Source organism: Ambystoma mexicanum, chromosome 8 (assembly GCF_040938575.1).
Source record: "Ambystoma mexicanum isolate Mex_15411 chromosome 8, UKY_AmexF1_1, whole genome shotgun sequence".
Classification (NCBI taxonomy): domain Eukaryota; kingdom Metazoa; phylum Chordata; class Amphibia; order Caudata; family Ambystomatidae; genus Ambystoma; species Ambystoma mexicanum.
The window spans coordinates 279,603,279-279,747,457 of NC_090929.1; positions in this window are offsets into that span (position 1 = coordinate 279,603,279).

The following is a 144,179-nucleotide window of genomic DNA, read 5'->3' on the forward strand; positions in this document are numbered from 1 at the left end:
GCACCTCTCCCAACCCCCAGTGTTTCCCCTCTTCGTTGAGTCTCAATAAGGTCTAATAATAACCCCTTTACATCCCTTAATTCAGACAAAACTGCTCTGCAATTAAATCCACAAGGTGAACATGCTCCCTCAACAAATGGGACAATATTGTGCTGGTTTAGTAGGTCAGGTGTTGTCTGAATACAAAGGTCATTGTGCCTCATTACAACCCTGGCACTAATGGGTTAACGGCGCCATAAAAGGCTGCAGTGCCGTTAACTCATTAGCGTCTAATTACGAGGTCCCTTTGCGGGACCCGACCTTAAATGTTGGTCTAGACCAGCCGTTAAAGTAGGGACCCGCAAAGGGACCTTTGCGGTAAGTATGGTACCGCAATTTGCGGTACCGTACTTAGCACCTTCGCCATTCCCATTATGCCCTATGGGGCAAAAATGAGAATGGGGAAGGGCCATGGGGAAATGGGAAAATACCACCATGCCAACCTTGGAATGGGGCGGTATTTCCCCATTTCACCATGGCGGACACGTTACGATACCGGCACCAACCATGGTGCTAATAGCGCCATGGTTTAGCTCCGGTATCGTAATGAGGGCCATTGGTTCTCGACTGAGAGTTACTCCCATGGTGGTTCACATTTTGATTATAACCTGGGAGGGAAGAGTTAATAACAGGCATAGTATCATTTACAGGATGTTGGTTGACCTCCACACCTTCAGGTTTCGTTACCTCCATTAGGACTGGGACCCTCTCCAGGTCGTAGCATGATTCCGATTAATTCCGGTTTGTTTTGGAACTCCCTAGTGTTTGATTCATGGAATCCTCATCCTTTGGGGCCTGCAGATTGTTTTGGTCATTTGGTACACTTTTTCTGGGTAACGCGTCTCTGCTCAGGTGCAGATATGAATTCAAAGCTAGCCAAAAGGTGGCTGTTCAAGTCCCCGGGCACCGATACTGGAGCAGACATAGCCACTACATTTCTTGAAGCCCTAATAGAGCTATTAGACCCAGTGTTATGAAAGTTAATGGCACAAACACCCTCTGAACTATCATGGTGCTCGTTAGCTAAAAAAAACTTGAGGATTCAAGGCTAGTTTGAGCCATCGTTTCAATGCTTGCAACTTCAGAAATTGAGGTGGATGAAGTAACTACTAAACTAATTACACCCCCAGACCTCACTTACCCAAAACCATAACATCCCAATTTACCAGGGACATTTTGGGATGAGTCTACAGTTTTTCCCACAGTCTCATGATCTCTATTCTCACAGACGTGCCATTCCTGCTGCTCTGAGTCACAAGCCACTGCTCTGCTGCATGTGGCACTGGTCATACACGAATACTCCTTTACCTTGCAACCTTGGGTCTTGGCTGTGCTTTTTTCATGGCCTGTACTCAAAAATGTATTGATCTCTTGAATCAAAAAACAGGCATCCTCTGTAATGGTTGTGGAATTCTGAGGTGGTTTCTTTCCAAAAGGGGTGCCAGAGCCTGGGTGTATCGGAATCGCCACTAGCTGCCTCTTAACTGTCAACATTGTATGCTTTCCTGTTACCTCCTCTTCCCCCATGTTAGTACTGTTACAAGGAGACAGAGTTCCATCTAGACTGGCAAACATATTACAGTATTATGTAACTTTCTCACCCAGAGGTCAGGTTCTCCCGTTAAATTTCCATTACTGTCCTAGAAAAGTGACTTTTCCTTCTGCAACCACCGAACTCCCTGCGCAATGGCAAACTCTGGCACCCTTTCCCCCGTGACCTTCACTCTGCAGGGGGTGGCCAGGATAGAAGTAGGCAGGTGGCGTGTTCAAAAAGAGCTTCCCACTCTGGAGGACTTCTTAGTTCCTCGGTCAGCGTTGCAAACGTCTGCACCCTTTCCCCTGTGGGCTTCACCCTGCAAGGGGAGGCTCAGATAGAAGTAGGCAGGGGGTCTCCCAGGCCCTTTCCCCTGCAGGCTTATGTGGAAACAAAAACCAGAAACGAGGACAGAACAAAATGACATAGGAACAGGATGGTGAGGGGTTACGGAAAAGCAGTCTGGGGGTGTCCATGAAGGGTAGGGCGAGGAAAACAGGGTGATGCAGTAAAGTCTTACAAAACTGGTCCTGCAAAAAGGAGAGCTTTGAGGTTGGATTTAAATAGTAGCAGAGTTGGAGTAGTATGGAGAGGGAGAGGAAGACCATTCCAGAGTAGGGGACGAGGAGAGAGAGGAAATGAGAGCGACCAGAGGGGGCTTGGGTGTTGGTAAGGATGTGCGCTGACCATAATCTTAAGGAGTGAAGAGGAGAGTACTTAAATGAGCAGATATGTAGGGTGGGGAAAGTCCATGGATAGTTTTGAAGATGTGCAGACCGTGAAGTTGATGACTTTGTCTGGAGGTAAACAAGCATAGTTGGAAGGGCCATAGAGGAGACTAGCACAGTATTCCAATCTAGAAAGGACTAAGGAGGAGATTAGCTGTTTAGAAGTATTGAAAGGAAGAAGATAACACATTTTTCTGATATTGAGGAAGATGAGTCTGGCTGCATTGGCAGATTTGAAGATGAAGAGTGAGAAGTTGTGCAATGGGTCGAAGATAATGCCAAGGTTAAGAGTGGAAGCAGAGTAAGGAAGGTAGTTGGCAGAGAATGGGGGGGGAGTAGCCTGTTTGGCTGGAAAGTAGAAAACATTGGTCTTAATGGAATTGAGCATGAGTGAGAGAGACACCATCCGATATTTGATGAGAGATAGTTTGACTTTTCTAAAACAGCACATTAGATAAGATGTGAAAGGAGAAGAAGATCTGAGTGTTGTCAGTGTGAGAGCTGATAGGAGAAGGTGCAAGAGGAAATCAGGGTGCCAAGAGCTGATGTGTAGAGAGTGAAGAGAAGTGGACCAAGGACATACGCTTGGGGAATTCCAACATAAGCAGGGAGAGTGGTTTGGGTAAAGCTGTTCAAGGACACCTGAAAGTGTCTTTTGGCAAATTGTGAAGTAAACCAAGCAAGGGCCTTTTCTCTGATGTCAAGGAGAGATAATGTAGAGAGAACATCAGAATGGTGGACCGCATCGAAGAGCAGAGAGGTCGATAAGAATAAGAATAGATGAAAGGTGTGCATGCTGAGCGGAAAAGATTAATTTGCTGACTTTGAGGAAAGATGTCTTGGTAGAATGCAGTGGACAGAAACCAGATTGAAACTGGTCCCTGAGATTATGAGTATCAAGGAACTCGGTGAGTCAATTGAATACTACACGCTCTAGGATTTTGGAATAGTGCGGTTGAAGAGATTCAGGGTGAAAGTTGGTATGGTCAAGAGACTAGATGAAGAGGGAAATAAGATGTGGAGCTATGTGCTTCACAATGTGAGGGGATAGTGGATTAGTGGGGGCACAGTAAAAGTTAGTCTTGAGGAGCAGGGCAAAAACCAAAACAGGATTGATGGAGGCAAAGGAAAACACAGAAGTGAGAAGGAGTGGTGAGCAGTAGAAGGGTTAGAAGGTCATTTTCAAGGGTCTTGTGCATGGTAGACATTTTAGAAACAAAGAAGAATGCAAGTCCACTTACAGAAGAGGAGTTGGAGGTGGGTTAAGGAGGTGAGAGAATTGAGTTGAGATATTTTTGGAGGTGCCTGTGTTGGGAGGGGTGAGACTAAATGAAAGAGAGGTTTGGCAGTGTCAAGAGTAGAGGAATAGTGTTGAAGAGCAGTGAGGTAAAGCTGGAGATCAGAGGAGTGTCGTGAACTTTGCCAAGTGCAAAGCTTTTTCTGAATGTTTGTTTTCAGGGTACAGTTAAGAGGTGCAATCCAGTGTCTGGTGTAGTTTTATTCAGACTGTGATTGGTTTTAGGGCAGACTGCAGCTGTAACGGTTGTAAGAAAGAATTTGGGGCAAAGTTTTGTAAGAAATAATAAGGAGCATTAGGGAAGAGGTGATTAGGAACCTGCCTAAGGTTGGCATGATGAGGGGGTTTGTCCAAATAAGGCATGTATTACCCTCATCAAGCCATGGACAAATACTGAGTGGGAAATATAAAGGGATACATTGGTTTTGATGTAGTCTATGTATGCTCTACTATTTTATAAAATAACCTGCAAGGGGTAACAACCTCACTCTGTGCCTTATTTGCTAGCAGGAACCCAGGCTTGTGACCCACCTCCAGTATTAACATATTTAGTGGCAGGATGCTCAGAGCCTCACCACACCAGCACCTCTGGAATAGTGGGGTGGTTCGAGTGTGGCCCATAGCTGGCCTGGGGTAAGTTTAAAGTGTGCGCTCCCCCAGGTCAGGGCCAGAACACCAGGCGCATATAAAAACATTTATAATCAAAATGCGTTTGGACCTTCTTCCTTGGCAATCAGTCAGAACAAAATGGTCTGCCCATGACTGCCCAGTTGCTTCTGCACTATTGGAGTGTGGGACAGAACTCACTTTGTCCTCTTCTGTAGATGGTATGCAAACATTAGAAGCACCAAGGTGAACCTCCTCTTTAGATCAGCATAGATTAGCAGTTATGGAAAGGCGGAAAACGTTTAAGTGATCTTGACCTCGATGGTGATTTGTATTGTTTATTTATATAGCACCTATAGACCTGACCATGTTTCAAAGTGCTCAAGAAGGGTGGGAACAAGGGGAAAAACAACAGTTGCTCAGAGCCCTTGAAATGCTGAGACAAAAATAGTCTGCATAGGCAGAATGAGTGCGTAAGACACATTTAGCAGTTGAGGAACAGCAAATAGGCCTGACAGCAATTCTGCAGTTTTACCAGTGCAATTAAGGGAAAAAGACAAGGGAGAACAGGCAGATGATCATCAGGCACGTTGCATTTGGGTCGTGCAAGTGCAAAGAAGGTCATAGGGAAGGGGAGGTCCAAGTGCACCCAGTTGGTGGAGACTGGGGTAAGTGCAGAGAGAGCCACTCTCTTGGGTTATGAAAAGTGCAGGTAAGGTGGGTGGAATAAGGGCCCTGAGGCAAATGTGAGAGAGGACCTGTGGGGGTGCTTGGGACTGGTGAGACTCTGAGGTGCACCAGGCAGACAGTCAGAAAGCTGTAAGGAAGAGGAAGGAGAGATGTAGGGAGCAGAGGAAGAGGAAGGGTCAAGGAAGAGGAGAAAAAGAAGGTCTTGAGGAGTTTCTGAGACTTAAGACGATCAGGTTCAAGACGAAGAGAGGCAGGGAGGCTATTCCAGAGGAAGGCACGTGCTGAGGATAAGGATCTTCTTCCAAATCTCTGCTTGGAGAACTGGCTCACTAACAGAAGGTTGCAGGTAGACGAGTGGAGGGCTTGTGAGGGACAGTATTTAGGTAGGCAGCATTGCAGGTAGGTAGGTCCAAGGCCCCAGAAAGCCCTGTGGAAAATGCAGAAGGTCTTGAACTTGATCATTGCAATCACAGGGAGTCAGTGAAGGGATTTCAGCGCCAGAGAGATGTGGTCCCTGGGCTTCAGGCCATGGATAAGTCTTGTGGTTCTGTTGTGGATGAGTTGCAGATGGCGGAGGGCAGAAAAAGGGAGGATGAGGAAAAGGTTTTTGCAATAGTCCAGCCTAGAGAGAACCAAGGCGCTGGAGACAGTGAGCCGCTGGGGGAAAGTGAGAACAGGTAGAGTACCTCTGAGGAGTACCTCTGCACAAATTTGCCACCTGCGCCCATTTTACATTTAAAATTAAGATAATGCAAATTCATAACAATACACGATTAAGTGATTAGCATATTCCTGACTATTTTCCCCTTTGTATTGTCTTGATATGGTATACTGCTTGGTTTTTGGGCTAGATTCAATCTCAGTGCTTTATACTATCTTAAAATATGTGCTTACTGGTCTGCAGAAAGAATTCAAAATGTTTATTTATTCATCCTTTTGGGATTCTGTGGAAGATTAATTGTTGTTTATTGTGCTTTATTGGATTTTATGGTTGGCTAATCTTATATATTCAGAATCCTAAGAACGTATGCATGGGGATTCAAGTTCATCTAAAAACAATAATGACCGGCCCTCACATCACAACACACAAAACATCTCAAAGAGAGAAGCAAGCTCTCCTTCTTTGTGATAAGAATGTGGATCTTTCACCATTAGGAAGCGATCACGGCCCAATGCAAGCTCTGCTTCAGTCATAGGTAAGGCCATGTTACAGTACACTGAGCAGATCAAGCAGATCAAGCCAGCTCTCGCTCATTATAACCCAAGCAGATTCTCTTGCCCCTGCCCTCCCCCTACCTCCTCTTCCTCTACCCCCCATTGAGCATGGCACTTGTCTTTTGATTGTAATAATTTGGTTCATTTAAATGACTGCCTCTGTGCTATGTTTGCACTGAAGACCCTTAATACACTTAATACACAAATAAATCAATACATAGCAGGGATATTTTAGGTTTCACTGGACTATAGGTTTGTTGTAAAAGCAGAGCATTTCTCTTGAGTGCAGAGACATTTTGTAACAGCAGATTATAAATATAGAGGCTGCTTAGTTAGAGAAAACAAGAACACAAGAACATGAGGTCTCCCCCGTCTACTTATGGAGTCTACAAGGGCCCTAAAGGGGGGTCAATCCACAGTCAACAAAAGCAATGACCCTTAAATAAGAAAAAATTGTATTTGGCTCTGTGCTGTGTTGGAGGTGGCCGTGTCAGATGGTGCGGCCCGACGCAGCGTTGCTTCGGCGTAGGGTCCTGTCCTCTGAATCCAATGGCGGGAGAGCTGTGAGTGAGCTGCATCTCTGTCCGTTTGGTTGTAGGATGGTATCCCCTGCAGTTTTCCTTTCCTTTCTTACTTTTGTACAGCCCACGGTCTCCTCAAGCCCCGGCCCCCCTGCGGCACTTGCCCTCCAGCGGCGCTGGGTTGTGCCAACAGTCTGGTCATGTTGCCATGGTGTTGTCCGTAGTGCCTCTGGGTTGCGGGGTCACACCTCCCCTTTTTCTTGTGCCCTGGCATTTACCTGAGTTTTTACGAGTTTTTGCCACTGTTGGTGCAGGGGTTGTGGACTCGCATAGCTCCTTAAGGGCCGGTCCTGTGGTCACTCCCGGGGAAACATTTGCTGACTGTGTTGCCGATACCCATTTAAGTTGGGTTCTCAGAGGACACTGGGCATTTTCTGTGGGTAAGCATTAATTATCCTCACAACTCTTTTTTCTGCCTGTGTTGTTACTTGCCGGTTTACCAAATAACTCCTTGCAACATGTCTGTGGCAAGGTTGCAATCTATGCAAATAATGTCTTATAGAGACAAGGACTCAGACTCCCCTTGTCAACCCCTTATTGCCTCGAGCTTTGGGCTGGAGTCTGCTGGTAATCGGCTTGTCGCCCTGAGTAAGGGGGATACCCCCTTACTGTCAACACCTCAGACTCTCCACAGAAGTGGTGGCTGACTATCAGAGGTTTTAGCACTAAGTGCTAAAAGGAGACAGAAACTACAGAATGAACATCTTCTGCTTACAAACCTCCTGCACAGTAATAAAGATCTTGTAAGTGATGATACTACTGTCTGTTACCCTCTGGGTATATCCACACAATCTCAGCCAAAGGCCCTTGATGTCTATAGTACCCATGGAGGGGTAAATAAGGTGCAGTTTATGAACCAGGTTTGCGATAAACCAGAAAGCCCTGTACCTATGGGCTTCCAGGCTCTGATAAGTCAGCCATTGAAAGAAAGTGTGCAGCCTGAAGAAGTAGTAAGTGTTGACAGGGGTCTTAAAATACCAGATAACTGGCTTTGCGTTAAGGATCACTTGCTGCGGGATCTTGCGCCATACTCAAACTTTGAGGAATTTCAGTCCTGGGTGGGCTCCATCGGATTAAAAATGTCTATGCTACATATGTCAATCCCACTGAAGCCCATTCAAACGGAACCCATACGAGTGGAAAAGGCTTCCCAAACCCCTGTCTCTTCGAATGGGGTTCTTCTGGGCCGTCAAACAGATTTTATTGAGCCGCTGTATAGAGGCTTGCTTTGGCAAGCAACGTTAGGCCCCCTGTTTTCCAGTTTAGGGAGTGCAGCTTCAAGGAAGAGTACTCCACTCCCCACTAAGCTTGTGCTACTTTTGGCTCCCATCCCATTCAAGGATATTTGTAAAAGAAAATCCACTATGCTTAAAATTGTGGACTCTAATATAACCATATAGTGGGCCCTTATTGTGTCAGATCTCAGGACCTGAAAGTCCTCCATAGAACACAGATCAGCAATTGGTGCTCCAAGGACAATACTGACTGTATTATTATTGGATGTAGGTTCAGTAGTCTGCCTGTGTTTATAAATAGTCTCTCAAGTGTTTGATATGTCCACATCCACAAAAATCAGAATTGTCTTGAACTGATTTCTATCTTTGTTGGTGTTTGCTTTTCACCTTTATCTGGTTAGTTCTGATGCCTTGATGTTGCCCAATTGGTCTACATGTTATTTCTAGATTTTGTGCTTAAAGATCCATTTCAATGAAGTTAAATATTATAGTAGACTCAGTTTCCGGATCGGGAAACTGAGTACGAGGAGAGATGGGGGCCATTCAGGGATTTATTTGGATGAGGGGTAGGCTTTGGTTTATTTTGTGGATATTGAGATTGGGGATTGGTAGGGGTTTATGTTTTGTCCTTTTTTTTTTTTGTTTGTGTTTTGTGTTATCACATCTTGCCATGAGATAGGAGGGTGGGGATGTTTTCGGATTTCGTTTTGAATAGCTGTTACTTTAGTAGTAATTTGCATTTTGTTGCACTGATGTATATGGAGTAATCTTTTGCTTGTTCCCATTCTGTTGTTACTCAGTTGTGTTATGTTTTGTATAATTATTAAATAAAGTTGATAAAAAAAAAATTATAGTAGACTAGTTTGTATTTCATTGAGAATGTGGGACTCTGGTAATTTGATATTCATTATTATTATTATGTTGAAAGTGTTTTGTTTCCTTGGTTATGTTGTAAGTCTGGTGTCTTGTTATGGCGCTATGATGCCTGCGGGCTTTCAGCACCATATAAATATGAAAAATAAATGTAATCTTAACAAGGATTCAGTCCATTTTATAATTATGCATTAATACATGTGTAATACATGAAAACAAATGTGCAAAGCCCTCTAATATGCACTAAGGAAAGTTGCAGGGAAAATATAATAACACAATACATCAAAACATGAACACATATGTATATAGGTACACAAAAAATCATTTGACCAATGTATTCTCTAACATCAACAGCTTGCATACCTCACTCTCTTCTCAATCATATCCTCACACATACCTCTCATACAAAACTAAACGCTACTCACTTAAAAAAAACTCAACTGATCAAAAAGTCAAACAGTAATGAATCCTGGCTAGCATCTGCTTCCTTTTTCTATAGCTAAATGATTAACACATGAATGCCCCAATGCACAATGCATCAATCTGGAACTAAAGTCCAATAGGTATGAAACCAATCAGAAAACAAATCAGAAAAGCCTGGCCAACTCGAGTTTCGGCTAGGTAAATGTAATTTTATTGAAACTCTGCCTTCATCAGGGCCACCACATACAATGCCATACAAGGAATGGTTCTGCATTATTTCTTGTTCTGGGAAAATGTGTTCAGATACAGCTGGGCGTTTGAAAGCGGGGAAACACTGCTGACAGGATTTCCAGATTCAGCAGCTTTTTCTCCACACAAGTTACAGGTCAGAATCACTTGGTGGTCATTTTGGATTCACCCGTAAACACTACAGGGAGAACTGATTTTGCTTAGACTTTGGTATAAACAGTCCTGTCTGTGCCCTTTTGATTGTTTATGTTACTGCCTTTAGGTTTTTTCACAGAAGTCCAGGTGTTCCAATGTTTCTATGTCAAAATGAAACCCATTCACCTAAAGGACCATAAATTCCGGCCGCAATGTGCATTTATTTTGGGTAGCATTTATATGAATCCCAATGGATTTTGCCTTTACCATGTGTATTTGAACCTTTCTGCTCACTTAAAAATTGAGTGCATGCTGACATCCATGTCCTTTTTCAGCACGGAGCAGTTGATGGTGGTGGATGCAGCCTTTACGGACCAGCATCCAGGTGCATGCAGAAAATGCATGAAAAATGCATGCTTCATAATTTACTGCATAACACAAGACATAAATGGGCCTGATTACCAGTTTGGATGTATTACACCAGGTAATACATCTAAACTAATTTACCATTACCGCATACTGTAATTACCGGTTGGCCCAGTTTGTCCTCGTGATTACAAGTCATGAGGACCATAGCGTTACTAACAAATTTGGAGTCCCATAGAAATCCATGCGGATCCGGTAATTACTGAAGGCACTTAGTAGTACTGCTAAAATCCACCACACAAAACCAGGCAGTAAAATTAGTTTCAGTAACAAAAGTCATAATTTGTCAGAGCAGTAAAACACCTGGTAACTGCAATTACTCAGTGTTTTACCACTACTGCAAATCTTGTACTCAGGCCCCAAATTCTTTATGCCATTCCATCTGTGAGTCAGTCCCCTCTCCTATGGTGCAACGAACACGTGTTCAGTTCATGCTTGGCTTTCTGTGCTTTTACGCACATAACCTTTCTGTTTTTGGTTCCCTCCAGTGCTGTCTATGTGTCCCAGTTGGTCTTTCCCTGATTTGCTTTATTTTAGGATTATGGTGTATTATGATGTGATTCAGTCACTCCTTCGACAAGCAAGAGAATACCCAGGGCAGTATACCTCGCTCCTGTGGCGATTTGCTCCTATTCACCAAATCCCATCTCCGATGCACCACTATTGATTGGCCCGTGAACTTTTTGTTGTTTTTCGTTCACTCTATGTAGTCGTCTTTCCAAAGCTGTTTATGGCTCTCTTGCAAAAATGAGCCTCGCACTCATTTAACTTGAATGTCTCACGAGTTATCGCTTTAAGTGCATGGTCTGTTTATTTTCACTTTACGCTGCCAAGCTATGAGTGCTCTGAGACCAGTTAATTTATGCGAAGTGAAATTGACCTGTAAAATGTGGCTGTGCTCCTGGATCAAGGCAGCGAGCACCAATGAACAAGGGTTGCAATCTGTAAAGGACGTGATAATACGGATTAGGTCTAAACCTGTATGCTCCATTCCATATTATCCAAGCAGAAGAATTGGCAGTACATTAAGTTTCTCCAATGTTTGGCACAGGGGCAAAGTTTTCAAAATCTGGTCCTTGGACGTCTTTGTAACTCAGAGGCCGAGCCAAAATAATGTGCTACATCTATTTGTGATCATCTATAATATTATCATTGAAATACTGCGTTTGCTTGCTGTTCTTGATGCAAAAAAAAGGCATCCAACTCCTTTGAGTGGCATATCCTCTTCAGGGTTGTGGAAGTCTGTTTTGAGTGACTACTTTTTATCACTAGCTATACTCTGTTCCCCTCTTTTCTCCCACGCAAGGATGCCCTCATCACCTCTTCTTTTTACCATTAATGCTGTGCCCCTGGCCTGCCCACTCAGAAAGAAACATAGAATCAGAGGTACAGAAATATACTCCAAAAACAGCTGATATTTCTCCATGGGGATGGTATGTTTGCGCATAGGCAGGGGATCATCCGAGGTTATTCCTCAGATTCTGTGGGTATTCTGTGGGGATATCTGTGACTATTCTGACTTCAGGGTGCAATATGATTCAGTGGGATACTCGGGAATAGATAGTTCATGCGGTTTCAGTAAATTGTTTTGTATAACTGAAAAAAAAACATTTGACTTCCGTGGGAGAGATGGGAAAAACTTGTACTACTCTCCATCTATTGATGATGGCTTGGATCTCACTGATCAAAATGGTCATCATAGCCAGACTTTAAATGGTACCATTGTTCCCTGCTTCTTATTTTACAGTACATGAAACAACCCCAGGTTGAATTTATATTAGGGGGAGCAACAGAGGGTGGAGTTGGACACTTTGTCAGACACAACATCTGGCTGGGCTTTCTGCCCCAGATCTAAGCTCGTACTAAGTGGGTTTCCACACCCAAAATACTTTGCTATGCCATGTCACTAGTTAGGGCCTCTAATGAGTCAAGCCATTAGATTCAACCACTATATTTGAATCTGATGAAAATGTTGGAATTGTTTTAAATTATGGGGAAACCTTTTGACTTATGTGTCAGATTCCATGATGCATGCCCCATAGACAGAATATGGGGGATGCCTCAAGCTTCCTAGTCCATCCCCAGCTCTTATGTGTAACCAATCTTACCCATGAGAAAACATCTTTGTCAGACAGCAGGCAAACATGTAAAGCAGCAAATCCAGAGAGTTGTAGGGGAAGCCATATTTCTCATGTAAACACCTCTGTCCACAAGCTATACTGTAAAGCCGATAATGTACTCAGAATGCCCAATGTTTGTGTAAATCAATGGTGGGGAGATTTGTGTACCCCTCACAGCCAACCTCAAGCAGCAACTAACACTGATTGCTACAGTAACAATAACCATGCACAAAGCAATTGCAAAGATGGAAGACCATGTATTTAATTGTACATGTTTTTGAAAGAAAGCCCTGCTCTATCACAAACGGATTGTAAAAGTGCAGCTTAATCAACTAGATTATAATTGCCTAGCCCCATTTCAAAATGCCCACAGTTGAAGCTAGGGCACCCATCAGCATCCCAATTACCTACAAAAGCAGTCTAGAAAAGGGATGGTGACCAGGGGCGTTGCTAGGTCTGTAAACGATCTGGGGTTATGCTAATGTCGGGACTGTTGGGACTTGGGGCTTGCTATCCTTTTTGTGTGTAGCCCCATAGCTTCTATCCCGGGCTACAACCAAAATACGCTGGTGTATAGCCCCCACACTCCCGCCTAGCAATGCCTGTGATGGGGACAAGCTTGCTGCTGTGGGAGATAGTTAGTTTCTGTGCAAAATGTCCGAGTAGAGTGTGTGGTAAATCAAGAAGGTGGAGAGTAGCGAGAAGAAAGAGAAGTTGGAGAGTGGAGATGGAAGAGCAGAGGAGCTGGTGGGGAAGGAAAGGAGTGCTGAGGAGTCGGTAAGAAGGAGAAAAGAATAGAAGAGGTGGGCACAAGAGAAAGAAGAGCGGAAAAGGTGGGAATAAGAAAGGGACACAGGAGTTGGAGACTAGAAAGTGAAGCTCAGAGGAGGTGGGAGAAGAGAGAAAGAAGCATAGGACAGAGAAAAGAGTGGAGGAGCTGGTAAGGAAGGAGAGAGAAGCAGAGGGTTCAGAGAGGAGAAAGAGAAGAGAAGAGGTGATGGAAAGGAGCTGAGGAGGTGAAGAAGAGAAATATAGGACAAGAGGAGAAAAAAGAGATGAAGACATGATGGGGAAAGTGAAGATCGGAGGAGGTGGTAGCAAGCTGCATAGGGCGAGATGAGAGAGAAAGAAGCAGAAGAGGAAGAAAGTAAAGTAAGAGCATTGTGGAGTGGTGAGTGGAAGAGAAAGAGAAAATGTGAGTGAGACTAAAGGAGAGGCAGAGAGAAAAGAGAGGAAGATAGCTGTCTGCAGAAAGTGAGTGCAGGGGATCTTGATGGAGTGTCTAGAGCACTCATCTTGGTAAAAGTCAAAAGGTTGTATACATTTCTTACTTCACACGTAAGCAGCTAGTCAGACCATGTTTCGGGGTTACATGTCTAATAAAAAGTGGCAAAATATGATAAAACCACAGGCTCCAACAGTATTGATGGACCCTGACACCCGACATCTGTCAAAATGACCCAGGAAACCAACAGTGTTGTTCCAGGTACTCAACAAATCCTTGAACACCAATGACACATTCTGACCCTTCCAGTGACAGTCAAGAAGGACGGAGTGAAAGGCAAGAAAGACATGTGGGGCACTATAAATCCCAGAGACTGTGAGTGACTGCCTCCAAGGGAGTGGATCTGTTTGGTGTGTGGAGGATAGAGATAGAAGAAGCATGATCAAATAATATATAGCAGCATCCTCAATTCAGGAGCTGGGTTAAGATAAACCCTAATTCCTTCATCTTATTTGTTTAAAAGGGTGAACATATATACGTGTGCTGATCCCATGGCTGTTATGCTTGTCTTTTCATGTACACGTTGCTACTGTCTGAAAAACACTTACTGACAGCTGCTGCAAAGAATGGGGTGGGGGTTCTTTCAGTCACCAAATCACTGATTATTGTCGGCAGGTGGCTTGCAGACAGACCAGGGAGCCATCCCTAAATCACAAGAAAAATGTGTCCAGTTTCAATGTCTTTAATAAGTACGTTAAACCCCTAACTCTGGCAAATCTGGCATATCTACTATTTGTATTATGCTCATTGTTAGCATATAGCATGGAATTGTTCTTTTACTAGAACCTTATTGTCCTTGTATTCAGAGTAACCTTCAGGTTGGGAAGTCCCATTGATTTCCATGGTCTGGTTGATAGGGATATTTAAGATGAATCCTAATGTAGGTATTATTTTCTGTTGTCGCGATAGTGGCCAGGAGGAGGATCGCTGTGAAATGACTGAGATATCCACCACTAACTATGAACAATGCGTTACTGACCTTGCCTACTGTGGAGCCTTCATGACATCCATTGCAAACTGCTAGTGTCCACGGTTAGATCCAAGGGCATCTGGGGTGGTTTTCAGTCATAATTGCTCAAACAGAACCAGAATTCAAATCTCTGTTTTTGTAGTAAAAGGTGTTGGTGAATCTATATATATGCTTGCCACCAATGTAACAGAGTTGTACTTATGGGTGTATTTTGCTATGGCTTTGCATGTTATTTTTCATTTGAGTCTTCATTTGGGGCACCTAGACATGCCAACCTTGATATATCTGCAAGTTCTTTATCTTTTTTAAAATATCTCATTATGGTTTCTAAAAGTGGGAAACAGGGCACCACAAAGGAGTTTTCAAACACATATGTCATATACCCTTACATATACCAATAGTTTTTGTCCCATAGGTTTTGTTAAAAAGACACCTATGTTTCAAAGCTTGAAAGATGGGTCTTTAAGCTGATGTTTTCGGAAAAATGGAAAGGAGACACCTCCTCCAGAAATGATCTTTTGGAGAAAAAGGCAAAACAGATCTGGTTAAAGGTCCTCACATTTAACATTATCACTGGGCAATTCTTCCATGATATTCCTTCTCACAATGTCAGCATCGTCCCATTTATCCACTTAACATCCTTTAGCTTTCAGGTCTGGCGATGCATGTGATCTGGAGAGTATTAATGCCAAAAGGCTGAGAGGCAGAGCAAGTCCAACAGAAGGTAACACTGTAAAAGCGAGTACATAGCTATTTGCATGAAAGTTCTACAATGTACACTTGCAGAATATTAGACCGGAAACTACGAATGTTGGGGAGCCATTTTGTGGAGGATGAGGACGACCCTATCTTGAGCATACACCATGGTACTGGAATAATCAACTTTAACACGCGAAACTTCGAACAGTTGATCATTGATACACAGTGCTGCATGTGGGATGAACATCCGGCAAGGATCCCAGAATGGAAGATGTACGCTATCAAGACCACTTTACATTACATAACATCCATATGACTGTCGGGCTAGCAGTGCCTGCCAATATGGTGTGTTGTCTCTCCCCATGTGCTAATAATCTCTCCCCATGTGCTAATAATTATTCCTGTTTGTGTAACCAGCGACATTCAACTTAATGCATTTAAGCTACCTGCGTATCTGCTTTTCCATGGCCTAATTATGCCTGATTACCTTAACAGTGGCATGTACCTAACTGCATTTATACTATTCACAATGCTTCTTCTAAAATTGCTTTTAAAATTGGGCCTGATTGTGCCAAGAATGACGTGCATCTAATTGTGTTCAGCAACTAAAAGAACTGCTTTCCCTCTAATCCACTCATCTGTCTCTGATTATCTAAACAGTGTTGTGTAATTTAAATGGCTGGGTACCATGACATCCATTATGTAACATACGTCTGCAGGTAGTGCTCAGGCGATTGTACTGGAGAGGTGGCTCCTGATTTACACTGTGGGCAATGAGCCACTCTACAAATGTGGTTGTGTCCCATAAGGACAGCCCATGAGGAGGTTACTGTTAAGATGGATTTCTGAACTCTGACCTGCTGGGCAGAGGTTCAGGAGGCCAGCATGGTTTCTTGGAACAGGCTAACCTTCTGGACAAGCCAGACCAATCAATGTAGCTTGGTGGCGGACAAGACCAGGTCTCAGGAGGGGTGAGGGTCCTGAAAGACCCCAATGAGCACACAGAGTAAAGGACACTTACAGCTCACTTCCAGTCAGGTGTAGATATATTAAAAATGCATATACATGTATTTGAAGGTCTTTGAGTTTCAACACACAAATCAAATCACTGCAACACAGTCCTGTCTAAATACATATATACATGACCATTGGGGTCTAAAGGGTTAATGCACGAAGTGAGTCCACAATCTAAAGGCGAAGGAAACAGGCAGTGCAAATAGTATTTAGTCCCTTCTGTATCCAACACACTCCTAACTAAGAGGCAGTCCAATCCCTATGAAGAGTGGAGCCTAATGCGCAAATGTACATGCAATGCAAGCGCACACAGTAGTTCAAATGGGAAAAACTGGGTCTCTTCAAGGGTCTGTAGCAACTCAGGATCTTCAAACATCTGTAGCAACTCAGGAAGGTGGGTGAGGCGATGAAGAATAGGTTCCCACTATTCGAGGAGGTTCTCCACTTGAGGACAGAGTCAATTCCAAGAGTTGGGAATAGTTTGCTAGTTTGCACTAGCAGTGGAAAGGAGAGGGGGCCCCAGGGGCCACTCGTGCATAAAAATAGATGGAGGTGCTGGGGGCCACTGGTTAGGGTTGCAATTACTCACCGACCCCGGTGCACTCCAGACCAACCTTTGGCAGTCGAGTCCACTTCAGTTGCAGGTTCAAGTGCGGCAATTTGGCGGCTCTTTGGCTTTCAGTAACAAAGGTACAGCGATTATTCCCAAATGGACAGTGGCGATTTCTCTGCTCCTGGTGGATGGATCAGGGCAGTTACACTGCAGCAGGCTTCGTGGCAATAGGGGCACAAATGCAGTGCACCACGGCTGGGTGACACAGTAACCGCATGTACTCCGGTTCTGGCGCACTCGTCTCACTTCAGACCGGCAAATGCCAAGTGTATGAAATTCGGTGTGAGGATGGTCAGAACACAGAGCTAACGATATACCAAGTTTCGAGGGCCTCCTCAAAACGGCGCGGAATCAGGGCAAAGATTCTGCGTATGCTGGCCAGCCCACTGGTTGTCCCAGGTACACTTTCGCGAAGGCTTACTTGCAGGGATTGATGAAGGTGCCGAGAATAGTTGGTCCCATTGGGTCGAAGCGTCTTCGCAGACCTTCTAGGAGGACCATATGCAGAGGGGTACCACGGGATGACAGCGGGGTCAGGATGCCAAACCTTCCAGCGGGTCACCAACGGTTCCTCGACTCAGCTTCTTAGTTTCAGGATAGTTTCAGGATTCAGGATAGTTTCAGGATACTTGGATCCTATCCTTAGTTCAGTGAGAACTCCAGAGATCAGCATGACATGGGTGTTTGGGGCCTTCTCTTATCCAGAATCTCCTTTGCACCAAAACAAAGAAGACCCAATGGGATATCTGCCGCATACCATCCATAGACCAATCACAGACCACGGTGGTACCAGGCATTCACAGCACTCCAGACTCTCTAGCACCCAGGATGTGTATTGGAACCAGACATTCCAGCCCACATCCTGGAGGCACACACACAAGGCATGCAGAAGACCACAAAAGCTTGGCATTTCGCAGGAGAATGCATGCCGAAATGAGGATTTACCCAGGTCAGCTCGACCTCAGGAAGGTGAAGGGGCAAGATGGCCAAATGACAGGACAAAGAACCTCGTAGGATGGACATTTTGGAGCCAGACCACCTATTTGTGCCAAACGTGGTAATCACAGTTTAACTGTCAGGCAAGGGTTACAAATTTACGAAATGATAAGCTGCTACCAGCCCTGTCCGAGGCACATCTGCACTTCTCCTAAAAAATCCTTGAGAGTATCTAGGGCCTTTGGAAATGACTAATAGACCCAAGTGTACGGTACTGGAAGGCACAGTGTACACTTGCTACATGTTGCAGAAACGTGGCAACATTGGAAAGGACTAAGGGAAATAAAGTCTCCCAGTAATGACTGTCTTAAGGGCATGTGAGTTTCCCCTTAGAAATTGAGCGAAAAGCCCAGAGGAGTGCAGCAGAAGTCTGGGCTCCTCTGGTAAAGTCAGACTATGGTGTTTAAGATCAGCAAAACGTTGGGGGGTACACAACTGGAGGGAAAATTACACATAAATGGGAATCTTTCCTAACAGTTACCACAGTGTGGTAATACGAGGAGCACCACAAGATTAGGAGATGATCTCTGCAAAAGCGGAAACAGAAGAGAACGCTTGAAGAAAAACAACATTTGCATAATCCCCAAAATTCAATGGCTGGCGTCTTGCATCCAGGAAGTAAAATGTATCCTGACTTTATGGAGCAGTGGGGCATCCAGGAGACCAGGGAAAATCAGTCGATGAGAAGAACAGACATGATCTTTGAGGCAGTGATTTAAGTACTGCTTGAGGTCGCAGCAAATGAGCTCCACAGGCTGTATGAAAAGCTGAAGGTCAAAAACTCTCCCGTTAAAGCTCAGAGTGTTCAATGGTGTGAAAACAAAGTGGAATGATTTAAAGTGGAGCATCATCAGAGAATAAAAGGCACAGGACCGATCCTTTCCTTACCGTGTGTCCGTGGGATGAGTAGTCAAACTCAGTGTTGGATCTCAGTGGTTTAGAGGGTATTGGCAATCTGGAGATTGGACTCCTCCACTGTAGGTGAGGGCTCACAACAAAGAACAGAACAACCTATTGTACGTTTAAGCAAAATATGCATGCACTAACGCTGCATTTGTGCAATGTACCATGTAATTAATAATATACCAGTCTCGATCACCGGGGTCAAAGAAGGCAAACATAGCCTGCATCTCATATCAGACATGACTGACAAAAGACCACTGCGCAAGAAAATGGACAGACCATCCGGTCAAATTATCATGTGCCGTACATGTATGAAGCATATAGCCCACTAATATGAGCCTCTCACTATGACATGATGCAAACTCACAGCTCAAATGCAGGGTTATCCAAATTAATGGTATTTTATGGTCATTGTCTTCTTCATCTTTATTTCGGTCAACAGACCATACACATTCATACATAATATAAAAAAACATATTGCATACAAATAACAATAGATCAGAAGACGTTTTCTGGTATACAGTATGCTAATTAATCTATGCAGATTCCCAGTAATTTCTCATGAAGAAGTGTCAATGCTTTCACAATGCTCCAGCGGGGATGCTTTCTAAGATTCCTTTTAAATATCAGATGTTGCCTTCAATTAGAGCTCCACGATGTGGGTGCAATTTGATAACATGCACGTAACCCATCTAGTATCCCAGGGAATTAGAAATGCCTTTGTATCATCACCGCTCCTTTGATATCAACCTAAGCAATGCCTTAGTAATGCCAGATAGCTCATTATGCCACTTGCCCTAGGTTTTATACTTCTCACCAGGGCTGCTAATTTTCTCATCTGGTGCCCAAACTTTGAAAGGCACTCCCTCCACATCTCAGAATTATTTAAAATCGCTTCACATTAAGAAAACAGTTGAAGACTTGGTTGTTTTGAAACATTATGTTTGCACATTCCAATCCTCACCCAACTCCTTGCTGGAATCCTTGTGTGGCGGAAGTTGAGGAGCCTCTACATCTTTCCACTCCATCTGCTCCTAGGAAACCGCCATTCCAGAAATGAGTATGCCACATCTGTTGAGTTAGGGCTGGGGAGCAAGATGGTGTTGGTTTAAGGGAGAGGGGAGTTTTTCAATACGACGGGAATTGAATTAGGGAGGTGAGGTGTGCATGGTGGGTTTTGGGCTAAAGAGAGGCGTGTGTGTGTGCGTGCGTGGTGCGTGTGTCTGTGTGAGATAAAGTTGATGGGTTAGCAAGGAAGAGAGGGGTTGGATCATGTATTTAATAAATAGAATGTAAAACATAATGAGATAAGTTGCAGTATTACAACATACCAAACACAATGGGAAGAGTAAAGGGGAAACATGATCGTTTTTAACAAAAGCCCACATAATACAATGGCCCTCATTACGACCTTGGCGGAGATCCATGGTGCTATTAGCACCATGGTCCATGGCGCTAAATTGCCAACTCCGCCATGGTGGTTGGCGGACTTACCGCCCCATTCCGACCTTGGCGGGGCGGTAAGTCCCCAATCCCCATTTACCCTTCCCCATTCTTGCCCCATAGGGCATAATGGGAGTGGGGAAGGCGTTAATTATGCCACCGTAAATTACGGTGGCGTAATTAACAACAAGGTCCCTTAGCGCCATGGATTTTAACACCTGCTAAAAGCAGGTGTTAAATCCGCCATGGCGCTAAGGGAACTCGTACTCAGGCGGTAAGGGTCGGCGATGTTTACGCCGGCGTAAACCCCTTACCGCCTGGGTCGTAATGAGGGCCAATGTCTATCAGCTCTTGGCAGGTGAATAGGCCATTGTGGGCATCACCCCAAGTGGGTGGGTAGAGCTGTTCCTCCTCATCCCGATTAGTGTCTGACTCAACATGTTTCTGCTAATCCTTCAGAAACCATCATCTGACTGTTTTTATCATGCTGCACACGGTGGTGATCTTTCTGACTGTTCTTTTAGCTCTTTCATTTTTTGCAGTGCATGCATTATATAATCTGTCCTTCGGGAGCCTATATGCCCACTCTACTGTGGCATGGACCCTTATGCATACAATTTGTATAGTATTCGTAGTCACCTGAAAAATGTCAGCTTTAAATGAATGTCAGGCATAGACACAAATGGTATGCTTAGCATGCACATTATGCATGCATAGACTATGATTTCCTCATTCCTTTCCACCTTCGTCCCAGTATACATTCACCCCTTCTGTAACCTAACATAACCATGGGTGTTGTCCAAAGGATGGATGTAGAACTGTGACATGGGGAAATATCAGAGGGGGGAGAACAATTTGAAGGATGAAGGAATTGTGGTGGCTTGATGGATGACCATGTCTCATGGGTGTGAGGTCCATGTTGCCATGTGTAACTCCGTATACCAAGGGAAATGCTATTGCCGTGGACATGGAGTCATAAGAGGATCCTGCAAACAGCTGCTGATAAAGAGGTTGGCATCACAAATGATCTGCATGGTCATGCTGTTCTACTGATTTCCATGCCACATCACATGCTCTCTTTCCTGAGGGGAAGCAGGACAATTTGGATGCAGTCGAGCTCCCTCAAAACTATTTGGAAAGTCACAGTTTCATTATAACTTTCTTTGTCAGCATGTCGTTTCGACTGGGTGGTGGGGATAGAGCCATGCCTATCAGCTAGAGGCTGGAAGTCCTCCAAGACCACAGATAATGTAGGCCGCACCATGAAATAGAACTTTGTCATTGTCTGATGTAATATCTGTGTACCACAGAGGTCCAGCACAGTCAACAGATTCAGAAGATGTGGTAGCGATGGCAATGCCACTCTCAATGTCACCCTGCATGAGCTGGTGTGATTTCCCAACCATTTACTGGACATTGCAATGAGTGTGATATCTTCTATAAAGCAAGATGCCAAAATGTCCTGTTTCCCAGTGGTTGAAGTGTACTGAAAAAAGTAGTGGAACTGTGGTCTCGGCGGGGGAGAGGGTAAGTGAAAGCCTAGTGCAACATGTGACAAGGTGATAAGGCCGGGGCATTGCAATGGTCTAAGTGACTAGTAACTAAGGCTCCTATTACAACTATACATTTGAACAGGAACATGAATGGCCAAATCCTTTGTATAGAATTGTGAATATAGTCGGAAACAGTAGAGGAACAGCAAACAGAAACAAATAAAAGTAGTGGAACACCGCTCCTGACTGCTCACTTCGATCACTGCTGTTTCCATGAACCCAATATTACCAACGTTCTCCTGCTCATTAAATCCTGTTTATCGGCTGGTTTCTCTTAGTAAGCATCCACTCCAAGTCCGACATAAAGGTTAGTGCTATATAGTACCTGAATGTTCTTTGGTAATTGAATTCGATGACATAAACTCCTAAATATTTATCCAAGTTTTTCTTTATAATTAAATTGCAGGTGAATTAGAAAGGACAGTCACCCAATATTCAGAACCTGAAGAAGGGCGTCAAATGCCCGAAACGTGTAGTTAAGAAGAGGGCATTACAATAACATTAACATCCTACAACTTGTGTCAAATATTGGGACTTATTTAGGAATTTTGACAATTCCATATGGTTATTTAAAATGTTGTATACACAAATGAGCATATTTACCACAGATTATGTTTGAAAGAAACTACTTTGTTCTAAAGAATTTATTTAATGTACATAATTAATTCAACTTGTGTATGGTGTTCAATAATACACAAATGTAATTTATTGAAAAATTGAAAGACTGCATCTTTTTGAGTTATTTAATTGAATTGGAATATTCTGTAAATTGAGAGAAGTGATTGCAATATATATTGCCTGTTGCTGTGCCCCAGTTTATTCACCGTGATTTTACAGTGAATCTTTCCAGCACACATATTTTTCAGCAAAGGTAGCACTTTACTTTCTAGGAGCACCTAAAGTAGTTATTTAATATTCATTTATCTTTCTATTGTTTGGTAATCGAAAACACTGGAAATATATAACAGGAGTGCATCTCTACCCCTTCTTTTTCGGTTATTTCTCTTAGTAAGCAACCTCTATATGTATAATCTGCTGTTACAAACTTTCTCCGAACTCAAGAGAAATTGCTCTGCTTTTTACAGCAAACCTACAATCCAGTAATACTTCAAATATTCCAGCTATGTGTTGATGCATTTCTTTATTAAGGGTATTCAGTGCAAACATAGCACAGAGGCAGTCCTTTAAATCAACCAAGTTATTCCAATCAAAAGACAAGTGCCATATACAATAGTCAGACGAAAAGGTACATATACTCCCTTACCCATCACCAACATACTATAAAACACACGCCCATGGAAAGGGAACCTGCCAAACACAGAGGGGAATTGCAAACAGTAGAATCAACTGAAAGAACAATTGATCAATAATGGCATTACATAAAAAAAATGGCAAAATGTAAAAGACAATTGATATGCCTGGTCAGACGATTAAGGGGAGGCAAACATACATTGTCAATGCTTATATATATGGCACCAGAATGGTTTTTTTCATATTGTATTTTCTTGTTTCTGATGTTTTTCTTGTCATGCTATTTGCCATAATTCAGTCAGGGATATAATTAGCTAATTCGTGTATCAAATAAGTGACCCCTTAAATAGTCAATTCTAACATAACAAAAACTTGTTTTTATAAAATGTCACTCGAAAGTTTTAAAAAAAATATTCAAACAGGAAGGATATGGGCAGCGTCAGTGACTCACTGACATTATTATTGAGGCTTTTCATCAAGTTGTTCCTGGGCTTTTTACCCTATTGGTTTGATTATACATTATTTACCCAGAATGTTTATTTTGGGATCACATTGATTATCATCTTGGAAACATTTTACACATTTTGCAATGATTGCTCTGATTACTCTTGTTACAGATGAAGGAAATACACACGACCCAGGCGTTAAGGGTTAACGACGGCGTTAACCCTTAACGCCTATTCTGATTTTAACGGCTGCTTTTAGCAGCCGTTAAAATCCATGGCGCTAACCTGCCATGATGCTAATTACGCCACCGTAAGTTACGGTGGCGTAATTAGCGCCTTCCCCACTCCCATTATGCCCTATGGGGCAAAAATGGGAATGGGGAAGGGAAAATGGGAAATGGGGATTTACCGCCCCACTCACCTTGGAATGGGGCGGTAAATCCGCCATCCACCATGGTGTAAACATAGTTTACACCATGGTGGTAAAGTTGGCGCAATTAGCGCCTGGGTTGTAATGACCCCCATTGCGTTGTTTTTTTTTTCTCCAACTTTTGCAAAGCGTTTCATGTAAAAGTCATGCACTGCATTTGAGGGTTTGCTTGTATACTTCCCTGGTTGTATTGTGTGTACAAAGCATACATACTTTTCTTTCTGTTTTCACGTGTATTGAATTATGAACATGGCATTGTTTTCTAGATAAGGAAGTGCACCTCTCGAGTAATTTATTGATTGAAATTACGATAATTTACAAATAAAAGGTCAGCAGGGCTTGGACAGATAAACAATCTCATTTTAAATCTGGTGATGTGCACCACCTCATTCTGCAGCACTGGAGCACTAACAAGACAGAGGATAAGAACTCCTCCATGCTCACCTCCTCCGTCATGTGAGTGCACCTCATTTTATTTTCATGGATGCTTTGATGAATCAGCAATGATTCACCCCAGAAACCTGACCTGGTACCGTTCTCATGTGGCCAGGAAAGGGCAGACACTTCCTGAACCCGACCATGGGGGTGGCGTTCTGCGGTAGGATCACATGGGGGGGGGGGACAGTTCAGGAAGACTTGGAAACCCCCTTATTTTATTTCCCCCGAAATCCTACACTTCCAATGTCGTATTGCCAAGTAGAGGAAATGAGAAAACCTAATTTTGCTGTTTGGGACCATAGGTCCCATAATCCCTTGAGTGGGGGGACAAGGAAGAGCAGAGCCAACTCACCACACAGGTCAGGCAATTAAGCCTAAAAAACCACAACCTTAGTAAGACTGGCAGCCTTAAAAGGCCCCATGAGGTGCAGGTCAGGAGTAGCAGGTGTGGCTGTGGTTGAAGTTGCAGAAGGAGCTGTAGCTGGAGTCAGTGCAGCAGCAGTAGTAGCAGAAAGAAGATAGCACAGTGTTCACAATCCAGGAGGAAGTAGGTGAACAGAGGAGACACCAGGACTTTTATCAAGCATATTTCAACTTCCTGTCCCGAGAGGTTCTTGTTTCCCCAAACTCTGTAATGCAGAGGTAGTGCAGCGGAAAGTGGACAGAGAAACTGCTTTTCCCCATGTGAACCTATTTCCAGAGATTGCACAGACAGAAGCATGCTGGGGAGCGTAGCTAGGTGCTGGCATGCCACTAACGGTCCCAGGAGTAAAGAAAACTCCTTGACTATGTGGCAAATTCATAGACAACTTTACAGAGCAAGACTGGGTGTAAGAGTGAAGCACTAAGCAGTCGAAGTCCTGCAAACAGTGAAGGGAGAATACAGAAGCTGGTGAGTGTTACTGAGCATTCTGATACCTTGCGCAAACAATGGCAGGCAACTGTATCCTACTTGAAGTACTAGCATCCCAATAAAAGATATACGCAAGTGATCTTTGATGGTCAGACTATGGAAAGTCTAAAATGTAGCACTTGCGTATGAGTGAGCGTTATTCAGTTCACTCGTTATTCAGTTTACTCTGGTTTCAGAGCAGCCAGAAGCATGGAAACTGCTCTCCTGAACATCTATGAAGACCTGCTGTTTTAGCTTGATTCTAATCTCCCCTCTGTCTTCATCTTACTTGATCTCTCCTCTGCCTTTGACACAGTTAATAACGCCATCCTGCTCAATTGGCTCCATGATAATCTTGGTATCACTGATCAGGCTCTGGCCTGGTTAACTTCTTTCCTTTCTGTCGGACGCTCCCAGGTCCAACTTGGGTCCTGCCTCTCCTCTAGCTCTCTCTCCATTATTGCCCAGGGGTCTAATCGCTCTCGCTGGTTGTTCAACCAATATCTGGCACCTCTCACCCACCGGGATGCTGCCTTCTGCTCCAACTTCCAATACTATGCGGATGATATCCAGCTCGCTTTCAGACTCCCCACTGCCACCCCTTCTCCTTCTCTCATCCCGGATTTTCTCTGCAATTCAGGAATGGTGTGCCACCAATGATCTCTGCCTGAATGCCAGCAAGATGGAGATCCTCCTCATTGGCACACCTGCACCCCTCTTTCCCCTCACTCTCTGCCTGGCCTCCCTGTCCCCCATCCTGCTCCCACCTGCGAGGCTAAGAACCTTGGGTTTATCTTCAACTCCTCCCTCTCCTTCTCCCCCCACATTTCCGACATTTCTCAGAAGTCAAACTACCAACTGCACCTCCTCAGAGGTATTCTCCCTGTTCTCTCCTTCCCCCAGAAGCGCACTGTTTCTAGAGCTCTGGTTCTCTCCAGGCTTGATTACTGTAGCAGCCTCTTTTTAAATCTGCCTGCCTCTACTCTCCACTCTCCGCCCTTTGCAACTCATTCAGAACAGGACTGCGAGACTTGTCCTTGGCCTCAAGCCCAAAGGATCATATCCATCCAGCACTGAAATCCCTCCATTGGCTCCCAGTGGCTGCAAGGATCAAATTCAAGACCCTTTGCATTGTCCACAAGACCTTCTGGGGCATGGGGCCAACATATCTCCAGCTCCCTCTTCTGAAGGATTTTCCTACTGAACCCCTTTGCTCCTCTATCTCCAACTCCTTGAGGGTCAGGCGCTTTTCAAAGTAACAAGCTGGGTCAAATCTCTCTCTTCGGCGGGCACCTCTCTCTGGAACAGCCTCCCTGCCTCTCTGAAACTTTAGCAAAATCATCTCCAGTTCCAGAAGCAGCTGAAGACTTTCCTCTTTGCTTCTGCCTTCTCTCTTCCTCTTCCCTGTGGATCACCTGTCTGTTACTGCATTGGTTACCTGGCTTCCCACTGAAGCACAGGTCCAGGTCCCTGCCACCCCAGTTGCACACATGCACTGCTTCCTGGCAACCCTGCACTTGGGGCTGTTATCTGTAACCCTAAAGTCCCCTTAACTGCACTATCTATCGCTTGCTGTTCTGCACTTAACCTTGCACTGCCACCTGCTGGTCGCACTTCTTGTTCTTGATGTTTAGATCCTATGTCCTGCCCTTCTCCCCCTCCCCTTCCCTCATCACTTTTCCCCTTTCCTCTCCCCTGCACTTGCGCAAACTCAATGTCAGTGGGCCTAGTTGGATCGTTGTCATGTGCCCCCGGTCCTTGTTCCCCTCCTTTGCCTTATCAGTGCTCTGAAACACTTGTGTATGGGCACGCTATAAATAAAGTATATCATATTATACCATAAGAATGAAAGGCTTTTTCATTGTTTAACCACTAAAACTCTGTAAAGTAGATTAAAAGAGCTTGGGCCTCATTACGACCCAGGCGGTAAGGGGTTAACGGCAGCGTTAACAGCGCCGACCCTTACCGCCTGAGTACGAGGTCCCTTAGCGCCATGGCGCTTTTAACACCTGCTTTTAGCAGGTGTTAAAATCCATGGCGCTAAGGGACCATGGAGTTAATTACGCCACCGTAATTTACGGTGGCGTAATTAACGCCTTCCCCACTCCCATTATACCCTATGGGGCAAAAATGGGAATGGGGAAGGGTAAATGGGGATTGGGGACTTACCGCCCCGTCAAGGTCGGAATGGGGCGGTAAGTCCGCCAACCACCATGGCGTAAACATAGTTTACGCCATGGTGGTAAAGTCACGGCCCAGCCGGTAACTTACCGCCTGGGTCGTAATGAGGCCCCTTGTGTGTGCCCACAAGTGATTTCCAGGCAAACGGTAGCCTCAGAATCAAGTATAAAGCAGGAAACAATGTGCAATTTTTACAAACAACTTTTCTTAAGTTTTGAATTCAGAAGACAAGCATTGCCTACGCCAAGAGTAATACAAGCATTGCCTAAACCAAGAGTACCAAGCATTACCCAAATGAGAGTGAAGCAAGCATTTCTCAAATCTAAAGAGTGATGCAAGCATTGCCAAAATAAAGAAGTGGTCGGAGTGGTTAACTCTGAAAGAGGCTAACATCATTGCATGGCATCCGTATACATTATAGAATAAAAAATAACGAATGCGATATTCATTCGAATTTCGGCTTTATGAAAATTACGAACAGGCGAACATTTTAAGTAGATATTCCATTCGGTGTTATTATAGTGAACATGGGAACCAGGGTTGAAAGGATGTCCCCCAAACTCTTGTTCACTATAATCACATTGTGAGTTGCGGGAGTGTCTCCTGCGACTTAAAAAAATATTGTTTTTAAAAAACAAGAAAATAAAATGACCCTGCAGTGCTGTTTCCTATGCATGTAAGTGAAGGGAACCAGCATCGCAAAGGAATGGAGTAGTAGGCGGCACACAGTGAAGGGTTGTCATATAAGGTAAGTAGGGTCGGGAGGTGCGGTTTACCAGAAATATCAGCTGAGAAAAATAAACAAAAGTCATTTTCTTTTGAATTACTTGTTCATTTTTTTCTCCCTCAGACATTTCTCATTCGATTGAATCATGGACAACCCAGTTAAGCTTCTTCGGTTGGCAGAAAATTAAGAGGTGAATGCAAAGCTATAAGAAGATGATGATAATTGCTGTATGAAATGTAATGTAACTCACATTTCACCAAGAAAGAAACTATTGAATCAGAGTGTAGACCTGTGGTTGTCAGTAGATTTAAGACTTCAATTCCAGCTGAATGTTGAATACCATTGCGGCAGGAGAAGTATACAAGTAGATTGAAGCATAATCTGACCTGGCATGAGAAGTATCCAGGTAAAGGAAGTTGTTCTGTCAAGACCTCATGACAAAGTTTTGATCTATGTCAAAGAGTGCTGCCAAGAAGCTGTGCTCGTTTGCCTTGTCAGGTGTGGTGATTTCATTGAATATGGCAAGGAACTATACTTTCTCTTTGGCACTTTTAAGCTATGAGAACGCATCATGGTTCAGAACAACATTGATGCCATTTAATGAAGTGGAAGTCGATTATCCAAGAAAGAAGTATAACCTTTTTGTTATTTGAACTGTGGAGGATAAACCAAGTTTGTGACATTGTGAAGAAACCACAAACTGAACGAAGATTTTGTTTTGAAACTGGATTTCCTTGTTTCTTTTTCTTGAACATTGAAATTGAATCTGATTTGAACCCTATGGAAGAGGAGTTCACCTAGGTTGCTAAAAGAGACTGTGAATATAACAGAGATCCAGTTGTTGATGTTATTGTGAAGTGCCATATATTTACATTGATTTTGAAATTAGGGTATAAAGCGCAAACCAACCACAGCAGACATAAACACGGAAACTCAGTCAGCTCTATCAGATTTTCAAATGTTCATTTTCCCAACAGGTAGTTGCCTCTAAAAAATGGAAGGACAGGGACATTTAGCAACATGCCAACTATGCCAGGCATAAGACTGACTGCCTCAGCCCTAACAACCTTTCTGAGATACAGACCTATTGGGACATCTCGTAAAATTGCTTTATAATACTTTGCTTCTGCCACAGCATGGCAGAGGGGAGCAATCTTGCCATCCTTCGGTCTTCGTCAAGACATCTGTGACTTTGAACATTTCCACTGATCTTAAGAGCTGCCTTCTTTGTCTAAAATAATGTGCCCAGTCTCCAATTTTGAAGCTGCATATTAGCTGATCACGGATTACATTATCAACCTCCGCCTTCAGTTCAGTAATTGACAAAAGGGGTAATATTCCGTTAAACAGTAAACAGCAATTTGCATGGTGGGGAATCATGTATATTTGCAAATGCCGGTGCAATTTTAATAATTCCAATCCATTGTTTTTTGCATTATGACATAGTAGTCAAACGTGTAATGGCTGAAGATTCCTCCTGGAACCAGCCATGCTGGTTGGGATAAACATATCTGCTGCTCTCTCTCCCTCTCTGTAGGTCATTTGTAATCCAAATTAAGAATAAAGAACATATGTATAAAAGATTTTAAAAAAATGAAACTTGTACCTATTTCCTCCAACTGAACAGATCAACCTACAACGTTGTATATGTTCAAGCCAATTAGTGAACACATTGTAATTGGTGAACCCAAAGTCTAACCACTTTCTCACACCTGAAAGGTAAACACAACACATGAACATGCATTGATCAGCAGAACACATCATGTACATAGGACACAACAATTACAATGTCAGGATTACCATCACACTGCAGGGCAAGGCAACTATCAACAACAAAACACCCGCCCTCCCTCACAAATGACCATGACCCACTGAACAACTGCACCTGGGTCATGGAGCCTTCAACCCTCAATTTCACCTGGCCACAGGATCACCCTTCCCCTTCGTCACCATCTCCCACCTTGTGTGTTAAAAGTTGCCTGCACCCTCAGAGTCCACCTTCATTTGCAAAGACACAACATCCAAGGCAGAAAAACGAACCAGAACAGCCTCCAGTAGATGACTTGAAATAGCAGTACCTCACAAAGTCCAAGTACTAACACAATGATGTAACAACCAAGGTAGCACAGTAAAACAATGTCACAACAGGATGTGAACCATGTGTGGTACGTAACATAGAATGATGCACCCCAAACGGATGTGTACTGTCACAGCTCCCGTGTACAGGCGCAGGAGTGGCACGAACCAACCACCCCCACCGTGGCCTGGGTGCCTGCAAGGTCAAACTCACACAGGCCTCTGAGACCCTGGTGGTGAAGGAGGGTCAGGGATATGCAGTTGGGACAGCCGTTGGCATACTGGATAACTGGAATGAGGGGGAGGAGAGGGGAGTAGGAATGACACGTGAAAGTAGGGAATGCACTAAAATGGAGTACTTGCATTAACACATCCACAATCATAACAAACTTGTACATCATTGGCAGGGCCTTCCGGAGTCCAGGCTCAGGATTGGCACGAGCCAACCACCCCCACTAGGGTTTTGGCGCCTGCAAGCTTGGGGTTTACACAGGCATCCACAACCCCAGCGGGGAAAGAGGGTTAGGGAACGTTGGTTGGATAGGTACGGGAAGCAGGAACACCGGGTAGAGGGTACAGGGTTTAGAATTGGATAGGACTCGGGGTGATTATGGACTCTCAGGTCCGGTTTCAGGAGCACTTCAATGCTGCAAAGAGAGCCACAGTTAATCTGCGTGCCCGTAACACACAAACACACCACCAAATATGCCCCATAGCAAAAAACTACTCTACAGACAATCTGGTGTGGATGCTTCGTACCCATATGTAACATTCCCCCTGTGATGGTTCATACACAGTCAATGCAGTAAGTCAGGCGCCGGTGGGTGCGTGGCAAATGGAACACCAATGTGTCACGATTCACACAACATGCAATGTTCCCTGGGTAAGCAGACAGACGCATATAGCAAGGTATGACTTCAGAAAAATTTGTGTCCCACCATGACCGTAAAAAAATAGGCAGTGCATGTTTCAAAATGTACATGGAAATGAAATGCACTGCACCCGAGTCTGTCCCTTGCTGTATGTCCCTGTGAGCTGCTCCTTTCCATGTCTCGGAAGGCTACATGGGTGATACAAGTGCCTCAATGGCCCATGGTGGACCGGAGGGTATGTGCCACTGCCCCTGCAGGTGCCCCAGACAACCTTACAATCAACTAGCCAACAGTCCACCAACACATCTGAGCTGTATTGTGTGCTTCAACACCAATATTCGTTCAAGCTCACCATCAGTGCTGCTACTAAGCCTGCATGTGCAACTGGCCTGGTGGAAGCTTTGCTGTGTTGTGGCCCCCCTGTGCTGCTCACCTTGCCTGGAGTTCCTTGAAACACGTCAGCAGTTCTAGGATGTATGTCTGCAATCCCTGTGCCTCTGCTTGCGCACATATGTGCATGTGGGCACCAACAACCGTGTCCAGAATCCAGACGTCCAATGGGCCATGTCTGCTGGCAAAGGTGGTCTGGAGGCTCATCCCCCTGCAGAAAGGGCATGAAACACATGATTAATGCTTTAGAGTCATCTGTGTGTGTCTCTTCAGGCATCTCATTACTGGACCATGTCAGAGACGTACATCAGAAATCACACTATCAGTCCGTCTTTCACATCCAAATTATGGACCACACTATCTACGGCATGAATTGCAACAAGCACATGTACAGTAAAGATAAGAAACATACTACACAATGCATATCAATGAATGTACACATTAATCATGAAACACCCAATCTAGCAAAAGCAGAACAGTGGTCAATAACACCGCAATCATCCCCACTAGGGGTGTTAACACAAGTTACACAGCACCAGACATGCCACAGATATGACAGTCCAAAGTCCTTATGTAATAGGCTGTTACACCGAACCATCCTTGCAAGCCCATGGATAAGGGAAGCAGGAGTGGCATATGTGAGTCAAGGACCCCAAGCAGCAAACGCATACACAAGACAAGCCTGAAGGGCCCAGCTGGAATAGACAGTGTATGCTTTCAAAAGCCACAAAGCACTGCACTGTCACATGAAAGCACAATAGACAAGCAATTTTAAACTATATTAACTAATTACACTAACTATGAAAACCTACATTACCTAATTAAACTAACTATCAAACAGAAACTTAACTAACTAAACTAAAAGAAAAATGAAAAAATGGCCACATACGACCCGGGGGGGGGGGCACCCAGGAAGGGGGAGGTACAGGGTGCTGCTCAACACCCACATGCGATGATGCTGAGCCAAAAGAAAAACCTCCATGGGCTCAACGCCTGCACAGCCCGACCTATGTGGGAGATAGATGGTTGTCCGAGTCTGGCTCATCCTGGAAAGGAGGACGTGGCACAGTAGCCTGGCCACGCCTAGCCACAGCTTGGGCCTCGACGGCAACAAGTCTGCCGGGCGGGTGAGCCTGGTTCTGTGTGGCGATGTGACGTAGGTCTGCATGCAGAACCTCACGTGATACACGTGCTTCATCCTGCAAGGTAGCACGTGTAACACGGAGTTCCTCCTGCAAGGCCTGGCTGGACAACCGCTGCACCTCCAGGCAAGCCTGTAGCTCAGCCGAGATGGTACGCTCAAGTTGTGCAAACCTTTCCTCTGCCCGCTGCCTCTGGGACATCAGAAGGACACCCAGAGTGGATTTGAGGGAAGCATACTCCTCCCTAGGGGCATCCATGTGCGCCTCTGCGTGAGCAGCAATTGCTTGACGCAGAGACGACATTTCAACCTGGCGTGCCCTGTCTGAGGCCGCCATGCCCAGTCTGAGTGAGCGGGCCGTGGACCGTGCTGCCTGCTGCTGGAGAAGCACCTGCCTAGCAGGGGGGAGCACAGATCGGGCCACACGCTCCATGCTCTCAGCGATGTTCTCCATTGCTGCCCCCTGCCGTTCTGAATTGGCAGTCATGTCTTGCTCCCACTCAGTATACTGCGGTTGCGCGCGGCGACCGTGTTGCTGGGCTTCACGCCTGCGGGACCCAAGGACCGGGTGTCCTCACTGTGTTGGCACTGCCCGCGGCTGCACAACTACATGCCCCCGTCGACTTGATATCCCAGGCACATCAGTGACTGGTGTGGAGAATGACCCTGCATCCCGATCCACCACGGGCGGAGGTACCAAGACTGTGTGACCCCCTCAGTGCAGGTGTCGCAGACAGAGGAGAGTCCACATCAAAATCACTCACCCCTGACACATGGACTTGATGCTCATCCAACTCAACATGGACGTCAGAGTCGTCATCAGGGCTGGACTCATATTCAGCCAGAGACAAGATGGACTGTAGCACTTGGGGGTTTTCGTGGCCTACCACCCCACAACCCCCACTTGTGCCGGGTTGATGTAGTGGTAACAACCCTGTGTCTGGCATGACAACACCATCCTCCGGCTCCATTGCGTCATCATCTGAAAAATAGAGAGAAACAAGGTCACTACACATGTCAGAAGCACACAACACACACACACACCGACAACAAACACATCAGGCAGACATGTGACACACAAAATGGAACCTGGCATGCATGCTGGGTCAACTTTGAATTGCTTCTGTGATCAGACCTGTTGAAAGGTGGCAGTTTGCATAGAAGTGGGTCTATGCAGTGCAGCAAATGTTTATGTCACTCACTACCTACTTGTACAGGGACTCCATGGTGTGTGTCAGGAAATGTGAAGGCAGTGCAAGGCTAAATTCAGGCATCACGTGCAATGTGCATTCAATGGGTAGCATATCTACAAGCAAAGCACCCCTCCACCCAATTGCAAAAGCAGGGATGCATAGCATGGTATCAAAAGGCTGACCATAGACCTGTTTATTGACAGGCAGTGTTGACTGGCCTTAACAGCTTAATGTGATTCAAGTGACAACACTGCAAATGATGATGGGACAGTAAGCAGGACACATGATGAAAACTCTGGAGGCCGCCCACGTGTGAAGAAGACACTACAACAGTCGGACAGAGTCATTGGCCATTAAACAGGCTGAGGCCTGTGACCCACACAGGTTGTCAGACCCTAAACATGTGTGCAACGCAGTACTGAGCCACAGTTGACATGGGAAGGCTGATGAGATGCCATGCAATGTATGTCACCCAGGACTTGTATTACAGTGATCATCCAGTCAAGGACACATACGGGCATGCGTGCAATGCACATGGAGCATGAATGGGCACGCATGTCCCTGCGGGGCATCTGACCTCTGCACAGTACAAGTGAGATACCCTGCATCAAGTACTAAGGCTGTACCGCACAGCATATGTCTGGCAGATTGTCCGCTGGCAGTTAGCATGTACACAGGACGCATGAACAGGAAAGTACCCAATGGCAAGATTGAAGCAGACCAGTGCAAAGGTGGAACTGAGTGGCAGAGGAGGGGCAAGGGAGCATGCCTACATGGAGTACCCGCATGCAGGCAGAGGACACATGCACGTCAGTCATGCAATGACATTGTGCCTGGGCTGAGAGGAAGGTCACCCCACGCCACATGCAGAAGGGCCACTGAGCTGGAAAATGGACCGGAGGGGTATACTGGTAACCAGCATGTGAGTAGGGTGCAATAGTGGTGATGCGGACAGTCCCCGTCTGCTCCACATGTCCACCATCCAGCAGAGCAGACATGCATCACGGAAGCATTGCATTACTTGCACATCAGAACCATGTACACGTCACATGTAGTGGCAATCATGCACAACACATCCCACAAGTAAAACGCACACGTCCTCAACAAACACGCATCAACGCTCACTGGACTGGGCATCAAGTCCAGCATCTCTCCCACTCCTTCGACCGATTCAGATGGTATGAACTCTGCAACGAGTGACTCATGCGGAGTGTGCTCTTCCTCCTCTGGTGCAGGCCCACCGCCAGTCACCAAAGTCAAGTTGTAATTTGAGGCACGCTTAGCCTTAGCGCTGCGTTTTAGGTAATTCCAACGCTTTTTGCACTCTTGCGCCGTGCGCACCTCATGGCCAAATGAACTGACATGTTCCACAACTTGCTTCCAGTGGGTGTCACGGTGGGCAGCCGTAGTCTGACTATTGGCACCCACTAGCATGTCACGGCTGTGGCCCCGCACGTAGTCCACGAGGAAGTCCAGTTCCTGCTTGCAGAAAGGCTTCTTCCTCGATGGGCAGGAGGTCGTGGCTGTGTGTGGGGTCCCAGCCTGTGCTGCAGGTGCAACCTTCCTCCTCTTGGACTGTGGCGCAGACCCTGGCTGGCTAATGCCGCCCTGACCAGTATGGCCAGTGGGTTCGGTGGATTGAGCCAAGGGAGTGGCAGGTGGAGGGACAACCAAAGGCCTGACTTGTGTCAGTGGCAGCTGGGTGCCCTCTAATGGACCCTGCGCAGCAACATCCGCTGTGGCAGGGTCATTGACCGCAACGGTCCTGGTTGGCAGACTCACAACCGGGGTGTTGTTGGGTGCATCTGCCCCTGCACTTGCCAACACCTGGCTGTTCGGGGCAGCAGATGACATAACTGCCCCAGGGACACGTGTCTCAGTCAGAGCAGCCCTGCATGCCCCTATGGTTTCCCTCCTGGCCTGTTGGAAATCTTCCAAGGGCTCCTCAAGTGCCAACGCAGCCTGCGCTGGCAGACCCTGAGCCTGGGTGGCGGTGTCCACAGCTGCACCTGCAGCTACCACTACCGTTGGGCCCGTGGCAGTCGATGGAACGGACTGCTGGGTCATAAGGGCGCCAGTGCCAGATGAAGAAGCTGCATCTCCCGGAACCACAGGGGGTGGTGGCATGACTGCACCGACACATGGCACAACATTGTGCTCAAGTGGCGCACCCCTGCCTCTTCCCCCTCTGTGGCCGCCCTGGACACCCTGGAGTCCCCCTACTCCCTGGTCACCACGGCCACGTCTCCAACCACGCCCGCCACGAGGAGTACGCCCAGCTGAGACGCCCCTCACCTTTGCTGGCCTCCCAACCATGGCACAGATGTAGTAGTGCCGGCACAGATGGAGTAGTGCCAATGGGAGGTGTACAGCACAATTGACCTGGGCAATTGGGGGAAGGGGGTGGGAAGCAAGAGGTTAACAGCCCCCTGCACCTGCAAGGCTGTACGTGACCCCGGTGATGTAGTGACGGGTCACGCAATGCTCAGGCACCCCAAAACTGCAGTAAAACTGTGCATGCAACCCCGGAGCCTACGTGCGTGGAATCAACCTCCCGCAGTACGCGGTGGTACCCAGTAACACGAATAACACGTACGCGTGGGACACGCAGTCTACTATGACCTCAAAAATGGGTGCGATACACAGGGGCACCCGCAGTGGGAAAAATAGCGTGTGCGACTCACAGTCTGTCTAGCGCGATGCAGAAAAACACTCGTAGCCAATACCCCCGCCAAAAGAAGAGATACGTCCTTAATAGCTGTGAAGTTGTGATGGCGCGCGAAACAACAGGAAGCAGCAACACACGTCTGTCTCCACGAAAGGCACGTACAGCGAACTGCTGCCCCCGCTCACCTTTAACCCGTGCTGAGGGAAACGCCCGCTCGCGTCACGTCACTTACGCGCATGGGCCCTTTCCTCGGATTACACGCATTCACACGTGGATGTGCAGTTTTTTCATGCGCGCTGAACCACTATGCTAACGTCACGAGGGAAATGCCTGCGCGCGCCCACGTGCGTCACGTCACAGAGGCGCTTACGCTTGAAGGGCCTTTGGTCCAATGAAAATGCGTACAAGTGCTGACGCGCTTACGCGCTAGGGGCCTTTCCTCGAATCACATGCTGACGTGCACATTTTTCACGTGCCAAATCACTGGCCACGCGAAAACACACGGAAGACCACGCTCCTGCCCAAAATGCATAATCACTGCCCCCCAGAGCCCCGAGCATGCTCCCACCTGCCATCTGCTGCTGCCTGACTGCCTGCTGCCCACGTGCCCTGCTATTTGCTGCCTGCACATCAGCAAGGGCTGCAGTTGCTGTGACCACCCCTGCTGGAACTGAAGACTCCCGACTGGGATACCATCGCTCCACAGCCCAGCCCCAGGACCCAGTTGCCCACCCACTCCTGCCTCTGGGGTTGCCATGTCAGGCACTACACCATCTGGCACCACTGGCAACCCCCAGCCAGAGAGGCAGAGGGCCACCAGCTTCACTGCCACTGAAGTTGGTGCCCTGGTGGAGCAAGTCCTGGGGCAGTATGAGGCCTTCCTCGGAAAAAGACACGCCAACAAGGAAGGACAGACTCGGATCTGGATGGACATCGTGACTGCCATCCACGCGGAGGGGGTGGCAGTCCGCGACTTCCAACATCTCAAGAAGCGCTGGGAGCACTTCAGGTCCAGGACCCTCAACAAGGCCCGGTGCCTCTTGAAGGCAGCGGATGCTAAGGGTTGCCGGAGCCACCTGTCGGAATATCAGATGAGGGTCCTGGAACGCATATGCCCAGCGCTCCACGTCCAGGTCCTTGAGAGGCAGACCCGTCTGGAGTCGAGCGGTAAGTGTACATGCATACTGATTGGAAGCTGTGCGTGTGGTGGTGTGCCAGTAGTGTGCAGGTTGTACATGTGGTTTTCTAGGGCCATGTATGGATGTGTATGTACAGGGCTGTGAGGCTGACACATGCAAGTCCTTTCATGTGTGAGAGACATGGATGGTGTATGTGTGTAAGCATGCAAGCCAAATGCAGATGTGTGAGCACACATGTTTGGATTACTGTGTATGGCAGTTGGCATGGTTGTGGTGTCACACATGGATGTTGGTTCCAGCTGCATGTATCTGCACCGTGTACATGTGCATGTGTGTCTATTTGACAAGGGTGCAACAGTGATGCAACATGGATGCATGTGACACTGATATGTGGAAGACTGATTGGCAGACGTGACATGGATGAAGATCTCAACACTGCGACAGTTGGCGGAGGTGTACACATGCATGTAAGTGTGATGGCGTGTGTGCATGTGTAGTGCACTCCCTGTGATTCATGTGATGTCTGGCTCACCTTTGGCTGCTCATGCTGTTGTATGTGTATGGATGGTGCTGGCTGTTGCAATATGGCTGTGGAATAGCTGTGTGTGAGTCGAAATGACATGTGTGTTGGGGATTGTGATGCCATGTCTGAAGTTTGACAATGCCACTCATGTACAACTGTCATGTGTGTATGAGTCCATTGTACAGTGCCCTGATGCCTGTGTTTTATTTCTCCCTGTCTGCAGCGTCAACTGATGAAGAGGGCGGAGAAGGTGCTGTGGAGCACAGCGGCAGGGATCGCACCGCCAGCCGGAGACGCAAGTCCCGGCTCCCCTCCCAGGTTGTCATCTCGTCGGGGAGTGAGGAGTCCAGTGCCGCGTCCCAGGCCGCAGCTGCCAAGGGGAGGTCGGAGTTGGACTCCTTGGCAGCAGAAGGGGCAGCTGAGACCCCACAGGGCCCAACGGAGGAAGTTGGCATGGAGTCATCCAGGTTGGTGGGGGGTTTGGTGGAGGAGGAGGCCGTGCAAGGGACAGAGACGGGATCTGGAGGTGGGGATTCCACTGGTGCTAGTGGTGCAGTGCAGGACCAGGGACAGGAGGCAGCACAGGCCGCCGCGGAGGTGCCTGTGTGCAATCCTGTCCCTGATCCTGTCACTGCATCATCTTGCACCAGCAGGGATGCCTACGTCCAGACCCATTCTCAGGGAGGGGATTGGCTTACACCAACTGGCCTTCCTCTCCCTGCGGATGTGGCTATCCGGCACCGGGTTGAGCCTGTCCTGGGAGGGGTGGCATTGCGTCAACGTGCTATGCGAGGTAACCTGCAGTCTTTTCATGAGGAGACTGCATGTCTTCTCACATGGCTCGTTGACCGCAGTGACCCACTGGGACAGCTCACCAGGGCCGGATTCCTCCCTTTCCTGGACCTTGTTCTGACCCCCTCCTCAACTGAACCCCCTATGCCCCAGTCGTCCTCCATGCCATCTTCCCACCCATGTATCACCTGGGTGCCCTGTGGAGCTGCCTCTGACCCTGCGGCCAGGCTGGTGGACAACAGATCCCTGCCACAGTCGGGAGTCGGACGTCCAGCAGGGGTGGCCACCTCAACAACTGCACCCCAGTTGGAGGAGGATGTGCAGGCAGCAGGAGCCAGGGCACAGGCAGCGGCACAGCAGCAGCAGCAACAAGGTGGGAGCCATGATGGCTCGGGGCCTTCATCATCGGAGGGACAGGCACCGGCCGGAGGGCAGGAGGACCCTGGACGGGAAGTATCTTCCGTGTGGCAGCGGTTGGGCCATGCGATAGATGCAGAGTGGCAGCGGGCGGAAGAGGCACGGCTCACGATGGTCAGGGCAGAGAACTCCATGTGTAGGGCCCTGAGGCGGGCCGAGTGCCTCGAGGCCATTCGCAGGGACCTGGAGTTCCAGATGTCATCGTCCCTGCGAACCCTCGGGGCCATGGAAGAGGACCGCTAAGGGCCTTTGGTCCAATGATATCGCGTACGTGTGCTGACGCGCTTACGCACTAAGGGCCTTTGGTCCAATGATGTCACGTACGTGTGGTGACGCGCTTATGCGCTAAGGGCCTTTCCTCAAATTACACGCTGACGTGCAAGATTTTCACGTGCCAAATCACTGCGTATCAAGCTGGCCACGTGTACACACACGGAAGACCACGCTCCTGCCCAGAAGGCCATTTTCCTGCCCCCCAGAGCCCCACGCACGCTCCCACCTGCCATCTGCTGCTGCCTGTCTGCCTGCTGCCCACGTGCCCTGCTATTTGGTGCTGCACGTCAGCCATCTGCAGGGGTCCAGTTGCTGTGTCCACCCCTGCTGGAACAGAAGACTCCCGACTGGGATTCCATCGCTCCACAGCCCAGCCCCAGGACCCAGTTGCCCACCCATTCCTGCCTCTGGGGTTGCCATGTCGGGCACTACACCATCTGGCACCGCTGGCAACCCACAGCCAGAGAGGCAGAGGACCACCAGCTTCACTGCCACCGAAGTTGGTGTCCTGGTGGAGCATGTCCTGGGGCATTATGATGCCCTCTTCGGAACATCACGCGCCAACAAGGAAGGACGGGATAGGATCTGGGAGGATGTAGTGGTTGCCATCAACGCGGAGGCGGTGGCAACCCGCGACATCAGGCACGTCAAGAAGCGCTGGGAGGACTTCAGGTCCAGGACCCTCCACAAGCCCGGCGCCTCGCGGAGGGGGGCGGGGCATGTCTGAGTGCCATCCAGATGAGGGTCCTGGAACGCATAGGCCCAGCGCTCCATGCCCAGATCCTTCAGAGGTAGACCCGTCTGGAGTTGAGCGGTGAGTGGCCAAGCATTGCTGAGTGAGACAGGGCATGGTGCAGTGTGCTGGTAGTCTGATGCTTGCCTGTATGTGTGACATAGGCCATGTATGGATGTGTGTGTGCAGGGACATGATGGTCATGCATGTGAGACCAGTTATGTGTGAGCCACATAGTTGGTGCATGTGTTTTAAATCAACATGGGGAGCTCTATGTGGAATGCACACATGAATGCATGGCTGTCTGTGTTCCTGGACATGGAGGGGGGGTGAGGAATGGGTGCTGATGTCATGTACATGTATGGTGCACATGTGTGTGTGTGTGCCTGAGAAGTGTGTGTGTGACTTTGAAACGCCATGGATGCATTTGACTTTGAAGGCAACATCTTGGTTTACAAGGGCCCTTCTACATGGATGTTGATGTCGGTTGCAGGCGCCCAGACTGTTTCTGCATGTGTGTTGTGTGCATTCACCCATGTATTGTGGAATGACAGGATAGAAGTGACATTTGACAGTGCCACTCATGTGTTATTGCTTCCTGTCTAGGGTATTGTGTACTGTGCCCTGATGCTTGTGTTCTATGTCTCCCTCTACGCAGCGTCAAGTGAAGAAGAGGGCGGAGATGGCGCTGTGGAGCCAAGCGGCGGGGATGCCGCCACTGGGCGGCGACGCAAGGCCCAGCCACCCTCCTAGGATTTACCATCATCCGTGAGCGAGGGGGCTGGTGCTGTGTCTGCCTCACCGACTGTGGTTGAAGGGCCGGGTGAGCCCCCACATGGGCTTCCAATGGCGGAAGATGGTGTGGAGACATCCAGGTTGGTGGTCTCCACAGAGGAGGAGGAGCCTGCTACTGAGCTGCACATGGAGCCTGGTGGGGGTAGTACCACTGGTGCAAGTGGTGCAGTCCAGGGCCAGGGTCAGGAGGCAGCACAGGTCACCGCGGAGGGGCCTGTGCATGTTGCTGTCCTTGACCCTGTGACTGCACCAGCAGGGAGGCCCCGACTCAGGCCCGTCCGCAGGTAGGGGAGAGTGCCATATCACCTGCCTCTCCACTACCTGCGGACGAGGGGTCCCGCGACCGTATGGCATCCATCCTGGTGGGTGTCGCATTGCGCACGTGTGTCATTCGTGATGACGTGCGTTCTTCCTGGGCGGAGAACGCACGCCATCACGAAGAGCAGCGTTGTGACGTGGCACTGCTGGGAGGGGCCCTGGTCGGAGGGTTCCTACATGTGACGCGCACTCTGGCGCACCTCTCCTCCTCTGTGGGGGCTCTGCGCCGGTCGTTCTCCACATCGTGTTCCAGCCCAGATTCCACCAGGGCCCCCTGTGGACCTGGCCTGTCCAACACAGCCAGCTTGGTGGAGATCCCATCCCTGCCACAGTCGGGAGTTGGCGGTCCAGCAGGGGTGGACACCACAACTGGAGACCAGCAGATGGAGGATGTGCAGGAACCATCGAACAGGGCACATGGACAGCAGGAGCAGGCTGTAGGTGGGAGCCATGATGGCTCGGGGCCTTCATCATCGGAGGGGCAGGCATCGGCCGGAGGGCAGGAGGACCCTGATGGGAAGTGTCTTCCGTGTGGCAGCGGTTGGGCCATGCGATAGATGCGCAGCAGAAGCGGGCGGAAGAGGCACGGCTCACGATGGTCAGGGTGGAGAACTCCATGCGTAGGGCCCTGAGGCGGGCCAAGTGCCTCGACGCCATTTGCAGGGACCTGGAGTTCCAGATGTCATCGTCCCTGTGAACCCTCGGGGCCATGGAAGAGGACCGCCTCCGGGACATTGAGCAGGAGTTCGATGATGCCCTGGCCCGGGACATCAACATGTGAGCCGTTGGACTTGCACGCTGCCCTTGTAAACAGTTGGATAGTATTAGGTTTCCTTTGGTTTTTTCTTTATTTTGGACCTTTTGGACAATGGACCACATTTTTGTATATAGTTTTTGTATTAGGTAGGAGTTTTCATTTCTTCAGTTGGGATCATGAACCCTGGATTGTTCATCTGTATATAGTTAACTGTTGGATTCTACTTTTTTGTTTGGATTTCCCCATGGAGCAATGGTTTTCACTTTTGTTTTGCCCTTGGATTTCATTTTTGGAACTGTGACTTTGGACACCTTTCCTTTGGATTATGATTTGTTATTTTTCATTATTTTACAGACGTGCAGCTTTTCTTTTTTAATGTCCATTGTCGTTTGTTTGATTTTAATTCCATTCATGTTGCTTTTAATACATTTTTTTCTTCCAACTTCGATGTGTGGTATTATCTCATTGGTTTCATGCATGTCATGATATGGGTTTTGAGATTTACTTGCACCCATTGTGTGTGTGTGAGGGACATGTCTTCATTTACATACTTGCCATTGGGGTTGTGTCATGTAATTGGCATTTCTATGTGGGTGGATGGAATACTTGGGTGGGTGTTTGGCATGTGGAGGCTGGCCATAAGGGCCAGGAATTGAGATTGTGATGACGTGTTGGCTGGTGGACATGTGTCAGGGCCTGCTGGCAGGTGCCCCACACTGCTGGGGGGTGGGGGTGCAGGGGACATGTGTCGGGGCCTGTTGGCAGGTGCCCCGCACTGCTGGGGGGTGGGGGTGCAAGGGGACATTAGTGGGACATGAGTGGGTGCCTGCTGGCAGGTGCCCCGCACTGCTGGGGTAGCAAGGGGACATGAGCGGGGGCCTGTTGGCAGGTGCCCTGCACTGCTGGGGGGTGGGTGTGCAAGGGGACATGAGTGGGGGCCTGCTGGCAGGTGCCCTGCACTGCTGGGGGGTGGGGTGCAGGGGGACATGAGTGGGACATGAGTGGGGGCCTGCTGGCAGGTGCCCCACACTGCTGGGGGTGGGGGTGCAAGGGGACATGAGTGGGGGCCTGCTGGCAGGTGCCTCTCAGTGCTGGGGGTACAAGGGGACATGAGTGGGGGCCTGTTGGCAGGTGCCCCACACTGCTGGGGGGTGGGTGGGCAAGGGGACATGAGTGGGGGCCTGCTGGCAGGTGCCCTGCACTGCTGGGGGATGGGGGTGCAGGGGGACATGAGTGGGGGCCTGCTGGCAGGTGCCCCACACTGCTGGGGGGGTGGGGGTGCAAGGGGACATGAGTGGGGGCCTGCAGGCAGGTTCCCCTGACTGCTAGGGGGTGGGGGTGCTGGGGGACATGAGTGGGGGCCTGCAGGCAGGTGCTCTGCACAGCTGGGGGGTGGGGGTGCAAGGGGGTAATGTGTTGGTGATCACTAGTGCAAGGTGACATGTGGCTTGGCTTGGGGGGGCATGCCCATGGTGGATGGGCTGCCTGCGGGACATGCCCAGGGGAGCAGGGTAGTCCCCTGTGGTGTGGTCTGCCTGCAGGGGCCGTGGAGGGTGCAGATGGAACACCTGGGAGGACCCACACTGCCAATTCATGTGTAGGAATCCCCTGCACCCCTGAAATACACCTACCCCACTCGCACATGGCCTATCGCGTGTGGAACTTCCCCGCACCCCAGAAATACACGTACCCTGCTGAAATCACATGGTAAACTTGCCCGAACCCCAGGAATACACATACCCTGCTGAAATTGAGTGTTAAACTTCCTGCGCACCCCAGAAATACACGTTCCCTGCAGAAATCGGGTGTTAAACTTGCCCGCACCCCAGAAATACACGTACCCTGCTGAAATCGCATGTTAAACTTGCCCGCACCCCAGAAATACACGTACCCTGCTGCAATCGCGTGTGGAACTTCCTGCGCACCCCAGAAATACACGTACCCTGCAGAAATGACGTGTTAAACTTCCCCGCACCCCAGAAATACACGTACCCTGCTGAAATCGCGTGTTAAACTTGCCCGCACCCCAGAAATACATGTACGCTACTGAAATCGCGTGTTAGACTTCCCTGCACCCCAGGAATACACATACCCTGCTGAAATCGCGTGTTAGACTTCCCCGCACCCCAGAAATACACGTACCCTGCTGAAATTGTGGGTGAAACTTCCCGCGAACCCCAGGAATACATGTTCCCCGCTTGCCGTGTGCTGTGTGGCGGCCCTGTATACTGGTCCAAGGTTAGCGCAGCCCTTTGCGCTGGATTGGGGATTTTGATGGCTTTTCCTTGCGCGAGGGGCGTTCTTGGGGGCGTTACTGGCGCTGCTGCAGGGTCGCTGCGCCACTCTGCGCCATGGCTGCTTTTGGTGGCTAAAATCCATGAATACGCTGTGTGCCAAAATGGATTTTGGCGCATGCGACTGGCGCAGACTATCGCACGCGCACACTGTGCACCAGCCGCGTGCCCACTTGTGTGCTTAATTCTATGAATTACCCCCCAAATGTTAAAAAGAAAATAGTGCACCTATTTCCTCCCATAGTACAGCTCAAACCACAAAGTTTATTTTCCAGCAAATGAGTGGACTTGAACGGGCAACCTTGCCAGTGGTAAACCCACACTTAACCTATGCGCTACTTGGGTTCCGTTCAGAAAGCATTGCTTTTTGCATCATGGCTTAGCTGTCAAAGTTCTAATAGCTGTAGATGGCTCCTGGAACTAGCAATGCTGGTTGGGATAAACATATGTGTTGCTCTCTCTCTGTGAGTCATTTGTAATGGAGATAAAGATAAAATAACATATTTATAACAAGTAAATGACATTAAAAAGTAAACATCGCACCTATTATCTTCAACTGTACTGCTCAACCTTGTATATTTTGAAGCTGAGTGAACTCTATGAGTCATTTGTAATGTAAATAAATATCAAATAACGTTACAAAATGAAACTTGTTCCTTTGTCCTCCCACTGAACAGGTCAACCTACAGGATTATATATTTGCAAGCCAATGAGAGACTTGAACTGGCAATCTTGCAATTGGTAAACCCACACTGTAATCTCTATGATACTTAGGTTTACTTCAGAAAATATAGATGTTTGCTTTATCCCACAGCTGTCAACAGTGTAATGCTGAAGATGCCCCTGGGAACAAGCAATGATGGTGGGGATAAACATCTCTCTGTAGGTCATTTGTAATACAAACAACGAATAAATAGCATATGTATAAAAGTAAAAAACTATAACGTGTACCTATTTCCTCCAACTGAGAAGATCAACCTAAAAGGTTTGTATATGTCCAAGTCAATTAGTGGACACATTGTAATTGGTAAACACAAAGTCCAACCTCTGTGATACTGTGGCTCCTTTCAGAAAGCAAAGCTTTTTGTATTATGACAGCTGCCAAAGTTGTAACGGCTGAAGATGCCTGTGGGAACTAGCAATGCTGTTTGAGATAAACATATGTGCTGCTCTCTCTCTTAGTCATTTGTAATGGAAATAACATATTTATAACAGCAAACAACACTATTGCCTCCCACTGTACAACTCAAACTACAATGTTGTATATTTTCAAGTTAGTGAGTGTACTTGAATAGGCAATGTTGCCATTTTTAAACCCACACTCTAACTTCTGTTAAATTTGTAATGGCTGAAGATGTCTCTGAGGAATAGCAATGCTGGTTGGGATAAACATATGAGTCTCTCTCTCTCTCTCTGAGTCATTTGTATTGGAAAGAAATATTTGTTCCTACGGTGCAGTTCAAACTACAAGGTTGAACATGTTCATGCCAATGAGTAGACTTGAACTAGCAACCCACAATCTAACCTCTGTGCTACTGGGGTTTCTTTCAGAAAGTATTGTTTTTTACATTATGACAAAGCTGTCAAAGTTGGAATAGCTGAAGATGTCTCTGGGAAATATCAATGCTGGCTGGGATAAACATATGTGTTGCTATCTCTCTGTGAGTCATTTGTAATGGAAATAAATATAAATTAACATATTTATACCAGTAAACAACAAGAACAAATAGAAAAGGGCACCTATTCCCACTGTACAGCTCAAACTACAAGGTTGAATATTTTCAAGTCAATCAGTGGACTTGAACTAGCAACCCCAAACTCTAACCTCAGTGGTACTGAGGTTCCCTTCAGAAAGCATTGCACTCATCGCCATCCGCAAGCATCCCATGACCAGGCCTATGTGCCTATTGCACAAACAGGTCCGCCAAACTCTGGGCCTGCATCGTCAGTGCTGCAGTAATTATGTGTCTCAACAGTCAAGTGACAAGCTAAATGCAATACAACAAGAGTATATGCTGTTTAATCAAGTTGAAATGTGTTTGCTTCCTTCCTTGCTCCTGAGGTGCAAGCAGGAGCAACTGCCAAATGGCTACAAATAACAAGGTGGGAGCTAATTCAGTTGGCCAATGGTACATAGAATGGGTTGAATGCTGTCCAGGAAAAACTTAGAGCTATAAGGATAACCACTCTGCAAAATCCCTATGTACTCAATCTAATGACTGCCATGAAAGGGAGACTATGCGCATAAATAGGCACTTCTTGCTGCACGTACACATCCTTCAATGATGCAGAGAATGGAAGTATCACCCAAGCAATACATGCACTGCACAGTGTAATGCCTGAAGATGAATCAAGGAACTAGCAATGTTGGTTGGGATAAACATGTGTGTTGCTCTCTCTCTCTCTGAGTCATTGTAATGGGATCTAAGATAAAATAAAATAGTAGATCATATATATATATATATATATATATACATATATATATATATATATATATATATATATATATATATATATATATATATATATATATATATATGGTTTTATTTGATTTTAATTGTATCAATGCCAATATTTACAAAAATGGAAATAACACCAATGTCGTGAATTTGAGATTCACTGAATGCCACAGTTTCACCCATATTGTGTATTTGGATGTTAATGTAAGATTGGACAATTTAGGCATCCATACTTCCCTGCACAAAAAACCCACCAATACTGGCCTGCCACTCCATGCAACGAGTTGTCATCCGCTCTCCTGTAAAAACAGCATCCCCTATGGAGAATTCATTCGCTTTCGGCGCAACTGCACAGATATTGAGGAATTTGATCACTGTTGCAGGGTGGCTGCAGCCGATTTCTTACATCAGGGATACCAAAAAAAGATCATTGAGATGGCCTTTTTTAAAGCACGGTCACTCTCAAGAGAAATGTTACTACATGGTTCTGCCAGCAGGAGAAAAAATAAGGATCAGGATGAACCTCGCCTTATTATTACATTTAATAAGGCCTCATATGATGTCCGTAAGATTATTGTAAAACACTGGCATATCCTCAGGCTGGATAAAGACCTTGGTCCACTTCTTCCCAAATGCCCCACTTTAACTTATAAGCAGGCACCCTCATTAAAGGATAGATTGGTTTCCAGTTATTTGCCCCCTATCCAGACAAATTCCATCAGGACCAGTTGGCTACCTGCCTTACCTAAGGGTTTCACTAAGTGCCAAAAATGCAAAGTCTGCCCTCATGCAACCATTTGTAAATCTTTTGAACATCCTGTCACGGGCAAGGAATTTAAGCTGAAACATTTTATTAACTGTGAGACCCCGTTTGTGGTTTATGTTCTAGCCTGTCCTTGCCGTAAATGGTATGTGGGATCTACGACATGTGTTCTTAAGCTCTGCATTTTACAGCATCTTAGAGCCATCAAAAACCTTGACCCCACGTATCCCATGGCCAAACATTTTAGGCAGGAACACGACAGTGATGTCCGTTTACTTACATTTTTCGCTGTCGCTCATGTACCGATTGACCCAAGGGGAGGTGATCACACTTTAAAACTGAGACAGCTTGAAACCAGGTTTATTCTGGATTTTGACTCTAAGTATCCCAATGGGGACAATGTGGACAAGGAGTTATATACTTTTGTGGGAACTTAATTATTTTAATTATTTAGTTCCTTTATGCACTTGCACACACCTTTTCCTTCTCTCCTGCCCTATGTTTTTTTGATCTTGGCCTTCTGCCATAGGTATACTGCTTTTTTGCTTCCTTTTTCTGTTTTTACATATTTACAAAAATGTTTATTGACCTGGCCTGGAATTGTTGATCTATCTAATGTTTGTTCATATTTTTTTTTAATTTTCATTGTTTATATTATCCAACTTTTTTCATTGTTTAGTTGGTGAACTTTGGCTGTCTTGCCCCAGTTTTTCTTCTGTGGTTAGGGGGTTTGAAGTTTGTGAGTACATGATTGTATCTGTACCCTGAAACTCTAGTGGTTGATATTGCTCCTCCACTATATAATTGCTGGTACCTTTTTCATAATAAGCTCCAATATTATGCCATGCACTTGCACTTTATGATTACCTAACCTTCTTCAACTAGGCTATGCTGCTAGAGTGATACGTTTATGACCTCATGCTTTTGCACTTTATACAGTAGTATGCTACATGCTTTCATCTTAAAGGTTGCATTCACTGTTTGATAAACTTCCAATGAATAGTGCACTTGCACTTTATGATCATTCAACCTTTCTAACTAGGCCATGTTGCTAGAGTGACAGGTTTACGATCCACTGCACTTGCACTTTATATTGTAGTTTACTACATGTTTTATTATTGAGACTGTATTCAATAGATTATTTTTTAAATCCTCAATGATATGCTTATGTTAACCTCGTTGACTAGGCTACTTGGTTAGAATGATATGCTCATGGCCTAATGCACTTGCACTTTATATTGTAGTTTGCTATATGTTTTTATCTTGAAGGTTGCATATAGGTTTGTCCGAGCTGTGTTCTTATCATGTACTATATATTATATACTGCCATGGTTAGCGAAGATATGCACTTGCATTTCATACTTCTATATTTTTGTATCTATATTTGCTAGCTATTGGCACGATTAGCCTCCAAGCTTCCATAGGAAGATATTTGTACTTTATGTCACAGCTGCGGACTTTATATGAATTTTAATTTTTGCTTATGTGTACTAATTTCTGTACAGCAAATGTTATTGACAATCATTATATTGCCTGCTCCTTTCATTTATTCACCTTACATTTCCACATTTCTTATGTGGGCTTTTAACGTGCTTTGCATTTTACTGCTGTGTCTAAACTTGCACTCTTTATGGTTAATGCAGCTTTTGACCACATTTTAAAATGGCTGCCATGGTATCATGCAAGGTTGTGAGCTTAGGTTTGTTGGCAACATGGAAGAAGGACCAATCTGCAATATCTACCTTCATTTTCTACACGTCCTCCTAACGTGATCAAGTGCTCAGGGAAGCGCGAAACGCGTCGTTAAGGACACTCTCTAGGCGTCCTGTATTGCTTGCTGTGTGTTTTTGCCTTGTATTTTTTACCTCCCATTAAACTCGGTTTTTCCTCTTAACTGGATTCGAGTTTTTCTCATTTTGTTGGGATTTATAGACCTTATGCATGGAGTGCAGGTTTTTTCCATCCTCCATGTGTTAACAATATATATATATATATATGGTTTTATTTGATTTTAATTGTATCAATGCCAATATTTACAAAAATGGAAATACAAAAGAATCCAAGGTCCAAGGTTCCATTGTTTTCCTTAAAAAGGGGGTATTTGATTCCCTCCATTCGTGAGTCTTTTACACGTTAAGTTTGAATTATGAGTTAAGTTGAATAACCCAGTTGCGGTTCTTTGCTGAATTTAACTCTGCCAAGTGAACCCCCAGATTCTTGTTCCAACCCCATGGCTTGTATGATCTTTGCTGCAGCTATCACAAGTGGTATTATGTCACCATCTATTAATCTAGACCACCAGACTTCTTCATCATGCAAGGTATGTTTTTGTAGATGATGCCGTAAGTAAATGTGTCTAACGTTCGCTATGACCAGGCATAGCAATAGGAGGTGTCTGATGGTCTCTGTCTGTTCATTATTCTTGCAGTGGCAGCAGGAATCAGTGGTTGATTGGCCCCAGATTTTTAGGATCTTATTAGTTTTTAAGGTGTTTAGCCTAGTTTTCAAGAAGGTGGCTCGTAAATTTCTGACTGGGAATTTGGCCAGGTATTTCATGACTTGTTTCACCTTGTGTGTATTAGTTGGTAGATGGTCAGTCAATTTGTTCTTTGCAACTACCTCTAAAGTTTGGATCCAATCCCAAGGAATCAATTTCAGCTTGACTTTGGACAGATTACATTCTATCTCTTCGTCTGAACTTCCAATTACATATAAAAGGTTTGGGTGCTTGAAAGCCCACTCGTCAGCATCACGTTTTTGCCACTATCCATTTCTTTCTTAATAAGCTCCAATATTTTAGGACGGGGAGCCCGTTGCTGCCTTTAATGAGACCAAGCTCAGTTCTCGTCTCATACATGCTGTGGATGTGGAAGATGGTAATTTCAATACTTTACGCCAATAAAGACCTTCTAATTTTATCCCAAAGTTAACCTGGGATCCTCAGCATAGTTCCGGCACCATATGTAACTGCCAGGATTACCTTTGCTTTATAAAAGTTCAAATTTGGAACAAGAGAAAAGCGCCCACATTTTTTATCAAGAGCCATTTTCTGGGCAGCTAAGGACTTCATTTTGATAAATAATGTAAGCTGCATTGGTGATTCGACTGGGCTCCTGCTGACGATGATGCCTAGATATTTAAAACTTGAGACTGTTTCAAGACTAACACCCTCCGATTTTCTTAGATGCTTTTTCCAGGATTAGGATTTTCATTTTCGCTGGGTCAATTTCAAGGTCGTTTTTGGTTAAATACACTGAGAGATTATTCAACCGTTGTTGGTGACCTATTTCCATTTGTTCCAACAGAATAATGTCATCTGCATATAGGAGACGTGATATATTTTTGTCTCCTATTGTTGTTGGAAAAGATCGGGAGGTGGCGTCTAGGTCTTCAATGTCTCTCATGTAAGCATTATAAAGTGCGGGCGCCAGAGGACAGCCCTGTTTAAGTATATATCATGTTTGACAGTTGTCCCGCACAGTTCAGCCTCACCCGCATAGATGTCCCAGAATAAAAAGATTTAATGGGTCTATTAGTGATCTTGGACAATTCCATTGTGACAACTTGACCCATAGCTTGCCTTGATTCATCCTATCAAAGGCCTGAGTCAGGTGTATGAAGGCCAGGCCAACTTTTGGTCGCCCAGCAGAATCTTGGCTTTCAGTGCACTAATCATCATGATATTTGCTGCCGTGCCGAGGTTCTTAACAAAGCCTGATTGAAATTTGTCAATACAATCCGCCTCTTTGGAAAACGATTGAAATCTGTCCAGAAGTAAGGAAGCAAATAGCTTGCTGATGGTATACAGCAAGGCTATTGGCCTATCATTTCTCAGATTGGACTGGTCTCCCTTTTTGAAGATTGGAATTATATTTGCTGTCTTCCAGGAGTCTGGAATTGCTTTCCTGGTAGCGGACCTTTGTATAATTTCTGAAATGATATTCAGCCCATTCATCTCTGTGTAGTTTCAGTTTGACGTTAGCGATTCCATCCAGGCCCGGAGCTCTTGAATTGTTCAGGCTGGGGATTTTCCTTAGGATCACATGTTTGTCGTAGTCAATGTCCCATTGGGTCGAGTCAGGTGATTGATCTGGTTCAGGGCAATTCAAGGGTTAATGGAAGAAATCCTGGAAATTGGATGTCCATTTACCTTTGCTGACTTTATTTTGTAGGTGGTCGTCTATGGACTTTGTCGATTTAATTAGACTCCAAAAATCTTTTGCTCTTCTACTACAAATGACATAGAGCATAGATTCAGAATCTTTTTGATAAAGTTTACTCCGATGCCCTACCAGCCACAGTTTATAGGCTCTTGACATTTTTAATGCAAGTTCTTGGTTAACGACTGTCAGGTGTTTCCTTACAATTCTTTTCACTTTCCTCATATGTTTTCTCCTCTCTTTTAAAGTGCCGTCATATGTGTGATGATGCTGAAGTGTTTTTTTTTCCTGGGTTGACTTTGTCGATAAAATGGCGTCAACAGTGGGCGGTAGTCTAGTTCCGGCCACTTGGAGACTGTGACTCCTGGTTTTTTGGAGCTTTGTACTGATTTATTATTGTACCAATTGCTTCTGTGGTCAGTCTCAGGTGAGATGTGACGTTCTTAAGTCAGGCCAGGTCGTGATTAGGAGATTGTGGTCACTATTTTATTTGTTTTTTACCTTAAATGAGTCGCTAATCGACAATAAGCCTTTGGAAACAATGATGTAGCAATTGTGTTCCCAGACCATCCCTTTCACATGTAGGTGTTCTTGTTTTAGATGAAGATAATGTTGCATGTCTCGTAGATCCATAAATTTGGACCATAAAGTTCCACACTGTTCCGACTCAAGGTTATGCTCACTTTTGGACTTGCAATGATCTAGTTGTGCAATGTTGGGTTCTTCACCAAAAGATGGGCAAGTAGCATTTAAATTGTCGCAAATGATAGTGTGGATTATTTCGTGTTTAATATTGGCATCGTCTTGGGCCAATTCAATGGAACCAATGAAGGCTTGTGGTGACTGCACATTTGGGTTCCAATAGGGATTTATTACCAATATTAACTCCTCTGTTCCGCCATCTTTGTTGTGCTTGAGCGATTCCATGCAACCATTGATGCCTGTACGAATGTGGTGACCAACAGACATTTTACCAGGTGCAATAAGCTTCCAGAGCAAACTGCCTTCAAAAGTCCTGAACTGGGACGCCCCTTCCGGCCTCTGACTGCAGGTGAGGTGGATATTTCATATCCGTCTAGTCTGTGAGTGACCATTAGCCAGGTTTCCTATAGGCATAATAGATCAGAGTCATCCAAGTTGATGTTGCCAACCATGGTTAAGTGGCTATGCCCTCTGGTGTTCCAAGATCCTAACGCTATCAAGTGAGTTTGATGATTTAGAGAGACTACTGCATCTGGGAGTGGACAGTTGGTTGTCTTGAATGATTGCTACTGCCGTGATTTCTTTGAAAGTGCCTCCGGAATCCAGGCCCATCTGGTTTGTTTCTTGGCTTGTATTTTTTTTTTAAATTGGCATCAATTGGAGAAACGTGATGACCCTCTGGTGGAGATCGACTGAAGATCACTTTAAATTTTGGCAGTGGACCATGAGGTCTCGGCTCTGGATCTCTATGATCCTCAGCATTTAGTTTGAGCCTTCGGGTGGAGTGGTTGGACTTGCTTGGCCTCTGCCCTGTTTGGTTTTGAAGGATTCTCGGGAGGATAGTTGTCTAGACTCTCCAAGTGCTTTGTCGCCATTAGTTAGAATAGACACAGCATTTGGTACAGGGTTTTGGGTCACAGGCCTTTGATGCGGTGGCACCGAGATTTTCTGCTGTGTGTTCGACCTTTGCCGTGGCGAATAATGAGTTGGTGGTGCCTTTCTGGTGTCCTTTCCTTCAAGACCTCTATCTTATAAAATGGTTTCTCTTAGGCCATACCCCAGCTTTAGGAGTTTCTCCCCAGCGTTGAGTAACTTCTGCTTGACTATGGAAGAGGTTAAGGGGGTAATTCATAGATTTCAGTCCAGAGGCAGCACATGCGAGCAGCACGTGAGCAGCGCAGAGAGGAAGCGTGCGCCAGCGTGCGCCAGCCTTGTGCGCTAAACAGAATTCTGGCGCACCGTGTATTCATGGAATTTTGAGTGCTGGTGCAGAGAACATCCTGCAGTGCCAGTTACGCCCCCAAGAATGCCCCCTGCGCAAGGAAAACGCATTGAAATCCACAATGCAATGCAAAGGGCCATGGTAACCCGGCACCAGCTTTCAGGGCCGGTACACTGTAATCGCATGAAAATACTACCCGCACCCCGCTCACGGCACCAAAAAGCATGAAAATGTATTGGCGCACCCCTCGGAATACGCATACCCTGCCCGCGCGAGGTAAATTGCGCAGAAAAAACAACCCCCTGTGGCATGGGCTGCCTGCGGGGCATGCCCAGGGTGGATGGGCTGCCTCTGGGGCATGGGGAAGGTGAGTGGGCTGCCTGTTGGGCCAGGCCAGGGTGGATGGGGTGTCTGCGTGTATTTCGGGGGTGCGCAGGGAGTTTCACACACGATAGGCCTTGGTTGAGAGTGGGATACATGTATTTTGGGGGTATTTCAGGGGTGCGTGGGAAGTTTGACACGCGATAGGGCTTATGCGAGCAGGATATGTGTATTCTGAGGGTTGCGTGGGGAGTTTTACATGCGATAGGCCTTGTGCGAGCGGGGTACGTGTATCTTGGGAATGCGCAGGAAGTTTCACAAGTGATGCTCCAGGCGAGAACGGGGTACGTGTATTTCAGGGGTGTGCAGGAAGTTTCACACACAATAGGGCTTGTGCGAGTAGGATACATGTATTTGTGTGGTACGTGGGGAGTTTCACACGCGATAGGCCCTGTGGGAGCGGGGTACGTGTATTCTGAGGGGTGTGCAGGGAGTCCTACACGCGATTTCGCTAGCGCGAGAGGGGTAAATGTATTTGGAGGGGTGTGCAGGGAGTTTTACACGTGATTTTGCTAACGTGAGCGGGTTACGTGTTTTCTGAGGGGTGGTGGTGGGTGAAAACCCATTACTCCTATAGACAGTACTTTCCACGGGTGTCTCTGGGTACAACTCCGGAGACCTCTATGAATCAGGTGCTGAATCGGACATTGAGACACATGTCTCGTCGCAGGTAAGTGTTTCTGGCAGGGATGCTGTTCTGTCCAACCCACCTGCACTGGGGATAGACCCCTCTATGGGGCATTCAGTGTTGGAAAGTCCGCCTGTGGCGGTTACGGATGCAGGGTCACACTCCACAATATTTGCTCCTGTTCCTGGGCCAGCAGATCAAAGGAGGAATGCAGTCCTCTAGCCTCAGGCAGTGCCAGCACAACAAGGTGCACATCACCTTGCCCCAAACAGGTGTGGTGCCCGCCAACATGGTGGCTGTGTGCCACCAGGCAAGACTGTGTGGGAGAACTCCATGTACACCATAGCAGCACAACAGGGGGCATTGTGTGAGATGATGGCTCAAGCCGTGGGTAGGGTAGCCACTTCCATTCTCCCCCCTGAAAGGCAGATGGAGCTCCAGCAGCAGGCAACAGAGTCCATTTGCCACTCACACAGGGAGGACATGTTGGCGTCCAACAGGGACTGATAGGCTGGACTGGAGACTCTGCGCACAGTCATATCTGCAGAGTCATAGGCCGACAGGGATGCCCTGAGGTTAGAACACAGGTCCCTCAGAGATACTCTGTGTGAACTTGAGGTGTCGTGGAGTACAAGGTCAGAACAGCAGCTGGAGCAACTGACACGCACACTCTCAGCTGAGCTCCAGGCAACCTGTCAGGAGATCCGGGCATCATGCGAGGCCATGCAGGCAGAAATGCGTGCTACCCTTGCGGTGCTGCATGGGGATCTCTGTACCATCATCCTGCAGAACCAAACCTTTCAGACCTGCATGCTTGCTGCCATAGAGGAGCATGCCAGGGCTTTGCGTGGTCTGCCTCCCATATCACGCCCACCTTCTGATGTAGCACCAGAGGGTGATGACAGTGACGGCAGTTCTCCCACTGTAGGGTAGCCGTGCGGGCCATGAGTCCATGAAGGTTTTTTTTTTCTTCAACATCCATGCATGTGGGTGTTGGGGTGCACCCTGTACCTCGTCCCTCCTGGGTGGCCTCCCCCCCTGGTCCATACATGAAAATGTTTATATATTTTTTTTTTTTGGTTTTTTCACATTTCATTCCGATTTGCTAAATGAAAATAGTATTCAATTCATTTGTTATCTTTATTTCTTCTTATTATTTCTATTTTGTTATTTTCATTTTAATTTCATTCTTGATTTCTTATTTTCATACATTTATTTTTATTTGGTTATGTTTCTAATTTTTACTTTGTTATTTTAATGTGTTTGTTTTACTTTGCATTTACCTTTGCTTTTTCTATATTTCATTTGCATTAAAATTTTTGTTCATAACCATTTTCTTTCAGATTGTGAAAAAATGTTACAGTGTGTTGCTTTGTGTGGCTCCCGTAGGCATCCACTGTATTTTCCAGCTGGGCACATGCAGGCTTGTCCTGTCTTTGGGTTAGAAACTTGGGTTCCTGACACACACACCCCTCCTGCTTCCCCTTTCCATGGGCTCGCAAAGGGTGTGACCAAGTGACAGTAACTTACACAGAGACATTGGGCTCCCATAAGTTGTTTGGGCAGTCTGTAGTCCAAACTGTGTATAATTCCCTAGTGGGGATTGGTGTTCATTTCTCCACTGCATGGTGGATTTATATCTGGTTTTACATCAAGGACTTTTTCCTTATACACATGTAGCTTCTTCATGTCTTAATGAGCCCGTCTCCTTTGCAGATGCAGTTCATGTTGTATGCAGTACACTGCCACATTTGCCTACCAGCAACACTCTGCAGTTGGAAGGGGTCGATGTGCTGCCTTAGTCAGGTTGTGACACTTGCACTGCTTTAATTTGTTTACTGTCATATGTTGCCACTGTTGGATCCTGTACTGATGTCTTGTCTTGCTGGTAAGTATTTCTTCATGTGTGTTGTTTTTTTTTCATTACTGAGAGGAAATTGTCTCTGGCCTGTTTCCATTTGGGACAGTGCACTTTGTGACACTTGTGTCATGTGTTGTGCATTCATTTGGTTGCTTTCACATTGCATGCCATGCCATGCCATGGTGTGTTGGGTAGCTGAGATGGGGAGGGTTTGGGTGACATGCCAATATTTGGATGTAGTATTTTGCAAGGGGGTAGTCCTTCATGCTGCATGCATGTGTGTGTTTTACTGACACAGCATTGGGTGTCTTTAAGTAGCTAGGGATGCACACAATGTAGCACTTCCAGGTGAACAATCTCAGGGTGGTATGGTTGTGACACTTGACTGTACCTTTTGTCATCATCATTGATTGTCAGCTGGTATGTGCCAGGCCTGTGTGCACTCCGCAGGGGTGGGATTTTAGGTGAAGTAATTTTCCACAAGCTGGGTACGGGCTGCCTCACCACATGCCCTTTCACCTCCCATGTGCAGCGGCCGTGCATGTGGTTGGGGATGTGGGGGCACCACCATGTCCACCGGCACACCCCACCGGGTTGTAACGTTGTGCAGGACACATGTTGCCACTATGATCCTGGACACTACTGGGGGCGCATATAGCAGCTGCCCACCAGAGCGGTGAAGGGAGTGAAAGCGTGAATTCAGCACTCCGAATGTGCGCTCCACTATGCCCCGGTTTGCAATATGGGCTGTGTTGTATCTTACCCTGGGTGGTGTGGTGGGCTTCCGAATTGGCGTCATCGTGTAGGTGCTCAGAGGGTAGGCACTGTCCCCTTAGGAGGTGATAATGGTTGTCATTAGTGGGGTTTTCACATTTCTCAGTGTCTGACATGCATGCATGTGCAGAAGCATTTATACTCACCAATTAGCTATGTGTCGCCATGCCGCCCAACTTCCAGGTCCCAGTTTAGGGGTGACATTCTGAATATAAAATTATCATGGCTGGACCCCAGATAGTTGGCATATACTGAGGTGATGATTCCCTTGGCATCCCATACAACCTGCACATTGATGGAATGCCACTGCTTGCGGTTTCGATAGATGTGCTCAGTGGCCCTGGGAGGACGTAGAGCCACATGGGTGCAATCAATGGCACCTAGCACTTTGGTGAAGTGTGCCAGCCCATAAAAGTCCTGGACAACAGCCTGCATTTCTGCAGGTGTTCTGGGCATGTATATGTGCTTGCGGACCGAGGGGCGTGCAGTCATGATGGCGAACACCTGGTGTAGGCAGCGTGACTGCGTGGCCTGTGAGACACCCCCAACTATGGCACTTGTCCGCTGAAATGGCCCAGTAGCCAAGAAGTGCAGTACATTGAGCACCTTTTCCAAGGGGCTCAGTGCTTGGGAGCACAGGATGGGTGATGTGAGGTCATCCTCCCACTCCCTGACCAGTTCTAGGATTATTTGTGGTGGAAACCTGTACCTCCCATCCACCTGGTCATCAGGCATCCCAAAAAGGCTGGTCCTGGGAAAAAAAAAATTAGGGGCCTGGCTATCCTCCTCTTCCTGCGGTGTCCCACGACCACTGCTGCGAGGAACAGTATATTCATCGTAGCGTATGAGCGTGTTTGTTTTTTGCGCGCACTTTTATACTGCACGGGCCGCTTATGCCTGCTTCCTGCTGGCGTACGTGTTTCCGGATTAGCGCGTCTTTTTTGGCGCACAGGTTTCCCCTGTTCGATTCCATGAATACGTGTTGTTAGCACGCATGTGGGCGTTACGAGCATTTACCTCCCGTACTTCCCCCGTAACGCCCACATTTTCACATGTTGTTCCCCATTCCGCGTGTTACGCCCCGTGTTCCACCCACTTTTCTTGTCTGCGCTACACGATGTGCGCTTTTCCTGTGTGTGACGCGCACGCCGTTTAGTGACGGGTGCGCCCGCGTACGCCTCCCACGGATTTGGCACACATCCCAGGTTTTACAAGCGCAGCGCATTCCATGAATCGATGAACGGCTGCGTGCGCGGCTTTTGCACGCGTGCGCTGCGATTTTCACACTTGTGCTCCCCTTTTCGGCGCACATTTATTCCATGAATTACCCTGTAAATGTAAATATATGCGATCAGTGCAGCCTCTCTGAGCAAATTCAACCATTTTTTTGTCCTCTGTTTGAATTGATTTTAAACACTGAATGTGATGAAAAAGATGCAATATTGTGTTTCGGTTCAGAATTTGCTTATGCCCAATGTCTAAAATCCATTCCTGTGTTAAGGTTCGAGACAAGTTTATGAATATATAAACTGGTATGTCTCGTGTCCGTTTTTTCAGAGTTTTGCCCAAGGGCTGAAGTTTGGGAGCCGTGGCTGGTGTCTTTGCCGACACGTTTGCTCCCTGCTTTTGATTTCCAAATAAAACGGTTGTTATTATGGGATTTTGACATATGGCTGTCACTAAGTCTTGTCTTTCTGTCAGCCGAGATCTCGTGACTCAACCTTTTGTCCCTTCCTGGTTGGGGTAAACATATGGGATGCACTCTCTGTGAGTCATTTCTAATGGAAATAAAGATGAAAAAACATATTTATAACCATAACAACAAAATAAAAGTGAACACTGTACCTATTACCTCTCACTGTAGAGCTCAACCTACAACGATTTACATTCTCAAGCCAATGAGTGGACTTCAAGGGGCACATTTGCCAATGGTAAACCCACACTCTAACCTCTACGCTACTGGGGTTCCCTTGAGAAATAATTCCTTTTTGCATCATGACATAGCTGTCAAAGGTGTAATGAGTGAAGATGCCTCCAGTAACTACCAATGCTTGTTGGGATAAACATATGTGTTGCTCTCTCTCTGAGTCATTTGTAAGGGATACACCTTTACAACATTGTTTTATACTACACATTGGAAAAAAGTGTAAGGCCACATGTTTTTAACGATTGCAAGAGGCATTTACAATGGATCCTTATGGAATCTATTTGCTTTTACCCAGTGGAAAGGTAAGAAAAAGTAGGCTAATGTTGTGCTGCCTGCATTCGTCTGCCATGACTATGTTTTAAGGCAGCCCCCATCACAAATGCTAATTTTTGCAAACCCCAAATGTATTGCAACAAAACATGAAATTCATAGTTAATTTGAATCAGTTCTCCTAGGCCAAACTGGCAGCATTACGTTTTAAATGTATCCTCACTGTTGTGCAGTGTTGTTCACTCAGTGCACACATAACTTGCTGAGTGAGTAATCCAAGACGTTTTGAATTTGGCACAAGTCATAATGCTGCTAAAAGTCTAAAAGATAACAGACTTATGCCAAACACTCCTACATCTGAATTAATTCCGAAATCATGTTACATAGCATTTTATGTGAGTTGGAGGTCACTGGATCAGTCAGTGTCATATGACAAAGTCAATCACAACATGGTTATGCATGAACGGAATATCCCTCTTTGCTTGGATTGCTTTTTACTGACTTGAGTCAATAATTCAGAATTGTTTTCACCACCTCTTGAGTTGACAACATTGTATGTGGCATTTTCCAAGGATCACTTCTTCCACCAGGGCCTGTCTACAATTAAATGAGACCTCTGGCACAGGAAATCGTGCATCTTCAACTTTATTTCGACATGTTTGGAGAAGACAACCAGATTGATTTTCTATTAGAGCACCTAAACACCAAATGAAAGTGACCAAATCACATTTTCTACTGGATGAAGGACAACTACCTTCAGATAAAAGGACAACAAACTGCAATCGTAGTGAGTGAAATCACCACTAGGGAATGTTTTCTTTCAATTTCCCTGAGGTGCTTCAAAATCCTGTAGGAAAAGTGAAGTACCTCAACTTTTGATTCAACTCTGTCCCCAAACTCTGTCCAAATCTGGACAAATCACACTGTTGAATTCACCAGGGAGCAGATGCAGGATTGATCAGACTATTATAACACATTTTTGAACAGAGAGCCAAGTAAAGGGATTCGGAAAGTACAGATGTAGCCTGATGCTGGAGTTAAAGGGTATGGCTTATGAGTAAATAGCACACCTGCTAGGCAACAGTAGACCACTGTGGATGCCACAAAGTAAGTGGGAACAGCCTGCCGAATGTGTCAGAGATTATACATACTAAAGGTTTTTCTGAATAACTCAGAAATGGCCTCCACCTTAGGTGATAAGGGAACCTCAGGATCCCCTTCCTTAAGAAAATAATAGTCAATCAAGTTACATATCTCAAAATGAGTAGGTGAGGCAGAGAAAAAATATACAAAGTAATGGAAAAAGTCTCTTGTCTTTCCCTAAACTGGGTGCATATCAAGTGTTCAGCAAACAGCAACAAGCATCTTACTACAGATGTAGAATAGGCCAAACTATAAACATATAAGAACATACCGGAAACAACACAGAATTGAACCTTAAAGAGAAGGTCCCTCACCAAAACTTAGATGAATTCTCTTAGTACCTTCAAATATATTTATTTTGTTGTCTTGGGACATAATTTCCTCCCTCAAAATATGCTAACAAAGCTGCAACATAAACATTACAGACACATGTTGACCACGTTTACTGAAATGAAGTTCTAGGTCTCCAAATAATCAAAGCATTGTTCAAACAAAATAACTCATAGTGGGGCCCCAGAGAAAGGATGCAGATAAGGATCAGGAGATTAAATTTGTGGAGTATGCCCAATCTTCCTGTCCTAAGGTGGAACCGTCTATTGTCACCTCTGGTGGCAATACGCAGATTGGTGGCACTGATAATAAGAGCTCCACACACTCGTGATAACATACAGCCTCCTTTCACTGCTTGTCAGAAAATGATGAATGATGGGAATCTTTCCAGTAAAGCTGTTACATGACATTGGTGGTGCAGCTCCCACAGTGGGAGACACTTTTTAGCAAAACCGCATCTTCTGAAGTGATTTTCAGACCACATCGAACTTTAAGTGGCTTGCAAGTTGTAAAGTCCTCAGATGATGTGGTGCTAGCAGGGCAGGGTTCCATCAAAGAATTGGTGAGCCATGCACAGTATATACATCACCATGGCCTCTGTAGCTCTCAAATCAAAGGGACAGAGTCAGTGACTGAGAGTCAAAATCAAGCCATATGCTGCAGGGTTGGTGTAAGTGAGATAACCAACGCTAACCTGAACGTTGGATCTACAATCACGTACTTGTTCTCAGCTCGCCGCCATCTCTCTCCATTTCAAAAACAAAGTTCACTATAGAGTGATAAGGCCGAATCCCAACATGATTAAGGGAAAATCTGCTAGTAATCTGTCGAAAAACTGAACCTCTTCACTCTATCCAAATTCTTGTCTTATCTCAACAGCTATATTTTCTCACTCAGATCCCAAAGTTATCTCCTTCTGGGCATCTAACAACCTCCTGTTACTGTGGGCATTTAACAGAGGTGCCAAGCGAAGGGCAAATGGAGAGACCGAGTAAGGAACTATTTAATGAGTGTGGTCAATAAAGTCATACATGTGCATCACTTAAATTAGCTATTGCGCATTAATACAAAATGCAATATTTATCTTGAGAGTATACCTGGAACAGCTTTATACATGAAAGTGTACATTGTTTAACTAGTTACACTCAGGAAGGGCTCCTTTGGGCTTTTTAGCTAGCTGCATATTTATCAATAGTAACTTAAAAAGGTCTCTCTCCTGTCATCGTTTGCTTCTTCTCCTTGTACAGCATTATTCAGACCACACCACCCCAGCCCTCAGTGACCTTCACTGGCTCCCACTGCACACACAAAGCACCTTCAAGTTTTTCTGCATCATCTATAAGGCAGCTGCCGTCAAGTCACAAAGCTACCTCATGGAGAAACTCAGCATCTCAGGTGGACAGTGCACCACAAGATGCCAGGACATGTGCAGACTTGAAATCTGCCACTGCAAAATGGTCAGGACCAGAAAAAAGCCTTCTTTGCCTACGCCCCAATACTATTGAATCTCCTCCCTGTCAGCATCAAGACCCACCTCTTCAAGGAATTTCTATGTGTCAACACCTAGGCCATCACATCTCCCCTCTCTAGATGCCACCCACCCCTCTGCTCCCTGCCACCCGCTACCCAATACAGCTTTACCCCGCTTCTATGCCCCTCTGCTTCCGCTTGAAGAAAGTTGATGATACCACACTGGCCTCAGTCAACACCCATGGATCCCACAGAAGCAAATTGTCCAATGTAAAGCTTTGTACAAAGACCATGGGACCTTGATGCGAAAGGGCACAGAATTTCTCCAAAAGTTTATCTTACACTACAGTCGAGACCCATCTTAGGTATGGCTTCAGAATGATTAAGTCATTGCTGTTTAAGAAGTAGACACACAGAGGGCACAGAGGATATTTATTGAAGTGCACAGCTACCTCCCGTGTAAGGCCTTTGGAATCTTGTTAAAGGACATTAGCTCCCATCCATTCCTTAAAATACTCTAGATGCAATTCTTTTCAGAGAAGCTCTCCATTGTTAACTCGCTGGGAATTAATATCTGTACATACAACACCGCTTTCAAATTACATTTCCAATTTCAGTGGTGGTATGCGCTGCTACCAACAAATTGTCTCCGAGCTCTTGAGACCTTAACATTTCAAGAAATGGAGGGTGATTAGAGAAGCAAGAACTGACCATCCTGCCAGCAGGAGTTAAACAAAAAGGTGTCTTTTTTCTGAAATTTAGATAGTTGGATGTTATCCAAGTGGGAGACTGTTCCAAAGTGTATTACCACTAACCGGTTCATGATTTGCCAAATGTTGATGATCTCAAAAATCTTGGAGTGGACAGGAGAAATCATGACAAAGATGTGCAGGGTCAGCAGTGCTAGTAACGGGCACACCGTAATGTCATATATAATGAGGCAGCACTGTATAATGACTTGTGAATTATAGTTAGAAGTTTGATTTTAATCCTAGTGTAAATGGGACCCAATGAAGCCTCATCAGCACTGGAGTCATGTTACCTTGCCTGTTGCTATTTGTACTAATGCAGGCAGCCATATTTTGGAGAATCTGTAGGTGATGTGAGGAGCCAGGAATGAGACTCAGACAGAAGGGATTCATGGTTTTGATCAAAGGCTTTTATTGAATTAAAAGGGGGTTGGGAAATGCCTGTCACTGCGCTAAGAGGTATTCCCCTACCTAAAACAAAAACTAATGATCTGTCAATGCCAGAATGTCCAAAGAAAAACTGTTGCATGTCCAAAGTACTATTCTGGCACTTGCATTCTAACACAATTAATTCTAAGTTGAAAAGAGTAATGTCTTTGGTCTGGATTAGTGTATACATTTTTAAAAAGGAAACGTGTAACTTCAACACAAAAGATTCCAGTAGGATACAGTTCTTTATTCCAGAGGTTGGTTCCTTCCCCTGGATTTCTCTTCACTCTGTTTTATATTCAAGAATATCAGTGCCTTAAGTTTCTCTTGATCAACAACACAACTGGGATACAATACAACTTGGATGTTAGTCTGTATTTTATTAGGATACCTGGTGTACTCTCCTGCCCGGTTTCCACTCCTCTTTAATATGTTTCCGTAGCCTTTTGCTAGTCCTGAGGTATCCTTATCCAGACTTGCTTGGGTAATGTTTATTACACACTGTTCATCTTGATGATGCCTGGTGTGCTTTCCTGGCAGGATTTTCTCACATGACCATGCTTACAACTTGCATCTGCCTGGTATACTCTCCTGCCAGGGATTTTCTTATGTGAACACTCTTGCAACTTGCATCTTTTCTCATATATATTCTGGCACTGCTAATGTGCCTGGAATATTCTCCTGCCAGGACTTTTCTCATGCAGGTGCTGTGCACACTTACAAACTATGATAGTGTCTTATATGTGTTCTTTCTTGTCTTGAATCCACCTGGTATACTATTCTGCCAGGACTTCTCTTATAGGTGTACTGCATATACTCACAAACTTGACAGTCACCTATACTTATTCTGCTCTGTCTCTTTAAGAATCAATCACTTGTTCATGCTCTCTCAGATACTTCATTCACTTTTATTCCATGTTGGCAGGGCTGCTCTTCTATTGGGTGGACTCACCAGCTCTTGTTGGCATATGTAGGTTCTCCCAAGGCAAGCCAGTGGGGGTCTTTCGGCATTCCACCCCCTCTCGATGCCTCTGCTTCTACACTTGTCTGCCTCTTGGGGCTCCTGCTCATCTGTTTTGTGTCTTTTTGGGCTTTGCTGGCATGAAGGCTGCCTTCCATTATCTGCAAGCACACAAAATCCTTTTGTTTGCTTCTAGAGTTCTTACAGCGTTCTCCCACTTGCAGTTGGCTTCCCTCTTCCTGCACCTGCCCAACGGTCCCTCGGTCAGCACCGAGAGAAGTAGCATTCTCTATCGATAATCTGCCTGTCAGCTGGTCAGCAGGTTTAAATCTCCCAGCATCAGACTTGTTCCTGCAACAACCAACATTTGTAGTGGAGCCAGCACAATGACAGTTACAGTAATCCAGCCTTGACCGGACTACGGCTCTTGCTACAGTTGTGCAGGCCAAGAGACATCATAAATGTCTGAGAATTATAAGCTGATAATGTGTGGAGTTGGTCGGACCGTTGGTGTGTGATACCAACCATGGACATAGCAGAGTCTAATATTACTCCAAGTGATTTTTTTCTGTTCAACAATTGCATTGAACAGTTTCTTGCAAAGAGATCCACAGCAGCAGGTATCTCTTTCTAGAGTGTATGTGAAGGCGGGATCAGCTCCATCTCGGTTTTACCTCTCTTAAGGCCCAGAAAATGTGATGACATCCATTGTAATATTTCATGAATACAAACTGGATGAACCCCACATTGTCCTCAAAGTGACACTTCAGTTTGATAGGATCTGGGTGTCATCTGCATAGTTCTGAAATAAAACATTGAGGTTGACCAATAGTTAATTCAAGGGCTTTGCATAGATGTTGTAAAAGAGTGATGAAATTCACGATACTTGCGGCACACCGCATGTCAATATCTCAGAAGCTGATGTACAATCCTTGACCTTCTTATTGAGAGTCTATTAGAACTGAAGACATCTAATGACTACGATGCAAATCATCCAATCCTTTTCCTGACTCACACTATGGTGGGGATGTGCCACTATGTGCCATCATTTAGCCAAATCACCTCTAAAACAAACTTGCAAATGTAATGATAAACAATTTTTACTTCAATTTCGGTGCAGCAAAGGAGCAAAGCATGACCTTGCCAAGATGGGGGATGAATGACGAGAACTGTAAGAGTTGGGCCTATCTCCTTGGTTTCTTGGATTATTCACTAAAAGCAATACCTTTGAGCACTAGATGCTTCCTAATTGCTTGAACTCAATCAGAAAACAATTAAAAGCACTATGCCCGATCCATTATACATTTGGCGGCCCGAGTCAGAATTTGCTTATCCACATCAGTCATCAGACAAACACGAAGGGGTGCATGCAAATGTGCAAATTCACAGAAGTCAACTGTTCAGGCATATTCAAGAATAGTCAGACATTAGAAAATTGCTGGCCCCCGACATCAAGGGACATACACAGACCCCTGTATGGCCTGTCTGCCCCCACACTGCTTCACTCTCAGGTGTGACCATTCAAGGAATTGGCTCTCCATTCCATGAGGCAGAAGGGTCTGCTAACCATCACGGGAAAGGCAAGGAAAGCCTTGCTTGGCTTGTGGCATTATGTTACCTTATCACATTGAGCACGGTGAAGAGCGATGCCCTTAATCCCACTTGCCCTGCTGGCTTTTCTTTGTCTGAGGCTGTACCCCACCGCCAGCTTACATGCCTGAATGCATACTTTAGCCTCCATTCTGGCTTGCCCTCACTCTTGGTGCATGCAGCCCGACACCTTCCATCATGGCGGCCTTGTTTCTCTGCAGCACTGGAGTGCTGAGAACCACGGCCCTGCCCATCCTCTGATTGGCCAATCTAACAATCTTAATAGCCGATACGGAGCTGGCAGGCGATTGCCGGCCCAACACTGATTCACTCTCATGTCCGACCATCCAAGGAACTGGCTCACCACCCCATGAGGCAGAGAGGTCGGCTAACTATCATGGAGAAGCCAAGGTAAGCTTTGCTGGGCTTGTGGCATTATGTTACCTTATCACATTGAGCACGGCGAAGAGCGATGCCCTTAATCCCACTTGCCTTGCTTGCTTTTCTTTCTCTGAGGCTGTACTGCACTGCCAGCTTATAAACCTGAATGCATACTTTAGCCTCCATTATGGCTTGCCCTCACTTTTGGTGCCTGCATCATGGCGGCCTAGTTTCCCCACAGCACCAGAGTGCTGATAACCACAGCCCTGCCCACCCTCTGATTGGTCAATCCAACCAGTTTAATAGCCAATCGGGAGCCGGCAGGTGAATGCTGGCCCCGTACACTATGGCCGCACAAAGGCCCCATTCTGGCACTGTCCGGCCATGGATGATGCAGGGCTTCTACACTTTTTTTCTCTCTTGTGCTCTCTTCACAACTAAGGTAAGGATGCTACCCCTGCCCCCTTTCTCACCATCTATTACTGTGTGCCTCATCTTACTGTTCCATGTACAATTCTATCTGCCAGATGCAGCTCCTCAGTAATGGAGGCACAGCTTCATTACTTTTCTAATTGCATAATCATTTGTCTTCTCGCAAACTGATGGATGTGTCCACGCTCTTTCTACCACAAACTGACAATGCTCCATATCATGAGGTGTCACTGTTCTGGACTATGCGCTACCCTAACTATGACCTTTATGGTGTTAGCCTAATGTATCCACCCGTACCGGATTTGACCTGGCCGCCTTGCGCTGCATCACCTGCCTATTCTTCACAATGAAACCTCCCTAATTTGACTGGCAGTCTTGCGCTGCATCATCTGCCTATTCTATGCAATGCAACCTACCAGATTTGAATTGGCAGCCTTGCACTGCATCACCAGCCTATTCCGTGCAACGTAACCTGCCTGATTTGACCCACCAGTCCTGTGCTGTATCATCTGCCTATTCTATGTTACCTATCTGATCTCAAGTACTATGCACTTTCTGTAACTAGCGCCTAGATGCCCAAGGGCTTTGCGCAATGAAATAAATGCAATACATAAATAAATTAATACATTAGTGCACCTTAGCTTAGCACATGGGTATGTGCCAGATGTGGTATGAATACCTGTGTGTGTAATCATGGAAATGGATATAGCATAACTGCAAATACCATTACTCGGCAGGAAGCTAAAGTCAATTTGGGCCTAATTCATGAAGTGCTTAGCGCTAAATGGACCTAATTCATTAAAAAAAACACATTTCATTTAGCGCCATGCAAAAAGTACTTTTGCAATGCTAAGTGACTTTGCTCCGCAAAAATACACTTTGCACGGCTCTGTGAATTAGGCCTGGTGGAACATGTTTGTTGGCAGTGCAAAGTCACTTTGCTCCGTGCTCAATGTTCCATGAATTAGGCCCTTAGTGTCCAAGAGTACATCAAGCTAGCACGCAAGGTTAATTCTGTACACTTCTGTGGTATTTCACGACAAAGAGTTGCTGAGTTTATGCTCAGCATGAGGTTCTCCACCAGTGTAAAACCTCGAGGAGAGGCATAATAAGCACTGAAATTAAAATTACAGTGTTCCCGCTCGGCAGTCCCTAGTGCCTCTTTTGTGTTGTGGTGTACAGCTAATGAAAATGCAATAATCTCTGGAGAGTGCTCAGCTCTTGCTTCTTTATTAGACAGTTGGCAGCAGATCTCTGTGAAGGGGGCCTTCCCAATTACTTGCAGTTTTCTCCCTGTGCTTGAAAGAATTGAGCGCGCTCTCTGCATACGTTTCTAATATGACCAGTGGAATCCCTGTCAATAGGTTTAAATAAACACCTCTTCCACAAAACCTGTGGTAATCGCATGGCATTACGCTCTCTACTGTATATGATCTTTAACATTTAGCTCTGTCTTTAACCAGATCTCATGCAATCTTTTACTATGCCCGTGCACATAAATCCTGTTGCCATACAGAACTAGCGCTCAAAAGACCAGTTTCACTATGCTTGGTCTGGATCAATGTACGAATAAACCCAAACTCCCTATGGCCGAACTGGTCAAAGGAGTAGTCCTTCATGAAAGCCAAGGAGCCTGACCTTAAGGTCCCACAGTTATCCATATTAGGACACAGTGGCCACGATGTACCTGTCCTAGGCCTTGCACTTCTTCCAGTTAAAATGGGAGAACCCTTCAAATCCACTACATCTTGAAATTTTATTATAGATCTTCAAATCCATTGTAGAGGTCCTGGCGCAATCTTAACTGACCTGAGGCAACACCCTGCACACCCGCCTAGACACCATCACACTAGCCCCTAAGGGAATCGTCCTCAAAGCCGCTACATGTCTCAATAAAGTTCTCCGCAAACACAGCCACAGAGCACCCACTGCCTTCAAAATGAAGTGGCTTTTTGTTGTGACTTGCCACGTAGTGAAGAGAGTATGGGCCTCCGTTCCCAAGTTCCCCACAGAGAGGTAGAATGAACTCCCTGTGTGAGCCTTGGGACCACAGGTGGATGGTATTTCACAGGATCAGCAGCGTCGAGAACCCCAAAGCTGTTGGAGGGAAGGCAAGGTTAACACAAGCAATAACAGTACCTTGAGTCAGTGATAAGTACTAGAATAAGGCTTACCTAAGTTCAAAGTCAAGGGCTATGGTGTTCAAGGCTGTGGTACGAGGGAAGGCCAGCGATCCTGAAAGCCAGATGAAGAAACACTGACTCTGGGAGAATCACCTGAGACACTAGAGTCTTTCGTAGTACTGTGACAAAACGTGGTTCGAGGAATCCAAAAGCAGTCAGCAAAATGATCCGAGGATCGAGGTCCAGGTTGACAATTCAGAAAAGGTAATATCCAAAGCCAGTCTGTTTCCGTTTAGCCAAAGTCCAAGTATCAAAGTTCGAGCAATATCCATGGAAGAGTTTTCGAGGAGCAAGAAAGCCAGTCCAGGTGTCGTGAGCCGAGGTCTTGAACAAAGTATCCGTAACGCAAACGCCTAACAGTGTAGAAAACAGCTGTGAAGCGAGGAGCGTTTGAATTAACCCGGCTTTTATGTCCGTCGACATCCGATCACGTGATTTGGTTTCGTGACACGTGATCGGGATGCCGAAGCGAAACCAGGAAGCGGGCGCGATTGGCTGCTCCAGCCCGTTTGGATTCTCCACGGCAGCTGCCAGCAAAAATGAGGAAACAAACTAAGCCACTTCCTGCGGCTGACACTAGGCCACAGAGGCTGACGTTTCCCACACACCACAGGTAACGGGGCATAATGAGGAGGCAATTGTGTAGTGGGCATTCTGGCTATGCTAGGTGTCTGGGCGTCCCTATCTCCAGAAGGGGTATGCAAAGCTGTGAGTGAGGAGGGATTCTTACCTGAGTGTATGACAGAGCCCCTCCTCAATGGCCCACGACCACATGGGCAGGCGGGATGGTCCCGATGAAATCGAGAAACGAGCCTCGGGGCATGGACATCCTCCGCAGGGACCCAGCTCCGCTCCTCCAGACCAAAACACGCCCAATCCACGAGGTACTGGAGACCCCCCTGACCAAACGTGAACCCAAAATGCCAGAAACCTCGTACTCAATGAAATCACCCACAGAAAGGGGATGAGGGGCAGGGCGGAGGTGGGTAGAAGGAGGGCAAGGCTTCAGGAGAGAGGTATGGAACACCGGGTGGATACGCCAAGATGCAGGGACTGAAAGGCGATAAGCCACCGGGTTAATGACCCCAGAAATCCTATAGGGACCCACAAAATGGGGAAGCAGTTTACGACAACCCGGAAGCCGGAGATGGCGTGTAGAAAGCCAGACCCTGTCACCTGTCACATAAGAAGGCGCCACGCTTCTCTGTCGATCAGCTGCTGCTTTAGCGGATATCTGGGCCTCACGAAGGTGAGTGAGTGTTTGAGCATGAATGGCCAACAGATCGCGTGCACAGGCGGCCGCTGCTGAGTTGTCGGAAAACGCAATACCAGAAATAGGAAGGGTTCGAGGGTGCTGACCATACAAGACATAAAAAGGAGAAAAACCAGTGGAAGCATGGACTGTGTTGTTGTATGCGGTGTAGGACCCTTAACCATGTTTGTTGGTGCTGTAAAATGAGACATCGTAAGTATTGCTTCATGGCCTGGTTCACCCTTTCTGTTTGGCCATCCGTCTCCGGATGGTAGGCAGAAGAAAAACGGCAATCAATGTCCAAGAGTTTTGTGAGTGCTCGCCAGAAACGAGACGTGAACTGTGATCCCCTGTCCAAAATGATAACTGTGGGTAACACAAATAGACAAAAGACAGATTTGAAGAAGAGGCTGGCCAAGGCAGCCGAGGGGATGCCAGAACATGGGATGAATTGGGCTACTTTAGAGAAGGAATCGACCACCACCCACACAGTGTTGAAACCCCCGGTCTGGGGCAAATCTCTCACGAAATCCATGGAGATCGTGTGCCAAGGGCGAGGTGGAATAGGCAAGGGCTGCAAAAGACCCACGGGGCGTCCCCGATGATGTTTACACTGGGCACATATCGCACACGAGTTAACGTATCCTTCCACATCCCATTTCATAGAGGGCCACCAACACCAGCGCCTGAGAAGGTCTAAAGTGCGTCCTTGCCCGGGATGCCCATTGATAGCATTGTCGTGGGACCATTCCAAGGCAAGATTGCGGGCTTCCGTTGTCGGTAACCACAACCTATTCTGGATGAACGGTAAGCCGTTATGAAACACCAGACTCCAATCGGAGACCTGTTCGGGATGTAAGGAAACCCACGTCCTTATAAATTGTACTAGTGACGTAGGGGGCGTGCAAAGGCAGATGACATGCTAGTCCAACAATCTTTCAGGGTAGATTGGCAAGGCGATCCCACCAGGGGAACGAGATAAGGCATCTGCCTTTCCATGGGAAAGGCTCGACCGATGTTTGATCTGGAAGTCGAAGGCAGAAAAGAACAAATGCCAACGCACCTGACGACTGTTTAATCACTTAAGCAAAGCTAAATCTTGAATGTTACGATGATCAGTGTATACTGTGATTGTGTGTTTGGCCCCCAAAAGGTGGTGCCGCCAGGTTTGAAAAGCATCCTTGATGGCCAACAACTCCTTTTCCGTGACTGTATAGTGGTGTTCAGCGGAAGAGAACTTTCGTGAATGAAATGCCACCGGATGTAGGTGGCCTGTAAACTGACAGTTTTGGGACAACTCTGCCCCGAGAGCAAAGGAAGAAGCATCTACCTCCACGATGAAGGGAAGTTAGGGATCGGGATGTTTTAGTACTGGGGCAGTGGTAAACACCGTTTTTAGGGTGTCAAAAGCATCCTGGTGGGTGTCTGACCACAAAAAGGGCACTTTGGGACTGGTCAAGGCGGTAAGTGGGGCTACTAGGGATGAAAAATCCTGAATAAACCGCCTATAAAAATTAGCGAACCCAAGAAACGACTGCAATGCTTTGAGATTACTGGGTTTTGGCCAATCCAACACTGCGCCGACTTTGGACTGATTTATGGTTAGTCCACCTGGAGATATGTGGAAACCAGGGAATTCAACATTGTCAGTGTGGAACTCACACTTTTCAGGTTTGGCGAAGAGTGAATACCATTGGAGACGGGACAAAACCTCACAGACGTGTAGCACATGTTCTTTAATATTACGGGAGAAGACCAGAATATCATCGTGATAGACCGCTACAAACACGTCCAGTAAGTCATGAAAAATCTTGTTCATAAAATGTTGGAACGTGACTGGGGCGTTACAAAGCCCAAAAGGCAGGACCACGTATTCAAATAATCCGTACCGTGTACAGAAAGCCATTTTCCATTCGTTTCCGGGGCGGATTCTTACTAGGTTATAGTCCCCACGAAGATGGAGTTTAGTATAGATAGAGGCATGACTCAACCTATCCAATAACGGGGTTATCAAGCGAATCGGATACCGGTTTTTTACGGTAACGGCATTCAAACGGCGGTAGTCAACGCAAGGGTGCAAATCGCCCTCTTTTTTCGGGACAAAAAAGATAGGACTGGCCGCCGGAGAGGTGGAAGGACGTATGCGGCCAATCCTAAGAGCCTTCTGAATGTAGTCCTTTAATGCCTGTTCTTCTGAGGGCGACAATGAATAAATGCGTCCTGAAGGGATGACAGGATCAGGGATTAAGTCAATGGGGCAGTCGTAGGGACGATGTGGTGGGAGTGTTTCAGCTGACCCCTTATCAAAGACGTCATGAAAGTCCTGATACTCCGCAGGTACTCCGATTGAAACCACTCCCACTATGTGAGACCCAAGGGGAGAGGTGGATCCCTCCTGCAATGTGAATTGTGCAACGGCTCCTAATGCTCATGAAGGAGATTCATTGTCGTCAGGTGCGATGAGGCAAAAGTTCTGACAAACTTCAGATTCAAAATGAACCTGCCCAGACTTCCAGTCAATTAAGGGATTATGCTCTTTCAACCAGGGAAGACCCAGTATGAAACCAAATTCAGGCATAGATATTAGATCAAAGGATATCACCTCCTGATGAGTGTCTTGTATGGTTAGAGTGACTGGGGCCGTTTGGTGTCGGATAGGACCAGAAACCAGTGCCGTGCCATCCACTGCTTGTACCGGTTCAGAATGAAGTTTGGTCACCAGTGGTAAATTCAAGGATTCCGCCAGCTTAATATCAACATAATTACCCGTGGCCCCAGAGTCTATAACAATCGATACTGTATGGACAATGTCCGAAGTGGGTTTTAAGGTGGCCTGAACCAACACAGGTCTGACCCTCCCAAAAGATAGTACTGAGTCAGAGGGAGAAGAAGAACTGCTCGATCCCGCCCCCGGGTCTAGGATCGGGCATTCCGAAAAACCTAGTTCTTTAGCTTAGGACGTCAGGGACAGTTCTTCACATAGTGGCCGTTCAACCCACAGTAGTAGCAAGCGTTGCCGGTTCTTCAGCGTTCTCTCTCCATTTGGGAAATCAGACTACGAATTCCACCTATTTGCATGGGCTCTACTCCAGTATCCGTGGGTGGAGGGTTCAAACCTGTGTTAGCAAACCCACCCTGCTTCGTTCTTACGTTCAGAACGCATAGCATCGATTTGGAGGGCGAGATCTACTAAATCCCTATATGTCGTGGGTAAGGAAGGGATGACTGCCATAGCATCCTTCATGGGATTATTAAGGCCCTTATAGAATACTACTGCCATCTTTGTTTCGGGCCAGGCTGTTTCGGCAGCCAATTGATTAAACCGGGCTATGTTGTGCAAGAGAGACCCTTTCCCTTGAGTTAAATCTAATAACTCGAGATCCCGAGATTGGGTCTTGTGGCAGGTGTCGAACACATGAGACATTTCAGTAACTAACAAATCAAAATTATAGAGAACAGGGCTATTGTTTTCTAGTAGGGTGGTAGCCCAGGCAGCGGCAGTGCCAGCTAAATGAGACAGAGTAAAAGCCGCCTTGGTGGTAGAGTCAGGGAAGGCCTGGGGTTTGCAGAGGAAATGCAATTTACAATGATTTATAAATGTCCAGAATTTCTTGGGGTCTCCATGGAATCTCTCAGGAGTGGCCAAAGGAAGGGGCGTAGACAGGAACACTGGGACCTGAGGAGACAGAGCAGGTTGTGCTATGGGGGGTGGTGCAGGGGCATCACCTAACTCAGCATCAGTGGGTAGAGGGTGTTGAGTGCTTTGGATAAGGTCTAAGCGCTGATGTATGGCGGCATTGGCAGCTGTCATATCTGCCCTAAGTATTGTTATTACCTGTACCAATGCAGCCATGGGGTCATCGGGCACGCCCTCCATACTCTCCGTAATACAATGGCTTCACAGTCTGTCGTCACTTGCCATGTAGTGAAGAGATTATGGACCTCCGTTCCCAAGTTCTCCACAGAGAGGTAGAATGAACTCCCTGTGCGAGCCTTGGGACCACAGGTGGATGGTATTTCACAGGATCAGCAGCATCGAGAACCCCAAAGCTGTTGGAGGAAAGGCAAGGTTAACACAAGCAATAACAGTACCTTGAGTCAGTGATAAGTACTTGAATAAGGCTTACCTAATTTTAAAGTCAAGGGCTATGGTGTTCAAGGCGGTGGTACGAGGGAAGGCCAGCGATCCTGAAAGCCAGATGAAGCAACACCGACTCTGGGAGAATCACCTGAGAGACTGGAGTCTTTCGTAGTACTGTGACAAAACGTGGTTCGAGGAATCCAAAAGCAGTCAGCAAAATGATCCGAGGATCGAGGTCCAGGTTGACAATTCAGAAAAGGGAATATCCAAAGCCAGTCCGTTTCCGTTTAGCCAAAGTCCAAGTATCAAAGTTCGAGCAATATCCAGGGAAGAGTTTTCGAGGAGCAAGAAAGCCAGTCCGGGTGTCGTGAGCTGAGGTCTTGAACAAAGTATCCGTAACGCAAACACCTAACAGTGTAGAAAACAGCTGTGAAACGAGGAGCGTTTGAATCACCCGGCTTTTATGTCCGTCGACATCCGATCACGTGATTTGGTTTCGTGACACGTGATCGGGATGCTGACGCGAAACCAGGAAGCGGGCGCGATTGGCTGCTCTAGCCCGTTCGTATTCTCCACGGCAGCTGCCAGCAAAAATGAGGAAACGAACTAAGCCGCTTCCTGTGGCTGACACTAGGCCACGGAGGCTGACGTTTCCCACGCACCACAGGTAACGGGGCATAATGAGGAGGCGATTGTGTAGTGGGCATTCTGGCTATGCTAGGTGTCTGGGCGTCCCTATCTCCAGAAGGGGTATGCAAAGCTGTGAGTGAGGAGGGATTCTTCCCTGAGTGTATGACACTTTTCATACAAGCATGTGCCCCTTTCAAAACAAGCTGGCTGACATATCAAGATGTCTGAAAAAGAAAGGAGGTGATGGCTGGAAGATTTGGTATTCATCCTAACCTCTGGCATTGCTCTGGGCAACTCTCCAGACCATCGTTCTTCCGTCTGCCAAGCCATTACAGAAGGGGAATGACAATATGCAAGTCAGGCTTGTTAGAGCCTGTGAAGGCATCATGAAGCAAGACACAGACAACATATTCAAGGTTCAAAAAATACCTTTATTTTGTTAAATGTAGGGATGGTGTAAGGTCTAACTTGCCCTATGCTGAGGTGGAATTTCCCAATCTAAAGAAACTAAGGATAGTCTGAGTCTGTAAGTTCAACTTAAACGTCTGTCTTTGTCCAAAACCTATACTTGCAATCATAACTAAAGCTACACAATGTGTAGGGATTTCAGCAACAAAAGAAATAGTGTTCAAAATAACGTTTTGAACTTCTTCCAGCTCTTGGCTTACTTGTCAGCTCCCCTTCCCCAAGTTCAAAGAAGTTCCAAAAAGCCTTGCAGTTGTCTTCCCCAAGAAGACAACACAGTTCCAGAAAGGGCCTCAGGATTCCCTTTCCCAAGATGACAGCACAGTTCCAAAAGGCCTCAGGGTTTCCTTCCCCAAAGCAACAGCACAGTTCATTATATCTCGTATTTCCCTTCCCCTAGACATCACCTCTTCCAACTTGCCAACTCACACTCAGTTCAATTCTCTTAATTCTCAAAACCAGTAACAGGTTGACTTTACAATCCTTCAGGATCTTCAATAGTTAATACCAATTGCTATCTTCTGCATTTGTTTCAGCAATCTAATGAACAAGTGAAGAATCTTTATCTTTATTTGGATTGAAGGGAAATGGTGGTGGTATATGAGTGCTAGTCCTTTGTCAGATTTCACAAGCCTGAATGAAATTTGTAATATTAGCTTGTATTTCAGGCCAGTAGAACATATTAGTTATTTGGGCCTGAGTCTTGGTCTGTCCCAGATGGCCTCTCGTTAGATGTGGAGGGCTATCTCTAGGACCACCTTCTTATGACGTTTAGAGATGACCAATTGTGTTTTTACCAAGCCCTCTGAAGTGGTATCTCATCTATACATAAGTTCATGTATGAAAATGAAAAGAGGCCCCCCTATCTCACTACCTTCTGGCTCAGGTAGGACTTGTAAAAATGCTTCAGCCAATAAGGAGTTGTTGCTTTGGGCAAAGGCTAGATCCAGAAGAGTTTCAGTGTTTCCAGACATGGTATCCCTGGTCTAGACGCAGTTGTCATAGCACACGGTCCACCCATTTCATGTCGTGCAACCGATAACCCTAGACTTTCTTGCCCACACAAGTGTCTCTGTTACTGCACCTGTGCTCTGGTTTACACCATTTGTTTTGGTTTCTCCTTGCCAGTCTCTTGGCTTTACTACAGTGTGTTCTTCCACACAACTCACTCCATGGTGCTCACTCTTTTACACCACCTTGCTTTCGCAATCTTCATAAGTGCTCATCACTTAATTTTCACTTTATTCATACAGATTCATTATTTGTCTTTAATTGTTCATTGCATGTGTTTCACACATGCTTTCATTTCATTCATAGGCATACCAAAGCTTTCCTTTAGCTAAGTATTGAATAATGTTTGCTTTATATTCAAGATCCTTTTCTTATATTTCAGTGTTTGTTCATAATGTTCGAAAACCGTTCATGTTGGGTTCGCCATCAATTGCACACATATTTCAGTTCATCTGTCCTTGACATATTCCCAGTGGTAGCCCCAGGAGTGCCCTGGTACGAGTGTTCCCTCTGATTCACTCAGAAGTCCTCAGTCGCTACTCTGGGTGTCGTCTCTCTTTGTTCTCGGCTCTGCGCACACCTCTCTGCTACTCTGTGAGCATCGCTCACCTTCTACAAATCTTGCTGTGGGTTGCCGGTAGCTCTGCTCTTCACTCATGGACACTACCAGTACCTGCAGCACTTAGGGTCTTCCATGTATCACAGTCTCTCCTTGGTAGTAGCTGGTGCCTGACCTCCATGCAGAACCCTCCAAGGCAGCCTCCTTCTGGACAGGAATTCTCCCCTCTCAGGCCCGTCTCTCCCAGCCAAGCTTCTCTCCTGCTGGTTCCCCTTCCTTGCTGTCAGCTCCTCCTTTTATGCATATGTGACCTGTTAACAGGTTGCAGGTGCGAGCCCTTCAGTCCATTTGCCTGCCTACAATTACTTATGTTCTTTGGACATGCTTGACTCTCTGAATAGGTCGTTCCAGGCCTCTTCCTTACCTCAGTACCAGAGTGGTCTAGCTGAATGTTAGTGTGTACAACCCCTAGTCGCCTCTTCCTCGTCCCAGTACTAGACTGGTGTGACTGAAGGACAATAAATGGAAAAGACTGGCAACAACCTATGACATTAGCAGGAGGGTAGGGTTTATTATCAAAAGGGAAAGGGGGATACCATGCCTCGCCTAAAAACATCCTCTCCCCACTCTGCAAGGGCCCTCCACCTAGGAGATCCTTCCTCGCATCTCCAACCCCAGGTTCAGGATCCAAAAGTGATTGCCTTTCCCTGGCCAGCTGAGAAGAGGATCCAAGTGGAGTAGGTGTGATGAAGACCTCAGGTTTTTCTAATACCCCAAAAGGGGCAGTCCAGCCCAAACTGCTAGATTACATATCTGCTGCAGGAGACCACACAAATCCCAGACATATTTCGGCCTCATTGGGTGTCATCAGTGAGGAGTAGCTTGGGTCTCTAGGACCATCAGGCTTGGGATTCACATCTGGGCATACCCATCCCACTGGGGTGACTTATGGAAAACGAAAGAGATGATGGCTGGAAGAGTTGGAATTAATCCTAACCTTTTATATATCAAGAGATGTCACCATACATCCTCCCTCATTTATGGCATTAAAAAAAATCACCATTTCAGGTGATCAAGCCATCACAAGAAGTCATTACCCTAACAGCGGAAATGTAAAAAAAGAAACAATCTGATACAGAATACCTTTGTTATTTCAAATAAATGTTGTAGATCTTGTAATTGTAGACATTCCAATAACTTTAAAGTGTAATTTTATCAGAATGTAACCATTTCTGAATTAGCCACACATCAAGTTGGGTGTACTGCACATCTACACCCATGCATAAAGTTGGGAATTGGCGAGCAGCAACTGCATCCTTGTTTAAGCATTCAAACATTGCACTTAAAGGGATGATCAATTGATTTAAAATAGTCAACATGATTGAATGCTACCCCTTCTCACCATTACAAATCTTTTCTTATTCAAAATGTAAATGGCTGTATGACATTCCTAGCATATCGATTGTCTGTTCTGCTGTTGCTCTCAAGTGCTGGAAAGCCGAAGGACAGTTAAGCTCTATTTTATTTATTTATGTATTTCACATTTATAGCAGCACACAAAGCCCACTGTCATCTAGGTGCTTGTTACAGTAAGTTCCAAGTACTGTAAACAATGTACGAGAATGTGTAGGAATGGCAACAGCATAATGGTAGATAGTGTAAGCACGCTCTGCAGAGCTTCACCTCATGGTGTGGGGACTACTTCAAGTGTGCAAGCAGACAAGAGACAAAATATGTGTGTGTACACAGTTTGCAAAAAGACTCACCTCATGGTGCCGGGGGCTACTACAGGTGTACAAACAGGCAGTAGATTGTATATGCTGGCAGGTCATAGTGTGAAAGTTGTGAGTGAATTACATTTGCAGCACAATGTTGAAAGGTTATAGTAGGTACGTTGTGAGTAGATAATAATTGCAGCAAATACTGACAGGTCATAGTAGGTAGGTAGAGGTGAAATTAAATTAGCATCACAATGCAGACATGTTGTGTTGATATGAAACTTTTACGGAAATAGGTATTCAGGCATATAACGAGCAATGCCTGACACACATGTGAAACTGATGGTAAATAGCTTGTTGTCAAGCCCACTCGCTGTGACTATAAGAAACACTGGATGTGCGAAAAACACAGTCAAGCCAGAGAGGGAGCAGTAAGGCTGTGACTGACTCAACAGAACACTAGCCAGAAAAAAGCCTCACCCCGCCAGGCAGGGGCCTGCATCCACAGCACAGGATAATTACAGGACATTAGCAGGAAAAGTCAAATGTGGTGAGCCAAGAAAGTTATAGGTAGCGGGTCTACCTATTAAGTACAGTGGAGGAGCGGTAGTGGACAAGGTAGACTGGGGAGGTTAAAGTCTGAATTTGGAGGTGGTCTGGAAAGGGTAAACAAAGTGGTAGGATCGAATGTGAACATAGTTAGGGAACAGAGGTGCAGGAAACAGCATGATCGGATAGACGTCTGTCTCTGGGGGCCAGGATGCGTGCAAGCGATGATGGATCCGAAGTGCAAGGATGCGAAGGAAAGTAGCAGCAACTGTCATAGATTGTGGAGGGAGTGAGCAAGCCCCCTTTTATTGTCCTGCAGGGTATATCAACCGCTCTTGGTTTTGAATAGGGGCAGGAATGAGATGTTGCGTGGGATTGTGAAGGACAAGGCATTGGGAGTAATATCATGGTGATTGGTGGTCCCCAAGGGAAAAGGGGGTCAGAGTAGCGAAACAAATTGTCACCTAGAAATGGCATACAGAAAGTGCAGATGTATAGAGCATTTTACCTTTTTTGGAAAGCAAGGTGAAGACAACATTAGTGGATCGCATAATCGAGCACAAGGTTTTAAGATCATAGACGGTACTGCAGGCCCAGACAGGGGCAATGCTTCTTAAAAGGGGCCCTTGGAAGGCGGCCGGCTTCGCCTGCTGACTTCCATGATCCCCTGCCTTTGAGATAAGCTGAGGCCAATCGGATGGCAGCAGGGATGGAGGTGGGGCACACAAGCCCCAGGAAAAGCAATGCGGGAGGCGGCAGACATCTTGGACTCCCAGAAAAGCTCTGAAAAAGCTTCCAGCAAGCCTTAGAATGGTTCACTAACACCCCTACCTTTGCTAAATAAAAAAACCCTCACTAAGGCATGAGAACATCAGTGGTGTTATAGTTATAGTGAGCAATATTAACAGTCCTATCGGCAAGAACTCGCAATATACAAACGAGCCATTTGCAATGCAAACATGAATATGACCTTGTATATCGGCAAAGCACACAAGCCCCAGGAAAAGTAATGCGGGAGGCGGCAGACATATTGGACTCCCGGAAAAGCTCTGAAAAAGCTTCCAGCAAGCCTTAGAATGGTTCACTAACACCCCTACCTTTGCTAAATAAAAAAACCCTCACTAAGGCATGAGAACATCAGTGGTGTTATAGTTATAGTGAGCAATATTAACAGTCCTATCGGCAAGAACTCGCAATATACAAACGAGCCATTTGCAATGCAAAAATGAATATGACCTTGTATATCGGCAAAGCACCAAATAAAATAAAACATTTGAAAATGCTCAATGAACTCACTAACCCACATGCCCATGTTTCTCCCATCTCCTCACAAGCTCTCTGTGACCAACTCTCCCCTTTTTCACTAACAAAGTCTCCAACATTTGTGCTTCCTCTTCGAACTTCTCATCCCCCCCCCTTTTCAGCCAAGGTAACTCAGACCATATTTACCCACATTTTCACTCTGAATAAAATCAAGCACTTACGGTCAAATCCTCTAGTGCTGGAATTTAGAATTGTAATCAACATCAGTCCCAGAATATGTTCGGGAAGGCATTTTAGTGCACAGGAAAAGAAAATCTCCTCCCTGGCAACATTTTCCTGGTGACATTATTACATAGTACCTTGCAGTCTTTGAAATCTATCATCACAGGAAATTCAATCTGGGTCTCCCCTCGACACCTCTCCTATCTGACTTCTTAAGCTTAGATACCCTATTATTTTGAATTAATCTTAACCACTCTTAACTATTCTCTTTTAATTGGCTTTGTGCTGACTGATCTTAAATCTACCATTGTCTCTTCCCTATTGAACAAACCTCCACTTAACCCCAACTCATTTGCCAATTTCTGTCCAATCGCCCTTCTCCCTGCACAGCCAAAATCCTAAAATTCCACCTCACTGCTCTACTTTAATACTACCTTAAACCCCATACTCTTCTTCAAGCCCCTCCATGCCGGTTACTGCCACTGAGTCTGTCCTTACAACTGCCCTTGATGCCCTTCGACTAGTGGCCGACACTGGGTCACAGCTGGATCAGTCAGCAGCATTTGATAAGGTTGACTATCCCATTCTTGACAATCGACTTCGTGTCTTGAGCCTTTCAGGGACCAACCTCTCCTAGTTTCCCTGTATGCTCTCTGGCAGTTTCCAATCCAAGTTCTATCCATCCTTAAACCTCTGTTATCCAACCACTCACTTGCAGTGTTCCACAGGGATCATCTCACTTTCCTCTGCTCTTTAACATGTATATTCAACCGCATGCTTCACTGGATCTAGTCATTTGGCTTTTCTTTGTAGACATTTGCCAATTATACTCAAATAATCCTTCATCTGAATGGTAAATAGTGTTTGTCCATCTTCAACTTCTTTGCTCCCTTGCCTTCCCCCAATTAATGTAGTTTAAAACTTGATTGTAAAATGTGATAGTCAAATCATGCTCCATCCCCAGATTAACCCCATATCCGCCTCTTGTTTTTTACAGCTTCACACTCTGTGTCCACTCCTCCTTTATATTGGATATTTATAAAGAGTGTGTTTGCCACAAAGGCATCATGGCAATACTAGCAAGGGTGAGGCAAAGGCAGGCTCAAAAAGGTACGTTTTTCACAAACAGATAGTGCTCTTCAATGGTTTTCAAAGTCCAAGGAATAGAATTCCATATCTGTGCAGCAGCCACCGAAAAGTCCCGGCCTCCGATACAGGAGGCCTTAAAGTGAGGCACAGAGACCAAACAAGCGTCAGCTGAATGAAGCGCCCGAGCTGGACTATAATGTCAAAATGTTGCCTGTAGATATTCGGCACTGGACGAGCTTGACAACAGGAAGTCAATGAAGATGACGTAATACAGGTGAGATATGAGTACACCTAGGTGTGGAGGTGGCAACTCTCGCTTTAGAATTCTGCAAGACTTGGAGGTGCTGCAGTAAATAGGTAGGTTGTGACAAGAGTAGACACTACAGGCGCTCTCAATTGATTAGGAAGGTAAGGGAGGATATTACGCAGGGTTTTAAGTTGGAAGTATAATTTCTGGCAGATTGCACTAATTTGGTATTCAGTGGATAGAAATGCTGATATTTTTACCCCCAAGATCTTCCACAGATGAGGCAGGGGAAGGACAGGGGCCCAAAGCGGGTGGCCAAAAAACAGGAGTAAAAAAGGCAGCAGGAGAAGTGGGCCCAATACCAACCCCTCAGTTTTATCCCCGTTCAATTTAAGCCACTTGTTACACATCCATTGCCCCATGGTGTCAAGACATACCTGGTATCTGGTAAAATTTATTCAATCACTCCTCTGGTCTGGTTTCGCTTAGACTGCCTGAAGTCACACTATCTTGGGCATCATTCCGATTGCCTATATCGTCTTCAGCCCATTCATAATGTTGCTCAACGGTTCATTGTCAGCCTTTACAAACAGCAACATGCCTCTCTCTTCCTCATTAAACTTCACTGGTTTAACAGAAAATAAATAGTCCTCTTTAAATCTCTGTGGACGCTAGTTGTCATGTCTGGCTGCATTATCGTGGAACAAGCCACCCTCTCTTTCAGCTCTATCTTTTTCCACCTTCATCTCGAATCCTGCCACTTTTACCAGCTCACCTTAAACACATGTCCCCTTACTTGTTCTGCAGACACTTCCTCCCCAAGAAAAGACCTCTGTGGTAATGGGCACTCTACAAGTCAGTCACCCTAACATAACACACCACAACATAACATTTCTCCTGAACCAAGTTGTCGATGATATGCAAACAAATGGACTAGTCACCTTCTACATTTTCTAAGAGAGATGATTAAGGGGGCTGATTAAGGGCTGATAATGTAAATATTTTCTAGCCAGAAACCACTGACCCTTACCGTAAAAGGTATGGCGCACAATAAAGATTGTTTTACAGGTAATGCGCCAGCTTATTGGCAACCAGTGCAAATATCTGAACACTGGCCTTACATATGAAAACAGTTGATGTGTAAAAGTAGGTGAGCTGCAACCTTATGCACTATTTAGAAGCACTGCATTGGACAAGGAGTACCCTAAAATGATGCTTAGACGAAGCTGTTGGCAAAGACCAAATGTGACACGTCTAATTATACCTGCTACCAATGCCTACATTCCGCCCCAATAAAAGATGAAGAAGCCTTTTCTTAGCCACTACAGCAACCTGTGCATCCTACGTGAATGAAGTCCAATGGAATGACCCTGGTGCCGGGTGCCACCCCCCACTCACTGATGCAGATTTTGGCGGGAGTACATGGTGGATCTCCTTGGCTCCACAGTCTATCCCCAACCCGAATGGAAAGATAACATTCAGGATTACTCAGGTCATCCAGGGCCCAGAAAACCTAAAATATCCACAAACAAGAGAGAGAGGGGAATGGTAAAGGTCCCTCGACCAGGCAATTAGGAAAGACATCACCAGCCATATACTTGTGCTAAGGGCTTCCCACAGTCTTCCACTTGTTTCCAGGGAATGCTAGGAGACCTATTACTCACCGGTCCCAGGAAGAGAAGGTGGCAACTGCACTCAGAACCCTAAAATCCACATCATGCACAGGGAATCCCCTGCTAACTCCTGTGAGGACCACTAGTTGTAATCAAGCATTTGCTGTATCACAAGTGGAAAAAGATTTTCAGTGTATTCGGCCAGCATCTCCCAAAAGTATTTGTTAGTTTTATGCTGCCACCAATGAGAAGTCATTGTCAAACGTGGAAACATTTGCAGTCAACTAAATCGTCCACAACTTGTGTCCACCTGTGGAAGCTCTGGGTATGTTCCCCGCACCGGCATAATGGCAATCCTGAATCTTGATTCCACAAAGACAATGTTCATCCCCCTCTACTGCCCCACCCAGTCGTTTTCAATCTTGGATCGTTGAGATGCATGAGAGCAGCTTATGCCAGAAAGTGTGGCGGGGAATGACAAGGACCGAGGAGCTGGGTCAACAACAGTAGAATGCCTCAGTCAGTGGACCAAAAGATTCAAAAATTCATGTATGCAGGGGAAACAAAAAAGCTCAGGGGTTTTAGTCCTATGTTGGGTCAGTCAAAATGAAGGCTCTCCAACTGAAAGTAATCATGCCATTAGTTTATAATTGGGTGGACCTGCTAACCTATAAATAGGGGCATCGTTTCTAGAACAGTGTGTGAGAGTTAAATGTTGTGAGTCAAGAGGAGGGATGTTTGTGTGATACTGCAGAGAGGAGGCTACTGAGAAAGAGAGAAGACAGTGAAGAGGAGAAGAGAGGAGTTGTTAGAGCAAGATAAGTGGTGAGACGGTGAGGAGGTGGTGGAGAGCACAAGAGTCAGATAGAAGGTGGAGGCAAGGCAATGAAGAGGAGCAGAAGAACGTGGTGGAGAGAAAAGAGGAGGAGGGTGAGAGGTATAGAGGTGGTGGATGATAAGCAAAGTGCAAGGAGCACAGTCAGAGAAGATACCAGAAGAAGGGGAGAGGGCACCATACAAGGAGGAGAGAGGAGAGACAGTGGTGGTTCAAATGAGAATTGAGGATAAGGTAAGAGGAGAGAAAGCATAGTTGACAGAGGAGAGGAACATATAGTACATAAGTGAGGAAGAAATGAAGGAGATACGTAAGGATGGCATTTAATAGTCCAAACCAAAGGAGGGGAACACAGCTTTGAGATGGTAGGGACTGTGGCAAGTTGTGAGACAAGCAACATCAGGGGTGAAGCTAATAACCAACATGCCAACTACAATATTGTGCAAAATTCAAAGGAACATTAAAGTTATAAGCCAAAACAATTGTATTAGAGTACACAATAGGGAAAATGGCATATGAGGAGGAACACACGGATTGTAGGTGCTGTTTGAATATTGCCCAACCATTCAATACCCATGGCCATGCTAATCCCTATGGCCATTCTCACCTGGTTCCTGCCTCTCCCCACCCAAAACTCCTCCTCATGGGTACTCTTTGAGCTTGCGTTAATGAAGCTTTACTGTAAGTGACTTCAATCTAGCAATCCAACAAAGTCAATGCTTAGGATGGGATGCCCAATGGAAGCCCTTATTTCTATATTTTTATGTCAAAAGTTCTTTAAATCTGGATCATGAACCCTTATATAACACCCCTCTCTTTGGATCCCCCCGACCTCACTGAGCCAAGAAGTAGGTTTGTTTTGCAAATTAAAAGGTTTATTTGAATAATTAAACAATATATATATATCACAAATTTATGAACAAAATAATATTTGAATAGCACAATTATGAATATGGGCGGTAATCAACAATGGGTAATATTACAAAATTGACACTCTCTTTAATCACTTAGAAGTATGAATATGGAGGATACTGTAGCAGAGAATACCTTATGTAACTCAAGGAAATGCAATAATGGGAAAGAATGCAACAAAGAAATAAACCTTGATATGATTTCAATCAAAAGATAATATGGTAACTTTTTCCCCTGTGACTACCCACTCCCCCACAATGCAATATGAAGAGATGGAAATAAGGGCACACAGGTTTTAGTAATACAATCAAGAATGCAGTTCAATCCCAGTTCCCCCAGCAAGTTTAGAGAAACAGGTATGATTCTAAAACACAGGCAAAAATACTTTTCAATGGGATAGCAATTAATGGGAAAATATGCCAAATTGATTTTTAAATCACTAAAAGAGATTCAGGATGAGTGATAGTTACTTGAGATTGATTCGGGTCAACACTAGCAATGATTCATGAATGATTATCAGATTGAAAACGAAATTCAGCAATGGAGAACAAGGAGCAGCTGTTTTGACAGAAAATGAAAGTGAGCCAAATTAAAGAAAAACTATAAGGACTTGGAATTTGGGTTTCTTGGAAAGCTTAGGACCCTAGCTTTAAAATGACAGTTACATTTCACTTCTAGGAAGTGCGGTTCAAATGTTACAGAGGTTTCTGTGAAGGTAGATTTTGCAGAAATAAAATCAAGATATCAGAAATTACAGATGCGCTTTACAGATTTGAAATCAACAGGATGGACACAAGATTCTATAATGCAGTTCTGGACAGGTTAAAATGGTTACTTTAAACTAAGAGATTGGTTATGGACAGTTCTAGACTAGATTCTCGCTCCTAGGCTTGGGAATGGAATGGGCCTCGTCAAAGATCTGGTCAAGGGGTTTGGCTTCACTCTCGCCACCGGACAGGTCTCAGGCCTTCTGGGTTCTGCATTCAGCACTGCACGGCGGTCTGCGGCCTCTTGGACTGGATCTGACGGGACTTGGATTACAGCACTGCTTTCTGGGTCCGGATCTGGGTTCTAGCACAGGGTTCTTAGCTAGAATAGAACAGCTCAGCGAGGCTGTTGAATGGTTTGGTTAGGCCCCGTTGAAGTTTAGGGGTTAGAATCAGATTTCAAAATATTCTGAAGGCCTGCTGAGAAGGATTCAGCTTGTGAATTAGGCCTCTATGCTTCAAGGTTCTAGAGTTTGGGTTCTAGAGTTTGGTTATAGAGTCTGGTCTCTGGATCTATCTGGAGTCTGGAGTCTTCCGGCAGAGTGCTTCACAAGAAATCGGTTGAAGAGTGGAAGGAGTGTGTCTCATCTGTCTTAAGCAGGCTCTATATGTTTTCAAAGTGGGTGGGAAGGCATTTTCTACATGCCCAACCCTCTAAAGCTTTGATAGGTCAGAGAATGTTCTGGGTTCTGACTGGAGAAAGGATCAGCGTGTCATGAGGTGTCATCATGATGCTGTGTTTATGGATTAGCTGACATCCCTCCCCTCTGCTTTTACATAGAAAATCATTTTTTTTATAACAAACATATTTCCAAGTTTCACAACTTGTTCATAATACATATACACATCACAGATTGATTAAGGTACATTCTTGTCCGAATCTGATCTTCCTAAGAGCTTTAGTGTAGAAATGACAACTTATTAGCGCTTTTGGTGGGTTTCCCAATATTGGTTCTGCACAAAATTTGACACATGCATGCAGATCCTCTCTGGGCATATTACTGTAAATTCTTATGTTCATAGCAAAAACACTGCAGCTGCAATATTAATAATTCCGGGGATAGGTCTCAGAACATCACACAGCGTCCAGCTTAGTCTTAAATTGTGAGTGAATTTGTCATTTTAAGAATCCCAAAGTTTCATATTTTTGTCAGCTTGGTAAAATTTGTTATACGCAGTTTCATAAAACATATATTTGCTTTCAATTCAATACACACAACGGTTTGTCTCCGCCCCCAGAAGCTTGGCTGCCTCAGAGGTCACATGTCCTGTCTCTCCCAGAGCAGTTGTTGACCAGTCACACCCAAATCAGCATATTCTATTGATCCCAAAGAATCAATTTTCTTGACTGAGAGCAACATGCCAGGGTTAGTTCCTGTTCACACAAGTCTGTCAATCTCTTGGCCAAGGACAAAAGGAAGCTTCTTTTGTCCAGGGAAAAGGCGTGGAATCTGTTTGATCCCAGTGTGGGAACACTTTTTAACTCTGCAACCAATGTCTACAAATTGTCTCTTCTTACAATATAACCCACATTTTTAATACATACATTAAACAATTGCTTCCTTCAAGCCATTTCAGAATATAGTATTACATTGTCTCCACCCCTCAGCAAGTCTTTCTTTGGCATAGTTTGGGGTTCCCTGTTCAAGTTTTACAAAGAAATTGTTTAAAACGCCGGCTTCTGGTAGTGGTGAGTACCGGTATTGCACCCATTTTTGACAGCTGTTTTTTCATCAGTATCTTTAAAATAGGATTTTGCTTGATTGCATATGATTCTTGGTGACATTGTATTGATGTGGATTCTTGCAGCAAAGTAATGTGGAACACCCAACAAAGAGGTTGGATCTTCTAGGTGATTTTGTGAGCCATGATTTTAGCAATTTTTGACAATCAAGAAACAATTTTTTTGGAAGATATCTTTGTTTCTTTTGCAATCAGCATTGTTATTTCCAAGTGGTTTCAGGCTACTTGGTGGATAGCTCAATGGTGGTTTTAGGCATTGATCTCCTGTGCTCACTAATATAGGCAAAAGTGGATGGCAGTCTATCTTTCAGATTTTTACTGAGCATTTTTGGAAGATTTTGAGTGAGCAGCATGCTTTCCAATGGTCATTCTGATGTTTTCACTGCCAGCAATGCACGTTGATGTTGCAGGGCTTGGATGAGTGGGTTAATACATGCCACAAGCCCCCCTCTTGCGATGGCCGTTGATCTTACATCGATGGAACTTCACAAGACTGGGATGTCCGCATCATCTCTCTGGATTCCTCAGATGGCAAAGTTCAGCATCTTTTCCTCCATCAGGGGTGGATCGATCGGTTCTCCTCACCGTCCTGATGGGAGTATTGAGCGATACACCGGGCCCCTCGGATCTTTGCTCCAGGTCCCCGGTCGTCCTCCTTGGTCAGTCTCCATGGTTTCTCTCTCCTACGGTGACAAAGCAAAAAGGCAACAACATATTCGTAGACATATACATTTGTATTCTTATTATTGTATTTTATAGACTATGTGTGGAATGGTTTTAGAGTTGGAATGTTATGGATCTGGAGTGGCCTCCTCTGGTCCAGAGGACTCCTCCAGTTGCTGCAGAGTGTGCCTGGGATGGCAACACTTTAGCTGATTAATATGGACCCAATTATCTTCCCCATCTGCCAAGCTGCCTTTGGGGATGCAGATCTTGTAGACGACTGGTGAGATCTTGTCTACAATTTCAAAAGGTCCCTTCCAGGTAGGCAGAAATTTCTGCTGTTTGGCCTGGTTCCTTTGGAAATTGAAAAGATAGACCCGGTCTCTTACATTGTATTCTTTCCTGGTCGTCTTCAAGTCATAGTGGGTCTTCATGCTATCAGCTGATCTTTCTAGATTTCGCTGAGCATAGGCAAAAGCATGTTGAAGGTGTTTTCTTAAATTTTCAACATACTCATGAGTTGTGGAGGCATTGATCAATGTCTGCTCTTGGGTCCTGTAAAGCAGATGCTGGGGAAGCACCATCCTGCGTCCAGTCATCAACTCAAACGGTGACATTTTAGTTGCAGATGAAGGGGTAGGTCTGATGGCCATAAGGACAAGAGGTAATCGGATATGCCAACTTGGCCCAGAATCTGCCACAAACTTTTTTAAGATGCTCACAATGGTTTTGTTGTAATGTTCTACTGCCCCACTAGAGGCTAGCTGGTAAGCAATGTGTAGCTTCCTTTTAACCCCAGGTATCTCCCACATCTTTGTCATTACTTTGCTGGTGAAATGGCTACCTCTGTCTGACTCAATCCATTGGGGTAGTCCAAAATGCGAAAAGATGTGGTTGATCATCAGGGCAGCTGCAGTTTCTGCCTTGCAGTTTGGGGCCGGGAGGCATTCCACCCATTTAGTAAATAAGCATGTCACAGTCAACATGTAATTATTCCCCCTAGATGAGCGAATCACGGGCCCAATGAAATCTACTTGAAAATCTGACCATGGCAGTGTCATCCCCCTCTTTTGGAAAGGCGCACGGTGTGTGAGGGATGTTGGCTGAAATTGTGCGCACACAAGAAACCCCTTCAAGTATTGGTCGAGGTCCTGCCCCATGTGTGGCCAGCATGCAACCTCTCTTAAGATCTCAAGTGTTGTATGAAACCCCCTATGACCGGCTGTGGCCGCATCATGTGCGTGACTTAACATCAGGCTTCGGAATGAGGTAGGAACAACCCACTGATCATGGCCAGCTAGGGATTTCATTACCAACAGACCGTCTTGGATTCAGAACATTTTTGGACATTTCATCAACACCCTGAGGTCCTCTTTCCCAATGTAATCAGTATCTTTCAGGGGAAAGTTCTCAGGGTCCTCAATGTGTTGGTAAAACTTACCAATTATTGGATCCCCTTTCTGAGCCGTAATCAAATCAGCATCTGGGGTCTCCTTACGCTATTGTGCAGTAGAAATATCATTGTGAGCATTTGTCTGGGACGTAGTGATAGCAGTCACCTAGATTTCCCCCAACAGGGACTCAATCTCAATTAGATCCCCTTGGATGGCCCCGGTTTTGGCCAGCTGATCAGCTAAGTCATTTCCAGTTTTGACTGGTCCCTCTACTTTGGAATGACTCTTGATCTTTTTCCAGTACATGGTCACCCCAATCAAGGTGACCAGATCATCAATATTTTGGATTAACTTCCCATGTTTCAAGGGTTTGTTGTTAGCACATAGCATGCCTCTGGTTTTCCAGTTAACCAGGTGCTCCACAAACCCGTTCCATACATAATCCGAATCTGTGATTATGACCAGTTCATGGAGTTGATGTTGGACAGCAGTGAGGATGGCTTGATGCACAGTCATCAACTCTGCCACTTCACTACTTCGGGGACCACTCTTGTACCCAGCAGACGGTTCTGGGGACTCATTCCCTCATGCATTCCCTACGCTGGCCACAAGTTCTTTTTCCCCGTTGTTGTCAACATGGTAAGAGCATCCATCCACATAGACAATGGGCATTCCCTCACACTTGTCTTCTTCAAAGACTATGTGTGGGGAATTGAGGTATGCCTCCATGTTGTCCTTGATTTTTAGACTCTTGTCCTCGAGACAGTTTTCTCTGGCACAATCATGCAAGTCAGCCAGACCTTGCGCGAGGGGACTCTTCTTGTTTTGGCCATATCTGACCTCCACAGAAAAGCCTTGCATTGACAGAATCCAGGAAGTGATTCGGGAATTACTCACATTTCTGGCCCGGATTCTGTCACTTTGGAGATATTGCAAATGCTGGTGTGGAGTCTCCACTATGATGTGTTCCCCCTGGATAAACGGGCGGTAATTCTTCAATGCCCACACCGTTGCCAGGAGTGCCTTCTCACAGTCGTTGAATTTTTCCTCCACAGACGATAAAGTTTTACTCGCATAGGAGATTACTTTATTGACCTTGTCATGGTTTCGGTATAATACTGCAGTCAAGCATATGTTAGAGAACCCTGTCTCCAAGAAGAACTCCTTGTTTCTGACAGGGTAAGCTTGGCAAGGTACTTGTGAGATGATTCTTTTGAGTTGTCTTACTGCCTCTGATTGTTCTGGACCCCATTCCCACTTGACCCCCACTTCAAAACATGAATCAGGGGTCTGGTGATCTCTGTGTAGCCCTCAATTAACTTTCTGCTGTAATTAGTCAGTCCAAGGAGGCTCCTTAGCTCCCGCAGTGTTGTGGGGTCCTTCAGTTTCTGAAGTGCTTCCACTTTCTGTTCCTGGGGACAGAGACCCTGAGGAGTAATCTCATGCCCCAAGAAATTAACACAGGTTCTACACCACTGTGCTTTTTGGAAGGAAAGTTTTGCTCCGGCGGCCCTCAACTGTGTCAGAACATAACGGATCTCCGCTATGTGTTCCTCAACAGTTGCGCTCATGATGAGCACATCATCTACATAAGCCAGGTTACCCCTTGCACCCAGGTCGGGCATGGCCTTATGTAGGAAAATGTTGAACTCATTAGTTGAGGTATCCGAAGGGAGTCCGGGTCCATGTGTACTGCTGGCCCCCAAAGGTAAAAGTCAGCTTGTATTGGTCCTCCCTACTGACAGGCAAAGTCCAGTATCCATTGGTCCGGTCTATTGCTGTGAATACCTGTGACCCCTGAATCTGGGCCAGCCCTTGGTCAATGTAGGGCAGAGGCCATTGGGATGTATGGACCCATTTGTTGAGCTCCCTAAGGTCGGCGCAGATTCTCCACTGGCCGTTTGGCTTCAATATCCCTCAGCACCAGATTATTGAAGGTTTTGTGGACTGGACGGATTATCCCGCGGGACTCAAGGTTATTTAATTATTTCAGTAAGGGACTCCATTGATGCGAGAGGCAAGTGATATTGCTTCACAAACACTGGAGTCAAACCAGGGTCTGTGGGAATTGTTGTGGGGATGTCGGTGCGACCACAGTCATATGAGTCCACCGCAAAGAGATCTTGAAAATCCAAGAAAACCTGTTTCAACTTTTGCTTCTGAGTCACACAGGCATCAGCTAGGTTGACTCTCTCTTCAACCATCTGCCTGAAGCCTGGAAAGACTTCGCTATCTCAGCGGCCTCCTCCAGCTGGGTGGAGATGTCCCTGGTCAGAGTGCTGATTTGGACTGGTGGCTTCAGGTGGGAAAGGCAGCTCTCATGGACCTGCAAAATCACCTCATCCCTCCTGAAGTCACAAGTCACATCTTCCTTACCATAAGGGCAGGAAGTGTACACCAGGAAGTTCCCCCCATGCTGGGTGAAGATCCTGTCTGGTGTTGTATTGTCATCTCTGTCACTGTCAAAACAGACCTTGGGGATTGGTCCTAACAGTTAACTCCCTAAATCAATGGAAAAATGTCAGTCATCAACCGCCAATCCAATAATGGTGCCTGCGGCTAGAGTGATACTCTTTAAGTTGCTGTTATCCACCTCTATTGGAATGGTGTCATGTTCTATATTGACTAATGGTGTCTGGTTTACCCCCAACCCTTTCTGTTGGAGAGAAGCATTTAGATGAATATAAGCATCAGGGTTTTTCAATGTTTGTCCTCTTTTAACTTTCACTTCCAGGGAGAATTGTCGGGTACTTTCTGGGATGGTGACTTCCTCTCCAATCTGAATTTCGACTGCATAAGGAAGCACTTGAGCTGACCTAAATGCTTTCTCTAGGTCATCAAAACCCATGGGATTATCCGCTAATCTGGACCAAGCTTCGAAGTTTATTAGGTCCAAACTAATGGCACAGCGATTGAGAATATCACTGCCTAAGTAAAAGGCGGCAGTGACGTCTCGCACGACCCAACAATTATGGACTATGCTCTTGTTGCCAATGGAGATTTTGAACATACACCTGCTTGGCAGGAGATATTTGGAATTGGGTGCTTCCAAATCCATTTCCCATTTGTCTATCAGTTTGAATGTGGGAATGGCTGGATCTTTTGGATTTGGCGGAACATCACTTCGCTGATGAAGCTCTTACCGTTGTTCACACACACACTCGGGAGAGAACAGAGTCCTTCCCATCATTTAACTGAACAGGGATGAACAACTGCTCTCCAATTTGCTGAATATCAGCCAGGCTCTGAGCTGATTTGACATCTTTCTGGACTATTGGAGTGGGAATGTCTGATTGTGGATTGGTAAAGAATTTCAGAATATTTCCTTCCAGTCTGGAATACCACCTTAAACTCGAAGGAAGGTTGATTTTCAGAAATAGAGAGGGCCCCCCACTTGATCAGTCTGTTGTCCTACTGCTATTACTGTCACGTCTGGAATTTGGTTGTTCTGGAAGTGTACTTCTACTTGGTCAGATTTTTGTTCAACCATGTGGCATGTGCCGTTTAGATTAACATGGTTGACACTCTGTTTCAATTTTATGGGTCGGCTAGTCTGGGTCCAGAGGACCTTGTTTACGCAATCTATTAGGGGTGACAACCTTCTCAGAAGGTAATTCTCTAGTAAACAAGGGGTGCCCTCTGGGGTCACTACTATGACCGGGTGTTTCACCTTGTGTCGCCCAATTTTAATGTCCAAATCCGCAGTCCCCTTGATGGGAATCTCCTTCCCGTCAAAGTTCTGAAGTTGTCCAGTAAGAGAGGTGAGAGGAATTTGGTATTTCTTCACCGTTCCTGAATTTAGTTCATCAAAGGCCTTTTTGGACAGAAGGGTAGCTTGGGATCCAGTGTCCACCAGTGCCAAAATGGTCCCCTGCCCCTGTTATTGTACCGGGGCATAGTATCCTCCCTCCTTCTCCCCAAGGGGGCACAGATAATGCACATTTTTGGACAACTGGTGGGCTAATTTTCTGGTTTTGGACATGGAGAGAGAAGTGATTTGGGCAGAATTCTTTGGAGAGTCTTGGGAATCTGAAAGAAAACGTTGGCAACTGGAGATAGGAGAAGTTTTGGGTTCTCCTGGTTCCGGTTCTGGGCCGCCCCCTCCTTTTTGGAGGCAGTCACCAGGATTGGTTTGAACCAGGGGATTTTGATGTTGTTGGTTCTGGGATGGGATGATGGGCGGTGCTAGCTCCGTCCCCACATCTACCCAGTCTGGATTTGAATCCCTTGGGACACATTTTTCTTTGGGAGGAGTTCCCCCATCTCTGAAGGAGAAGATCCTTTTCCCAGGATCCTCTGAGGATCCCTCTCCCTCAAATTGGAAGATCTGTATCTCCTCCACAAACTGGGTCTGTTTGGGTCCTTTGTTTCTCCTACCCCCTCTCTGCTCCTTGGGTGGCAGACTTTCAGGGGTTGGAGATTTTGTTTCCGGTTCCTGGATTTCCAGTGGCTGTTTACAAGTGGGGAAGGAAGCTTCCTCCATGGCTTTAAACCCCCCTTCCCCTTCTACCTCCTCCCTGGGAACCAGTGAGTTGTCGTGGTGCTGCCCGTGTCATTGTTCTGGAGCACCAGGTCCAGAGTTTGGTGCATTCTGTGCCAGCATGCTCATCTGAGGGTTCTGCTGAGCCCTCAGCATGCAAACCAGATCCTGTGCCATGTTTTGGACCTAGCGCTCGAGCTGTGAAACCCGCTCAGGCTGATACAGTGTTTTATTTTCTCCCCTGGGCTGATCCTGGGAAGGGTAGCTATCCCTTTTCTGGTAGTACCCTGGGTTGGGAAGATTTGGGTACCCCTCCACCCTTGGCCTCCCCTCTCCCGGATTAGGTTGTCTGCGCTCAGGAAGTGGGGAAAGAAGAATTGATGATTTTGGGGTTGGACATTTTGTGAATACCTGGGGAAAGAGTTCGGGCCCAGGATTTGGTGAATTTCTGCCCTCCTGGGGGAAGTTAGGAGGGAAGTTGCCTGGGTTAGATGCTTGGTTGGACCCCCCCCTTGGGCTGGAGGAGTCCACACATAACTCAGGATGGGTCGGTTTCCCTTGTAGCGGGGACTTACATAGTCAGGCGAGTGAGGGACCCCATTTGTGAGACTACCTCCTTGGCTCCCTGTCTGTGACTGGCCTGAGGGCCTTCTGAGCTTAGAATTATTCTGTGCAGGCAGGTTTTTAGACCCCCCCATCCCCAATCTAAAATGGGGGCAACCTTTACTTCTGCTACCTTAGCAGCGGCAGGGGTACTGGTCAGTTTGGGGCTTTTCGGAGCATTAGTTTTATTTTCTATGGGCTTCTGCACCTCATAGATTTAGGTGTCCTGTTCAATGACCCAGTCTAGTGACCTTTTCTCATGAAAATCTCTCACTAGCTGGGTCATGATGTATTTGCGTAGTGCATGGAAAACGTGTTAACAAATTCTTTGCTATCCGTGCGCACCCTTTTGGTAGTCTGTGCAAAAGCACGCTTCAACTCCTGCATAAATTCTTTTCGGGCCTGATCCTCCCCACATTGTAAATTGTAGGCTGCCTTGCAAGCCTCTTGGGGATTTCTATGAACAGAAAAGTGCTTTAAGATGGCCGCCCTATATGTGGACCATCTTGAATGATTTTGATCCTCCAGCCCTGCGGAGAAACTGGAGTATTCTGGGGAGAATGTCCATTTTACGTACTGCATGCAGGTACTGCTGTCTTTCAAATGGAAAGTCTCCATCATTTGCTCAAAGAGCTCTAAGTATTCCCACACAGAATACTTTTTGTTCTTGTGATAAGGCGTGATGACACTCCTTATTGCCTTAATCTGTTTTAAGGGGTCCTTAAGCAAGGCCCTTTTTGCCTTATTGGCCTTCTTTGTTCGGGTAACCCTGGTCCATTCATCCTCTGACTCAGAGGCACTGCTCTCAGAGGTGCCCGTCTGATCTCCCAGGTTTTCCTGGATTCTGCGAGCCTGGTGATGGCTGGCAGAATGTGGCGACCTGGTCTCCTGTGTCGTGGGGTCCTCCTTGCTTCCAGGATTTGATGGGTACCCCCCCACTGACCTAACTGGTCAGAGGTTTTCAGGATGCCCTTAGTGGGCCTACTCTCCCGGGGTTCCCACTAAACTTCACTGTACTTGGGTGCCCATACCCGGATGCCCGCCCATCCATTCCAGGGTGGTAGTGGCCTATGAGCCCCATACTTCTGGCTGGATAGTAATCTGCCATCCCCGTGGCCCTGGGCTCATGTGCGCCCGGGGACATGGGGTTGGCAGAGTCCAGGGGCTGGGAGAGGTGAAGGCCTCTGGTACTAGGGCTCCTGAGGTTATGCTCAGGTGTTTCCCTTTCCCAGCGAACCTCATCTCTATCAGCCCCTGCTCCCTGTTGCCATGCAAGAGCCTGTACTTTCAGATCCTCAATCAAGGCCTTATTAGACTCTATCAGTCTCTCCTGCATGGCTACCTGTTGCTGGAGCCTATCATTGTGCTGACAGAGAGCCTCATTTTCCCTCTGTGGTTCCTGGTTGGTCCTGGAGTACTGGGCCAGTCTTTTTCTCCTGAGTCCATTCCCTACTGGTCTACTCCTTTCTTGCCAGAGCATCTTCCACCCTCCTGGTGTGCTCTAACAAGTTTTGATGCTCTTTTTGGAGATCACCCAGTCCATGGAGGGCCAGGTGATTTTCTTCCAGCTTCCCTTTTAAGTTACAGACTTCCTGGCCTAAGGTATCCCTTTCCTGAGTAAAGCCTGCCTCTGTGCCACCAGGTCGTCCCTCTGCCTTTGAAGGGTGCCACCTTTCTGGCGCTCTTCCTCAAATTCTGCCTCGGTGTCCAGGTCTTTCAGAAATAATTTGTTGCTCTCTGCCTTCTCTCTATATAGGTGGCTGTGCAGGGTGACTACCTGCTCCGTGCATGCCCTATTTAAATCCAGCTGTTGCTCCAGCTCTTTCTGGCTCTGCAGTAGGGAGTCCAAACCATCTTGATACTCGTTCTGCAAGGCCAGAATTCTGGTATCCTGGTCCGCCCTTTCCTGTTGCAGGATACCCATGTCCTCTTTGATTTTAATGATATACTGCCTACTTTCGTTTTCTGACTCCTGGCTTCAGCATATTTGTCCCGTATGGCTCCCATATATAAATATAAATATGCCGCTATCCTGACAATCTTATCTTGCTCATCCTTGGCCTTCGGGCCATATATGGTTCACTCAGGGCCACGTGTAAGGGACCCTGATCTTTCCAGTATCTAACCCAGTTGCAATGACCTGTTGTGTGATTGCCTGCAACCACATATTCTGGTCCTGCTCAGTCCACTCACCTCTCATAAATAGCTTATGTAAGAGGTGCTCTCTAGCTATCTTGATATCTACCAATGTTGCGATTCTGGAAACTGATTTCCTTCCTGACTTACAGAAGTTTGTTATTTTATTTTGCAAAACAGACCGTTTCCTTAGAGCGTTCCCTTTTGAGGGGTGCTTTTACAGTGTAACACAGCATAGTAGCCCAACAGGATTTATGTATCCTGTCAGTTAGCACACTGTATTAAGCTGCACAAGTGGTAGGTCTAATCCAGAATCCCCGGCTACCGAGACCCCAATCTGTAAGTGACTTCAATCCAGCAATCCAACTAAGTCAATGCTTAGGATGGGATGCCCAATGGAAGCCCTTATTTATATATTTTTATGTCAAAAGTTCTTTAAATCTGGATGATGAACCCTTATATAACGCCCCTCTCTTTGGATCTCCCCGACCTCACTGACCCAAGAAGTAGGTTTGTTTTGCAAATTAAAAGGTTTATTTGAATAATTAAACAATATATATATATATATATATATATATATATATATATATATATATATATATATATATATGTATATATATATATATATCACTTTTATGAACAAAATAATGTTTGAATAGCACACTTATGAATATGAGCGGTAATCAACAATGGGTAATATTACGAAATTGTCACTCTCTTTAATCACTTAGGAGTATGAATATGGAGGATACTGTAGCAGAGAATACCTTATGTAACTCAAGGAAATACAATAATGGGAAAGAATGCAACACAGAAATAAACTTTGATATGATTTCAATCAAAAGATAATATGGTCACTTTTTCTCCTCTGACTACTCACTCCGCCCCTATGCAATATAAAGAGATGGGAATGAGGGCACACAGGTTTCAGGAATACAATCAAGAATGCAGTTCAATCCCAGTTCCCCCAGCAAGCTTAGAGAAACAGGTATGATTTTAAAACACAGGCAAAAACACTTTTGAATGGGATAGCAATGAATGGGAAAAAATCCCAAATTGATTTTAATTCACTAAAAGAGATTCAGGATGAGTGATATTTACTTGAGATTGGTTCAGGTCAACACTAGCAATGATTCATGAATGATTATCAAATTGAAAACAAAATGCAGCAATGGAGAACAAGGAGCAGCTATTTTGACAGAAAATGAAATTGAGCCAAATTGCAAATCGCAGCAATTTTTCCGCGTTTGTAAATCGCGATTACGGAAAAACTATAATGAATAATTATGAATAATAATTACAAATGACAGTTAAATTTCGCTTCTAGGACATGCGGTTCAAAAGTTACGGAGGTTTTTATGAAGGTAGATTTTGCAGAAATAAAATCAAGATTTCAGAAATGACAGATGCGCTTTACAGATTTGAAATCAACAGGATGGACACAAGATTCTATAATGCAGTTCTGGACAGCTTGTAATGGTTGGAAGAGGATTGCTATAAACTAAGAGATTGGTTATGGACAGTTCTAGATACTCACTCCTAGGCTTGGGAATGGAATGAGTCTCGTCAAAGATCTGGTCAAGGGGTTTGGCTTCACTCTCGCCACCGGACAGGTCTCAGGCCTTCTGGGTTCTTCATTCAGCACTGCACGGCGGTCTGCAGCCTCTTGAACTGGATCTGACTGGTCTTAGATTACAGCACTGCTTTCTGGGTCCGGATCTGGGTTCTAGCACAGGGTTCTTAGCTAGAATAGAACAGCTCAGCGAGGCTGCTGAATGGTTTGGTTAGGCCCCGTTGAAGTTTAGGGGTTAGAATCAGGTTGCAAAAGATTCTGAAGGCCTGCTGAGAAGGATTCAGCTTGTGAATTAGGCCTCTCTGCTTCAAGGTTCTAGAGTTTGGGTTCTAGAGTTTGGTTCTAGAGTCTGGTCTCTGGTCTCTGGATTAATCTGGAGTCTGGAGAATTCCGGCAGAGTGCTTCGCAAGAAATCGGTTGAAGAGTGGAAGGAGTGTGTCTCATCTGTCCTAAGCAGGCTTTGTTTATATGTTTTCAAAGTGGGTGGGAAGGCTGATTCTACATGCCCAACCCTCTAAGGATTTGATAGGTTAGAGAATTTTCTGGGTTCTGACTGGAGAAAGGATCAGCGTGTCATGAGGTGTCATCATGATGCTGTGTTTATGGCTGAGCTGTCATCCCTCCCCTCTGCTTTTACATAGAAAATCAATTTTTCATAACAAACATATTTCTAAGGTGCACAACTTGTTCATAATACATATACATATACACATCACAGATTGATTAAGGTACATTCTTGTCCGAATCTGATCTTCCTAAGAGCTTTAGTTCAGAAATGACAAATTATTTGAGCTTTTGGTGGGGTTCCAATATTGGTTCCACACCAAATTTGACACATGCATGCAGATCCTCTCTGGGCATATTACTGTAAATTCTTACGTTCATAGCAAAAACACTGCAGCTGCAATATTAATAATTCCGGGGTTTGGTCTCAGAACATCACACGGCATCCAGCTTAGTCTTAAATTGTGAGTGAATTTGTCATTTTAAGAATCCCAAAGTTTCATATTTTTGTCAGCTTGGTAAAATTTGTTATATGCATTTTTTATAAAACTTATATTTGCTTTCAATTCAATACACACAACGGTTTGTCTCCGCCCCCAAAAGCTTGGCTGCCTCAGAGGTCACATGTCCTGTCTCTCCCAGAGCAGTTGTTGACCAGTCACACCCAAATCAGCATATTCTATTCATCCCAAAGAATCCATTGTCTTGAATGGGAGCAACATGCCAGGGTGCCTTAAGCTATTTCCTGTTCACAAAAGTCTGTCAATCACTTGACCAAGGACAGAAGGAAGCTTCTTTTGTCCAGGGAAAAGGTGTGGAATCTGTTTGATCCCAGTGTGGGAACACTTTTAACTCTGCAACCAATTGTCTCTTCTTACAATATAACCCACATTTTTAATACATACATTAAACAATTGCTTTCTTCAAGTCATTTCAGAATTTAGTTTTACATTGGCTCCACTCCTCAGCAAGTCTTTCTTTGGCATAGGTTTGGGTTCCCTGTTCAACTTTTACAAAGAAATGGTTTAAAACGCCGGCTTCTGGTATTGGTTAGTCTCGGTATTGCACCCATTTTTGACAGCTGTCTTTTCATTAGTATCTTTAAAATAGCATGTTGCTTGATAGCATATGATTTTTGCTGACATTGTATTGATGTGGATTCTTGCAGCAGAGTAATGTGGAACACCCAACAAAGAGTTTGGATCTTTTAGGTGATTTTGTGAGCCATGATTTTAATAATTTTTGACAATCAAGAAAATAATTTTTTGGAAGCTAGCTCTGTTTCTTTTGCAATCAGCATTGCTATTTCCAAGTGGTTTCAGGCTACTTGGTGGATAGCTCAATGGTGGTTTTAGGCATTGATCTCCTGTGCTCACTTATATTGGCAAAAGTGGATGGCAGTCTATCTTTCAGATTTTTACTGCACATTTTTGGATGGTTTTGAGCGAGCAGCATGCTTTCCAATGGCCATTCTGATGTTTCCGCTGCCAGCAATGCATGGTGATGTTGCAGGGCTTGGATGAGTGGGTTAATACATCCCACATTACCATCACACTTTGCACTTCAAATGTTTTTTCAAAACAGTCTTCTGAGAGTTAATGACTAAACTGGAGTTGTAAACCCACTAGGGGTGCAATACAATTGTCTTAAATATCTGCCTTCAGTCATTCCATGTATAAGCACTCTGTATGCCCTTCACTGAAGTCCCATTAAAACAAGCCTTGGCAAAGCCAACAAGTGTGGCTTCTTTATAAGTATTTGGCATTTGCCAGGTACTGTTATTAGATGCCCATGTGCTCAAACCATTTTGCACCTGCAAAAATCCTTGAAGGACAACGCCACAGTGTTGAGCGATGAATGTGTGCAGGAGAAGCTGCCCAACTATATGTAGCACACTTCGCTACGTCCAAGCTTCCATGCCTATAAGAACTGAGGTACAAACCTTCTTCAACAAAGCCCTCACAGGACAAGGCCGCGTGTTGAGCGATGCAGGTGTGCAGAAGACACAGCCCTACTATTCGTTGCATGCTTCCCTACGTCCACGCTTCTGTGCCTAAAATAAGTGAGTTAAAGACCCTCTGCGGCAAGGCCCTCGTAGGACAAGGCTGCAGTGTTGAGTGATGCAGGTGCACAGGAGACGCTGCCCGACTATACGAAGCAGGCTTCGCTACGTCCACGCTTCCGTGCCTATAAGAACCGAGGTACATACCGCCTGCGGCAAAGCCCTCGCAGGAAAAAGCCATGGTATTGAGTGACGCAGGTGAGCAGGAGACGCTGCCCGACTAAAGATGTGGCTTCTTTATAAGTATTAGGCATTTGCCAGACACTGTTATTAGATGCCCATGTACTCAAACCATTTTGCACCTGCAAAAGCCCTTGAAGGACAACGCCACAGTGTTGAGCGATGAAGATGTGAAGGAGAAGCTACCCGACTATATGTAGTAAGCTTTGCTATGTCCATGCTTCCATGCCTATAAGAACCGACTTACGGACCTTCTGCAGCAAAGCCCTCGCAGGACAAAGCCGTGTGTTGGGTGATGCGGGTGCGCAGGTGACGCGGCCCAACTATTCATAGCACGCTTTGCTACATCCACGCTTCCGCACCTATAAGAACCGAGGTATGGACCCCTGCAGCAAAGCCCTCACAGGACAAGGCTGCAGCGTTGAGCGACGCAGGTGTTTGGAGGAGATGGGGTAGCGGCATAGACAGTGTGCACCGCCTTGGTGGAAAGGGGAATAACCGCCCTTTTCCAAGGTTGGCGGGGCGGTAATTCCCGCTTCCCCCATTGCCCTTCCCCATTCCCATTTTTGCACCATAGGGCATAATGGGAATAGGGAAGGTGCTAATTACGGTACCGCAAATTGCGGTACCGTAATTAGCACACTGGTCCCTTTGCGAGTTGGTTTTTAACGTCTGCTAAACAGCAGGCGTTAAAGTACCATCCCGCAAAGGGACCTCGTAGTAAGGCAGTAAGGGTTAACGGTCACCGGTGCCATTACCGGTGACCGTTAACCCTTACCGCCTTCCGTGTAATGAGGCTCAGTGAGTGTAGACAACCTTACCCTCCTGTCTGCGGCCGTCAGGTAAGAAGGTGCAGGTAGAGTTAGCTTGCTACACTCCATGCATCCCCATGACCCAGTGACCCTTCTCACTCTTGTGCTCCCTTGCATCTTATGCCACCCACACACCCACACAACTCTAGGCTGTGTGCGTCCCCTCTTACTTAGGTTGCACTCACTCCCTCGCAACATAGGCTGCATGCACTCCCATGCAACTCTAGGCCACGTGCGCCCCTTCTTACATTAGGTTGGATGCACTCCCTCACAACTTAGGTTGTGTCACTCCCTCTCACTTAGGCTGCGTGCCCTCCAGTGCAACTCTAGGCTGCGTGCAACCCTGCTTACTTAGGTTGTGCCCACTCCCTCTTACCTAGTCTGCATGCACTTCCTCTTACCTAGGTTGTGTTCACTCCCTCTTACCTAGGCTGCCTGCCTCCCTCTTACCTAGGCCGCATTCACCCTACGCATTTCGTAGGTCACGTGGGCTCTTTCTCTACTCAGCTGCGAGTACCCCCTCTTTCCCTCTGCCACTTGACTACCCACATCACCTGAATGCTTTCCCTCTCCCTCTTCTTAGCTGCCTCCTGATGTTTTGTGTACTGTTCTTGACGTGTTTGTTCTCCAGGGTTGTTTGCTTACATTGTACTGCCTGCATTCCTGCTGTGTTTATCCTTTACGTAAGGTTCCTTTGGTGGCTGTTCTGCTCCTTGTTATTTTTGACATTTTTGACATTTTTGACATTTTGTACGTTTTTGTCTCCGTAGGGTTGTTTGCTTACATTGTACTGCCTGCATTACTGCTGTGTTCATCTTTACTTCTAGATTCATTGGTGATTGTTCTGTTCCTCATTGTTTCTACAGGGTTGTTTGCTTTACTTCTAGGTTACTTTGAGATTGTTCTGTTCTTTGTTGTTTTTGTTACACCAGGGTGCTTGCTTGCATTGCTCTGCCTGCATTCCTGTGTGTTCATTCCTTACTTCGCGGGTCCTTTGATGATTGTTCTGTTCCTTGTCATTTTCGTTTCCCCAGACTTATTTTCTTACATTGTACTACTTGCATTCATGTGTGTTCATTCCTTACTTCTAGGTTCCTTTGGTGATTTACTTGTCGATGCATTGCATCTGATTTTCTATCCATGTTGTGTACTCTGTGTGCCCCCCCTCCTTCCGTGTCCCCCTCCTTAGTATTCCCCCTGCCTGCCTGCTTCACAGCTCTACCCCATCTACCCCTCCCTGCTTGGCCCCCCCCCTCTTGCTCTCTGCTCCCTCTATGGGGCGCTCTGTCTCACCTATCTTCTCAAACTGCTTTTCTACCGACTACCCTATCGATCTCACTAAGTCTAGCAGGAAGAAGCTCAAGAGGGATGTCCTGGCATCCAACCCAGGCCTCCCTATCGTTCATACCTACACCAGTGCTTCTTCCAGACAGACCCTCACCGACATCCTCTTTGTTGTTCCATCTCCAGGCCTATGGACCCCCGATATGGTCTCTGTTCTCTCTCCTTTTTCGTCTTCACCCATCAATGGTGGCTACCGATAGGAGATGCTCCTGACCCCTTCCACTCCTCCAAGATCATCATCAATTTTTACCTAAATGGCATTGTCTTGTTCCAAGGCCCTCAAGCCAACTTTCTCCTTTTTGATAGATGCTTCCCATGCCTTAGCAACTTCCTTTCTTCTCCTGCTGTTCCTTCTCTCCCTTCTCTGGCTTCTCTTCCACATCATTCCTCTGCCACCTCTACGGCTGCCTCTGCTGCTTCTCTGGACGCCCTGTGGCCTTCTTCCTCTGCCAGCCCTCTGGCACCCACCTCCTCCTCCCTGGCTACCTTGCCTTCTCCTCCTTCCTCATCTGCCCATCCACGGGCATCTGCAACACTTCCACACAGCGTACCTCTGAGTTGTACCCCTTAAAAGGGGGCATTCTGCTCCACATTTCTACCCTTAACTCTCACTCAGCTGTCAAACACTCCTCTAACATCTGACATCTCCTGTAAGAACTCAATTTGGATCTACTCGGTCTGACCGAGACTTGGTTCATGGCCAGCTCTGTCACAAATTTTGGCACTCTCCTTCCTGATGGCTACAAGATCCTCTCTGACCCCAGAACCAACTGTCCCGGTGGGGGTGTAGCCTTGATCTTCCTGGAGTGGATCCCTGCTTCTATCATTCCTATGCAGGACTACTCCTCCTTTGAATGCCTGGTCTGCAGGCTCTCTCTCTTGGCTTTTTTCTCACTGTGGCCACTATCCTCTCCTCCTCCCTCCTTACTGATACCTCTAAGACATTAACATCCACCTGGATGCTACCTGCCCTTCTTCAGGACTCTTTTGCAACCTCTGTGACTCTCTCTGTCTCTCTCTCTCGCCTTCTCTTCTCTTTCTCTCTCTCTCTCACTCTTATTTTTCCCTCTGGCCTGGCTCACTCTGATGGACATACCCTCAATGATCTGATCTCCGCATACCTCCCGCCCTCCAACTCTCGCACCACTCCTCAGTGATCACTTTCTCCTTTCCTCCCACCTCTCTCGAGTGTAACTCTTGGTACGACTCCAACCTCGTCACCCTCAAATGCAAGTGCACGGTGGCTGAGAGGAAGCAGAGGGCATCAGTGGAACCCTCTGACAAAGTGCCCTGCCGCCTGCTCCAAAGGCAAAACAGACTCTCTATCCTCGCCAAGAAGAGATCCCTCATCCAAGCCCCTGCATCTAACTACTTGGTCAAACTCTTCAAAATCTTCGAGGAGCTGGGCAATCCTGCTGCAGTCTCTCCCTCTCCTGTTCCCAGGCCCTCTGTACTGTACGTCCTTGGCTTCTCAATTCATCACTAAAACTCAGGACATCTTGTCCACCCTCTCTTCTTCTTCCTCCTCCTCTTCCTCCAGTCCTGGCCTGCCTGCGGCCATCTCTCTTCCTCCCTTCTCTTCCTTTCCTTTGTTCACCCCTGGCGATGTTTCATAACAAGTCCAATCTATGAAAGCCCTGTCAAAACAGGTTCTCCCCTGTTCATCCAGAACCATCAAGATTTGATTTGATTTGAATCATTTATAAACGTGCACACAACAAGCTGATTTGAATCCTGGTGCAGATGGAAAGAAAAACGTAGTGTGAGGATCAATCACCTGACAGTGGTATCATTGAATCACAAGGAAAGAAAACATTTATTTGAAAAGGTGAGTCTTGAAGCCTGCTCGGAATGCCGAGAAGGAATTGGCCTTCCATAGGTTCAAAGGAAGGCTATTTCACAATCTAGGCCCAGCAACAGGAAACCTGCAGTCTTCCCTTAAAGCACATTTTATCCATGGAATCGTAAGCAGAAATGTATCTTCCAACATTAAGGACCAGGTGGGATGGTACGAATTCAGCTTATGTTTTAGGTAGCATGGTGCCAGGCTGTTAATGCATTTAAACACCAAGCAAACCAATCTTAAATGTTATACAATCCTCCACCTCTAACTAATGAAGGGAGCGGCAGAGGCCTGAGGTTAAGGTGTTTTTAGGTGTGCCGAACACTGATCTAACTCCTGCATTTTGTGCCTGTCGTAGGCGATGGATCTGTTTAACCTGGACTCCAACAAGGAGCCTGTTGCAGTAGTCCAATTTCGAATTGACTAGAGCTCCTACAACCACTGCACAGTCCGTCTCGGTCGCATAAGGGAGCACTTGCTGCAACAGCCGAATATTATAAAAGACTTACTGCACTTTAGCTGAAACTTGGCCGACACAGCCCAAGTCATTCTGCCATAATCATCCCAGGTTTATTAACCTTGAGCATATTTGTGTGTGGAACATAGAAACTGAGGTGTAGGTGGACTATTATTCCCTTCCAATACGTGTTTAGGTCCAAAAAGGATCACCTCTGTTTTTTTGAGCTGTAGCCAGTTTTGTGCAATCCATACCTCTATTTCTTCCAAAGCTATACCTACCTTAGTAAAGGCATTTTCCATATCATCAAGTCTGATATACAGCTGCATATCATCAGCATATGAATGCAACTTGAGATAGTGTTTCTCCAATATGTCTGTTAGTGGACGAAGATAGATGTTGAATAAGAGGGGAGAATGTAGAACCCTATGGTACACAATAGCATTGCGCGAGACTATCAGTCTAACAAAATGCCATGGTCCACTGCATCAAATGTAGTGGATAGGTCAAGCATCACAAGCAGGGAGACAGCTCATCCTATACCGCCACCAATGCTGTCTCCATCACAAATTTGGGTCGGAAACCAGATTGTAGAGGATGAAGAAGACCCTTGTATTCAGCATCATTCTGGAACTGGCTTGTGGAAACCTTTTCCAGGATTATTCCCCAGCCATGGGAGGCGAGCGATAGGGCGATAATTCTGATAGTCCTCAGGGTCAATACTGGCCTTCTTTAGCATCGGAGATCTGGGACAATCCCCTGCATAAATGATGCATTCACAAATTTCGTTATAAAAGGAGTGAACTCTAACAAGATCTACTTACCAACAAGTGCAGGAATTGAAAAAAGTTAATTGTTTGTGGGTTGACGTTTCAAGAGGAGGCTGGGAATATGCTTCTCTGATACCTGTTTGAAAATAAATGGAGCAGTACTAATAGTTTTGTCTTCCATTAAAACAGTGGTCCTTTTCATAACATTCGAGGGGGTTGTACTATCTGATAAGGTCAACCATGTCACCCTGCTCAATCGCCTCTGTGATAACCTGGGTATCACTGATCAGGCCATGGTATGGCTGACATCCTTTCTCACTGATCGACCCTCTCATGTCCAACTGGGATATTTCCTCTCTTCTATCTATCTTTCCACTTGTGTTCCTCAGGGGTCTAGCCTCTCTCCCTGGCTGTTCAACCAATACCTGGCACCTCTTTCCCACTGTATCGCTTCCTTCTGCTCCAACTTTCAGTGTTAAGTGGACAACACACAGCTTTCCTTCAGGCTCCCCTCAATCACCTCTTCTCCTTTTCTCCTTCCAGACTTTCTGATATGATATGATATGATATGATATTGCATTTGTAATGCACCTATACACAAGTGTTTTAAGGTGTGACACAAGTGTTTCTGACCGCAAGTCAGGAATGGTGTGCCGCTAATGATATTTGTCTTAATGTCAGTAAGACTGAGATCCTCCTCATCAGAACACCAGCCTCCTCCTTTCCTCTCTCTCTCTCGGGCACCCACTCTGGGCCCTCTTCCTGCTCGTACCTGTAAGGCTACGAACCTTGGGGAAATCTTCAACTCCACCCTCTCCTTCTCTCCTCACATATCTGATGTCTCTAAGAAATCAAATAATCAACTGCACCTCCTCAGAGATATTCTTACTTTCCACACTTTCTCCCAGAAGCTCACTGTCTCCAGAGCTCTCATCCTCTTTAGGATGGACTACTGCAACAGCCACTTTCTAAATCTTCCTGCCTCTACTCTCTGACCTCTTCCACTTATCCAGAACAGGACTACAAGATTTGTCCTTGGCCGCAAGCCCAGGGATCGTATCTCTCCAGCTCTAAAATCTCTTCATTGGCTCCCAGTGGCGGCAAGGATCAAGTTCAAGACCCTCTGCATTGTCCACAATGCATTATTGGGTCTGGGACTGCACTACCTCCAAGTCTCTCTTCCTAAACATCTCCCCTCTCGAGCTCTCTGCTCATCCACTTCTAACTTTCTGAGTGTCAGTCGGTTTTCCAAGCAGAGAGTTGGGGGTAGATCTCTATCCTAGGCTGGGACCTCCCTCTGGAACAGCCTCCCTGCCTCTCTCAAACTTGAGCACAACCATCTCTGGTTCTAGAAGCAACTCAAGACCCCCCTCTTCGCTTCCATTTTCTCTCTTCCTCTCCCCTGCTGATTCCCGACTGTTCCATGCACTCGCCACCTGGCTACTCTCTGAACTTGGGCCCAGGATCCTGCATGTCCAGTTGCACCTCGCACTGCCTCACAGTTCCCCTAGCATTTGTGGTCTGTATCTGCAACCCTACAGTCCCTTCTCTCTGCACTTATGATCCACACATTAGCTGCACTTCTTGATTTACCTGCACTGAGCCATATGCTGACTGCACTTGCAATGCTTGTATTTTTTTGTTCCCTCATCATATTGCATCCATTCTCCTGTACTTCTTAGTGTTTATAGTGTTCAAATTAAACCCATAACCCTTGGATTCAGGCTGCCCACTGATTCTCTGGCCATGGTAGGCCATAGTCTGATTTGGATAAAAAAGGACTCTGACATTTGTGATCATTGAATATGGTTTTGGAGTTTTGGACTTTCTCCCAGCACTGGGAGCCACATGCATGATAGCAAGTCCTCTTTGAACACTGCCACCAAGAGAATGTTAGACTCTGTGAGATTCAATTTGAGAATATTTTGATTCATCCACTGATTAATCACAAAGAAATATCTATGAAAGTTGAGAACATACATTTTCCAATCACTGTGGATCTTAAAAATCAACTGTGTATCACCAGCATAGTTGATAATCAGCAGCGGCTGGCAAATAGTTTATTTGAAGGGACATACATTTTTTCCTTGAATAGGAATGAGCAACCAATCATGTTGAGGGAGCCTGAACCAACCAATTGGTTTTAAAAATTGGGTTGCAATGGTGCATTTTCTAGCACAGTTTTTGTGAAACATGCAATCTGTTTTGAAGCGTAGCACATGGAAAAATCAATGTCATGCAAGTTACCAATAGTGCAGAGGAGTTCTATCCAAAATATTTTAATGCTGCCTTTACCCACACTATATGCCAGTATAAAAAATGTTCATGCTGGCTGTGCCCAAACATATACAAACTGACAGCACCAGTATATACCATTAATATCATATAAGAACTTACTCCTGAAGCTTTGACCAGTAAGATACAACAGACCACCATAAAAATATATATATCCAAATTGGTTGCACCAACGAAGTTCAGTCTAGACATCTAATATCACTAATCTTGCTTGCATTTCCCTTGATGCCCAGTATAAATGCCATGCCACTGTGAGAAAGCATAGCTAGAATGGCTGCACCAACATATGGCCGATAGCTAAATACAGCATCTGACTTGTTTGCTTTACCTTGAAGCTCAGTAAAAAAAAACACCATGCCACAAAATAAAGTAATGCTAGACTCGCTGAACCAAAGTATGTCAGTCTAGCTACATAACAGCACTCATAATGTTTGCTTTACCATGATGTGCATGTATATCATGTAATATTTCCTAACATTTATTTTAAGCATCTGCTTCACTTCAAAGGGTACTTTCACTGTATAAACATGTGAAATAGAGCCACACTATTGCAGTGTCTCAGGAATGTGGCTACCAGGATTTTACTCATGTTCCCAGTGCAGACGCTTACCCACAAGACCATATGCATGTGTCTGTTATTGGGATTATGTTTTCCAGGGAACATTTCATTACAGTTTGCTGGGTTTCAAAGGTGAGCTACTTGTATACTTTGCCAGCATATTTATTGGAACATTTCCTCGTTCAAGTTATGTTTCTGGTGTTCATTACTTTTTTTAAAGGCAATACTATTTTGTGTTGCACACTATCTTCTAAGGGAAAGGTCAATTGAACTACATCTATATATTTCACTTTTAGATATATGTTCACTTACCGTGCACATATTTGTGGATGCCAGCTTTTTGATTTTCGCTATGGTGTAAAAGTACTTGGGCATATGTTATTCTTACAACCGGTCATCTTTTCCCTTTCCTGTGCTGCTTAAATGTGGTTAGTTGGGGTCATGTGATGTATCAGAACAGTCACCAAGATACCGGCCATAAAAAGGGGCTTGTAGCATGCTGCTTTACCAAAGTGAGTGATCCTTGGAATTTGCACTTGCACAATCCAAATGACAAAAGACCTAGTAAGATCGTTTGTTTTGCCCTCCCTCTGTCTTCCCTCCATTGTCTTGTCGCGCCTAGAAACACTTGTGTACAGGTGCGTTATAAATGACTCACCATATCATATCATAAATAATGTGATCTCACTGTGCATTGCCTAAAAAGTAGGCTGTGCAACAGGGAGAACAAAGTTAAGCTTTAGCTGAATTTCAGTGATTTTATTGTATTCATTTCTCACCTTAACCATCCCTGCAACTAAAGTTTTTCCCTTGAATTACATGGCCACGTTAGTGGCCATGTAGTTATGGTTAAGTTGCTGTTTCCATCGGAAGAGCACTTTTTGGGCAGCTTATAACTCCGCTCCCCCTGGACGAATCATAACCAAACCAACCAACCAAAGGCCATGCAACCAAGAAGAAAGTGGTAAGTACTAGACTTGGAAGACACTGCACACCCATCCCATGTAAGATCTACAGACATACACCTAGGAGGGAAGCCTCTGGGCAGAGGTACTGAAGGATAACACACCTATAGAATCACCCCACTACCACATATCACTGAGGTGGTTGTGGGGAGACCCTGCAGTCTTGGATGCATGGCTAAAGCCCATGCATGGAAGACTGAATTCATAAGCAGTGGAGTTACATGTTCATACGGGCGTGGTGGATTGTGGTTGTTGTTTTCATGCCCTACTTTCTTCACATCATGGCTGCAGACGATGGTCCAAAAAGTAAATTTATAAGCTGCTAATTTACAAGGACCATGTTTTACATATGCAGCAATGGTTGTGGATAGGACTCCTTGAAACTTGGTTGAAAGGCATAGGTGGTAGGTTACTCACCGCAGACAGTAGGCCAGCCTACAGACACTACAACATATTACTACCATAGATTACACGAGTAGTTTCCCATGTGTAGAAAATGCCTGGCAAGATAATTACTCCTTACTTTGTTCAGAATCTATAACCTTTTTTAAAATTGGTTATATTGGTTATCATACTTGGCGGAAGTATCACTTTTTCCATTTCTGTGAAGAAAGAAAAAGGTGTGTTTATGTATGCAGTTTTCCCACATTTGCCACATTGCATAATAGACAGTTACCTTTTTTTTTAGACCCTCATATTTAGTCTACAAACCAGTGTACTGTGCATTGCGCTCAGTTTCTGTGTTTGCTTTGCTAATCCTTGGGTCTGGGGAAAAAAATCATTGTCAGATTAAAAAAAAACCTTCATTTCTTATGGAACTGAGTACTTTATTTTTTTACTTCCAGTGTTTTCTTCATTTTTCAAATCAATGTAATGTTTGTTGCCTTCCTGCCCATTTTTACCAACAGTTAGATACCTGTAGGCGTATTCTAACTGAGCATTTCTTCCTACAGATTTTTGATACTCTTTCATTTGTGTCGTTGTTACATCCTGTTTCCTTCATCTTTCCCAATAATGTTTTCTTTGTTGCCTTCCTGACGATTTTTAACAACACTTACATACCGAAAGGCATATTCTACCTGTGCATTTGTTTCCAACGATCTGTGATTATCATTCATTTATTTGTGTCATTCTTCCATCCTGTTGGGTAGTTAGATACCTGTAGGCGTATTCTAACTGTGCATTTTTTCCTACAGATTTGTGGTGCTGATTGATTTGTGTCGTTGACATATCCTGTTTCCTTTATCTTTCCCATTAATGTTTTCTTTGTTGCCTTTCTGCCTATTTTTAACAACAGTTAGATACGTTTAGGTGTATTCTGCCTGTGCATTTGTTTCCAACGATCTGTGATAATCATTTATTTGTGTCATTCTTCCATCCTGTTGGGTAGTTAGATACCTGTGGACGTATTCTAACTGTTTGTAGTGTTTCACTTACTTTGTTGACAATTTTGAAGTACACATTCATTCATACATTTTGGCTTCAAGAACATTAAATACACATTTGTTAGGTTAGCTGGCAACCTTTGCTTTAGAGTAATGGTGCTATCATTACATTCAGACCATCCAGAATTCTTTTTAATGTATGCAGTGTAGTCACCTGCATTGGTTGTAGCTCCTGCATGGTAGATTATTCCTACTGTTGTAAAGGTTTTCTTTCCAAGTGACACGTGACTGTGTGTAAATCCAGTTAGTTTGCAGTTGTTTTTGGAGCCATCTGCATTATAACGTAGAAGCATACGTTTTATGTAGGCACTATGTGATTGTATCAGTAAGGTAGAGCGATTGTCTGAATTGCAAATACTACATAATCTGCCATGGTTTGCATTTTTTACAAGTTGCTGAAATGGAATGCTCTCACAATTTGGTATGGAAATATACAAAAATCGCTCATTTGGGATGTCTTCCTGTATCACTTTGTTACAGAGAGTGCATGTATGTTTCCAGATGTATGAAATTTGGAAGATTTCATTTACAAGTATGCTTTTGTTTTCCAATACTAATAGTATGTACATTAGAAATTCTTGTGGATCTTCTTGTGAGTTCATAGTGAATCTCACCATTGCAGCACAGTCGTCCAATTGTTCCCTTACTCCATGAACACTGTATGTGTTGTCAGGATTACTTGTTGCATTTCTATGCAGCGCTAACATTTGCAAACACAATTGGTCTGTGCTTTGCAGGTAAATATTGTTAACAAGTGGTGGCAATTGAAATAGAATATTCATTGCGACATTTGCATAGCAACTCACCCCACTTTCATTTGTAAATTTGAAATGGCCAGCAACTTCTGTATCTGAGCACATTTTTTGGTTTTTCTGTTGCTTCTTTGCCGACGTGCTTGGTTTACATTCCCTAATAGGTTCTTCTATGTTTGCGGCAATTGATGAAACTTTAGCTTCTTTTCTTTTTTTTGCGGAATTTCCTGTTGCATTCAGTTGCATTTCTGTTTCATTTACTTTTCTTTTACCACGTTTCACTTTATCTGGTACAGGATATTGTTTCAGGTGAGGGGTGTACAGTGAAAACAATCTATTGTATTCTAGAATGCAAGGAATGTCAGCTTTGACTTTACTTGAATCATAGTTTATTAGCAATAGACTGTCAAGTGTACGTAAGCGTGACAATGCTATGTAGCTCATGCCTTCCTTAAACACTGTCTTTCCTATATCTATCAATGCCTCCTCTAGGGTAAGACCTTGGGATTTATGAATGGTAACTGCATATGCGAGAGTTAGAGAAAATTGCTCTCTACGTGCATACATGTCTTTGAAGAGAAGAAATCGAGCCAGTGAGTGCTCTATCCTTTTCACTTCTAAAACTTTATCAAAGCGAATATTTACAAACTGAATACTGCTATCACGTGGGTATGAATGAAAGCCAACAAGTGTGCCAAGTGCTCCATTAACTAGCCCTTGCTCTACGTCAAGGTTACGTTTAAGCATTACTCCACAATTTAATGATAATTTCAATACTTTTCCCAAACCAGCTGTGTTGGAGATTGAATTTTCTAAACTATTTAGTCTTGTTGTGGCTTGCTCACACATGGGTACTGTCATACCATGTACTTCTAGTCTGTCTGTGGCGCTAATTTCTAATATTGGTTGCGTTTCTTTCTTTAGCATTGTTTCATTGAATTTGAAACAGCTTGCAAGAGTTGGCATTAAGGCCATACAATTGACATTTGTGTGCGCTATTTGTTCCATAACATCAGTTGCACATGCATGATCACCATAAAGTGCATGTATATGCCGCTTTTTCAATACAGCTTGTGCTTCTTGTGATAATACACCAACTCTAATACTTTTTAAGATGTTGGCATAAGTGAGATCTGCAGATAGCTGCATGTTCTCAGTTAATTCTCTGTATTGGAAATGTTGCCAAAGGTTAACATTACCTATGCTACCAACAGTTTTTCGGCAGAGTTTGTGGCCTACGGTTTTAAAAATCGGTTCTCCTTTTACTGGTGTCAATTGTAGGAGGTCTCCGAAAACGATAATGTGTTTCCCTGCAAGGAGTTCTTCGTTATTACTTTTAAGTACTTCATGCAATCTGAGATGAATCAAAGCCAACATTAGATTGGAGACCATGCTCACTTCATCTATTAGCAGCATTTTCATTTGTTTCAATACTCTACGTAATTACATTGCAGCTTCTGCGGAATGTTTGTAGTAGTCTAATTTATTTTGATGCTCTACTGGAAGCAGTAGTAATCAGTGCAAAGTCACACCGCCTATGTTGTAGGCAGCTAAAAATGAGGGGGCTGTTACAACAGCTGACAGTTTGTTGTTTGTCAATTGTTGAAGGAACTTGCTGATAATTTTGATTAAGAATGTTTTCCCGGATCCAGCTTCACCACTGACATACAGCAGTATAGGTTTGTAATTTTGGCAGGTACATTCTTTATTTTCGTGTTAAACGCCATGCACAATTTCTTTTGTTACCTCTTCAAAAATGGTGCGCTGATCGTTGTTAAGTTTTGCTTGTTGTACAGGTAAGTCCTCTGTATCATCTTGATGCTGATACATGGTGTTTTCTACTTCTGCCGTAGCAGCTTCAGCCTCATTTGCTATTAGTGGTTGTCCTAATGTTTCTTGACTTCCTGTTACAGAAGGTTGTCTACTGTCGGAAGAGTCTTTATCTAGTTGGGCTTGAATTTCTTCTTCCTGTTGCTGCTCATTGTGTAACATTGTTTTGTACTGCGTAAAGTTAACATTGGTGATAGTGCTTTCATTTGATTTGAAAGCATCTTCATAGCACTCATAATTATCTATTATGTCTTCCTCTTTTCTCCATGGTTTGAAAAGTTGTAACAGAGACATGTAATATAGTTCTTTCTGTTGAGGAGTTTTCAATGACAATTTCACATGATTAATTAAGCTTTGTTTGTTAAGTTTCACTAAACTCCCTTCACAATCGGTCACTCTCTATCTGTGTTTGCTTTCATCGGGTTTTACATTATTTTTGTAGGCAAAGTTTTGAGCTATGTGGTATAGACACATGCTTTCCAGAGTGGAACTCTTGTTCGGATAGTATGTGTCCAGTAAATTGTTTTTTAGAATGTCTTGGCTGTTGTGATCATTTCTAGCAATTGTTTCTATGTCCTCATGTGACTTAAGGACTCTTTTTCTAGATTTTGCAGGACCAAGACTGAGCCATACTATGTTGTCTGACTTTCCAGACAAAGCAGTGCTGGTTAAACGATCTGCTGCTTCATAGGCCCCACATTCTCTATGAGAGAGCATTTTTATGCCTAGGCTGTACAATTTCTGTGATAATGTTTTGTCTGGTGCTTGGTTATCCCAGAGGTCTTGAAGCTCTGTTTTTTCTGCTTTTGTTAAGTAGGCTTTAACATATTGTGCAACATCAGTTGAATTGTCTGCAATGTACTGCACATCTATGTATGCATTCCATGATAGGGCAATGAGTGCATTGTAATCATTGATATATTTTGATTCCTCCCTTCTTTTTATGTAATACATGTTTTTAGGTCACCTTTAACACTATGTCGAACTGAAGACATGAAGTTGTTTACTTCACCTGTTTCTGTAACTGGTCTAGGGAAACCAAAGCGGCATTTGGTGTAGTATTTATCTTTGTTTTTGTATTTACGGGTACACTATTTGCCACATATGTCTTTGAAACTGCAAAACAGTGCTATCACTGTCGTTGCCAAATTTCAGAGCACCTTTGATCCATAAAAGCATGTGAATATGTGGTGCTCCTCTCGCTTGATATTCTTTTCTCCAAAAGAAGTATTGCACTTCTCCAAGGGGAGGAACAGGTTTATTGCAAATAAAGTGTAGCATTACAATGAAACAATGATGGAAATATCTTGAGACATTGGCCCTCATTACGACCCTGGCGGAAAGGGGAAAACGATGGCGGAAATGCAATACCGCCATCGAAAAGCGCTCGGTGCGACTATGACCCGTCACCGCAAAGTACGAAGCCATTAGCGACACCGTAGTGAACGCCAACGCTAACTGCACTAAGCACGCGCGCGCGCACCATGCCAAACCGCAAACACCACCATGGTGCAACGGTACGCCAATTCCGACCCTAGCGGACATGTACCTAACGCCATCAGGCATGGCGGAATGGACCATTCCGCCATGGCGAGAAATACGGCATCGTGAACCAACCGTAAATGGCCCACTGAGTGCCTGTACTCCACTCCCTGGCCACATTGCACAACTCCTGGCAGGCGCAATGTACTCACACCATGCAACCAGTGAAATCTACAATTCACCCATGCATGCCAACGTAGAAATGCATGCAGGTGTTCGAAGCGCCCCGTGAGTGGGCATCCATGTACGGCATTTCACCATAGCCGTACTGATGCAGCACAGGCATGTGAAGGTACAAGACATCAAAATGGAAATCAAGAACACATGACACAAAACAACAGTAGTCCCCCATCGCTTGCCACCAGCGCAAGGCAACATCCAAAACAGCATCCTGAGGGGGATTGCACCAGACCTGTACTCTTGCCAGTAAACAAACCAACCATCAGCAGAAGCATGTACCACACAAGTTGGCAGAGTGACTGAGCAGCCAGGCACATCCCAAGAGGGGCCGATGGGAGCTGCAGGGCACAGATGGCATGAATACAGAAGCTATTCCAATGGACATGACCCCAGTCCCCCTCCAACAAACGCACGCAAACACAGGCACCTGTGACCAGCCACATTCTGAACATCCCATCATACCATCAATCGACCTGGCTGACAGGCACCAGTCGGCCAAAAGCCAATCCCCCGCCCCTGAACAGCACATCATGTAAACAGTCACAATGGCAGCCCCTATCCGTGACCACACTGTGCTACGTAGGCAAAAGCGGCCAGTACTGTACCACACAACTCAACTCAGAAGGCGGAACACAATGCAGATCATCTCGCAATACATACCGCCACAAATCGAAAATCGCCACATCACCTGCAAAGAATAACGCAACACGCCAAATATCGGAATACAATTTAAATGCACATCCAAATGACAAAGGCCTCACAGCAATTTGTAAAATAACACCAAAACATCCATCATCACCGAGGGCTGCATCTGCAAAAATTGACCAGCTTCCACTTGTGTGACGCCCTGTACCATCATGGCACACAGGGCCAACATCAACGTTCCAAAAGGCAACATGGAAGCGGCAAGAACCGCAGGTCCGTCCCATGAGGCAGGCACTAGTCCAGCTGAAAGGCCGAAATGTTGCACCTAGCCACCAGAACAGCGTAAGGGCATGTGGCCCATTGGCGATCGTCCCATAAGATCGTAATGCTGCTCCACTGATTCACCCGAAGCAGCAGGTGTCGAGAGTAAAAACCATCTGGAGGAGTGGCGTACAGATGGCATCTGCAATAGGGCAGGAGATACCTGTCACCAAAATGAAACACAAATTAACCGATTGCACTACATGACACATGATGCATCACTATCTTCATTCAACACACCAAATCCACACCCATATGCATGCTAGCCCACTCCAAATGAATATACACACCCCTAAATCAGTATCGATACATAACGAAACCAATCGAGGTTAATACACCATTGGCAACGTCGGTTACTGTGCATGCGTCCGTCAAGATAGAACCCATGACATGGGATTAGTAACGTGCCTAGACACAAGTGTATGAAGGCGCGTCGAGACAGGGAGGATCCGACAAGGGCAGATAGACGTAAGTCCCACTATGGCAGCCTTGCATCACATAGCGCAGGGGAAGGGGATTGAATCAAAAAACACATGTACATGGCAGACCCTAAATGGAATCATCTGTCCATGCATCCATTCATCATTCCCTCATCCCGCAATGAAAACGCATGAACATTCACTCACATAATATGTGAAACTTCCATCGCGTCTGTGCGTAATGCAGTCTGCAAAAACCACTGTGCTCCTGGCCGGATCTGTAGTGTCGTGAAGCTAGATGGACTTGGGAACGTCCTGCCTTATCGTCCACTACGCTATTGCGCATCCCATTCAATTCATGTCATTCATTGCTTGCTCGTTATGGGCCCTGTCCCAAGGACATTCAACAATAGAACGTTACATTTCCAGGCAGACCTGTGGGCGTCTCCTCACCGCTACTTCGCAACCAAAAATCCTGGCCTTCGAATTCCTCACTTGCAACATTACGTCGAAAAGGCTTCTGTGAACGCTTGCATTCACAATTACATCAATGTAGTGCGGCTGTGTGTCATAATGCTAACTGGCTGCAATCACTAATGGGACGCCACGCCCGTCGGTGAAGTACGATACTGTGCTGCATGAGGGTCGGCCATCGATCGAGCCCTACATACCACTGACTCTTCACAGGTATGTAAGCGGCTGCAATCATAGCATGTGTAACAATGGGAGCATAGCATGAAAATCAGTCAAAGTACATCACACTGCCATCGGGATTTGATACATGATTCCAATCCCAAGATGCCATGCGGCCAAATGCAGCCTTACGTGCGGGACGTGCTCGGCCAGAAGGGATTGCATCTGCCACAGATTCATTCAATCAGCACAGGTGGAGGCCATACAGGCCGACAGCACATATATAGCAGACCCAAACCCCTCCCACATCCACTCCCACTCCAAAATGCTACCGGCAGGACTAGCGATGTTGGGCCTGGGGCACCAGATAGCACTGCAAGTGCTACAACTACAAGAAGACGACGAACAACAACAGGTACAACAACCGGGCGCACAGGGGAGACGGAGGAGAAGGAGGAGGAGGAGGGCAAGGCAGGGTCAGCAAGGCCCACAAGCACTGCCACTACCACCACGCAGGCGGCCCGCAATCCCACGCCTCCGAGCTGATCCGTTCAACCTCACTGCTGAGCAGATCCACACCCTCTACCGTTTGGACCGGGACACCATAATCGCCATTGTGGACATGACACATGCTGACCTCGTGAGCATGATAGATAGCCCAACCGCCATCCCACCCCTACTGAAGGTGGTGTCTGTACTCCACTTCCTGGCCACAGGCACCTACCAGCACACAGTGGGACAGTTGCATGGCATTTCACAGCCACTGTTCTCACGGACACTCTCCCAAGTGCACGATGCCCTCCTGAAGCACGCCGACGACCACATCACACTACCACGCACGTACCAGGAGATTACCAACGCAAAGGTGGGATTCCATGCACTTGGCGGCATCCCGGGTTGCATTGGTGCCATCGACTGCACCCATGTTGAATTGGTTGTCCCACATGCCATGGAGGTCCAGTACCGCAACCGGAAACAATTTCATTCAATCAATGTGCAAATGGTGTGTGACTCCAACAAGATCTTTACGCATTGTTGTGCCAGATTTCCAGGATCTACCCATGATTCTATGGTCCTGAGGAACACAAGAATACCACGCTACATGGAGCGACACGCAGGGCACAGATCCTGGCTACTCGGTGAGTCTCATTCCATGCATGACATCGTGGCCCATTTGATGCGTCAATGACCTTGCAGGAGGGGGGGGGGGGCTACTTAGCACTATCATTCCACTGACACCCTTTATTCGTCCCATACAGGTGATGCCGGGTATCCACTGAAGAGATGGCTCCTTACACCAATCCGGAACCCACAGAACCAGCATGAGGAGGACTACAACCATGCCCACTCACGTAGCCGTGTGGTCATTGAACAGGCATTCGGCCTACTGAAGGCTCGTTTCCGCAGCCTCAGCAGGTCTGGCGGGGCACTCATGTACAGCCATGAGAGGGTTTCTAAGATGGTCATGGCATGTGTCATGCTGCACAACATGTGCATACGTAGGAATGTGCCCATGCCCCCTGACGCTGTACTGCATGCACCTGAAGATGATGATGATGAGGGTGGGGATGTGGAGGCACCCCAGGGAGTCCATGAGGCACAGGATGCACGTGCAATCCGACAGAGCATCATAGATGCATGCTTCTAGCAACCACGCATGGTGCCTATTACACGGAAAGGGGACCTGTGGCACTGTGTGTGTGTAGTACAGGCACATAGTGGACTGTACGCCTATGAAGGCCTCGTACGCAAATATCAATGTCCACACATGTCATTGGATGATAATGAAGTGCTGTATTGTTAATGTGATTTGATTCATACACCCTATGGACCCGCCACCCAGTGAAGCCCAACACACCCCCTCCACCCTACTTCCTCCCCCCCCAACACCAGTGTCCAGATATGCATGCTGCCCGTGGGTAGACGCTATTGCAAGCCCCCTCTACGGGTATCAGGGGCACCCCTGCCCGTGGAGCGCAGGTTCCTGCCAGATCTGCGTTGGGGGCTGCCCTGGACGGAACTTGCCACGGATGACGTCTCTGCCTGCTCGCGTCCATGCATGTCTCTGAGGGTTTGTGAGAGCTCCGAGAGCACACGGCGCACAGCAGCAAGTTCAGCACAAACGTCTTTGGACGTCGCATGCAGTTCCCCCCTCAGGCTCTCGGTGCTTTTCTCCATTTGTGCTCTCAGGCTCTCGGTGCTTCTCTCCATTTCTCCCCTGAGGCTCTCACTACTTTTCTCTATTTGTGCCCTGAGTGTCTCGGTGGATGTTTCCATGGCTGCCCTTGAACCCCCGCATTCATTTGCATGGTCCTTGAGTAGCGTGGACGCTTCCTGCTGTTGCTCGATCAGCAGGTCGAGGGACTGTTGCCTCTGCTGGGCCATGGACATTTGCGGTGGTGTGACAGGGGGGCTGCTCAACACATGTTGCCTTGGCACAGGACTTGTGGGGGTTGGCCAGTCGTCGTCTTCAGGGTGCCCCTGCGTGGTTTCGTCATGGTGTAGGGGATGGAACATGCAGGGGGATTGGGAAAGGTCATGGATGGTACCTACGTCGCCAGCACTGTTTTCCGTGTCGGAGCATGCTGGCATGACAGCTGTGTCACCTATGGTGCTGCTACCACCAGAGGCAGTGCCATCAGATACGTTCTTTGGGGGGACCTGTGGTGCTGGGGTTGTGGACTTGCTGGCTGCTGGGGTGCCTGTTGCAGTCCCCTCCAGTGTGCTGGCACTTGATTCCTGCTGCTGCCGTGTCTTGATCCTTGCACCTGAGGTGGAGGCTCTTGGGACGTTGGTCCTGGCCCTCTTTGCAGGCGTGCTGGTAGGGGTGTCCTGCAGCTCGTCGTTGGTATCGGACCCTGTGGTGGAGTAAAGAGGGGCGAGCGTTAGTTATGGGTCTGTCGGATTTGGAATGGCAACGTATCAAATGCATTGGGGTGGTACATGAGGCTGATATGGGACTGGGCCTTGGAGGTGGTCTCATTTTCGTGTGGATTGAGGATGCATTCATTTGGCTGCCTGCAGTTAGGGGGTGCATGCTGCACATGTAGGGGTTGTTTATGGCATCTTGATTAATTTGTTTATTCATTCTGACTTTTAGAGGGCGCTGTCAGGGCAAAGTATGTATTGCACTATGGGGTCACATGGTACTGCACATGTTCGTGGTTTGTGGATTTCGCATTGTTTCTCTTGGCAAACCTACCTGATTCTCCGGATGTCGGCACTCCTTTCTCCATCCCTCCGACTCCCTCTATGCTCTCCATTCCTATGGTGGAGGCGCAGATCTCCTCCCAGGGGGTCAACTTGATGGGCGACTCTGATCCCCCCCCGGTAGCTGTGGCGATGTTCCTGTTCGCAGAAAGTATGCTGCGTACGCGGATCCGCAGGTCGTCCCACCGCTTGCGACATTGCTGTGGCGTGCGGGGTGTTGTCCCCACCGCACTTACGCGCTGTGCCACAAGGGCCCATATGGCCTTCTTGTTGGCAAGGGCCGTCCTGGTCATTTGACTGGAGAAGACGACGGCGGCATTTTCCTGCAGGGTCTCGGTCAGCACGGTCAGTTCCTCTCGGGAGAAGTGGACCTGCCGCTTGCGATCACACGCTTTCTTGGCTACCTTTCCCATATTTATTTTTTTAACTGGGGTTGCTAACGGGTTGGGATGTGTGTCAGGGTCGGATTTTTAATGGTTGTGTTGGGATTCGGATTTTATAGTTGTGCGGCGTGCTGTTTCCCGTTCCGGCCACATGCTTTTACTTCCGTTTCCGTATATTTACGGTGCCCGTAATTTGCGGTGCCCGCTCATTACGGTGCCCGCTCATTACGGTGACCGCTAAGATGGGTGGCGGTATTGCACCTGGTGCAGCGTACGGCGGCGGTAAGGGCCGTTTTGGGGTCATTTCCGCCATCGCAGCCTTTCGGATTCCGCCATGGCGTAATGCTCGTGCCCGATGGGTCGTAATTAGCCGCACTTTGCTCCTTCGTGCAATGGCGGAAACGCTATTTACGCTGTTGCGGTCCGGTCAGTCAATTTCCGCAAGGGTCGTAATGAGGGCCATTAACTGGATCTAGAGAGCAAAGTTCTCCAGGTGTTAATATATCTATGTTATTTTTGTTGCTGTTTGCTATGCGTAGGAACTCATGTAAATCTTCCCATGCATATTCTGCACAACTTAGCGTAACAAACCAAGTTGGTGGTCCAAGGTTTCTGATCATGCAACGCACGTCTCCGTGCTATCTAAACCAGTATTCCTTTGTACCGCGCATGTTTGCAAACAAATTTGTTATACTTTATTGTAAAACCTCATCTTTTTCTTGTACTTTTTGTATTAGCTGCATAGCTGACATATTTTGAAAGTGCTCTCCAGATTTAAGAATGTATGCAACTCCATAACATAGTGTTGCTAATTCACTTTCATAGAGTAGGTGGAATATGTGTTCCACATTTTGCCTAAATCTGGGAACTTGCGAATACATTCGTAATGAGCGGTATTCTGATGCCCCAATCTGAGTGGGTCTATCATCGTATCTCCCACCTTTGCCAGTAGGAAATAGCAGAGGAAAAGCACATGCTTCTATACTTTTTTCCCAAATACTTATTGGTGACCCTTTGGTTTGTCGCATTTGGTAAGTTTCTAGTCCATCATCTATACTTTCATTGGAATGCAATGGATGAATTGTGTAATGTCCAAAAGAGTGGATACTGTAGCTGGATCCAGAAGTTCGACTTGGCCAGTTTCTGATGGCTTTTGAATTATTTCAGTTGTTTGCCTTAAGCTTTCATCAATATTTATTTCCTTGAAGTACTCATTGTTGTCTTTTAGATATTGCAATACTTGTATAACTTTGTGTAAGTCTACTAATTGTTGCCAATTTTTTTTATCCTTTGTTGGTACTCCATTTACCAAGACTATTAAAGAATGCTCTATTGAACGCTCCACTCCTAGAGTGAGCACATTCTCCGTTAGATTTAATGGCAAGTAAACTACTTTGCCAGGAATTCCCTTCACCAATTCAGAGTAAGGTAAATTTGCTGTTTTTGGATGAAGGCGTATAATTGCTTGAAATGGATGAACTGTTTGAATTATTATGCTCTCATACAAATTGAGCTGTTGCAGGATTTTTGGTAATGGAAACAATTCCAAATTATTTGTAATTGCACGTGAAGGAGTTTGGTTGTTGTCTAATTTTGCAGTACAGTAACTGCAACATATTAGGCGTTCAGTTATTTCATATTTGTTTTCCGCTAAAAGGTACAAAGCTAATTAAAACCATTTAGACTCTTCATTGTTTTCTATTTTGTATGCTATGTCCACATTTTTTGTGTTCCTTTTGTAAAATGTTCTGCGGCAACATGCACACACAGGGTTTGGTACTTCAGCCGATGACCTTTTAAATTTTAGTATATCTTTTCTGTATGTGTGTAATAGAAGGTTGTCATGTGCAGAATTGTCAGTACTATGCTCTAAAACTGTTGCATTTTCTACGTGGCTCTCACTTCCAAAATAATTTTCCTGAATACGGTCCATTTCGTCTTGTAAGTATTTGGGTGTACCATGCAGAAGGGTGGTATTTAAATTGCCCAATTCTAAAGCTGGACTTATTGCACAGTATATTTTTTTCACTAAATTTCTTACTTCGGAATGATGTACTGCTATTCTTTTGATATCATGGAAGGTACTTTTGCAAATAGGGCCAGAAATGCAGGCTAATGAATGTCCTTTTAGTTCTGTTTCTTTCCGCACTACACAAATATCCATATTTTGCAGCACTTTCATTTTACTTTTGTCTTTACCTTTTACATATTGATTGAGGAACTGGCGTAACGATTTGAAAGCTTTGTTTGGAATGGCACACATTGATGTGCACGGCTATTTGTATACTGGACGGTGTGCTTCTGCTGAATCGAGAGGTAATTCTGAGTTTTCAGAAGTTCGTTTTGTAAGCAGTTTCTTGTTCCATGATCGTAGTATTGATTTTCTCATACCCTTGTCCACTGCGATGGATGGCAATTGTGTTTGTTTGATTTTGTTTGTATGCTCCTTCATTAAAATATGGCTCTGTGGTTGCTGTGTGTTCACCACCACAAACATGCAAAAAATGATTTTTGTTCACATTCCGTTTATTGCTGAGTTTCATTTGTAGTTCAGTACTTAGTCTTGTTAGTGCTTTCTTCCTTTTTAACACAAATATGAAGGATTGCACTGTCCATGAGTGCTTGTAGAATTAACTTTCTATGGTACGTTTTAAGGGGTGAGGATGCTTTTGGTCCTCTTCTTAGTAGATTCTGAAGGACTCTGTGAAAAAACATTTTTGCTAAAAAAAATGTTTTTTACTATGGGTTCTTCTTACACTATCAGGATTTTTAGGAACATTGTTAGCTGTACTGGAAGTCGTTTTTTTGCACAACATTTCTGTGTTTTGTGACACTTTTTGATGGAGGAGGTACAGTTTCGGTAGTTGAGACTTTGTCTATTATGTTACCGAACTGCATTAGGTGGTGTGTGCCAAGATTCTCCACTAACCCTACAGCAGGTGGATGCTTACATTGGGCTCCTTTCTTTTTGTTTGCTCTAATTCTGCGTTCCTTTCTACAGAGCTGCTTTTTGGTAGTCATTGTTTGGTGTCTGTTGAGAAAAAAATATATACTTTGGTCTGTTGTCCAATGTATGTGTGCTGTGTGCATGTGTGTATAAGTGTGATGGAGAAGCTCTTTGGCATGGTGTGTGCACGCACAGTGACCTCTAAGTATCATTTGGTAAGGCTACTTTACTGTTTGCATACTAGTACAATGTGCTTTAGATGAGAGTACAAAGTGCCCTAATTGTGACGAGAACCATAACAGAAATGCAAAAAAATCCTACCGCAACTTATTTTCACCAAATACCCTTCTAAGGATTCCCTATGTGATTTCAGTACCAAACACACAGGGATTTGTCAGCCATTCCACCTGTTAATCTTTGTCACATACATGAATATTTGTAGGTAGAATGGTGTACAAATGAATGTTTCCTTTGGTGCCCAAAATAAACAATTAACCCACACAGCCTTTTTAAGGAGTAGTTACAATATGAAGATTGTACTGGACTTACTTTTTTGTGGAAGATGACCAGGTTTCTTCGGATATGTTGTCTGCAGCGTAGATGCTGCTGATTCTCAGGAGAGTAGTCTTCACTGTCAATTAAAAAAAACAATATCAATTACTTTCTGTGTTTGCAGCGGTCATGATACTGCAGACTTTATGTCTACTTCTTTCGTCAGAGGATTTAACTTTCATATTTCAACCCAGTCCACGTGTACATTTCACTTCTCCCTGTGCAGGCTTTCTATACTACTTTCAATAGGGTACTTTCAAGTCCTTCCTAATAACTACATTTTTAAAGGGTTTGGAAATGCCTTGTTCTTTACAAAGTGTAGTATGCACAGGAGAGAGGTTTGTAAGTGATAGGGAGATGGGCAAACATTTTGTACTTGTTAATGAAAAGCACGATGTCCAAAAATCGGGAGACCCTCCAAAGGACATGTCAGCACCACAATCGGGAGCGATTACTATTCTCATACGATCACATTGCAAGTAGCATTACTGTAGGCAGTACCGAGTACAGAACTCCGACATTTTGCATACTAAATTGAGGTCTGTCCTACATTATACTTCTCAACTCACACGCTTTTGGCGGGTGTTACCCGCCTTGTAAAGGGCAAACTCACCCGCCAAGTCTCCTGCACGGCCATTCAATCCAATGGGCGTCTCATCTGCCAAAAACAAAATCGTCTATTTTCACCTGCCTTTACCACGAAAATGGTTGCGAGCTATGCCTAAATAGGCATGCTTGCAACGTATGTACAGGTTATGCAAAAGACATTAAGCGGTCGTGCAATTTGTAAATGACAAATCGGCTTTCTTGCACTTCAAAAGGGGGAGCATTGTTATGTGTTCCCTATGGAAATTTACCGCCATTGTTTTGTCTATTTTTAATTATAAGGCTTCCACATGTACTCTGATTAAAGTGCACATACTTGTACTCTATACTGATGCATGTGCATATGCATGGAGCTGTACGTAGAAATTTGCAATCCTTCCACAGTCGCTTGTGAAGTAGGTGCTTTGCAATGGTATGATATTTCCATTAACAATCATCGACAGTAATTTTGAAGTGCGCAATGTTGATGACGGAGTTAAAATTAGCGATGCTCTATGTGATTGGTGGATGATTGTGCACCCGCTTAGTTGTGTCCAATGAGGGACTCGCTTTGTTACCGCTGTAGAAAGGGTGGAAGGACTTGGTAAGAGTTACGTGCCGCACATAGGCAATGCTTGTCCACTGGTAGGGCGTGTCACATACGGGTTTGTAAGCAAATCCTGCATGGGAAGATGACTAGAGGCATCAGCCAATCAGATGTTCATGTTAGTCTTTTGTGTCCAAAGACGGTGCGCACACTGAAAATGGCAGAGGTGCAGAGGGTCCGTGTTTTGCGGCTTGGAGACATTTTTGTGAAAGGCTTACAACACTATGCCGAGAGTAGGCATGTCGCACACCATTTCAATGTGCGAGGAGTGAAGGTGGTGTGGAGTGCTGACACTGATGCCAATACTGCGGCAATTCTGCAAGTTTGCAGAAACATGCGTGGAATGACCTCTCCTCATGTGGTAATTTTGCACTACGGTGTTTGCCACTTGGGATACCTGACTTCACGTACTTTGTTGGCAGATTTGGCACAGTTGGTTAAAGCACTCATGACCATCTTCCCAACATCGAAAGTTATTTTTTCTGCTTTACTCCTGAGAGTGCAATGGACCAACACTTCTGTTTTCTGTCCAGATCAAAGCATTGGGAGGTACATCATCAATAGCAGCATGCATGCATTCATGCTACGAGTCGGTATGTTTTTTTGTAGCCACGATAACATTGTTACAAGCAATGCACTTTACTTTGATGGAGATGGCGTTGCGCTTTCCTCTTTGGGAAATGCAATGTTTTTTTGGAACATAAGACTGCTTTAGAGAAGGTTCTGTAATGTTTGCCAGATTAAAGCAAGGAAATAAAATACACAAAAATACATAAAATATCACATGCATGTACGATATGTGGGCAAAAATAAAAAACAGCTCTTTTCAGAGCCTAACTTAAAGGGGAAAAGGGGGAATAGTACTTTAATGTACCGTCCCCATGCTCTGATCCTGTACATGTCCGCAAACTTGGTGGTAGTTAGCAGCCAGCACATATCACCACCATGGATAGAAGTGTGGAGCCGCATGTAAATGAGAATGAGCGGAGCTAGGGATTGGTCCATAAAGTTCAGTAGGTGTGTTCTGACCGACATACTTTAGTAATACTGTCTTCTCCCACACACATCACACAGCCATGGCTTTCCATGCTCGAAAACAAATTATCTGGATTGTGGGAGACTCATGGATACATTGATTGAAGGTGCATACAGAAAGCTGTAGTTTATCTACAAATCTCGGATTTCCACATGCGGAAGTGCACTGGCATGGCGTGCGTGGCATGAGATGGTTGGACTTGGTACCTCTTTGTGTTACTTTGCTGACAGATCGTCCTCCGGATATACTCATCATTCATTGTGGATGAAACAGTTTAGGCCATGTATCTTGCATTTCTTTACAATTTGCCATGAAGGAAGGACTCGCAAAGCTCATGGACATGTTTCCAAATCGTCAAATACTTTATTCCCGTATTGCCCAAAGACAAAAATGGTTGCGTTCTTCTGCATTTGGTCCACAAATGGAGAAAGCGAGACGCAATGTGAATAAGGCCGTGTGTGCCTTTTTAAGAGATGTTGGCATGTCCTCTTTCCACAATGAAAACATTTTGTTTCGTAGCACTTTCATTTTCCGCAGAGATGGCATACACCTCACATATGCTGGTAATCAAATGTTTCTTCACAATGTACAAAATGCATTGTGCCCTCTTTTGCAATCACACTAACCTATGTGACAATCCGTTTTCCCCAATCCACTGTTTTTACCCCACACCACACCCCACCAAAAGGCTCTTTTCAGAGCCGCCACTTACTCCCAAAGTACACTTTATTGTGTTTGCGCCACTTGCACCCTCCCTTTTTCTCCCTCTATGACTGTCCACAAACTTTTGCTGCACTCCACAGGGGTCTATGGCCTTCACTTCATAGTTCTATTGTTACACTGTGAAAGGCGCCTCTGAAAAGAGCCTTTTCTGTCTTTTTTGATGTTTTTACGTTCATTGCTTACCAGTACTCGACACACTAGGAGAAGAGGCGAAAGGAGGTTAAGGAAGGGACACAAGCCACGGGGATAAGAAAGGGCAACTGAAGAGAGAAAAATTGTAACGCTCACCTGGCTCCCACGGAGGCGCTGGTCTAGTCTGGGTTGCTGTGGCCTCTTCAAGCGTGATGCGCAGAACTCGGACCACCGATTGAACAGGACCCCCAAATCTTGCTTTTCTGGCCCGTAGGAATATCCTTCTGCAGATGAGAAAGGGGATTAACTGTCTGCAGAATAGTGTGCTTGCTCCCCCCTTTCCCCCTTCGTTCTTCTCTGACTTCCTCCAAAACCCCCGGTTTAAGCTCACCTTATGGTTTGGAAGGATGAACTCTCCATCCTGCTTCTGGTGCAGGGGCGCGCGTTCGTCCAGTTACTTCACTGGTTTTCAGAATGGCGCTGGAAATCCACTTGACTTTTCTGAGCGATACGCCGTAAGTATGAAGATTCAAAAGTTCAAGTGTGAGCCTCTTTTTATGTTGTCTTCCTAACCTGTGACCTGTCCTTTATTTCAGGTGCAGAACGAAGGCGATGCGTTGAGGGGTTAAATTGCCGATGGTAAAATCAGGTGAGTTAGTGATGAGGGCGACCCCTCTAAATGTCTTTATAATTCCCCAGTAATGTCTTTTGTCCTTTCCCCATAGGGGCCGGGGTGTGGTATCTGCCAACGAAGCGGCGCCGACCCGAAATGTGGAATGGTTCACCAAGAAAAGCCGGTAAGTATAATAGCTGAAAATTCGGCTTCCCTCCTGTGTTCCCTCTGCTCACCTTTTGTCTCTTCTTCTCTCCCCTAGGTGCAGAAATGTGGCGACTGGTGCTGACAGCCGCGATGGAGCCGGGAGATGTCTCGAGGACAGGTGAGTGAAGCGCGGCGCTGCAGCGAGCAACGCAATGCTTTTAAATGGAAGTCTTTCTTCAAGAATGCTGGCGTGAAGATTCCGGATGCAGGTAAGAAGTTTGAATAAGTTCTTGGTTTTCACCTTTCTCTTCTCTTCTTTCCTTACAGGTGTTCCAGGTTCGAGGCGGGCGTGGCTGGAGTCCAGGTGCAGGAGCAGACACGGTGAGCGTTCAGCTGCTGGGATGCAGAACAACGCGAAGCACGTGTGGCTGTCCGGGCGTGGCTTAAATAGCCTTGGAAGAAGTCCTAGGTAAGTATTCTTCCACAGTAAATGGTCCCTTCAGTAAAATAGTCCCTCCTAAGCCTCATTTGGCTTGGGTCTTCATGCAGCATGGTCTGCATCAGGTAAGTACACAAAACACTCTCCTTTATGAGCCTGGCACCTATGGCGCCAGGACTGATGTCCAACATGAGCCTGGCGCCAAAAGCGCAAGGACAGAGTCCAAAGAGCCCCTATAAGGGGCCGCTGGGCTTTTACCCGGGGGCATGATGCCTGCTCCCGGGGCTGCTGGGCCTGGCCTGGTGCTCCGGGGGTAGGCATCATGACAAATATTACGGGTGATCTTTATTTAGGTAAGGAGCAAATCTTCTGGTGCTCGGTGACTGCATCCTCAAAAGCCCTTCAAAAACTCTCCCCCCTGCAGAGTACTGCATCACAAAACGTGCACACTACTGTCACCTTTGAAAGGTAAGGGTCCACAACATTGCGAATGACTTGTGAAGCAGCTGGAGGGAGGCGCTCCCCCACAGGATTGTCTCTTGTGGTGGGAGGAGCGGATTCCGAGGATGATGTGGCGGAACTCAAATGACTACGCTCTTCACATGGCACCACCTTGTGAATATCCGCAGTGTGGAACGAAGTGAGGTGTCGCTTCATGGTTGTCGTACCAAAACTGTACGCTCCAAATCTCCCGTGACTCAACACCACATCGCACTGGTTACACTTCACCAGGTTCGCACGTGCTTTTAGTACGTTCCCATAAACGGAAAACAACCACCACACCCACGACTCCCGCCGAGTGCTCCTAGTGCGGAGTTCCTCCACTTCATTCTCTTCCTCCTCTTCTTCCTCAATCTCTAAATCCTCACCCATATATCTCTCTGAAAGCCCTTTCTGAGGTGGTGATGGTGGCGGGTTTGGGGGTGGTGCAGAGGCTAATAATCCAACAGCAGCCATGGAAGCCATACCAATTATTTTCCTTTTGGTCACTACAGCAGTAAAGGCAATGCACCTCAATCAGCTATAGCTAGCAAGACAATGAAGATGCACTTGGGGGTGTGGCTTTTTCTAGGGCTGCAGGGGTGTGCCTCGTGACCGTCTTCATCCCTACAAAGCGGTACACACATTTTACAGAGCAACTCCTGAGGTGCCCTATTGTTTGGGATATGTTAAATTAACTTGTTTAAACTCCATAATACTTGGCTTGTGTCTACAAGTTCATTTTTATTGTTTCAGAAGCACACAACGCACGGAAAGTAGTCCCCACGCTCAGCGTAGGTCCGGTCACAAGTTGACGTCCTCAACACATCCGCCCCCATATTGAAAATCCCCTTAACAGCTAATGCAAAGAATCAAACATGCGCATGCGCACAAGTGTCCTACACTGTTCGGGTTCTCAAACTACTTCAAAGTGCGACACAAGTGAGATGGACAGTTAGGAACTGGCGCGCTGTTCGTAATACTTATGTTTGTACTGCGCATGTGCACTCATGCTATGTTCACTGTACGGCCAGTTCCAGTGTCCTTAGGAGAACTCCATTTTGTTTGCCTACGAACTTGCCAGCCCCCGTGCGTGTTCTACGGACGGCACTATTTTGACTGCGCCCAATACGGACCGCTATAGTGTACTTCACACACTCCATTTGAACTCATTTACACCACATCTTGTGTATTCTACGACCATGTATTATCTTGTTTCCAAGCAGTACGCTAACATAGTATATCATTTGGACACCCTTTTCTGTTTATGTACGCACATTTTCTAAAGATGCAGCAGTCACACATCACATCCGTTTTACTTCACATTAGACAGCTCCCACATTCCATTGCTTGCGTTTAGGTTGAACAGGCGCGCTGTTCGCGAACATTTTACGTCTTTTTAAAAAAAGAAATTACACACACACACTTTCTCCGCAACTACTGTACAAAACCATTCCCTACACACACACACACACAAACATCAATCTAAAGAAAGAAATAGCGGGGGAAGCGGACACTGAAACGAATATGGTGGAATTTGGATTGAACACAGCCTGGTTATGAGGGGAAGATTTGTGAGGGGAAGAAGGGATGGATACTTTGTCGAAACGTCTATTCTCCTCTTGCATGTTTGGGGATGGGTCACTAGGGAATGGAGAAGCAGGGCAGGTGCAGGTGGGGCAATGGTACCGAACTTTTCCTCTCACAACGTACTCCACAAACTCCCATAAACTTTGAAAATTGTCGTTCAGAATGTCCATGTTCTGCTCTTTTTTTTATCCTGTCTTCTTCTATCTCGTTTGTTGCCCTTTCCTCTTTTCTTTCCTGTTCTGTTGATAAAAAAAACACCATAAGTTAAATGGCTATAAAATACTGGTCACTATTCTCCATATGCAGACCAATGTGTACCATTTGTTGTCGCTGTCTTCAGACATTTTCCCCTGTGGGAAATACTCCTCCAGCCACTCCAAAGTACTAGCCATTTCTGAGTCAAAACAACATAGAGAAATTATTATTTTTGCACCACATTCCAAAAAAAAACAACATCCACATACAAGAATGACCTCAACTCACTCTTTTGATGTTATCTCCCTTTGTACTACTACGTCCGTCCACTATCGATCCAGGCTGCCGAGTTTCTGTGCAGTGATTACAGTGGAGGCATCTACATGATTATTAAATGTGTCCTTTTCTTTTTCCCACCTTCACGTTTCCATATTTACATATTACTACTTACAATATCTTTATGCCGTTCTTCAATGTTTCACACTATTTGTGTGAGACAATAGTACATTTTCAGATACCCCCCTCCTCTTTCACTAATCTTTATCCTGTCCGCCCCGTCCGCAAACAGGCGCTCAGTCCGTCCCTTTCTAAAATCAATAGGGAGGGGGTTCTGCATGTTCTAGGTTAAATGTTTATCAAGTACGTACATTGCAGTACATATCTGCCAAGATCACTTAATAAAAATGCATACTCTGCACAACAACTTCATTGCCACACTTCATAATTAAGTTCCTCTTCCAAAAAACCTGTACAATTCACTCCAAAAAACAATTTGATAAGGGGACGTTATGGTTAAGTTGCCCTCCCAAAAACCAGTGAAATTCACTACAAAAGAAACTTTGTTGAGGGGACGTTATGGTTAAGTTGCCCTAACAAAAACCTGTACACTTCACTAAACAGAAACTTCCACCTCCCCTTTATGCTTCACACCAAAACCGAAAAACCCCTGAAATTCGACAGTTATGGTAAACTAAGCCTGCAAACCTGCCACCACCCCTGTGCACTGCTAACACTAACACCCACACCATGAAACATGTCATCTCACATGTCAATGACATCAATGACATCACTTGTTTAGCCCCTTTCTTTTCCTTCCCTGCCATAGATACATTTGTACATTCAGTAGAAAAAAATCACTAAAGGAATGTTATACTTCACAGTGCAACGAAACACCACTGCACATTCCCCAATTATAGTAAGCTAAGCAACCATAACTCGCCCCATCTACGTGCATTGCTAAAACTAACACCCAGGACATCAAAGATTACATCACAAATATCATTGATGACATCACTCATGACATCACATGTGTGCCTCAACTATTTTGGTGCATTGAAAAATGTAGGCTGGGTGGTTTCATTAACTGACCAGTACATTATGAACATTAAAAAGGTGCAGTGTAGCAAAACGTTACTGTTGCCGTGTGCTCTTAAAGTACTTTCCTTAGCGTCCGGTGGCAGCACATGATGCACATCCATGAGGCAATAGCAGGCCTCAAACACACAATTAATGTGTATATATGAAGATAAACTGTGGGATGCTGCTAGTTCTTTGAACCCTACTTCAGTTTCCCTGTATGTGCCACTCAGTTATATGCATTGCGTCGTCATATGTATTGCTTGTTGTAGCACAAGTGTGTATTGAGTCTAGATTTGTGAGCTACGAAATCCATGTGTAACATTACACAATCACCCCTGACATCTTGCTACCAACATAATAGATAGAACCCCTTGTAGGTAGAGTTTATTTAGAAATATTTTCACACGTGATGTCATGAGTGATGTCATCTTTGATGTCCTGGGTATTAGTGTTAGCAATGCATGTAGATGGGGCGAGTTATGGTTGCTTAGCTTACCATAATGGGGGAATGTGCAGTGGTGTTTCGTTGCACTGTGAAGTATAACATTCCTTTAGTGAAATGTTTTTACTGAATGTACATATGTATGTATGGCAGGGAAGTAAAAGAAAGGGGCTAAAGCAAGTGATGTCGTCATTGATGTCATCATTGACATGTGAGATGATATATTTCATGGTGTGGGTGTTAGTGTTAGCAGTGCACAATGGTGGTGGCAGGGTTGCGGGCTTAGTTTACCATAACTGTCCAATTTCAGGGGTTTTTCTGTTTTGGTGTGAAGCATTTAGGGGAGGTGGGAAGTTTCTGTTTAGTGAACTGTACAGGTTTTTGTTAGGGCAACTTAACCATAACGTCCACTCAACAACATTTTTTTTGTATGTATATATTATTTTATATATGCGAATATGCAAAAAATATCTCCAGCAAAGAGGAATAAAAAAAAAATGTATTCATGTCATGCTAAAGGAAGTCTCATGGAATATATATGTGTATTTGATCGAATCAACCAAATGTTGTCTACCAAAATGTAGACTCTCAAGTCAAACAATAGCGTACCTTCACTAGGATTTAATTGTAAATACCTCCACCAAACATAATGTGTTATATGAGGCATTTACACTTTTAACACTCTGAGGTGCAACACAGTATTGTGGGCTGTATTGTAGGGATGTGCAATGTAGATGGCCCCTCCAAACAAATTACATGTTTTTCATTGAACAGCTCAGTATAGAAATGATCATACATTGGAGTAATATTTGCAGAATCTGTCTAAGGTGTCACAACAGCTATGGCAAAATTGTTTGTAGCCAGGTGATCACATGTTAACACTTCTTTTAAATGCCCTATTTTGTAATACTACATGCGCTTATACTATGCACTACCTACAGTTTGCACATGTAGGGTCCACATTTCGGACATCGGGGAGCCTCCTTTAGGGATTTCTACTAAATGCACATCTAATTTCAGATGTGCATGAATTATGTGTATGCTACATATGGTGTTTGTGAATAGCATGTAGAGTCGTCATATTTGAACACAAGAAAGATTACGTATTAAGTACAGCAGACATTGAATATCATACTTTTCTCCATCAGTCAGTAAATATACCTCTATTTGCAATGCACATCATGCTCAAATCATTGATTTCCATTTGTAGCAGAATACTCTAAATGAGTGTATTACAACACTGGTGAACAAACACACCATAGTGTGCTATGCTGAACACTATTGGCAACAGGAATATGTTAAATTCGATTTGTACCATGGCTCCAAAAACAACACCATGCATTTAGCTTGAAGAACGTACCACAGCTCTCCTGTCAGAGCTGGGGCCTAATTAGAGGGAACTTGTTTTCTCAACCCTCCAGAAAAGAATGAATCACTGGGACCCTGATGAAGGAATGTTGATTCAGCCTGTTTGGTAGCTGCTAATGGCTGACACATGAAATCGAATCGAAGGGTTTTTAAGTACTGAATTGATACAAATGATAGGGAAATGGACTTGACATTGCATCTTATAAGACCACAGCTTTTACAAATTCAACAAAATGTTTTCCACGAAAGCTCCATCAGTCAAACAGCAAGACACTTTAAAAAAAAAAAAAATCTTTTCTGGCACCATGAGAAATAGCAAATCTCACGTTTACGAAGCACCGCAGCGATGAAACCAGAATAATACGTGAAAGAGGAATACATACGCTATGGGTATCGATACTGCAACACAGCTAAATTGACAAACACAAAGAAAATAGACCCTTCCTTGCAACTGCGGCTCTTTACAACTGTGGCTATTCAAAAACGAAAACCCGTAAATGAATATTTAAAAGAGAGGTATGACTAAATGACTAGTGCTCTGCTGGAGTACAGGGATACGTCGTGGTGCTTACACTCTTACTCAGCCCCACGCTACTACTAAATCAGCACTGATCTGAATCATAAGATGAAATGGGCACAACATGAATGTTGTATCTGCTTTACGTCTTTATGGTACTGTGGTCCAAGGGGAATGTTAGCGGGCAAAGGCGCATCCAAACAACAGTACCATGGTACCAAAATAAAGGACATGTGCAATTAAGGCTCTTTAAAAATAGGAGACGTTAAATTAAAATATATATATACATATAATACTATTAAAACCACTAATAACCCACTCTCATAAAGGAATACACAGAACATGCAGACTTGGGATAAAGTAGCCACTCTGCGTATGAAGACACATGTCTGCTGGCAATAGTCAATGGGTTTAAAAATGTATGGAGTGGGGTCTAGAATTGTCACTAAGGCCATTGAAACTAGTCTAGGGGACAGAATGACTGTGCATACCATCCATCTTCTTCTAGGAGGCTCGACAGAGTCAAGCCAGGATTATTTGTCCTTTCCAATGAGTCGAGTCGTTGCTGAGATGGTGGAATTAAACACTGCCAATGGATTGCCAGAGTGAGGCAGTATGAGAGGGCTCAGTTATGAGGTTCTGCATCCGTGATCGTCTCAAATTGGTGGCAGAGCTGACAGGTGATGGGTAAGTCAGCAGCTCAAAAACATCAAGTCATTTCTATGCAGTTCAATGATGCAGTGTGGTCCTGAAGCACAGATTGGCTCCAGATGACTGCAGAAGCAGGCAGGAATTGGGCGAGTTATTGGCTCAACATGGTTTGAAAGGTGTCAAGTGTCAAGGGCAGTTCCCTGGTGGCTAGGTTGGCAAAAATGGGGTTTCAGATCGGAACAGAACCCAATGCTGTCCCTTTGATTCTGAGTTGCTGTGAGACGCCATCCAGGGACCCAAATGTTAAGGTGAACCCATCTTCTTCTCTTCCCAGCACAGAAGGTTGCCAGATAGCACTTGCAGGGCTGCCACTTTAAGTAGCCAGGATCCTGGTTATCAGTGTCAAAGCAGCAGGCATTCCTTGTCCAAACAGCAGGTCACTACAAATGGGCCTCTGAAGTGGTTGAGGAGAGGGTCTTGCTCCCTCCTTGAAAGTATTAATCTCCACCCCCATGGAAGAAGACTTTGGGTAGGCTTAAACCCAATAAAGTCCCAGGTGCCTTCTTATGTACTCCACAGATGTTTACATTCACCTTAAGGATCTCACCCCATTAAATACACATGTTGTCACAGTTAATTGGTCCATTTCAAGACTTTGATCAGGGTCCAATCCCGGCTGCAGTAACAGTACTCTCTACCTTTTGAAAGTAGCCCCAGAGTGCTTTGTCTGCAGAAGGTTGATAGATGGCACATATAGTGTATCCAAAAGAGAGATTCCACAAATAGCTACCCTGCTTTTACACATATAGGCCGTAGGCGCCCACCAATCAAACAAAACAGGTCTGCATAATGTTACTTAAGCAGTGGCAGGAGGTCAAATGGATTGTATACATATTTTAATCAATATACACATCTAAAAACACATCAAACGTACTAAAACAATACATTCAAAAATGGTTTCCAAATCATATGTCCAATAGATGTTTCAAAAACAAGACCACTGGTGTCATATATCATCTATACATTTAAAGTGATAGTGTGATGTTAGTAACACAAGTGATGGCCTCATTCACAGTGAATGCACTTGCATTAACCCTCTCTGTTGAGTGTCTACACCAATTTGTGTTTCTGGATGCACAAAGAACTCAGTCAAGAGTCAATGTAATTTGTGTGCTCCTGCGAATCTTTCTTCAGGACACTTGGTGTGAGTAGAACGTTGGACATAAGCACGTTTCTTCTAACACATGTCACCAAGCGCATAGGATACTTACATTTCCTGCTCATGTGTAAAGCTGTTATCACGGATTTCCCGTTAATGGAGCTATCCGGTAAGTTCATGTCATTCAGAACTTTACAGATACACATCCATTTGCAAAATGAGGTTCAAGTAATCGAGTATGTTGCTGTTCAATCTCATCTACAATGTAACACCCCACATCTGCTAGCAAAGCTGATCCTGGCGTGGAGGTGCGTCCAGTCAGGCGCTGTAGTTACTTCTTTTAGTTGCCGTTTCATTCAGCATCGACTGACGAAATCACGGGCGTTATGATGTTAGGAAGCAGTTTTTAACTTTCCGTATGCTGCTTATCAAGGTGTTATGCTGCCCAGACTCAAACTTATTTTAACTTATCCCTTGATGCCGTGTTTTAATTAGAAGCAGCTGTCGCCATACCACTCCACTTGCGATTGTATAGTGTATGAGACCTCGAAAAATTCAAAAGGTGGAACCCCTCTCTTGGTTGTAATTCTACTCCTGGGCTACCCAAAACCTCCCCCTCGCCTATCAGTCCTTCATCAAAGAAACTCTAGTCATCATCCCTCTGTTGTAATATTCTCATTGCGCGGGTAGTGCTGTCTTTGAATTAGTGGTTCCCTCTGCCCTCTCCCCCTCACTACAGAGTTCGTCCTCCTAGTAAGGCGTCAAGACTTCGCAGGAGAGACTGAAGAGACCCTCTAGGGCTAGACCTAACACCCTATTGTTGGTGGAATACAGCCCTATACAGTGAAACACATTATGCTGAAATATTCATGTGTCACTGGAAAGCCAGTTGAATAAAAATACATCAAGTGGATCTGGCCATTTATAACTGTAGTTCCCAACGGTCACACTATATGCAGCAAGATACAGTTTTACACATATTTATCAATCTTTCACCAGGCCTTAGGGTGGTACAGTCACAGGCCTAGGAGAGGTACGTTGAAGTACAGTTATATTTTGTTCATAAGTGCCGGCAGTTAAGAGCAGTCCATGGTTGGTACTAATTTGCTTTCCAGCAGGTAGACTGCTAGGAATGCACATGTCACTGTATGGCTACAATACTACCAAACTGCATGGCATTTGATGGTGTGTCAGTAGACAGGGCACAACCAAAACAACACAGACACTATACTTTTCAGCATGTAGCATTTAGTAAGGTGAGGTCTGATTAGAAGAGCTCACTTTCTGAGATAGAATTTCCAGAATCATTTTGTGTTGTAATACACAAAAAAGCATTGCATTGCCTACCCACTTAGATGGTATTCTATCACAGTAGGGGAATTGTGTTTAGATAAATGTATAGAACAATCTGTTATAGAGAAAAATCAATCAATCAGTATTGTGCAAATTAAATGTTCATAAATACAGCTTATATTTTGGGTTGTTTGCTTTTAGACCACATAGAGGTGTCAATATTTAACAGACAGGGGAAACTGACAAACGTGGTCTTGAAAGACCTTAAGCTGCGTAGGGAGTGGACCAGCAGGTTCCAGAGAATCAACCAAAAATATGAATTAGAATGGTACATGCAATATCGCTTGTTTGCTATTTTTGCCATTAAAAACCATACACTGTAAGAATATTGTGGACAGATCCACCAATTATGATGTATCGGTTGCCTTAATTATTGGGGATCCATATTATGTGAAGATCCTTCAGGTGGTGTCATTTCTCCCCAGGGTAGATACCATTTCCATGAGGCTAGGGAGGTGAGGCCGCTAACCAATGGTGCCCCTAGGGGTGGTAACATGAGGGAGGATCTCATGGAGAGGGACTGCTCACCTGTGGATGAGTATGAAATTGAGAGGCATGCCCTTTAATATTCCACTGCATAGGCTGACAATAATGCCCAAATACTATCAACATAAGATCATCTCTGAAACTGTGTGTTATCGTGGAATATCAAACCTTCTTGACAACATAGATACTGATATGAAGAAGCACTCAAAAACCTGACGTTTGAGTGGGATGAAGGCTACAGCAGCTGATGTCAATTAGTAAGATGTTATGCTGGGACCGTCCCCACTATTTACACTAAACAACAAAGATGGAGTGTGTTCTTCGTCATTCGCTGACCTGGCCGGCAAAGGCTTGTGCGATTCTGGCAAGCTGGAAGCTGTGATACACCCAGAGGGAGAACCAGGCAACTGAGGAGGCCTGATCACAGCCTGGAAAGCTGGGTTTTGGGAGATTGCAGCAAGGTTTATCTCCAAGGCATAGAAGAGAAATAGCAGGACACCCGAGAAGTGTCTTGCAAGTCGGTTGGGAAACCAGCATGATAAGCTTGCAGAGAATGAGAGTTGGTGGCATGACCTGGAGTGGGTGGATTGTTGAGTCCAACAATGGTGCTGAGACGTTCACGTTAGCCTACAGCAGAGCTCCATGGGTTTCTTTCAGGAGAGAGCAAACGACCATGGAGGTGTCGTAACCTGTCACAGCATGATCAAAGGGTCCGGCAGCTATGCAGAGGTTGTCCACTATAACTCGAGGTGGAGATAGGTGAGACTCAGAGGACTACTAAAGTAAGAAGTTGAACTAATAAGTTTGGACCCATGACCCCTGGCAAAACCAGTGAAGAGTTCCCTGAGAGAAGGTAATGGGAATACATACAAGCCCAGAAAGTGGCCGAGAAGTTACAAGACTGTAAGCCATGAAGAAATAGAGAAACACGTAAACCATTTTGTGATGCAGTTCCCAGGCCAGATTCACAAAAGTGTGGTGCTGGAGAGTCGAGAGGGACTCGAAGAACAGCTTCATCTCCCCAGTAGGGGCAGATCAAGAATTGTACACAACCTAGAGGTTGTGAACACCTCCTTAAGGAAGTTACAAACTTAACTAAGAATTGTGAAAGACATTGGGGAACCAGCTAGGAGAAGGGAGTAATTCTACTAGCACCTACAAGAACTTTATGTGACTGTTTTATTTTCTGTTAGGTCACGGAGTACACAGAACTTTTTGGGAAATTTTGGTTTGTACAACCTAGGAGGCATTTGAATCCTTTCCATCCAGTAGAAGGGAGTCATTCTCCTGGATTATGAACATTAGCTGAACTTTTTGGTGTTTTGTTTCAGTAATAGGGACAGAGTAATAGCCTTTGTGACCAGGATGGTGCCTTTTTGTTTTGTCTCACACAGACTTCCTGATGAGCACCCACGTTTCTTTGGTCTAGGTATGGAAATCCCCTTAGAGTTAGGGATAGATAGGTTTGGTATTTCATTTAATAAAAGTCTATAGAAACCAATATGGCATCACTTGGTCTGTCTCTTCATTCCTTGTCACCACAATTACTAAGAAATGTATTTTTGTGCTGTTAGAGAACCCCTTAACAAGATCCCTACTCTTTATGCTGGTAGGATTCCCTGACAGCTCAGTGAGCTCTAAATGTTTTAACATAAGCTTAACATGTTTTCACCAGGGCAGTTTTGAGCACCCATCTTGAGCGAGAATATCATACATTGCACCACTGCTATACTTGATAACATTGGGAAAGATGACATTCAAAGCCATTTAAGTGTGGGAGCAGGTGTAGCCTATAATGATTCCTTATGGAAATTCAGGACAAACATACACACCCTTAGAACCTAATTTGAAAAGCATCAAACATGTTTTAGACATTAAGTGCTTGAGTGATTTAAGTTCATTAAGTCCTTAAGTGCTATTTTCAGTGAGAGGCCCAATATCCCTTTTATAAACTTATGTTCTGTTGTTAACAATTTTGTAGTTTTCAAATGGCCCCACAATTCAGTCAAAAATAGACAAAGAGCTGGTCTGTGCTTTGTAAATACTCATAAATGGACTGACAGCACTATTTTCATATAAACAAGCAAACCTTTAACATGCATTGCAAGATCTCTCCAGTATTGGTATGATATATCCATCTGTTTGTCCCACAGCCCTCTACTATCATACCTAATACCCAAATAATGATAGCTAGCGACTTTCCCAATTAGAGTTCCAACCAGAAAGATAGACATTTTAGTTTCCTTTTTCCTTTGTGTAGTAAACACCATAGACTTAGTTTTGACAACTTGATATTGAACCAATTATTTGTAGAAACAGTCTGAAAAATTCTCTAAGTTATTCTTTCAGGCCCTCATTAGGACCCTGGCGGATTATTTCCGCCGTCGGCGGACTTTTCCGCCATGGCGCAAAGTCCCTTTACGCCATGGCGGATGGCGGACTTACCGCCCCATTCCGAGGTCGGCGGGGCGGTAAGTCCCCATTGACCCATTTACCCTTCCCCATCCCCATTTCGGCCCCATAGGGCTCAATGGGAGTGGGGAAGGCGTTAATTACGCCACCATAAATTACGGTGGCGTAATTAACACCAAGGTCCCATAGCGCCATGGATTTTTACGCCCGCAAAAAGCGGGCGGAAAAATGACCATGGCGCTATGGGAACTCGTAGTTGGCGGTAAGGGGTCGGCGCAGCTAACGCTGGCGCAAACCCCTTACCGCCAGGGTCCTAATGAGGGCCAGACATTTAGGTGTTTTGGCAATCAGTATATCACATCATCTGCAAACAGGCATTTCAGAATTGTATCCTGGCCTATAGTTGGGACATCCATAGGTACTTCCATGATAAGATTGATCACAGTATTAATAAACAAGCAAAAGAGAGTGGTAGCAAGAACACAGCATTGCTGGATTCCCTTCTGCACTGGAAATGCCCTGGTTGTTTGTCCTGAATTGATCCATTGCACCCTTGCTAAAATGCAGGCAAATAATAGCTCTTAGCAATGGAAGCAGCACAACCAATTGTAGCCTCTCTCAGAGCAAATGTCGGGGGACACAGTTAAAGGCTATTTTTAAGATCAATAAAGATCACATAAATCTTCATATTCCCCGACAAAACATATTTCATTAAAATCAAATTCAATCTAAAACATTGATCTATATTACAAAGTCCACTCTGGTATCCCGCTCAAAGATGGTGTATAGCATCGTTATCAACAATCCAGTATTTAAGGTAGCTCAGAAGGACGTTAGCATATATTTTGCCTGCAGTGACTAACATAGAGATTGGGCTGTAATTATTTGGCATATCTCTACACCCCTTTTTGTGTATTGGTAATATTTCAGCCTGGGTCAAGTAAATTGAGAGCAATTGTGTTAAATAGATTACAGAAACATTTTGCCCAGATCTCGATATCCTCCTTATAAATGTCTACTGGAATTGTATCTATGCCCAAAGCTTTCCCATTTTTCTTTGAAGTAATCGCCAATTTGAACTTCTCCAATGTAAGGTGCAAGTGCTCGATTAATTCTCTTGCCCCAAATAGACACTCTATGATACTTAGTGCTTGAGTGGGGAAAGTTTCCTCATTTATGGTGGTACCAAAAATCCTCGGTAATACTACCAGCTAATCTAATGCTAGCATCCAGGTGTACCCGTGATAATACCATACAGAAATTAGTAGTTTTATTGTCTCGAATTGTATTTGTCAACAGACTCTGTTTCCCTTCAGCATACTCCTTCTTTTTGCTATAGTTTAAATGTGTATACATATCCCTAAGAAATTGTATATTATCACTGCTGAAACCGTTTACCTTTGTCATTGGCAAAATTAAATTGTTTTTTACTTTTATGACAATCTTTGTTGTACCATTGTATATATTTGACAGCAGCCTTATCCACAATTATAGAGGGTTTAGTAATCAGGGGATAAATAAAAGAAGTAGCATCTTTATTTTGACCCACCATCTCCGGACTTGGGGGGTGACAAATCATCAAAACCTGTTCCAGATTGGGTGTCATATTATGATAGATTAAGGGACGAGTTTTAATTCAATCTAGATGTTCACACTTTTAGGTACAACCTGTTAAGATGGATTTCTGAACTCTGTCCTGGTGGCACAGAAGTTCAGAAGGCCAACCTAATTACTTGGAACAGGGTAACCTCTGGACGAGCCAGACCAATCAAGGTAGCGATCGCTGCGGTCAAGACTGGGTCTCAAGAGGGGTGAGGGTGACTGAAAGCCCGCAATGAGCACAGAAAGCAAGATCATTTACAAACTACTCCAAACAGTTGTTATATTAAAAATATATACACATTTATTTCCAGGCCTTTAAAACAATGACCGTAGCGAGAAAATCACAATATAACGATAGTAAACCAACACATACCATATCAACACAATATATATACAAATACAACAAGTCTCAAGCGTTATATGCACGAAATGTGTAGTCCACCTAAAAGGGAGGGAAAACAGGCAGCGCGCAATAATGCTTAGACCCAGTTCGCCTTCATAGGCACCTAACTAGATGGAAGTCCGAGCCCTGCGAAGAGTGGAGCCTTGTGCTCAAAAGTACCTGCACGCGCTGGTGCCAACGGGCAAAAGGAGAAGCTCTTCGAGGGAAATCAGGCAGTTCAGTTTAGTGCACAAAAGA